General features: G+C 41.9%; 1 protein-coding gene across 1 annotated transcript; it reads right to left on the bottom strand.

Annotated features, from left to right (window-relative positions):
- Nucleotides 1-23,704: 23,704 nt before the first annotated feature.
- Nucleotides 23,705-128,117, bottom strand: CRISPLD1 (cysteine rich secretory protein LCCL domain containing 1). The gene is made up of 15 exons (XM_077492888.1): nt 127,977-128,117; nt 125,815-126,141; nt 71,956-72,074; nt 71,736-71,868; nt 70,695-70,810; nt 68,062-68,162; nt 61,496-61,675; nt 59,175-59,235; nt 54,639-54,705; nt 51,470-51,600; nt 51,293-51,336; nt 51,127-51,199; nt 38,977-39,052; nt 35,319-35,452; nt 23,705-27,413 (listed from the first exon to the last, which is right to left on the bottom strand). Exons 2-15 carry the CDS (start codon nt 126,070-126,072, stop codon nt 27,362-27,364), a joined length of 1,545 nt encoding a protein of 514 aa, XP_077349014.1. The 5' UTR covers nt 126,073-126,141; nt 127,977-128,117; the 3' UTR covers nt 23,705-27,361.
- Between the last annotated feature and the right edge of the window lie 16,062 nt (nt 128,118-144,179).

Below are 144,179 nucleotides of genomic sequence, written 5' to 3'. Positions count from 1 at the left end.
AGAGGCTGAAAATCTCGGCTTATACTCGAGTATATACGGTAAGTCTCTTAGAATTTGTATAATAAAGTCTGTAATATAATTATTGTAAGATTTATAAATAGCGATATGGATAATAGCCACTTCTGGACCCCAAGACACCCCTCACAGGGATCTATCTGTGTCTTGGAGTACCTAGGCCAACATCCTAAAGGAAATTCAAACACAGTAGTTATCTTTTATGAAGGAAAATAAAGATCTATTCTTACTCCGCAGCTCAATTCAGATAAACAAATATGTGATATATTTGTCACTTTGCTATGAAATTATTTTTAAAGCCATCCAAAAAAAAATATATTAAAACGCACAGGAGTTCTTTCTTCTATATGATTAAAGAATCAGCATTATCTAAATTGTGGAAGTATAATTTTTGTACCATGTACTCCAAGGTTCCCATAGTTGTTGTTCCTTAATATATAGGGATTTGTCATTAGGAAATAACAATTCATAGGAGTGGTGGAGTTGGGTTAATTCTATAACTTCTGTCATAGTAGGAAGAGATTCAGTTTTCCATTTTCTAGTTATGGATAGTCTCGCAGCTAAAAGTATATGTGTTACTACTTTACGATATTGTTTGGGAATCGTATGTAAATTCATATTCAGAATGGCTAGTTCTGGTGAAAGTTGAAGGACAATACCTGTTACGGAAATGAGTAAATGGGAGATTGCCTGCCAGTAGTTATGTAAGCTTGGGCAGTCCCACATAATATGAAATAGGGTCCCCAATTGGGTACAATTTCTCCAGCAATTAGGTGACGAGTTCCCTTAGAATTTTGCTAGGATATGTGGAGTCAGGTATTGTCTTTGAACAATTTTTTGTGCCAGTTCCCATAGTGTAACACATGCAGTGGCCCTATATATGCTTCGTAGGGAAGCCATCCATTGTTTAATTGAAAAGTCTTGCCCCAAATCTTGTTCCCATTTAAGGAAGGAAGGTAGTTTGCTGGGTATGTTTTTTTCCCCTAGAATTGGGTATATTGTAGCTACTCCTTTCTGTGATGTGGCATGGTTATTGAGGAAAGACCATATTTTATCCGGGATTGAAGCTCTGAGTTGTGGATTGTGTAGCAGACACTTTTCTATTTGAATATATGTAGATCGCTCAGAATTCGGAAGCTGTAATTCATTACTTAACTGAGAAAAAGACTTTAATGAGCCCTGTTGGAAGAAGGAACCAAGTTTGATATCCCCACCCAAATTCCAGTCGTGTATTTGTACGCCAGGAATTAATGTTGGTATAATTGTTAGAGGAGGGTTTAACACCGTGATTGGAGTTTTATCCCATTTGTATGTGATGATTCTCTGCCAAGAGTGTAGCGTCGCTTTCACCGTTGGTGGGTATTGAGCTGTAATTGTGGACTTAATTTTCCTACTAAGTAACCAGAATTGCATATTAGGCTGTCGTGTGATGTCTTTCTCAATTTGTCCCCATAAAGTTTTAGGAGTAGGCAAGAAACATTCTTGCATTTGGGTCAAAAGAGTTGCGTCATAATAATCCTGTAGCTCCGGTACGGTCGCACCACCTATATTTCTATGTTTAATTAGTATATGGTATGCGCAACGGGATTTTTTGCCATTCCATAGATATTTTCCCAAACTGCTTTGTAAGGATTTAAAGTAGTATTTAGGGATACATATGGGAAGGGACCTGAGTTGATATAATAATTTTGGTAAGGTCATCATTTTGAAAGCTGCCAGGCGACCAGCCCATGTAAATTCGAATTTACTAAGTGTTATCAGATCTGTTTCAAAATGTTTCTTAAATGGTAAAAAGTTTGTTTTAAATAACTGTTTTGTTTTGTTAGTGAGAGTGATTCCTAAGTAAGAAATCCCCTCGTCTTTCCAGTGGTAGGGGTATTTATTAGACAATAACTGCCTGGTTGTGTTATCTAATCCTAGGTCTAAAATATTGGACTTAGGCCGCGTACACACGGGCGGACTGTTCGCCCAACTTTGTCCGCTGAACAGTGTTTGGGCGGACAGTCCGCTCGTGTGTGGGCTTTCAGCGGACAGTTTCAGCGGACAGTTGGACGGACAAGGTTTTTCGGAAATTCCGAAAAACTGTCCGCTGAAACCTTGTTTGAGCGAACAGTCCGCCCGTGTGTAGGCTTGTTCGTCAAACAAAGTTGCGCGCATGCTCAGAAAGGATTTTCACGCCGAAAGCTATAATGCAGTGTATAGGACGTCGTATTTTTCGTCCCGTCGTACGTGCCGTTCACGTCATCGCGCACGGTTTCAGCAAACTGTTCGTCCGTCGTGTGTGGCCATGTCCGTCCATGCTAAGTTTGAGCGGACTGTTTGCCGAAACTGTTGGACGGACAAAGTTGGGCGAACAGTCCGCGCGTGTGTACGCGGCCTTAGTTTCATTGATTTTATAATATGATGCTGCTCCAAATGTCGTTAGTATATTTTGGAGATTCGGGAGAGATGAAATAGGATCAGACACTATAAGCACTATGTCATCTGCGAACAGACTTATTTTATTATCTATTTGCCCAATTTTTATACCAGATAGTTTTGTGTCAGATCGTATACGTTCTGCTAGAGGTTCGATGGCTAAATTAAATATTAAAGGAGATAAGGGGCAATCTTGTCGTGTTCCATTCGAGATGCCAAAGGGCCTAGACATCATATCATTTGTGTATACTCTCGCTGAGGGGCCCTTATACAGTGCAAAAATTGCCGATAAAATATTTCCATGAAAGCCGAATTTTAAAAGCACTGACTGTAAATAGCCCCAATGGACCCTATCAAACGCCTTCTCTGCATCCAAAGAAAGGAGCAGAGAAGGCGTTTGATGTCTCTCAGTGAAGTGTATAATATCAATCAGACGTCTTGTTGCATCTGAAGATTGTCGACCTTTAGTAAAGCCAGATTGATCTTTGTGAATGAGGTCTGGTATGTAGTTCATCAGTCGATTCGCTATTGCTTTGGCGTATATTTTGATGTCAATGTTCAATAATGAAATCGGTCTGAAATTTTGGGGAGCATTGGGATCTTTGCCTGGTTTCAGCAGTGTTATGATCAAGGCCTGAAGCATCTCAGCCGGAAATTCTGATTTGGATGCCGCTTCGTTAAAAAGTGAGCATAAGTGGGGAGCCAGTATATCTCGAAGTAATTTATAGTATTCTCCTATCATTCCATCTGGGCCCGGAGATTTATTGTTGGGCAGGGAGTCTATAGTTCTAGCAATTTCTTCCACTGAAAATGGGACGTTAAGATCAGAGATTTGATCAGGAGTTAATGATGGGAGACTAATAGTATCTAAGAAATCACTTATTATCTTTGGGGTAGGTGTGGGAGTTTGAGAATCATCTTTAAGATTGTAAAGGGAGCTATAATAACAGCTAAATGCATTCGCTATGTCTTGGGGGTCTTGCAATTTTTCTCTAGTAATAGGGTGGTATAGATATGGAATCTTTGATTCGGAATATCTGCCTTTGATCCGAAGTGCCATGTTTTTTCCTGCTTTGTTGCTAGTATGGTAATATTTAGCTTTAAGTTTTCTAGTATGTTTTTCAAATGTATCCAATAAAGTCGTTCTGAGTTCCTGTCGTAATATTTGTAGTTTAGTTTTCAGTTGTTGTGATGGGTGAGATTGGTTTTGGGAATCTAATGTTTTAATGTCAGCAGTAAGTTTCTCAATGAGTTTCGTTTTATTTTTCCTGAATTGAGCATTCAGTTGCATTAGGATTCCCCTACTAAATGCTTTATGAGCACCCCATAGGGTGGCGGAGTCTGACACCGATCCCACATTATATTTAAAGAATTCAGTTATCTGGTTTTGTATAGCTGTAGCATAGGTAGGCATTTTGATAAGATATGCATTTGTTCTCCATAGAAAATGGGTCGTTTGAGAGTGTTTAGGTAGAATAGTCATACTAATTGGGGCATGATCAGTCCAAGTGATGGGTGCAATGTCAGACTCCCTCACCCGCTGCAATAACCACTTATCCGTAAAAATATAATCGATACGAGTATAGGTATTATGTACCAGGGAATGATATGTGTATTCACGATCTCCAGGATGATGGCATCTCCATACATCATAGAGATCGCTTTTATTCAAAAAAAATGTAAGTGCACAGTTGGTTCTGGTTTTGGGATTAGAAGTGTCTAGTTCTTGTTCATGTATTGTGTTGAAGTCTCCACAAATTATTAAGGCACCTTTTCGGCATTTACCTATTTTTCTCATCAGGCAATTCAGAAAATGGGATTGCCTTTTATTAGGCGCATACACATTTACCAATGTAGTAAGTGTATTATCAATGGTACATATTAATATGAGGTATCGTCCATTGGTATCTACAATAGATTCATGCAATTGAAAATTAACTGAATGATGTATGGCAATAAGTACTCCTCTTTTTTTCTGTTGGCCTGATGCTGTAAATATGTGAGGAAAGTTCTTATGGGTGCAAGTGGGAGTAGTGCCTGTTTTGAAATGGGTTTCTTGTATACACAATATTTGACATCGCTGGGTGTTAGCCATTTGCCACATCGACGCTCTTTTTGCTGGATGGTTAAGACCATTAGTATTTAAAGATATTAACTTTATACTCATAAAAGGATATTAATAAGATGGAAAAAGTAAGTACATACTAGCCTGATAATAGCTTTAAATTCTACTTCCATGTGAACAATCTGTAGTCTGAAATGACTATGAATGTCCAAAAATTTAGTGACTGAAAAGTTTTGATTCAAATTTTGTAGGTTCACAACATACCTGTCCCTTTGAATGCTATGAGTTGTGTATAGGATACTGTGAAGAAAAAAATAAAAGTAAAAGCACAAACAAAAATATAACCAAACATTAAACTTAACTTGCAGTGGTAAACATTTCAATGTATACTGCAACATTAGAATGGGGAATTAGTTCAAAGGTCAGCTGTTCCAAAGATTTAGTATCGCACGGCACGGCGGGCAAGCTGATAGATCGGTTTCCTATAGATAGGATTGTATTTTGACCGGATCTAGTCAATGAAAGCTAATGCCATTGTGGCGTAAGTTTCTCCAGATTCTTCTTAGCTCCGATAGGTGGAGTTGGTTCGGGGATAATACCCCATGCGTGAAGTAACTTAATGCCTTGTTCCACAGAAGTGATTGTATGGTAGGTGTCGTTCTTCTGTATCAGTAGTTTAGATGGTTGTTTCCAACGGTATTCAATTTTATGATTACGCAGAGCTTTTGTAATCGTGGAAAGTTGTCTTCTCATATCTAGAGTATGTTTAGACAAGTCAGCATAAATCTGGATTGTATTATATGGTTGTGGAAGTTGTCCTAGATGTCGCACTTTATATAGGATTTGTTCTTTAACATGGTAGAAGTGTACTCTAAGTAGTACATCACGTGGTATCTGTGGAGGGAGAAATGACGGTTTCGGAATCCGATGGATACGATCAATTGTGAGCTCTAAGGCTGGTATAGCTGGCAGCAAGTTGGAGAATAAGTCAGTGGCATATTTTTTAAGATCAGACTGCTGTATATTTTCAGGGATACCCCTGATTTTGAGATTGTTCTTCCTTAAGCGGTCTTCTAAATCTGCGATTTTAAATTTAAGCCACTCTTTTTCAGCTTTATTTTCTTCATGAGCATCTATTAAATCATTAATAGTATTGGTCATGTCTCCCATAGAGTTCTCAATAGTGTGTACTCTTTCACCTAAGGAGTTCACTGCTTTGGAGAATTGATTTGTGAGTTGTAAAATATCCGTATGAAGCGAAGTATGTAAAGTTAATAGCATTTCTTTTAATTGGGTGTCCAGAATAGGCTGGTTATTAGTGGGGAATGCGGCTATAGGTGAAGCTATAGGAGTTATGACTGTGTTATCTTGACTAATATGAGGTATTTTATAGCTTACCTCCTGGCCTGTGAAATCCAGTTTGATATGAGTTTTAGCCGGGCTGCGACATGTAGGGCTGAGGTAATCTTCCTCATGAGGAGATTCCAGATGTGTTTTGTGAGGTAATTCTTCTAGAGCAGCATCAGGCCTGTCCGTGTATTGCGCTCTCCTTGAGGAGGCTGTTGCTGGTACAGCAGCTGTGAGAGGATCTGTGCCATCTTTTTTTCTCCCTCCCGCTGACTGAGAGGAGAATGTCGTTCGTTTTTTCATTTTCCGTTCGTCTTTCCGCTTTTTTGACATCACCTTCAGATTCAGGAACTCTTCCGTTGTCTGTTCGTATCTTTTTTACCGATATTCGCTGTGAATTGTCGCTAATATGCCCGTTCGTGTCACAGAGCTCTCTCACAGAGCTTCCATTCAGCTCATGCGCTGGCCACGCCCCCCATAATGGGATGTTTTGAAGTATGTTATTTTATTTATTCTTATTTGATAGACCATACATACAGTATGGTTAATTTACGTGTTAATAATGAAAAAGTAAAGCTACACATCCTCCCTGGCATCCCACTGTCACCTTGCTAACACTCTACCTGTCATCCTCATCACACCTGGCACCCCACTGACGCCTTGCTAACACCCTACCCTGTCATCCTCATCACACCTGGCAGCCCGCTGCCACCTTGTTAACACCCTACCCCCTATCATCCTCATCCTTATCTTCATCAGACCTGGCCCCCAACTGCCACCTTGCTAACACCCTACCTCCTGTCATCCTCAATACACCTGGCACCCCACCAACGCATTGCTAACACCCTAGCCCCTTTCATCCTCATCACACCTAGCACCCCCACTGCCACCTCCTGTCATCCTCAAGACACCTCACTGATGCCTTGTTAACATCCTACCCCCCCCGTTATCCTCATCACATCTGGCACCCCACTGCCACCTTGCTAACACTCTACCCTCTGTCATCCTCACCCCCTCCCCCATAAGCCACTACTGAGAGGACAAGGGTCTCTTCCCCACAAATGTGTTGTGGTGGGTAAAGTGGTCATACTGAAATATGAAACACTACGTTAACAATAAAGATGCCACCCCAAGTGAATGATTAAGTGTTACTAAACCCACAACAGTAAAATCACTCTGTATATGCAGTAAAGCACGCTTGTTATACCCCTTATTGTGAAACCTAAGGGGTTAATCCCATTTACTGTGCAAAAGGGCTGTTTGATGCTGTCTACTGTGATCATCTCTTTCTTCCACTGATAAGAAACATCCAGTGACCCACAAGTAATTTTGGACTTTATGGACTGCTGTCGGCTGTCCCTCCTCTCCTATCAAGCTGGTACCTGGTGCCCTGAGAATAGGTAAGTATCTTCCTCTACAGGGTACACTGGATGATTTTGAAACCAAAACTTATCTCTTGTGTCCTCTGCTTCTCTCAGTCATTGATCTTGTTAACAGTTCAGCTGGGGATTTCTTTACAACAGAACAGGTTTCAGAAGCTCAGGCTGTAGGGCTTTGATGAAGGAGCGAGGTCGCCTCTCCATCGGGACCTGTACGCTCAGGAAACACGTCGCTGATTAGTGATGTCATCTCCCCGCGTCATGCTCGCAGCAGCGCCTCAAGCTTCATTTTCGGATGACAACATTGCGTCCACCGTGGCAGGCAGCTTTACATTCAAACGGTGGATGCATATGGAAAGCGGCCAGGCAGACTAAATCGGGCGGAGGTTACGACTGATCTAAAGTGTTTGGATGGATCTTAATGCTCCTAATTTTCCTTGAAAATGTCAGCTTTTTACTTAAAAGTTTAAGAATAAAATAGTATTTAAAAAAAAATCTGCACTCAGAGGCGCCCCTCTCTTTGTGTTTGTGCCAAGATTGCGTGCCCGTGTGCTCTTGGTGAAGTTACCAGCAGCTAACTGAAAGCTCACAATCTCTACTTGCAATCGGGAGCTTTCTGATCATGTGACTGCTGTGACAGCCAGTCACAGCAATCAGATGATCAAAAGCCCCACCCCGCCTCCCAGCATCAGAACCCTCTTAATGGGCCGGGAGGTGGCGGCGTTAAGAGCTTAAAATAGAGGGGTGGGTAGCTAGATGGCAGATGAAATTGAATGATGAAAAAAGTAAAGTAATGCACTTGGGAGCTAAAATAATGAATTGAGGATGGAAAAGGATTTGGGGGGTCCTAGTAAATCACAGACTCAGCAACAGAATGCAATGAGAAACTACAGCAAGTAAGGCTAGCAGACTATTAGAATGCCTTAATAGGGTATTTGCTTAAGAGAGAGAACTTCTGAGCAAATACTTTACAAAACTCTGGTTCAGCCACATCTTGAGATTGCTGTCCAGTTTTGACCCCCAATTCTCAGAAAGGACGTGGTTGAACTGGAGAGGGTCCAAAGAAGAGAAACAAAGCTAGCATGGGGGCTGGAGGACCCCAGTTATGAGGAACATTCACTTGATCTGCCTGGTGAAGAGGGGGTATGATAGTGATATACACATCTTTAAAAGGAGACTCTGGCATTGGGGGGAAGCTATTCATTTAAAGTGATACTAATCCAATGAGCCTGCATTCACTATATCTGGTCTCCCACAGTATACCAAACATAGAAATGCAATTATTTTAGTCTTGTGAATTCTATTAGTGTCCGGCCGAGCAATGGTTAAAGCTTGTAGGAGCAGTTTTTTATTCAGCTCTGACTGTCTGTGCTCTCTGCATCTGGCACGAGAAGAGAGAAGATAGGGTGTAGCAGAAAGAGTGAGAGCCCAGAAGCAAGCAAGGAAGCGTGTTTGGCAGACGAACCCTGGTGGAGGACATTTGAATTGCGGTATATAAAAACGGGATTATTCCCTTAAAGGCGCTTATTATTCTTATATCTGGTGAGTTTAACCCCCTGAGGGGATACGAACTTCATGCGGTGAAATATTGGTGCAATCCTGGTGGATGGAGTAGTTACAGCACTTTTTGATGAACATTATTATCACCTCACAGCGTTTATTATACCATCATTGTCACCCTTTCTGCACAATCTCCTTTTGGATTTTTATGCTGTTATTTGGGACTTTAATTTGTTTATTGTTTAGCGCTGTGTTAGTACTGATATTTTCAGGACATGAACAGATTTTTATCCATGTACTATTTGCTTATATATATATATATATATATATATATATATATATATATATATATATATATATATATTACCATCTATATGGTTAGGGAGCAAAATCTCTAATGCACTCTGAGAATAACAGACAGAAGAGATATACTGTATATACTATTAGAGGGTGAATCTGGTAGCGATCATCAGACTCAGAGATCACATTTTTTATTTAAAGAAAAAAAAATTAAAGATTGCTTGGACAATTTTCAGAGAGAACTGTAATATACTGGCCCTATAAAAACAAAAAATATGTTCCTTAACCTCCCTGGCGGTACGATTATTTCGGATTTTAGGTGCTAAAAGCGGTACCATTATTTTGCATGAAAATTTGGCGTTTTATATTGTAGTCCTGCAATTCTTAGGAATAACTCTCTTAAATCTGTCCAAACCAGAGTCTAGCAGACATCCCGGGTATGATAAAGTTTGAAAAATTAAATCATAAATTATAATATAATAAATAATTATAAATAATTGTACCAAATAATAATATAACAATAATAAAAATTATTCAATAATGTAATCAAATCAAAAACACTGAAATTTGCTCAGTTGCAGAATTGTCACTGTCATTACTTTTCAGTATTTGATGACGGATCTCCCCACAAATCGCTATCGCTCAATTCTGCGAGTGATTCTAATTTATTATCGCTGTTTTCTAGCTGGTCTAAAATCATTTTTGATGTACAGTGACAGTTTTGGTTGCTATGGACAATCTCCAGTTTCCAGGCATAAAGAACAGTTTTTATTATATAAAACTGCATGCAGGACACTGGGCAGACCACTAGGGACAACGGGGATGTGAAATATTTACATACAGCAATGTAATCTGTAAGATTACATTATACTGTATGTTTACTGTTTGTTTCACTTTTTGAATTTGGCGCCGATCTCCGTGCCCGTGCGTCGCAACGCTCGCAGGGCACGGAGATCGGCGGTGTGATGCATCGAGCGAGACACGACTCGCTCGTACAGCGGGGAGACAACGCTGGATCCGAGGGAGAAGGTAAGTAAACCTCCTCCTGGATCCAGCGATGCTGTCCCGAGTCTGACTCGGGGATACCGCTCTTGGTATAAAAAATCCACCCCGAGTCAGACTCGGGAATACCGTCAGGGGGGTTAAAAAATAAAAAAAATGTAATTTTAATAACGTTCTTTCAATTTTCTAATTGTTAGTCGGGTCAAATCAACGCTCGTTATCGACCACAGTGAGTGGAAAATTCAGAATAGAAAACTTCTTGGTCAATGGAAATTTCAGACAGTGTATGCGTTTTTTTTCGTTCAGAAATTACATTCATTTTAAAACTGAATGTTAAAAGCAAGTGAAATTTTTAAACGACAGTCTTTCATTCAGGGAATGTACGAAGATTTTTATTTGTACATTATTCTCGTCCAAAAAATCGAATTCACACCTATGCAGTTTGCTTTTGATCAGCTTCTGCAGTGCTTTTTGCACACACAAGATTTTGCTGCGATTTGCGTTTTGCATTTATGCTTTTTTTTTGGTCAATTTGTTGTTGGGCAGATTAAAAAATGCAAATTGCTGCAAAAAAAATGTAAGCGTGTCCCATAGGAAACCGCGTTAAATGAACTGTAGTGTGTTTCTGTAAAAAGCACCAAAAAATGCAGTGTGAACCAGACCCAATATGTTTAGTAGCTGCAGCACGCTTTTATTTGCATCACCTGTCATTATGGGGTTAAAAAAAACTAAAATGAGCCCCTTTAAAGGACAAAAAGAGCAGATAATCGCTACTATAAGGGGTTCATTTATACTTTGAACAGTGAAAGTAATAATATATATTTGTTCTGTCTCTAGGGCATTTAGCTAAACCTTCTTGTCCCATAAACTTTAGATATCATATTTCTTTGATCTCAGTTTTATTAGAACAAGCCAGGTGACATTTTTAATTTCTATAAGGGATGATGGCGATAGATTGAGCAAGACATGCATTGCTTCCTACAGTGTCTTCTCAAAGCATGGTGGCTGCTTCACTTCCTGTGAAGATTCTACCCAGAATTCCCTGTGTACTAACAACTTCCTTAACTACACATACAGTGAGTCAAATAAACAGAACAACTGCAGCAATACCAAAAAGGAACGCTAGATTGAGCCTGTACACCACATATGATTGTCTTATGTAAATGACACATCTTACATGTACATTTAACAACACAGGTACAAATAATCAGCATAAACCTCTGGTGGACAGATCAATATTACTTGTATTCTATATATACAGTATCTCACAAAAGTGAGTACACCTCTCACATTTTTGTAAATATTTTATTCTATCTTTTCATGTGAAAACACTGAAGAAATTAAACGTTGTTACAATGTAAAGTAGTGAGTGTGCAGCTTGTATAACAGTGTAAATTTGCTGCTCCCTTAAAATAACTCAACACACAGCCATTTAATGTTTAAACTACTGGCAACAAAAGTGAGTACACCCCTAGGTGAAAATGTCAAAATTGGGCCAAATCAGACATTTTCCCTCCCCGGTGTCATGTTATTCGAAAGTGTTACAAGGTCTCAGGTGTGAAGTGGTAGCAGGTGTGTTAAATTTGGTGTTATCGCTTTCACTTTCATACTGGTCACTGGAAGTTCAACATGGCACCTCATAGCAAAGAACTCTCTGAGGAACTGAAAAAAAAAGAATTGTTGCTCTACATAAAGATGGCCTAGGCTATAAGAAGATTGCCCTGAAACTGAGCTGCAGCACGGTGGCCAAGACCATACAGTGGTTTAACAGGACAGGTTTCACTCAGGACAAGCCTCACCATGGTCGACCAAAGAAGTTGAGTGCATGTGCTCAGAGTCATATCCAGAGGTTATCTCTGGGAAATATATGTATGAGTGTTGCATTGCTACAGAGGTTGAAGGGGTGGGGGGTCAGCCTGTCACTGTGCAGACCATATGCCGCACACTGCATCAAATTGGTCTGCATGGCTGTCATCCCAGAATGAAGCCTCTTCTAAATATGATGCACAAGAAAGCCTGCAGTTTACTGAAGACAAGCAGATTATGGACATGGATTACTGTAACCATGTCCTGTCGTCTGATGTGACCAAGATAAACCTATTTGGTTCAGTTGGTGTCAAGCGTGTGTGGCGGCAACCAAGTGAGGAGTACAAAGACAAGTGTAGCTTGCCTACAGTCAAGCATGGTGGTGGGAGTGTCATGGTCTGGGGCTGCATGAGGGCTGCCAGGACTGGGGAGCTACAGTTCATTGAGGGAACCATGAATGCCAACATGTACTGTGACATACTGAAGCAGAAGATGATCCCCTCCCTTCAGGGACTGGGCTGCAGGGCAGTATTCCAATATAACAACCCCAAACACACCTCCAAGATGACCACTGCCTTGCTAAAGAAGATGATGGTAAAGGTGATGGACTGGCCAAGCATGTCTCCAGACCTAAACCCTATTCAGCATCTGTGGAGCATCCTTAAACAGAAGGTAGAGGAGCTCAAGGTCTCTTACATTCAGCAGCTCTGTGATGTCTTCATGGAGGAGTGGAAGAGGACTCCAGTGGCAACCTGTGAAGCTCTGGTGAACTCCATGCCCAAGAGGGTTAAGGCAGTGCTGGAAAATAATGGTGGGCACACAAAATACTGACCATTTGGGCCCAATTTGGACATTTTCACTTAGGGGTGTACTCATTTGTGTTGCCAGTGGTTTAGACATTAATGGCTGTGTGTTGAATTATTTTGAGGGGACAGCAAATTTACACTGTTATACAAGCTGTACACTCACTACTTTACATTGTAGAAAAGTGTCATTTCTTCAGTGTGTCACATGAAAAGATATAATAAAATATTTACAAAAATGTGAGGGGTGCATTTTGTGAGATACTGTATATATATATATATATATATATATATATATATATATATATATATATATATATATATATATATATATATATATATATATATATATATATATATGTATTGTGAGATACTATATATATATATATATATATATATATATATATATATATATATATATATATATATATATATATATATATATATATATATATATACCCAGAAGTAGGCTATATGGGCATTATAACTAGGAGCCAGACATGAAGATATATGAAGGGTGGGAAGGAGATATAAATCTTTTATATTAACCACTTAAGGACCGGGCCTATTTTTCAAACTTGTTTACAAGTTAAAATAATTGTTTTTTTTCAGACACCCTAGAGAATAAATTGTTAGTTGCAATACTTTGTGTCACATGGTATTTGCGTAGTGGTCTTACAAGTGCACAAGTTTAAAAATTTAAAAATAAGACACCAGTAAATTTAGCCCACTTTTTTTCTATATTGTGAAAGATTATGTAACGCCGAGTAAACTGATACCCAACACGCCATGCTTCAAAATTGCGCCCACTCGTGGAATGGCGACAAACCTTGGCACTTAGAAATCTTCATTGGCATGAGTCAGAGATGAGAAAAATCATGAGTTTGGTATCGTCACAGGATAGTAATATGATAGAAATTAGTTTTAAATGTTTAGCTGGGTGGTATATAACTCCAGATAATGCCCACAAGTTTTAAACTGAGACCTCACAGTGCTGTTGGAGGGGGTGCGGAGAACGGGTAACTAGGTCTCATATTTGTTGGACATGTCCTAAAATTAGACAATTTTGGAGAGAGATAATTCAGAAAATAAAAGAGAAAACAAAAGAGGAAGTCCAAGAAGATCCGTGTTTATTCCACTGGACAAAAACACCAGTTAACCAATATCTGAAAACCCTGGTCCCCTCACTCCTGAATGCAGCCAAAAGTTTAATTCCCATACATTGGCAAGATCCAGATAGCCCCACGCTGAGCAACTGGAGTAATCAGTAGATGATATCTATCATTTGGGGTACCTGAGATTTAGTGGAGAGGAGGGTTGGGTGGGATTTGAGAGAAAATAGAAGTACTGGCACTCATTTAAGCTTACTTTGAAGTTCGCAGAGATGGTAGGAGCCTGATTGGTTTAGCAGCTGGTGCCGAGATAGATGTAAGCGATATTAAATGTCGGCTCCAGAGCAGGAGAGGGGAAGGGTTTTAAAAATGTAGAGGTAATTTGTATATAGCTGTAGAGAAGAATGTTTTTGGGCGTTGAAATGTATGTTATTAAACTGTATTGGAACTTTTTTGTACTTAAATTTAATAATAATAAAAGATATTGAAAAAAAAGAAAATCTTCATTGGTGATGTTTAAAAATTTCTACAGGTTACCAGTTTTGAGTTACAGAGGAGGTCTTGTGCTAGAATTATTGTTCTCGCTCTAGCGATCGCAGCGACACCTCACATGTGTAGTTTGAACACCGTTTTCATATGCGGGCACGACTTATGTATGCGTTCACTTCTGCGCGCGAGCTCGGTGGGACGGGGTGCTTTACATTTTTTTTTCTTATTATTTATTTTACTTTTTATTGTTACACTGTCCTTTTGAAAAAAAATGTTGTGTGTAAACATCCCTCGTAATAGAAAAAAAGCATGGCAGGACCTCTTTAATGAGAGATCTGGGTTTAACCACTTCAGCCCCGGACCATTTTGCTGGTCAAAGACCAGACCACTTTTTGCAATTCGGGACACTGCGTCGCTTTAACTGACAATTGCACGGTCGTGCGACTTGGCTCTCAAACAAAATTGGCGTCCTTTTTTTCCCACAAATAGAGCTTTCTTTTGGTGGTATTTGATCACCCCTGCGGTTTTTATTTTTTGCGCTATAAACAAAAATAGAGCGACAATTTTGAAAAAACGCATTATTTTTTACTTTTTGTTATAATAAATATCTCCCAAAGATGGGGGCGTGTCCAAGATGGCGACCTGAGAGGTTGTGGAAGCCAGAGCTCTGCTGCCTTTTTATCCTGAACCTACGCTCCTGCTGTTCCTTTTCTGCACAAACTATCCACGGGTGCTCCGGATGTCCTGCAAAACTCGGCACAGGGGTAAGAAGCTTCGTTTCACGGACTCCCCCTCGGTACCGGCCCTGCAAGCGACAACTCCCCCTGTAAGGGCGCGCAATATGGCGTCGCAGACGGAGATGGAGGACCAGGAAGGGGCTGAGGAGATCGGGCTTAGGGACGTGATGGCGGCTATAGCCACGTGTCAAGCCACCCTGACTAACAAGATCGAAGCCGTGCAGCTGGATGTCGGCCTGGTCCGTCAGGATCTTGACAAGCTCCGGTCCAGAGTTACGGAGGCTGAACAGCGGGTCGGGCGGGTGGAAGACCTCGCAGCTGACCATGCGGAGTCCCTCCGCTCCCTGCACACTCGGGTTCGTGCCCTGGAATACAAGGCCGACGACGCGGAGAATAGGAACCGGAGGAATAACCTCCGCGTTGTCGGCCTCCCCGAGGGAGCGGAGGGGAGGAACCCTACAGTCTTTGTGGAGGAGCTGCTGCGGACTCTGCTGCCTGACGCGCAGTTTTCCCCATATTACTCCGTGGAACGGGCGCATCGCGTTCCTCCTACCCCGGGGCCTCCCGGAACGAGGCCGCGTACCCTGTTTTTCCGGCTCCTCCATTTTCGGGATAGAGATGAAGCCTTGCGAGCTGCCCGAAGGGTGGGAGAATTGCGTTTTTAGAATGCCACGGTGATGATGTTCCCGGACTATTCTATGGAAACACAGAAGCTCCGCAGATCCTTCAACCAGGTGAAGGTAGGCCTGAGGGCTCGGAACATCAAATATAGTGTCCTCTTCCCTGCAAAGCTGCGGGTACAGGATGGTGAGGCCACCAAGTTTTTTACTAACCCGCGGGAAGCTGCTGCCTGGCTGGAGTCACTGCCGTCTCGTCGCTAGAACTGTGGGGATGCCCTTGCCCTATAGCTGGCTGCTATGGATGCCTACTTCTGTGTCCTTCGGTACTGGATCATCTTTTCCCCCCCTGTTTTTCTCTACGCTGCTGTCTCCCTGGCTGTTGTGAGATGGTGGACCGTTTTTTGTATTTGACTTGTATATTCATACAGTCCGGCTAAGCTTACGCTTAGGTATGAAATTCATCTCAGTACGGACAAACTTTTGGTGCACTGCGGTCCAGGGGGCAGCGGTCTGGGGTACTTTTTTGACTTGGTCACGTTTCTTTGTGTTCTGCCATGGACCCCTTTCCGATATTCACTCTGGGGGGGGGGGGGTGGGGGGGTTGTTCTGTTACTTGGCTGTTTTCTAACTGGACCCTGGTTGGATGCTTGTTACCTGCACCCGTGTTTACTTTCTAACCGAAGCCCCTAGCAGGAGCTAGGAGACAAGATGTACAGTTTTTTCTTTTTCTCCAATTTTGTATGCCTTTATTTTTACTTTTTTTATCCTACTTTACATTGGATGTCAGCACCTCTATGGCTATCTAATGCCGTTAGGCACCACCTCTTGCTATGTTTACACGCTCTCTTTAAGAAATGCACTTTTTGATTATTTGGGAGATCTATGCACCCTCAGGTTTGGGGGGGGGGTGGTGTTATTTCCGCCGTTGCGGATGGGGAAACTGTTCTGTTCCTTGCTGTTTTTTTGTTTTCTTGTTTTTGAATGTTTACTGGAGTTGCTTGTTATTCACAGGGAGTACTGTCCACTACATATATGGTGTCATTCAGCTGACCTTTTACTACTACCGGGTCCGGGGTTTCTGTGCTGGGAGACGACGGCAGGGAGGGGCCTGTGGATTTGGTTAGGTCATGTGTGTGTAGGGCAGTATGGCTGATATATCTATCATCTCTTGGAACGTCCGGGGCCTTAATTCCGCTATCAAGAGATCCTTAGTGTTTAAATACCTGCAAAAGTATAACCCCCATATCTGTATATTACAGGAAACACACCTGACTGGCTCACAAATCCTGGGGGTTAGGAGGGCGTGGGTAGGCACTCATTATCATGCTACTTACTCTACATATGCTAGGGGAGTTAGTGTTTTGATCCACAGGTCCCTTCCGCTGCAGGTTCATGAAGTGCGCACAGACCCTGGGGCTAGATTTGTAATACTGCGTGTTACCTTATGTGACAGGGATATGGTACTGGTGGGGTTGTATCTTCCCCCGCCAGCTAATGGACAACTTTTGTACGATATTATGCACACTGTTCTTGGATTTCAGATACCAGAGGTTTTTGTTTTTGGGGATTTTAATTTAGTTCCTCAGCACGATGTGGATGGGCTCCGCCCCACATCCCATCCAAGAGGGGAGCTGCAGCTCTGGGCGGACACTTTTGCCCTGGTGGATGTGTGGCGCCACTATCACCCACAGGAGAGGGCATATACATGTCACTCCGCCTCCCACCGGGCACTGTCGCGCATTGACCTGGCGTTTGCCTCCCCTGGGGCTCTGGGGTGGTCAAGGACGGCGCGGCATTTGCCCCGCGGGATCTCGGACCATGCCCCACTTATGCTTACTATTTCGTTGGCGCCTGCTCCCGGGGTGCGGCTGTGGCGCCTATCCAGATACTGGGCTGTAGATGAAAGACTACAGGAGGGGACATCGGAGGCTATTTGCAATTTCTGGCACCTTAACGAAGGCTCGACTGAGGGTGGGGTGGTTTGGGACGCTTTTAAGGCTGCCATCAGGGGTCATTTTATATCTCACATCGCTTCCATACGTAAAGAGACATCTAGGTCCCTTGAAGCGTTGGAGGAGGAAAGCGGGAGAAAGGAGGCGGAGTATATTCAGACGGGGGATGGGGATGCGTACAGGAGGTGGCAGGAGGTCCCCCGGGAAGTGTCCCTACTTAATGTAACGCAGACGCAGCAATCTATGTTGTACTCTAAACAAAGACTGTTTGAACATGGGAACAAGAATGGTAGGTTGCTGGCGTGGCTGGCACGCACCCAGAGGCCCTCTACCCATATTGCTAGCATCCGGGATGTGCAGGGCCGGGAACTTACCTCTCCGGCGGATATCAACAGTAGATTCCATGATTTCTTCCAGGGTATATATACCTCTAGGTCCCACTACACGGCTACGGAACTGCAAGACTATCTGGGAGGAATCTCTTTCCCCCAACTTTCGGGGGATGACAGGGAACTAATGGACAGGGAATTATCGCTGGAGGAGGTCCAGCTGGCCATCGGTAGTCTTCAAGGTGGCAAGACTCCGGGGGCTGACGGATTACCCTCCGAGTTTTACTCGCAGCACGCTGATCTTTTGGCCCCTAGGTTCCGGGCTCTTCTTGTTGGGCTCGGGGAGGCAGATAGTCTTCCGGAGTCCATGGGAGAGGCGACCATTGTCCTGATTCCCAAACCGGGTAAGGACCCTAGGGAGTGTGGGTCTTACCGCCCTATCTCCCTACTGAACGTAGATGCCAAACTGTTGGCTAAGATTCTAGCCACTCGCTTGAACTCCGTGATATCCACCCTGGTGCATGCTGATCAAACGGGTTTCATGCCTGGGAAGGGCACGGACGTTAACATCAGACGCCTCTTCCTGAATCTCTCCTCTGACCATGATGAGGTGGGCAGCAGAGCGATTGCCTCCTTAGATGCTGAGAAGGCATTTGATTCGGTGGAGTGGGAGTTCCTTTGGGGGGTGCTCCGAAGTTTTGGGTTTGGCCCTAGATTCTTGAGGTGGGTGCGACTGCTCTATGCAGCTCCTAGGGCCAGGGTGCGCACCAATGGTTGGATGTCGGAACCCTTCTCTTTGCAACGGGGCACGCGACAGGGGTGTCCTCTGTCGCCTGGGTTGTTCGCCCTGGCCCTGGAGCCTCTTGCCATACTAATTAGAGCGTCGTCTATACGGGGACTGCGGAAGGGATGTACGGAGGAAAAGATCTCTCTGTACGCAGACGATGCCCTGTTGTATTTGAACGACACTGGTCCGTCCCTCTCGGAAGCACTTGAGATTTTTGACAAATTTGGGTCCTTTTCGGGCATACGCATTAACTGGTCCAAATCTCTCCTTTTTCCCTTAGATGCTGGTGTGCCTTCGTCTCCTGGTGGGTCGCTACTACAATGGTCCTCTGAACTTACCTATCTCGGGGTACGGGTGGTCAGGGATCCCAACAAGTATTACACGCTAAATGTACTCCCTCTTCTCCGACTACTGCGAGAGAGGTGCCGGTCCTGGTCTGGACTTCCGTTGAACTTGGTGGGACGTATAAATATTCTGAAGATGGTGCTTCTCCCCAAGTTCAATTACATATTTCGGAACTGTCCGGGATGGATTCCGGGCTCCTTTTTCCAGGAGGCGGACAAGTGTATTAGCTCCTTTTTGTGGAACGGCTCTGCCCCTAGGTTGGCTAAGTCTACGCTTCAGTCCCCGGTGAGGGTGGGAGGCCTAGCCCTTCCAAATTTGCGACTTTATTATTGGGCCGCTATGCTGGTTACTGTCTCATGGTGGTTTGCGGCGCGGGATTCTAATATGGCGGTGCGCTTGGAGGCAGCAATGGTGGGTTCTGTGCCTGACCTGCAGGGCCTGGTATACAGGGGGGCTGGGGCGTATGCGGCTCTTCCTGGGCCGACGAAGGCCTCTCTTCGGGCGTGGAAGATGGCGGGGCGCAGATTTATACAACCAGGTGGCTCGTCTCCGGCCCAGCCCCTTTGGAATAACCCTAACCTTCCCCATTTTAGGACGGTTCCAGACCCGCAGGTCTAGGTGCGATTCGGGATTAAAACACTGCGGGATGTTATGCCGGCAGGTACCCTGCTGACGTTTGGCCAGCTGACTCGCTCCTATGGCCTGCCTGGCTGGATGTTCTTTCGATATGCTCAGCTACGTCATGCGGCTAGGGCACAGTTCCCTGAATCCCCGACTCTGCGGACTACTCCGCTGGAGGAGTTGTTCGAGGGTGAAGGCCCCAAAAAACCCTTATCAGATGTGTACCGGATTATACTCCCGATAGACTTTCATAAGTTGGACTCTCTCTGGGACAAGTGGAAGGAGGATATCCCATCTCTAGAGCGGGAGGATTGGGAGGAATGTTTGGAAAAAGGTCCCCAATTGGTCATTTCCGCAGGTGATAAACTCATTCAAACAAAGTTTTTGCATAGGGTATATCACACACCTACGCGACTTGCGAGAATATATCCTAACAGAGATCCACATTGTCCTAGGTGTAGGGCGGAGCTTGGTACCTACCTCCATATGTTCTGGGACTGCCGCAGACTGCATAAGTATTGGTCTGAGGTGTTCGACCACCTCAACACCCGGTTGGGGCTGGAGGTCCCTAGGACTCCTGAGATGGCCCTACTGGGCATTCATGCAGATGAAAATAGACCCTACTACACTAAGTTGCTGATTTCCTATTTACTTTTTTATGCCAAGAAGGAAATCATCTGTAAGTGGTTCTCGTCCACTCCTCCTAGTGTGACTAAGTGGGAGAACAGTGTGAACAGTGTTTTGCCTCTGTATAAAATTACCTACCTTAATCGAGGTTGTCCGTGGAAATTCGATAAAATCTGGCTCCCGTGGACATCGGGATGCTGATGTGGTTGCTGGGTCTTTGAAGAGCCCCCCCTGTCCTTTGAGTTTGTATCCTTGCATTACTGAGTGACGTATGCTGATGTGTGTAGTGTGTTTTACACCCTAATGTGCTCCGGCTGCGCCGGTAGTTTGACCCATTGTACTCTTGGTCATTTTGTACTGTATATGTATATTTGACAATAAAGCACTCCTGTTGTTTAAAAAAAAAAAAAAAAAAAATATCTCCCAAAAATATATATAAAAACATTTTTTTCCCTCAGTTTAGGCCGATACGTATTCTTCTACATATTTTTGGTAAAAAAGATCGCAATAAGTGATTATTGATGATTTGTGCAAAAGTTATAGCGTATACAAAATAGGGGATAGTTTTATGGCATTTTTATTAATAATTTTTTTTTACTAGTAATGACGGCGATCAGCGATTTTTATTGTGACTGTGACATTATGGCAGACACATCGGACATTTTTGACACATTTTTGGGACCATTGTCATTTATACAGCAATCACTGCTCATATAAATGCAGTTATTCCTGTGTAAATGACACTGCCAGTGAAGAGGTTAACCAGTGGGTGGCAGTGTAGGGGTTAAGTGTTCCTAGGGGCGTGTTACTAACTGTGGGGGGCTGGGCTTTCATTTAGTGAACACTGATCTCTGCTCCAATCACATGGAGCAGAGATCAGCGTCACTAGTTACTAGGCAGAATGGGGAAATGCTGTTTACAACAGCATTTCTCCATTCAGCCGCCCCGTGAGACGATCACGGGTATGCCCGCGGCGATCGAGTCCGCGGGACCCGCGACCGGACTCATGGGGGTCCCGACCAGCACGAGAGCACGCCGCCGGCGGTGCGCTTGCGATGGCAGGGCGGCAATAAAGATTGGACGTACCTGTACGCCAATATGCCTGCCCGTGCCATTCTGCCGACGTACATCGGCGTGCGCCGGTCGGGAACCGGTTAAAAAGACCCCAGATCTCATCATTTACACTTAAATGCAATAAAAACAAACATATAAAGTCTTTTTTTTTGCCCCTTTAAGACCATTGGGCAGAGGTGAGGTTTGACATCGCTTCCCTCATCCAATGTTAGGAAGCCGAGTGGGGGCCATCTTTCCCTCACTCGGCTCCAGGTCTATGAGGGCATAGGATCGGATCGTCTCTGCCGCTAAGCTCCGGTAAGCAGGAGTGCTGCGGGAGGGGGGGACCTCTCCAGCTGCTGATAAAAGTGATCTCGCTGCGAATCTGCCGCAGAGACCACTTTTATCTGAAAGCAGACCGCCCGCCATTTAAGAAGATACCGGGGTTATGGCAGCTTTCTGCTGCCATAATAATGGTATTCCATGTCAAAGCATCAACATATAATAGTGGTTACAGTAGTACTAAATGCTGAGACTTTTTTTCATGGAAATGATAATTTCACACATAATGCATAATACTGGTAAAAGTTTACTTTAAATGTAATGCCTTATATTACCTCCAGTGTATCAGCCTCCACCTTCCACCTTCACCAGTTCAGATGCTGATCTTTCCAGCCACAGAGTCTTTAAAGTCATTTTTTTTTCAAACCAACATGTTATACTTACCTGCTCTGTGTAATGGTTTTGCACAGAGCAGCCCTAATTCTCCTCTTCTAGGGTCCCCCACCAACGCTTCTGGCTCTTCCTGCCTTCAGAGTGCCCCAATAGCAAGCTGCAAAGCATAATATAGAGTGCCTCCTATAGCAAGGTAAAAAAACGTTTGACTTTAGAACCACTTACTTCCTGCCCGGGCTACATGTTCCATGAAATATTGCTTCTCACACATTCACATGTTCTCAGGCACTTACTGACATATATGGATGGTGAACTGAGCTGTATGTGTGCTGCACTGTATTTCCTGATATGTAAACAAATAATGCATTCTGTATGCAGGCCAACTAATCAGCTGGCCAATTAATCGATTATGAAAATACGTGACAAATATTTTCATAATCGATTCATTGTCGATTAATCAATTACTTGTTTTGGCCCTAGCATTGTGCATCATAAACAATCATTATTTGTCAAAAGTCAGTGATGATGAACTCCTGCAGCCTCCTTGCAACCATTTCCTTGCTCCATGCTTGTATTCCAGCCATGACTGCATGGCATTTTTCAGGGCGGGTTTCCTGAAGATGGCAGCAACGAACCATGTCTGTATAATGTGCATTCAAAAATGGCCACCCCAAAGCTGGCATGAAAAGCTAATAATACAAAACACAACTGAGGGACAGGGGCAGATGTATTCCCACCCCATAACAGCAAGTGCCTGAACAAAAACCATCATGGCACAATTGCCAGTATAATATAATTGAAAGCTACAGATATAAAAATAATGATATAGACTTTTTAAATGACATTAAGATGTTAAAGCTTATATGAGATTTCAGTGACTGAGTTGTAGGATCAGAACAAAAAGGCACTGCCCCCGAAAATTCACTTATTTTTTTCAGTCACAAGCGCGCCAGGTGCCCACCTATAAAATAGGGAGCCTGTCTCTGCCCCATGCACCACCACTTTACCAAACAAAGGGCAACACAGTGAAGACACAGGCTCTTTGTGCAAAGCTTTATTAAGTAAAAGCAACCATGCTGGAAGTCCCTGTCTGAGAACCACTCCTCTCTAATGTGTTTCCTCCTTATGGGACACAATTAAACCCATGAGGGTGGAACGTGCCAGCCATGGTGGTTGTTGGTTGGGGACACCCAATGTGTTTGTTTTAGCTGAATGAAGAGTGGCATTATCAGTGACATTTTTATGAGGAGTGACATCATTAGGCCCCTTTCACACTGGGGCGGTTTTCAGGCACTACAGCGCTAAAAATAGCACCTGTGTAGCGCCAGAAAAAAACGGCCCCTTTCACTCCATTGTTTTCACACTGGAGCGGTGCGCTGGCAGGACGGTGAAAAAAGTCCTGCTAGCCGCATCTTTGGAGCGGTGAAGGAGCAATGTATTCACCGCTCCTAAACCGCTCCTACCCATTGAAATCAATGGGACAGCGCAGCTATACCGCTGACAAGCGCCGCTCCAGCGCCACTTTGCGGGCGGTTTTAACCCTTTTTCGGCCGCTAGTGGCGGTTAAAATCACCCCGCGCGCTTTACTGCCGATGCCTGCACCGCCCCAGTGAAAGGGGCCTTAGAGTGCAAACCTTTTTTTTTGGTACATACCTTCATACCTTAATGTTGATTGCCATTTTGAACAATGCCTAATTAAATAAATACTAAGAGAACATGATAGCAAGTCTTATAAAATATTTATTAGAATATCTCTAACAGAATATAAAACTCAAAAGCATGTATCATTATCCAAATGTGCCAAAAAAAAAAACATTTCAGAATAGTGCTGTTAATATGAGTTACAAGATATCAAGAGATTTACAAAAAACACACTCATCTGTAACATCTGCCTTCATCAAGCACAACTACTCCTCATACAAACACATTTCAAAATTAACATTTTTGTACCAACATGTGGTAAAACATTAAAAACGACCATTTTTCAATGAAAAACATTTAGACGGCATACCAAAACTGAATGCATATTAACTGCATCATAAACTACTTTGCTGTACACTTCCTGGCCTGCAGGAATATTCGCCAGGTTATTACAAAAAGTTGCAAATTTATATAGAGTAATTTATTCATCATAAAAAAAATAACAGACACAAACCTATTTGAATATATAAACAATATGTACATAATATAAATTCTAAAATTCCAAACAATACAATAACCTCCTTATATGAAATAGCAGCAATAAATGATCCACTGCGAGTAAAACATATACTTCACATTTCTGAGTTGCTATCTAATTTAGGGCAAAATTCAAAGCTCCTATATTATTTTAAGGTGAAGTGGTGGAAAAATAAAAAAGTGATCAGAGAGTTACATTTTTTTAGTTAACAATAACAATACTCAGATCAGGTCTACCACGTGTGTGTCAGTCACTTCAGAATGTTCCCGCTGTTTCTGCCTACCACTGTGTTGAAGTTGATGAAACAGGCAGATCACACAAGCACAGTGGTCTCCAAACTGTGGCCCAGGGGTCAGATGGGGCCCTTTGTTTGCTTTTATCCACTGGCACTAAATAAAGGGCACAGTTCCTCCCAATTGCACCAACGATAGGGCCAGATGAAACCAATGATGAGGCACAATTCTTCCCAATGACACCAACAATTGGGCACAAATCCTCCCAATGACATCCAACAATGGGGCCCAATGACACCAATGATGGGGCACAATTCCTCCCAAATGACACCAACAATGGGGCCCATTAACACTGATGATGGGGCACAATTCCTCCTATTGACACCAACGATGGGGGATTGTTTAATCCCACTGACTGACTGGACATTTTGTACTCCCAATAGCTCCATGAAGTCTGAAGGACAGTAAACCGGCCCTTTGTTTAGAAAGCTTGGAGACCCCTGCTCTAGCAGATAGAGGGCGAGGCATCATGTACAGTAAGGGGAGGATATTGGTGGGGGAACTTCATAGCAAGAGCACACATCCACAAAGGGGCTTCAGATGTACTGTAACTATAAAGTTACACACACTGATATCTAACCCTTTCTCTTTTAGCAAATTAAAGAAAACCTATGCTGAAAGAAAAAACATTCTATCATCGCCAAGCTCTCCCTTTAAATGTTTTGGTTGTCTGGCTGTTATCAGATTCAGTGGCTTCAATACATGGAATTACTGACCCAGAGCAAATGAGGATCTGGCGTTCTCACTTTACTGGCTTGATTTTAGTTCTAGGTCATTGATTCAGTAAATTACTGAAGCAGTTTTTATCTGTATGACAGCCAGGCAATTTTGCATTGTCAGAGGTAGGTGAGCAATGGCAGCCTATAGTTTTTTTTAGCTGACTAGAACTGAGGACAGATATTTCGAGTAAGTAAAACTTATCTGCTACCTTATTTTAAGGCCGACATATTGTGGGAGATTTCCTAAAACTGGCACACACAGAATCTGGAGCAGCTGTGCATGGTAACCAATCAGCTTCTAAATTCAACTTGCTCAATAAAGCTTTGACAATAGAACCTAGAAGCTCATAAATACAAAATTCTGTGTGTAGCAGTTTTATTAAATCTCCCCCTTTGTATTATTATAATTACCTTTATTTTCTCACTAAACCAACACTGAAAACCAATTAGGAATCTACAATATGGTCATGTCTTGTGTCCACAGTCATACCATTAATGAATAACTATACTTCTGTAATTTGTGGCTACATATGCCCACCACCTCCTCCTGCAGTAGGATATAATGGAAAGTCAATTTTCTTTTCTGGGCATCATGGAGTAGGACACCCTTAAAGTCTCTGGTTGTCAGCTAGACCTGCACATAAATCACCTTCCTCCCTAGTCTTATACCACGCTGTACAACACACAGTTCCTTCTTCAGAAGTCTCCCAGCCAGGTTCTTCTTCCATGCAGGAATCTCTATTCCTATAAATAGGCCTTCTACTGTTGGGACACATCTACATAGAAATGAATAGAGATTTCTCCATGTATATGTCAAAGAAAAAAAAGCTGGAGCAGGAAACGTCATCAGCGGTAACTATGTGGCTACTGGGGGGCTGAAAATCAAAGGTATTGGTGGAGCAGGCACAGGTATGCATAAAACTTGGGGATTGCCTCGGAAAAAGGAATCAACTGTATCTTTGTTCAAGCCTATCTCTTCAATTCTTATGACTTGTGATGAGCTTGAGATTGGATTTGGTCCTAATGTCATTGACCTAATATGGCCATGTGGACATATTTGGTCAATGATGTCACATGCATATTGCCCCTTTCTATAAGTGCAGGACAAACTTTTGCCTAAAGCTTATTGACCCAGCATTGACAGCTAACTTCTGGATTCAAACCAAATCCAAGCTCATCGTTATTGATTTAGTAAAAGCAGTAAGCATAGACACAAATCTTTTTCAGGGTATCAGTTAATAGACTAGATATTAGCTTTTTTCTATTGGATAAAAAAAAAAAAAAAAGGTAAAAGCGATGCCCTATTTTTCTGTTTCTTTGCATTCTTAACTTTAACAGTGAAACCATTTCATTTTTATGGACCCGGGCAATATATTTTAGAACAAAGAACAAAAGATAGTGTTCTCCTCTAACCATGGTTTAACAGAGCAGTAAGGTGAAATACAATACTTTAGCTTGTTTTTGAGAAAGAAAATAGCCAACTTCCTAAAGTAGCCACATTTGGCTGGGACAAGCACATTTTTTCAAATTATAACAAATTATTGTTATAATAAATATATTTAAACAATTTCTTAATAGCAGTTTGTTTTAGTATAGGTGACCAACCTAACATTTGCCTCAGTGGTAGGGGTAGTATCTGCCAAGCATTTCAAAATGAAGGGCAACATCAATGCCATTTTTAAATATATTCATGTTGTATAATACATTTTCAAATTACAGAAAAGCAGATGCAAAATTACCCCTATAATCACATGATGGTTGTCTTTAAAAGTTAAGGTAAAAAAAATAACTTTTTGAAACTGGATATTTTAGCCAAATGTGGCATGTCAGGGGATCATCTTCCCTTCTAGCAGAAGTTCAATTTTTGGGTGGAACTCCGCTTTAACATATAAAGTATTCCTCACCCAACTGTATGTTATGTAAAGATATAGTTTTTACAACACAAGTGGTACCATATAGCTTGAATGCTGACAAGGGACAAATTACAGCAGGAATTAATAAAATACATTAGTTTTCTTTTTTAAATTTTCTGTGTTTCATTCTGCCAAAATCTTCTATGATCCACATACATACCGTATTATATTAAAATGGGTCCTATATTCTGTACAAGAACAATACATCTTTATACAAACTTTGAAACAGTTACTTCTTGATTGCTGAGATTTCCAAATGCCTTTTCTCAACCGTTTCAGATGACTGCGAATATTCTGAAAGCCTTGCTGCCTAGTGGGTTATGTAAACTGCAGAAACAAAAAAAAACGTTTTCCCAATGTTGCAGATTTTGGAAAGAATAGGTGATTGTTAGGATGCACAGTATCTCACAAGAGAGAGTACACCCCTCACATTTTTGTAAATATTTTATTATATTTTTTCATGTGACAACACTGAAGAAATGACACTTTGCTACAATGTAAAGTAGTGAGCATACAGCTTGTATAACAGTGTAAGTTTGCTGTCCCCTCAAAATAACTCAACACACAGCCATTAATGTCTAAATCGCTGGCAACATTTTCAAATTGGACCCAAAGTGCCAATATTTTCTGTGGCCACCATTATTCTCCAGTGCTGCTTTAACCCTCTTGGAATGGAGATCACCAGAGCTTCACTGGTTGCCACCGGAGTCCTCTTTCACTCCTCCATGATGACATCATGGAGCTAGTGGATGTTAGAGACCTTGTGCTCCTCCACCTTCCATTTGAGGGTGCTCCACAGATGCTCAATAGGGTTTAGGTCTGGAGACATGCTTGGTCAGTCCATCATCTTTACCCTCGGCTTATTTTGCAAGGCAGTGGTCATCTTGGAGATGTGTTTGGGGTCGTTATGTCGGAATACTGCCCTGCGGCCAAGTCTCCGAAGGAAGGGATCATGCTCTGCTTTAGTATGTCACAGTACAAGTTTGGCATTCATGGCTCCCTCAATGAACTGTAGCTCCCCAGTGCTGGCAGCACTCATGCAGCCCCAGACTATAACACTCCCACCACCATGCTTGACTGTAGGCAAGACACACTTGTTCTTGTACTCCTGACCTGGTTGAAGTCACACATGCTTCACACCATCTGAACTAAATAAGTTTATCTTGGTTTCAGACCACAGGACATGGTTCCAGTAATCCATGTATTTAGTCTGCTTGTCTTCAGCAAACTGTTTGTGGGCTTTCTTGTGCATCATCTTTAGAAGAGGCTTCCTTCTGGAAAAACAGCCATGCAGACCATTTTGATGCAGTGTGTGGCGTATGGTCGGAGCACTGACAGGCTGACCCCCCCCCCCCCCCCCCCACCCATTTAACCTCTGCAGCAATGCTGATAGCACTCATACAACTATTTCCCAAAGACAACCTCTGGATAGGACGCTGAGCAGATGCACTCAACTTCTTTGGTCGACCATGGCGAGGCCTGTTCTGAGTGGAACCTGTCCTATTAAACCACTGTAGGGTCTTGGCCCCCATGCTGCAGCTTAGTTTCAGGGTCTTGGCAACCTTCTTATAGCCTAGGCCATCTTTATGTAAAGCAACAAGTCTTTTTTTTAGATCCTCAGAGAGTTCTTTGCCATTAGGTCCCATGTTGAACTTCCAGTCACCAGTATGAGAGAGCGATAACACCAAATGTATCACACCTGCTCCCCATTCACACCTGAGAACTTGTAACACTAACGAGCCACATGACATCGGGGAGGGAAAATTGCTAATTGGGCCCAATTTGGCCATTTTCACATAGGGGTGTACTCACTTTTGTTGCCAGCGGTTTAGACATTAATGGCTGCGTGTTTAGTTATTTTGAGGGGACAGCAAATTTACACTGTTATACAAGCACTACTTTACATTGTAACAAAGTGTAATTTCTTCAGTGTTGTCACTTGAAAAAATATAATAAATTATTTTTAAAAATGTGAGGAGTGTACTCACTTTTGTGAAATACTGTGTAAGGACACATTTAGACCCCGACATACACCTGCAATCAACACCCCTTATATAATACAATTACATTCTAGCAGGTCGAATCTTCCTATAAACTGTGTTGATTCTCCAAGAATTACAAGGATGTCTGCAGAGTGCATTAACATGGATGTGTATATAATTTAAACATAAGGGCATAAACACAAGCCCCTTTAGATTCAGGGCTGCATAAGAAAGCTGTTTATTGGGTTTTCATACTCCTATTTGAAGATTTTGCTAGTGGGACACATGCATCCCTATATCTTTGAAAAAGCAACAGGAAAGCCCTGTAGTCACTGTTAAGAGGCCAAAGATAGACAGGTGCAGAATACAAAACCGTCCATAAGACATTTTTTTCATCTGTTATTGGAAGAACAGTTACTGGGCTTTCAGCACGAGGTGCTTGGCAAAGCCCAGTAAGAAGTTTACAATTGAAGGACAGCTATCTGTGGGACATGCCTAGTAAAAGGGCAGCAAAAGAACAGCAAGGCATGGGTTGTAAGGGCAAATAGTCCATGAGTGAGCTGCACTACCTTTAGCTTCATCAAGATGGTGGATGCTCCAAATGATACAATGGAGTATGCCATTGAAGAGATTGCCACTAGTACTCTGAATATTTATTTTTTCCACCACAGTGTAAAATCATCATGTGACTGCTAAATTGTGTCATGAATATTGTGAGATGATGGGTTCACAGTAAAGCAGTGAACCATACTATTTAAAGTGCTGGTGACTTTGTCCACTTAGTTGTTGTAAGAGAATCACCACGGGGAGATGTGTGGGTAGGTGCATACTACTCCAGGCATAGTTAGTTGGACATCTTAGAAAACAAAAAGTTATATAACTACTTTTATATCTGCCGCTTCTACAAACATCATTTGCTACAAACCTACATCACTTTAAGAGTTTTCAGTTTCCTTACTTAGAAAAAGATCAAATGTTAAAGGAGGAGCCAAGCTGCTCTGTGCAAATCCACTTCAACAGAGCAGGTAAGTATAACAGGTTTGTTATTTTTATGGGAAAAAAAACATGAGACTTTACAATCACTTTAAGAAAAAAAGACAATTTTAAACTATGTATTATTTAAAAAAAAATCATTAGACGTATATTTTTTATGGTGAGAATGCATTTAACAATGTTAGGAGCTGCAACATTTTGGCTGAAGAAAAAATGTAAAATGATCAGTAAATGTATTTTTAAATATTTTTGCAAAAAAAAAATGAATTTTGTTTTTACATTTCTGTAGGAAATCAGATGAGTTTTACTGAGTGCCTATTGACAAGTTTAAATATGAAGTGATAACCTCATCAGCCTGGTAATGCTTGTTCACTGTCTAAATCAGTAGCCACTGAACAAGCTGCACTGGTCACCTCTACTGTAGAAAACAAAAATCTGTAAATCTTTTCACAAGTAAATCTTTCACAATGCAATGTAGCCATCTGCCTGGACTTCAGGTTTTGCCCATCAGGTTGCTCGCTGCACAGTTACCAAAACCAGATCCAATCTAATTTCTTTCCACATTTTTTCAGCATTAACGTAGCCGTTACTGCATCTAATAATGCGACTTTAGTACAGTTAAAGTAGAACTGAAAAGGTACTTTTTATTAAAAATGCAAACACTTGGCATTACTTTTTTCTTTCTTTTTTTAATGCAAATTGTAAGTTAAAATAGTGAATAAATGCATGCTTGCAAAACTGCAGCCTGTGGCCTTCTCAAAAGGTTTTCCAGCTGCTATGCACACATAATAATAAGTCCGCCACCCCTCTCTGCCAATCCCTCCACTTGCCTCCTATTGCCCAACAAATAAAATTAAAAACACTAACAATAACATAAAAAAGCCATTTACAACTCTGTCTCAAGCTACATCACTAATCCTTTTTCAAAATATCACCCAAACCATCCTCTCTGCTCCTCCCGCGACCTCCTGCTGACTAGCTCCCTTGTCTCTCACTCTCATGCTCATCTTCAGGACTTCTCCTGAGCCTCTCCCATTCTCTTGAACTCACTATCCCAATCTGTCCAGTTATCTCTAACGCTGTCCACTTTTAAGTGATCCCTGAAGACTCATCTCTTCAGGGAAGTCTATCCTGTCTTCTGCTTGCCACCGAATCCTCTATTTTTCCCATCAGTTCCTCCCTCACAATTATTACCTTTTGTTCCACCAGCCCCTCCCTATTAGATTGTAAGCTCACAGGAGAAGGGCCCTCCTAACTCCGCTTTTATTGAATTGTTTTGTCACTGTATTGTCTCCCTTTATATAGTAAAGTGCTGAACAAACTGTTGGCACTATATAGGTCCTAATAATAATAATAATAATAATAATCTCTGACATCTTGGCTTGGCCAGAGCTATCTGCACAGCTCAGAGGTCATAGGCTTTCTACACCTCCCTCTTTACATATAACTATGCTCATACATTTGCATAGGGTGCAGAGACCATCACCATACAGAAGAATCTGGCTTTTCCCTGCCCTGCCTTCTGTTAGTTGCATTTAAAAAAATGAACAAGCTTCTGACAAAACATGCAGAAGAGAGGAAGGATTAGGGTGGTGATTCTCCATCCCCTCTATTATATGCCTATGCTTGACAAGCAAAGACAACTTTCCTACAGAGAACACCCTGTAAGAAAATATTTACATCACTTCCCACAGAGGACAGCACTACCTTCATCACCTCCTGCTAAATGGTAAATGGAATAGACTTTACAAGACAGCATATTGATATCATAAAATAAAGGCTAATGCCCTGTACACATGGTTGGACTTTCCGACGGAAAATGTGCGATCGGATTGTGCTGTCGGAAAATCCAATCATGTTTGAGCTCCATCAGACTTTTTCCGTCCGAATTTCCGACACACAAAGTTTGAGAGTAGGATCTAAAATTTTCTGAAAACAAAATCCGATCATTTAAATTCCTATCATGTGTAGACAATTCTGACGGACAAAGTGCCACGCATGCTCAGAATAAATTATGAGACGAAAGCTATTGGCCCGTTTATAGTCCCGTCGTACATGTTCTACGTCGCCACGTTCAGATTTTTCGACAACTTTGTGTGACCGTGTGTATGCAAGACAAATCTGGGGAAAAAAAAGAGGTTTGAAAGTCCAACCGTGTGTACAGGGCATAACACAGATTTGAAAGTTTGAATGGATGCATCATTTTAACTTACGATTGCATTATAAAAAAAAAAAAGTTAGTTCTGCATTAAGCAAAGCAAGTGTATTATTAAATGTAATTTCTTAAAATAGAAACAAAATAATGAGTTCCTTGTAATAAAATGCTATATAAATCACGTATGCACTCTTATAGAATTTTGTATGTACCTGGTATTATGGCTTAACTGATCAGCTTAGAATACTTATAGGAAGCAAAGTCTAGATGGAGACTGTGAGCTTCAGTGAATGACTGGTTTTCTTCACTCATTGCATGCCTATGGCAAAATAGTCTTCAGATGCTTAGAGGAAAGTATCGTATCAAATATTACATTATACACAGAGGGAGAAGTGAACCGCAGAGCTGCTCTGACCTATAAGCAGCTTGCTAGGCTATGATTTATGGGATTACAGGAGACAAGCATTTATGGTACCACAGCTTCTCCTGAATTCACTTAATACAATCAGTTACACAATTTAAGAAGTAACAATGGTGAGTCTATTCAGCTCTTTGCACACAAACATGCATTTGTGTGAATTACCGTACTGCATTTTAATGGATATGCTTAGAAATAATTAAACTACATGTTACTTTTTCTCTATTAGAGTTATTAGAGCTATTGCCACTTGTAAAAGTCCTATTAATAAATGCTTTAAACAACTGGAACTACAGACATAGCTATTTTAAGGACATATGGTACACTACAAGTGTGATTTCCTGACCTATTTGTAACATGTTTTATAAGTGTTAATAAGTGTTATAATGCCGTGTACACACGGCCGAACTTTGACAGCAAAGGTCCGACGGAACTAATCCATCGGACAATTCGACCATCTGTGGGCTTCATCGGACCTTTGCTGTTGAAAAATCAGACGGACTTAGATTTAGAACATGTTTCAAATCTTTCCGACGGACTCGAGTCCGGCTAAAAAATCAGTTTGTGTATGCTAGTCTGACGGGCGAAAACTGATGCTAGGGCAGCTATTGGCTACTGGCTGAACTTCATTATTCTAGTCCGGTCGTACATCATCACGGTCAAATCCGTTGGACTTTGGTGTGATTGTGTGTAGACAAGTCCGTTTTGGCAGAACTCCGTCAAAAAGCATTAAGTGTTACTAAACCTACAACAGTAAATTCAGTCTGTATATGCAGTAAAGCATACTTGTTATACTCACTGTGGAACCTAAGGGGTTAATCCTGCATACTGTCTAAAAAAGCTGTTTGATCCTGTCTGCTCTGATTCTCACTTTCCTTTACTGTCCCCAACGCATCTCCTGATAGAACAGGGCCTTGGGGGCACTCTGCACATGCTCAGTTTGGTGTATAGTGCTAGAGAGATTTTTATTTCTTGGGATGATGCATGTGATCAGCACAGGTCAAATCAGCACTGTCCAGAAAGAGGATCAGGTGCCCTGAAGCCTCATAGGTCAGTCAGAGAATAAAATCTCCTTCTATAAGCTTTAACCAGACACTGAGAGAAATCTCAAGACTGCTATATACTGCTGATGAGAAAAGGTAATTAGCAGTTTATATTTTCTAAAAGTATTACATTTCCATGTACTGTGGGAGACCAGATATAGTGAATGTAGGATCCTGGGTTTAGCAACACTTTAAAGCCCAACAAAGGTACCACATATGTAAGGGGGCAATCTTATGCCTCCCACTGAACGAGGTAGTGTAATACTCCTTCAATCAGAAGAAGGGCGTTCGGCAGGGCCTGTTGAGAGAGTAAGACCGTTGAAATCTGCAACTAGGCCTGCCACGTCATTGACCTCCTGTGTTCCTCTCTATTGGGGGAACATATGACAGGGTCAGTGTTACCCAAGGATTTCTTTGATCTGAGAGTGAATGATGTTGTCATTGGTAAGCTTTCTTTCCAAAATGCAAGTCTCCTGGCTTTCATGCTGATTTTAGTACTTGTTTAAGTCACTTACATAGAGAAAATAGGCAGAAAGTTCTGACTTAACTATGACTTTCTTGAATTAAATGCTTTGCAGGTCAGTGACCCAGACAACCCTGAATCCAGAGATAGCCAAACAGCTACTGTTATCAGAATTGGCTCAGTAATGCACATTTCTCCCAGTACAAGTTTTCTTTGATTAAAACAAACCTATGCCACATAATATAAAATAAGTTGCATATTTAATCAAACAAACAAGGACGACCAGATGAGTTATGGTGAGATAGAACAAAAGAAACAAATATTCCTCCACCAAACCAGTGTGAAGCACAGTGGATCTTTCTTAAAACAGAATGTGGAAGATTTAATAAAATTGGAGCACTTAGAATCTGGTGCAGCTATGCAAAGTAACCAATTAGCTTCCTACTTCAGCTTGTTCAATTGGGCTTTGGCAATAAAACCTGGAAGCTGATAGGATTCTATGTACAGTTGCACCAGATTTTGCACCATGCAATTTTAGTAAATAACGCAGATGTATCTGCAGGTCTCACTTTGATCACAGTAAGTGGAGCCCTGTGACTCATTCCTTTATGCCCATAGCTTGACTGTGCATCCAGAACTTTCTTCATACTTCTTAGAAGCCATTGCTTCCATACAGTGCACTGATAGCCAAAAAGCAAAAAACAGCTATGTGTAGTTTGAAATAAATTGCTCTATAATATTATTCTGAATCTGTGCTGAAAATCAGTGTTTCTGTATGTACAGTTGACTCAGGGGCCTAAAGGAAAAATTTGCATGACTTCACCCACAATTTTGAAGGGATTAAGGGATTATTTTTGTCATTTAGATGAAGGCGCGACAAGAAGACACATTGGGGGTTATTTACGAAAGGTAAATCCATTTTGCACTGAAAGTGCAATTGGAAGTGCAGTCGTTCTAAATCTAAGGGGTGGATCTGAAATGAGTGGAAGCTCTGCTGATTTTATCATCCAATCATGTGCAAGCATAAATGCTGTTTTTTATTTTCCTTGGATATCCCCCTCGGATCTACAGTTACTTTACTTCCAAGTGCACTTTCAGTGCAAAGTGGATTTGCCTTTAGTAAATAATCCCCATTCTGTTTTAAGAAGCCTCTGCTTTATTTAATCATATAAATTTACCTCTCTGAAGTGATCCCATTCTGGGTTGATCCAAAGTAGTGTCTCTTCTTATCAATTGGCATAACGTCAACGTAGCCTCCTTGAAGATTGCGGACCACCCCAGCATGTAGAGCTGCTTTGCAAATACTAGATATCTATGGCAGAAAGAAGGTCTGGATTATTCACATACATGTTCTCTCCTTAGTTAATTGAAGACTACAAAGAAACAGGGACAGCTGGATTTTCCTCATTGCAGTAGTCTTCAAAGGGGAACCCAACTGACCAATACATCTTTCCATTTTCAGTATTGATCAGTTTTGCAGTCCCTATTGATGAAAGGAACCCCCAGAGCATGGTGGTGGCAACATGGAGATGGTGTTCTCAGGGTGATGGGAAATGTTGGGTTTGTGCTACTCATAGCATTTCCCCTGATGGCCAAAAAAGTTTAATTAAAGTCTTGATCAGAAAACCTTCCTTCAAGTGTTTGAGTCCGCCACATGTGGTTTGGCTTTTTTTTTTCCAGTGATGGCTTTGCAGTTTCTTCTTTGGTGTTTTTGCTGACCTCTCATTATTACTCTTTTTGCCCAGTTTGTACTTATGTGTGAGTAGCCTTCTCTTGTCAGATTTGTAGTGTTGCCATATTTTTCAATTTTACTATAACTGATTTAATGGTGCTCTGTGAGATGTTCAAAAGGTTGAGTATTTTCTTTTCTAATACAACCGTGATCTATACCTCAGTGCTCAGTGGTGTTGCAGTCTCAGGTGTCTTTAAGAATAGGAGTATTGTATTGATACTGAATTCATGTGACAAATATTGTGACATTTTGAATGCACATAGGTGTAACTTATATAATCATCTAAAACATGGAACCTCTTTTTAAGGGTGATAACAGCAGTGATTATAGCAGAGAGGGTGAATGCATATGTACACTCAAATTTGATGTTGTTTTTGTCTTGAATATTGATTTTGTCAAACTATTTTTGCACCTTTAAGGTCATTGACATTGTTGTGTACATCACATGGTACACAGCCTCCAAACACATTTTAATTCCAGGATGTAATGCAACTGGAGAAAACACCAAGGGGTGACTACTTTTGCAGGGCACTGTACACAGTCATTATAAACCAACTAAAAACCACTCACCATATTTAACCCCAAACTCCAGGAACAAATTTTAATCCTAAATTCTGAATGTTCTCTAAAGTTAAAGTGTATGTACACCCCAGAACTTCTCTTAGTTGTTCACCTTGGTCTGCTAAATGTGCCATTGAAAGTGTTTTGCTACATTTATATGTGCAAAAAATACCAGTTGATTTTTCCTGGAATTCTGTGAGCTGCCAACTTCCTGCCCTCTCTACCTGGCACACGGATGGGTTATGGAGATAAAGAGAGGGGAGCAGGAGAGGTCTGTGTTTTTTTGTAATCCTTAAAAAATTAAGTAGGCAAGGCTGACGTCATGTTTTGGAATTCAGAGCCAAAAACATACTGTTTTGTCTTGTCAAAGAGGAAGGTAGAAGTATATTATAAGGTCAGTTTACTGAAGGCAAATAGGCTGTTCACTTTACAAGGAAAGTTGCACTTTGCATGGGAATTTTCCCCAGAGAGTGAATGCCGTGAAATGCCGTGAAAATTCACTTTGCAAAGAAAATAAAAAATAAACAGTCTATTTGTCTTTAGTAAATCAACCCCTATATTTCTAGCAATCCAACAGGTTTGTTTGTATTTACAGCATGTTAATATGTATGGGGAAATGTGCAGATTTACAGATTTTTCTTTTTTTAATTTTGCCTTGACATACACTTTAATATCTGTATTTTAAAACTGATCTAGATATCGCTTGTAACAAACATTTTACAAGTCTACACTTATGTCCAAGATCACATGTCTGCTGAGGTCAGAGGTCTCCAACTCGGGTCAAGAAGGTCTAACTTTCTGCTGTCTTCTCATACACTTGCCTGGAGGGCTCTGGTCAACTACCAGTTTTAGTCTGTGGTTGGTATCATATAGCCTAAGTGAGCTCTTTTATTAGGACAGTTTGTTATTGCAACACAACAGGTGTCTTAGGCAGTAATCTCTTATAAAGCTGTCAAGGATATTCTAAGAACACTGCACTTAAATGTGAAATCGCCCACAGTACACATTATGCCATGAAGGTATTCAGTGACTAATTAATCCTGCAGTATAAAATTATCCTAAAGATGTGCACCTTAAATAGGTGACATTTAGCATGCTGAAATGCTGTGAATTTTTATGCGAAAGCTGCAAATTATAAAAAAAATCTATCACTTTTGAAATCACAATAAGATGTTAAAGTGTATGTAAGGGTTCGTTTTTTTTTTTTTTTTTAAATAACATACATATCATACTTACCTCCACTGTGCAGCTTCTTTTGCACAGATTCGCTATGAACCTGCTCTTCTTGGGTCCCCCAGCGGCTCTCTCAGTTCCTCCCTGTATCAGATAACCCCCTAGGAGAAGCGCATCATTGGATTTGATTGACAGCAGAGGGAGCCAATGGCTGTGCTGCTATCAATCTATCCAATCAAGAGTCAAGCACCCCGGGCAGAGAGACAACGCGTCCCCGTCAGGTCAAGTTCCAGGGCTCAGGTAAGTAAACGGGGCGGCTGGAGGGGGGGGGGGTTGTCACTGCCAGGTGTTTTTTTTTAAACCTTAAAGCGGGGTTCCACCCTAAAGTGGAACTTCCACTGATCGAAACCCTCCCCCCCTTCGGTGTCACAATTGGCACCTTTCAGGGGGGAGGGGGGTGCAGATACCTGTCAAAGACAGGTATTTACACCCTCTTCTGGGCATAGACTCCCACGGGAGTCTATGCCTCTTCCTGTCCCTGCGCGCTGTCTGCTGGGACGCACACGGCTCCCAGAGACAGCACGGACAATTCCTATTGCGCTGCGCGACTCGCGCATGCGCAGTAGGGAACCGGGAAGTAAAGCCGCAACGCTTCACTTCCTGATTCCCTCACCTAGAATGGTGGCAGCAGCAGCCGAGAACCGAGCGATCGATCGGCCTCAGCTGCCGACATCGCTGGATCCTAGGACAGGTGAGTGTCCATTTATTAAAAGTCAGCAGCTGCAGTTTTTGTAGCTGCTGGCTTTTAATATTTTTTTTCACCGTGAAATCCCTTTTTAATGCATAGGCTGCATTAAGATGAAAAAACACAAAGGTTTACAACACTTTTAAAGCTTATATGAGATTTTAGTGGGAGAGTTTACATATACAGGCATTCCCCTAGTTACAAACGGTTCCTACTTACAAACCAAGGGAGACAACAGGAAGTGAGGGGAAATCTACCCCTAGGAAGGGAAATTCTCTCCTGTAAGAGTAATATGGGAAAAAGGAGTCTCCACTGATGCTTTATCACTTAGGCTTGTTTTCACAATAACCCAAAAATTTTCAAAATCCAATTGTCATTGGGACAGAAAGTAAGGTGTAATATTCTGAACAGGGGCACAGACAGGGGCACAGACAGGAAAACAAATACAGGGGTGTTAACCCTTAACTTTGCTATCCAAAAAGCTTAAAAATTGTTTTACAAACAGATTCAACTTAAGAACAAACCTACAGACCCCATCGTGTTTGTAACCCGGGGGCCGACTGTACTTTAAAACTTCTATTATAAACACAGGTCTACACAGAATACTCTAAATGAAAGTACTTACATCAGAATAAATCCTGGTTCCAAAGACTCGAGCATAATGTGGACTTGCTTGAGCACAATTACGTGGACAGTATACTCTAGGAAAAAAACAAGTTGAAGAATGTTATTCATTAACTACAGTACATTGATGTATCTAGTTTTGTGTTATTCAGCCAGTGTTGAAATCCCATATCAGTGACCAAGCTCTATGAAATTAGGCATATTTATAAATTAGCCACTTTTTTAGGTCCACCTGTTCAATTGCTTGGTAACACAAATTGCTAATCAGCCAATCACATGACTGCATTTAGACATCTAGACATGGTACAGACGAATTGTTGAAGTTAAAACCAAGCATCAGAATGGGGAAGAAAGGGGATTTAAGTGACTTTGAATGTGGCATGGTTATTGGTGACAGATGGGCTGGTAGTATTTCAAAAACTGCTGATCTACTAGGATTTTCACGCACAACCATCTCTAGGGTTTACAGAGAATGGTCCAAAAAAGAAAAAAATATCCAGTGAGCAGCAGTTGTATGGATGAAAATGCCTTGTTGATGTCAGAGGAGAATGGGTAAGCTGATAGAAAGGCAACAGTAACTTAAATAACTCGTTACCACCAAGGTATGCAGAATACCATCTCTGAATGCACAACACACCAAACCCTGAAGCAGATGAGCTACATCAGCAGAACACACAGGGTGACACTCCTGTCAGCTAAAACAGGAAACTGAGGCTACAACACACACAGGCTCATTAAAAATTGGAACAGATTGGAAAACGTTGCCTGGTCTGATGAGTTTCACATTCAACTGCGACCTTCAGATGGTAGGGTCAGAATCTGGTGTAAACATGAAAGCATGGATCCATCCTGCCTTGTATCAACAGTTCAGGCTGGTAGTGGTGGTGTAATGGTGTGAGGGATATTTCCTTGGCACACTTTGGGCCCCTTAGTACCAATTGAGTATTGTTTAACTGCCCTGGCCAACACGAGCATTGTTGCTGACCATGTCCATCCCTTTATGACTACAGTGTACCCATCTTCTGATGGCTACTTCCAGCAGGACAATGCAATCATCTCACCACAGGTTTCTTGAGTTCCCTGTACTCCAATGGCCTCCACAGTCACCAGATCTCAATCCAATAGAGCACCTTTGGGATGTGGTGGAAGGGGAGATTCGCATCATGGATGTGCAGCCAGCAAATCTGCAACAACTGCATGATGCTATCATGTCAATATGGACCGAAATCTCTGAGGAATGTTTCAAACACCTTGTTGAATCTATGCTACAAAGAATTTACGCAGTTCTGAAGGCAAAAGGGGGTCCAACCTGGCACTAGCAAGGTGTACCTAATAAAATGGCCGGTGAGTGTATATTTGTGCAGTGTAGCTGCACTTTTCCCTCGCCACTGTTAAAAGTACCATATACAAAATAGGAACAGCTAACATTTGAGACTACACTTGCCAGTCAGTGACATGGACATGTCTGTGTAACTATTTACGTTAGTCAATAACCTTTCAAGGGTCTTATAATTACTGATGGAATGTTCATCATATTGAATTACCTACTGCATTGCAAAACACAAGAAAGGACAGAAAAAGCTTTGCTGGCTGATGAGCCAAATAGCAATGTAATCCGAAACATTCAGCTATGTATGCATGCAACCAACCCCAGATCCAACTTTTTGGTTAAGGCCCAGTTCACACTGTGACATGCGCTCCGACCTTGAACAAAAACAATGATTTCCTATGAGAGCAGTCTTAATTGGTCCAACTTTGGAAAAGGTTCCTGCAATACTTTGGTCCAACTTGGGTGCGATTTCAACCCATAGAATGGAATAGAAGTCATATTCAAGTCGGCATGTGGCATAAGAGAAGTGATCCAAGGTCAAGTGAGTGCAATGTTAGCAATGTAAAATTGCTAAAAAATAAAAAAAGGCACGCCCCCCCCCCCAAATCCTACCAGACCCTTATCCAAGCATGCAGCCCGGCAACATGCACATAGCAGACAACATGTGGGGGGGTGCTTTGGCCCCCCACACCAAAGCACCTTGTCCTAATATTTATAGGGACAAGGGCCTCCTTGCCAATAACCTTTGCTGGTGGTTGTGGGGGTCTGTGGGCAGGGGGCTTATAGGAATCTGGAAGCCACCTTTAAGAAAGGGAGCCCCCTGTATCCAGCCCCCCCTCCCTATGTGAATGAGTATGGGGTAAAAGATGATAAAAATGTGATGGTTTTTGACAAGTCCTTTATTAAAAATGAATAATGTCCCCTGTGGTAGTTCCAACGTCAATCACAATGTCTGCCACCCTGATGAAAAAGAAAAAAAAATGCTCCTCCACCAACGCTTGCTCCTGCTGTTCTGTCAGAGCTGGTGTCTGACAGTTCTTATATAACTAAAGGGCGTGGTCATCAGGTGATGTCACTCAGAGGCCATGCCCACTTGTGTACTCATGGACTGGGGCAGAAGCCCTTGTCCCCATCAAGGCCACATGGCCTTTTTGAGGGCATGTGGCCGGGTATGGTTCAGGAGGAGGGGGGCCACCCCCTTTCCAGGTCTGCCAGGCTGCATGCTTGGATAAGTGTCTAGTATGGATTGGAGAAGCCACGTCTTTTTTTTTTCATTTTGGCATGGGGTTTTCCCTCAAAATCCTCGGTGTGGTATGGATTTGGGGGCAGGGCCACACACCTCTTTTTTTTTCTTCTGAAAGTCGGATCATATTCAGATCAAGTTAAATAAAATTGCATGGAAATCGTATCGATGTCGGACTGAGCCGAATCGACAGTCGCACGACTTTCACGCCACGCCAGTGTGAACCAGGCCTTATGCAACACCATAGAAAACCAGCTATGCGAAACCCTGGGGATACTCCCTATGGATTATTTTAAGAGACAGCACAGGAGAACAGCTTGCTTTGCATTTAAGTCTATCTGATAAAAACCTTTAACTCAGATGCCACAGCTCTGACAATTCATTCCAGTTGAGTAAACTTTTTTAGCACAGCTGAAAAATAATCATGCTAATAATGTAAAATAAATTCGAGCTCAACCGTCTGGCTGAAAATAAGACAATTTGTTCTATATGCACGCTTTACTTGTGATCTTTTTTGTTTTAGTCCTAAACCACAAAATTCAAAAAGTAAACATATGTTCAAAACCAATATACATTCCATTTAAGAAAAGTGGTAAAATTAGGAACAGTTGGATCAAGGCTAGGTCACCAAAATGACCTAGAACAGGATATATTTTTATCTGAACTAAGTGAAATAAAAAAAAAAAAAATACAGAAAATTTCTAGTGTGTATTTAAGTCGTTTTAACTGTGCACAGCGACATGTCCGTTTTCTTGTGAAAAGTTCAGGACAAGAGCCACAGACGTAACACGTATTCTTCTACAGTAAATCAGCAGTGCCAGCACAAGGCCTGCACTGCATATCACATTACTTAATTTAAAACTTCATTCACTGCTGAACTGGAAGGCAGCATACATGAAATAGCCACAAGCATAATAACCTGCGCGTAGGAGGGGATTTCTGTGGACCTATAATCATAACAAATAACACAGTTTCAAATTGCAGCCATAAGAGATTTTGGAGCAAGTCCACGCTGCCACAAAGACATTCCATGAATTATTTACACGTTTTCTGTTAGGAAGATAAACTTAGAACCTCATTCTGACACACATATGAAACATTTAATACAATGAGAAGGTTCAAATATTAATATTTTGCATACAGAGTCTCAAAAAGGGGGATTTAAATTATTTTCACACATTAATTGACATCCTGCACAGATGTATCAATCTACACTCACCAGCCACTTTATTAGGTACATAGGTTCAATTGCTTGGTAAGAAATTGCTAATCAGCTAATCACATGACAGCAACTCAATGGACTTAGGCATGGTGAAGACAGCTTGTTGAAGGTTAAACCGAGCATCAGAATGGGGAAGAGAAGAGGATTTAAGTGACTTTGAACGTGACAGGGTCGTTTGTGGCAGATGGCTGGTCTGAGTATTTCAGAAGCTGCTGATCTTCTAATGCCGCGTACACACGATCAAATTGTCCGGCGGAATTGGTCCAGCAAACAATCCGCCGGACTTTATAACGAACGAACTTGGCCACACACGGACACTCTGAAAGTCCGGCGATTGCTAACGCGATGATGTACAGCATGTACGACGGGACTAGAAAGGGGAAGTTCAATAGCCAGTAGCCAATAGCTTCCTTCTTGTACTTGCTTCAGAGCATGCGTCATTCTTAGTCTGCCAGACTAGCACACTGACGAACGGATTGTCCACTGAAAGCCAAGTCTGGCGGACATATTTTGAGTCAAAACTACTTTCTAAGTCTGCCGGACTTTTACGATGAAAAAGTCCGCTGGCGGCCACACACGATCGAATTGTCCGGCGTACTGTGGTCCGGCGGACTAAGTCCAACTGACAATTCGATTGTGTGTACGCGGCATAAGATTTACATGCACATCCTTCTCTAGGGTTTACAGAGAATGGTCCAAAAAAAAGAGAAAATATCCAGTGAGCAGCATTTGTGTGGACGAAAATGCCTTTTTGATGTCAGAGGTCAGAGGAGAATGAGCTGACTGGTTTGAGATGATAAAAAGGTAACAGTAACTCAAATAACTACTCGTTACAGGTGATCCCCTACTTACAAACATCTGACTTACAAACGACTCCTACTTACAAACGGAGGGAGACAACAGGAAGTGAGAGGAAAACTACCTCCAGGAAGAAAAATTCTCTCCTGTAAGAATTAATATGGGAAAAAGGTGTCGCCACTGATGCTTTATCACCAATCCTTGTTTTCCTAACAACCAAAAATGTTCAAAATCTAATTGTTATTAGGACAGAAAGTGAGGTGAAATCTTCTGAACAGGGGCAAAGAGAGCAAAACAAATGTTACAGGGGTGATAGCATAATCCTTCCTTATGCTATCCAAAAAACTAAAAAAATGGGATTTTTGTACTCGCCGTAAAATCCTTTTCTCTGAAGTTCATTGACAGACACAGCTCCTTTAATTCTTGACCTTAGGGTTATCATGCCACTTCAGGAGAGGACCTAGTTCTCTCCTAAAGGTGGCATGATAACCCTAAGGTCAAGAATTACAGGAGCTGTGTCCGTCAAAGAACGAAAGAGAAATAGACTTTTTGGTTGGAGCTACATTTAAAAAATTACCTGTTCTAACTTATACCTACAGACCCTGTCTTGTTTGTAACCCAAGGACTACCTGTACAACCAAGGTATGTAGAATACCATCTCTATATGCACAACACATGGAACCTTAAAGCAAATGGGCTACAGCAACCGAAGACCACACCGAGTGCCACTCCTATCAGCAAAGAACTGGAAACTGAGGCTACAATTCACACAGGCTCACCAAAATTGGACAGTAGAAGATTGGAAAAATGTTTCCTGGTCAGATGAGTCTCAATTTCAGCTGCAACATTTCGATGGTAGTGTCAGAATTTGGCGGAAAACATCATGAATCTATTCTGGATCTATTCTGCCTTGTATTAGGCTGGGCTCACATTATTGCATAGCAGGGGATTGTGACCGGCTCTCTATGAAGCCGATTCCCTCATCTCCGCAGCGGCTCTGGTGCGAATTGCACAGGAGCTGTGTTCATCTTTTGGTCTGTTTCAGGTCCCAATTCAGCCCAAAATTTAGGCTGATATCGGACCTGAAACACTGAATGGAGACGCATCAGACTCCTGCTGTGAGTAGCTGCGTGCTCAAATGCAAACCCAGCCTCAGCGGTTCAGGCCTCATGGTGGTGGTATAATGGTTTGGGGAATATTTTCCTGGCACACTTTGGGCCCCTTAGTACCATTTGAGCATCGTTTAAACGCCACGGCCTACCTGAGTATTGTTGCTGACCATGTCCATCCCTTTATGACTACAGTGTACCTATCTTCTGATGGCTTCTTCCAGCAGGATAATGCACTGTGCCACAAAGCTCAAATCATCTCACCACTGGTTTCTTGAATATGACAATGAGTTCACTGTCCTTCAATGCCCCCCAAAGGCAGTGTGGATTCCCAGACAAGCTACAATTTTACACCATGCCTACTCCCCCCATAATTCTTGCATTGAAACAGTTTATGACACTACAGCACATACTGTCAAATGTGTTTAGCTAGTGATCTATTAAAGGACAAGGAGGGCACCAAGAGAAGGAGCAGGTGGGTATGCCTTCAGAAGAAAAGCTGTATGGTGCCAGAGATTGAGATTATGATTAAACGATTTGGTTCATGAAACATGTTAACCTTGCTGCTACAGTCCTGTTGTATCGTGGCCTAGTGATATTATGTGTGGATTTTTATGAATAAAGCATTTTTACTTCTGAAGATTGGAGTGCAGTCACCCCTTTTGCAAATACTTTGACAGTCTTTCAGTTCACGGACTGGACCAGCAACAGATCTTCAGTACAGCTATTGTTTTACCTGGAGCGGTGTTGCAGCCTCTCTTTGTCTTAATGGCACCAGAGATTGCTGGAACAGGTAGGAGGGTAGCTATTATACACTGCAGGCTGCACTCAGGGTTTGTTTGTCCATAGCTCCTTCTGTGGTTGCCACTGCAAAATACTCAATGCTTCCCACAATAGATTGGCTGGGCCTAGTGGCCAACCATTTGCCCTGAAAACTGTCACTTGACAGAGGGATAACATCTGTACTCCAATTGATACCCAATATTGGTTCAGACTCAAGCCTACACTGGGTATTTAGGTGTGGTGCCGGGAACAGCAGCAGGAGAGCACAGAACAGATGGGTATATAGTGGTTTGTGGGTGGGCTTTGCCCAATGTTACTTTGCCCTGAATGTCTCATTAAAAAAACATTTCATTAAATATTAGATACTTGGCCATTTTTTTTGTTTACTGCGATTAAAAGCAAACTACAGGCTATTTTCTTTCCTCTAGTTAAAACATACCTTTTCCACCATAATGGCTCAAAAAGATTTATATATGCTGGGATAATTACCTCTTTATTAAATGTTTCTCTATCGATTTTTACCATACCCATATAGAATATGTGCACCTCAAATGCATACTTTACCCTGCTAAAGTCTTTTAAACATGTACATACATAAGAACTGTGTATACAAGCAAGCTTTTTGCAAAACTTCCAGTAAGTTTAGGCCTGACTGTCACATTAAACAAGCTGTTAGAAGACTTCCAGAAAGCTTTCTGCATTACTTAAAACTTGTTGAAAGTCTGCTGAATTCTCCTAACAGATTGTTAAAAGTGATAGTCACCAATCCACATGTGTGATTAACATCACCAAGCTAAAAGTAAATGCTTTGTAAAAGCTTGCTGTACACAGTGGTCTTATACAGGCTGAGGCCACACATAATTAAGATATGAATTTGAGGCCCTCAAGATATAACTGGTTGTACATCTCTGCTCATCAGTCCAGGAATCAATCAAGCAAGTGATGAGAAGTCCAACACCAGGAAATGCTGATAATAAAATGAATAGTGATGGTGACATTGGCCCATCACTGTCTGGAACAAAATATAGGCACATAGAGGTGACAGAAGCCGTCTATTACAGTAACGGGGCAAAAGACGTACAGGAGACACAACATTACAAGAACCCCAAATTTGCATATGAGAATTTAAATCCCTATATCTGCTTCAATTTGTCCAAGTATGTCCTAGTATTTAATAGTTTTTAGGTAGTGACAGGTCTACCTTTAGAATAAATTATGTTTTTCAACCTTCGTAATCTAAAATGTTCACAGCTGAAGTAAAGTAATTTTTAGGTAACATTCCGGATGTCATAGAAAAACATGTCATATTATGGAAGAATCTGTTCATCAACAGCTGCAGTTAAGTGTTGTAAGGTCTATGTCCCATCCTTCCTTCAATCAGCACTGATCATTTTCCTTTTGGAATGACTAATGACGTCATTCAGTAATTATATTTCAAAATTAGCACTAACATCCTTCCCATAAGTCTTGCTTGAATTTACTGGAATTGACAGGAAGACATCGTTTTCTCCTCTGCAAGCTAAACCTAAAGGGTAAAATTAGGGTAATGCTAACTGTCTATTCTAGGAATTTGAAGAGCAAGAATCCACCAGATCATCATCATAAGAAAAATGGCAGCTAATGAATGATGTCAAACATTTGGAAATAAATCATCAAATATTGCTTTGCTTTCAGGATGGAAGGGGGTGGTGGTGGTGAATCAAAGACTATAAAGTACATGCAACATTTAGAAGCGCAATAAATTTACACATACTCAAGTGCCTTTGATTGTGTTAGAATGGTTCGGTATAGGCCATGAAACATGGAGAGCCATATGAATGGAAGCTGGATAAGAGTAATTTAAATTACCTGGAAACTGAGTTTGGCTAAAATACATTTTTCAACCACAAACTTGTGACAGTGCTTACGCCCTTACTCAGCATCAGCAACGACACACACTCTTGGGCTCTCCATGGCACAGTCCTGTACTTCAATAACAATATATGCAGCTGCTACTTAATATCATATGTCCATGTCACTCATGGAGCCAGCAAAATGGTGCAACCAGCAAGAGCTGATAGAATTTGGTATGCCAGTGTTGCATGGTACAGAAAAATGGTAGCTGTCCTCAGAATTGAGAATAAAGGATATATATTTCTGAAATCTGGTAGGACTAAAATAACTGAACTGTCTAGTTACAACACTAAAATGTGGGAACCCCACTTCACTCAGGTCACCCAAGAACTTGTCACTTGGCTGAAAAAAATCCAACCAATCTGATTGCAGGTTCCTCTCAGAGCTACCTACTCCTGCAGAACAAAAATAAGAGCATCTGTGGACTGGTCCATGAACCTCATGGCAATCTCAGACCACAATAAATATCCTTAGACAGAAGGATGCTGTGGGAAAATTCCACCACTGTGGAGGGACTTTCCAGTAGACCAATATTTATTGTGAAAGCAGCGTTAGGAATGTTTTCCATGCATGCCAATGAACCCACTTGTAAAATTCAAGCAAGTATATATACATGCATCTTAAGTCAATTGGATATTAGTAAATTTGTAACTTGTATGGGCTGCTGAAAAGAGAATTATGGGGTTTCCACAAAAAACATTTATACTCACCTTGGTGGATGCAGCATCAGTCTAATGCCGCATATGGCCCCTGCTGGCTCTGCACTGAGAAGTGAGAGATCAAACACCACTAATCATTTAGTTCTACACTCGGCTCTAAGCAGAGATTGGTGACTATCAGTTGCCAGCTCTCTACTCTGCCCCTCCAGCGCTCACTGGAGCGTTGGGCTGTTTAAGGGGGGGCGGCTGGCTCAGTTTCCCAGAAGCTCACAGAAAGGGTGAGACAGCTGCCAGTCTGGGCAGATGTTCACTGTAAAGTTGGGATCAATCCAGCATCTGGACCAGCTGAGTGACATCACTGGACAGTGGTCTTTTATAATAGCCAATTTTCTCTCTCCCTTTCTTTCATTTCCTCTGAGCTTGTTGTAGGCGGAGGAGTAGGGTGGGAGAAGCCGGCTTTTGCATTTTTTTTTATGATTCATCTGCAGTAGCTGGATATAGCCTGGAGAACCATAGGAATTGTTGTACTCATAGAGTGAAGCACACGACCAGGAATAACGGGTACAGCTTGTGCTACACTAGAACCAGTGAGGTGCAATAGCGGAGAATCAGGAGCATGCACAGGTCACAAATGAAGCGTGAAAACAGTGGGAGACGTTTAGAAGACAAACAAACAGAGCCACGGTATAATTCTCGTTTTAGAAGAACTGTTGTTACAAAAAATATTTATTAGAATCAAGTCGACCTTGTTGATTAGAGAGCTTTAGCTTTGACTTAGCAGGAGGCACGGCGGACCACTTCAGACAGACCACTGCTCTCACACAGAGTAGCAGTCTATTTCTGCAGTATGGTGAGGGTCAGACTGATTTACTATAGCTGTGGCGGCTTTAAAACAAAACCAACAAGATTGTGTTCGTTTTCCCCTTCATTTCACCTGGAATGCATCAAGAACATTAAGGGTCCATGCACATTGGCTTAAAAAATCGCTGCTTCTACTGGAGTTTTGTGTTTTGCCTGTAGAAGCAGCAATCAATCAATGTTATCCTATGTGTCCATACACATTAGGACAATTACAGGCATGTTTTGAGCTCAACATTTAAGCCGCGTACACACGGGCGGACTGTCTGGCCAACTTAGTCCGTCGAAACACATTTCAGCGGACAGTCCGCTCGTGTGTGGGCTTCAGCTGACTTTTTCAGCGTGCAGTCTGGTGGACTAAGTATTTCGGAATTTCCGTAATATTGTCCATCGTACTATGGTTTCAGCGGACAATCCGCTCGTGAGTAGGCTAGTTCGACGGACTAAGTATGGCGCATGCTCAGAAAGGATTTACACGGCGAAAGGTTGCATTGCTGTGTATTGGACTTCCTATTTCTAGTCCCGCTCGTGTGTGGGCTTCAGCGGACTTTTTCAGCGTGCAGTCTGGTGGACTAAGTATTTCGGAATTTCCGTAATATTGTCCATCGTACTATGGTTTCAGCGGACAATCCGCTCGTGAGTAGGCTAGTTCGACGGACTAAGTATGGCGCATGCTCAGAAAGGATTTACACGGCGAAAGGTTGCATTGCTGTGTATTGGACTTCCTATTTCTAGTCCCGTTGTACGTGCTGTACACGTCATCGCGCAAGCTTTCGACGGACTGTTTGTGCATCCGTGTGTGGTCAAGTCCGTTCATTCGAAAGTAGGACGGACTGTCCGTCGGATTGTCTGACGGACTAAGTTGGCCATACAGTCCGCCCGTGTGTACGCGGCTTTAGAGGCAGGAAAAAAAACCTTCTGGTTTGAGTTTCTAATTGGAGCTTTCTGGCAGAAAAAACACAAAACTCTTCTAAACTGTGTACAAAAAAACATTAATTATGAGTTTTTTTTTCTGCCAAAGGAACAGTATTTTTTAAGCCCTGTGTGCATGGAGCCTTGGGGATCATTTACACTGGCAGCAGCCCTTGCCAACCCTCTGAAAACCAATCCATGGTTTAATGGTTTTCATAGGGTGGTTGACAGGCAGCTGGAGGTCATTATGATGCCTCCTCATTACCAGTTTTAACCCTGAAAAGCCTACACCATCTCACAGCACCAGTGTGTAAGGTTGAAGGGCAGTCATGATGTGACCCTGTTCACTTAAATAGGTCACATTTAGCAGCGGGGGTAGGTTTTTTGAGAACTGTCTGGCTTCTGTATTAGGTTAGGTGGCCAGTCAGGGGATGGTAAAAGCATAGCTCAACCACCTATTTTACAGCCCCTTGGGCACATGTCTTAGTGAGCCCTAAAAATAAGAACTCAGTTTGGGTTGAAAGTCGTTCTAAAGCCATAAGGTTTTTTTTTTTTACCTTGATGCAGTCTATGCATTAAGGTAAAAAAACAAAAACTTCTGCATATGCCCCCCCCAGCCCCTGCTTATACTTACTTGAGCCTGAGCTCAACCCAGCAGCGCTGTGCATGAGAGCAGCATCTCTTCCGGCTCTGTCCCTCCTCACTGGACAGATTGATAATCAATCAAACTCTGTGATGATAGAGCAGGGGGCGAGGCCAAGCACACCCTGTCAGTGTCAATGACTGGCGGGGAACCTCATAAGAGGAGGATTGGGGCTGTTTTGTGCAAAATCATTGCACAGAGCAGGCAAGTATGCCATGTCTGTTATTTTAAAGGGAAAAAAAATAGTTACGCTCCCCCCAAATACTGTAGCTGCTGACTTCTAATAGAACATTTACCTGTCCTGGTAAATGTTGGCGATGTAGGCAACCCAGCCGATATTTCCATCGGCTCTCGGGTGCTGCTGCCACTCTTCGCAGTAAGGGAACCCGCCAGCGAAGCCTTGCGGCTTCACAGCCGGTTCCCTACTGTGCATGCGTGAAGCACATTGCTCTTTCTGAATGGCACGACGGGAAGGAGGAGGGGGCCGAACGTCTGAGTGATCACGCAGTGATCTCCCGGATGTGGGGACAGGCACCCACTCCTCCCCCCGAAAGGAGCCAAAAAATAGCACCGGTAAGGGGGAGAAGTCAGATAAGTGGGGCTTCCACTTTTGGGTGGAACTCCGCTTTAATGTTTCTATGAAAAGAGTACAAGGCAGAGTTTTATATTAGTGTATTAATGTAATAATGAATTAAACTCACCTGGGACAATGTGACGCTGGAGCCTGAAAAGGGCACATTTGTTCTACGGTTGTTTCACACGTCACAGCCTGAACTAGAAAACACATGATTATATGGAACTATTTAGCTTATACATATTACGCAGTAAACAGAACAGAACAATGTTTAAACAAGATAAAATACTCACAGGATACTTTGGAAATTGTGAATGTGTTTGCAGACTGATATTTGCTGTTGGATAAAAAGAAAAAAAAAAAGTTAATGGTTTATATGATTAAATTGTAACATATGTGGTCACGTGGACCGTTGTAATCTATCCTATTATGTGCTTTGTTGAATTAGAGGAGTGTCTGACATGGCTCACCCAATTGACTGAATTCCATTCCTATAGGATTTGATAAAATAATTTCTTCTTCCTTGTCTTGTGACATCCACCCATCCTCCATCATTGTCTATTATTCCAGCATGTATGGCTGCTCTGCAAATACTTGATTGCTGCAATAGAAAAAAGTCTCACTAAATGTATCAATGCTACAATCTATAAAATTTACAGAGATCACTATTATTAAATTGGCCCCTTAAGTCGGCATTAATACATTCCTGGCATGTCATGATATACAGCAACTGTAACATTCTTTTAGAAAGGCTCCATTTTGTATCATTAAAGATTAGTCATTGAGCTCTAGCGATAGGCTGAGCTGGTATGCTGCAGGAGGGAGGAAGCAAATCCTCAGTCTCCTCTCCCCATTGATCAGACTGCAACATTGTAACTTTGGAGTGACTTTGAAGTCACAGGCTGCAGCATGGGGGTGATCTTTGTCAGACATACTGTATGTCAGCTGCATAGGCACCAGGATTTATATAGTTATATCACAGTGATGGCAAACCCTGGCACCCCAGATGTTTTGGAACTACATTTCCCATGATGTTCATGCTCTCTGCAGTGTAGTTGAGCATCATGGGGAATGTAGTTCCAAATCATCTGGGGTGCCATGGTATGCCATCATTGTTATATCATCTCTGAGCCAGGATGTGAGGCCAATATCTGAATAATGATGGCCTGGTCCTTCTGGAGAGAAAAGCAGAGGGCATTGTCAGATGAAGTATTGTGCCCTCTTGGAGAGGTAATACATACCTGTAAGGCCCGTTTCACACCAGCAGGCTGATCAGGTCCGCCTGTCCGTTTTTCAGGGGGACCTGATCGGACCACCCATTTTTCTTTATAGGGCAGCGGATGTCAGCAGACAGTGCTGTCCCCCCGCCGGCAACCGACCTGGTCCACCAAAAACAGACAGAAGGGCATATGTTTGCCATCTGTTTTGCAGATCAGACATGCACTCCTTTTCCATCTGACCGCCTCATAGAGAGAACTGGGCTGTGTCCACTCTGCATAGAGGAGCAGACACAGACCGGTCATCTATCTGCTCAGCAGCGATCAGCGGAGAGATCCCCTGCTGAACAGGTGAACCCGGAATTTAGCCCCATGTGAAAGGGGCCTAAGTATTAAGCCAGCATACCAATTGATTTCTACAACTACGCTGTCAGATGTTCCCTACTCAATCAGTGCTGCTGGATATAGCCTGCAGTTAGGACAGGGTATTGTGTCAGGGAAGTCTCCTTGCTGTCAGACTACAATAGCTTAGTGGGAAGGAATATCTAGTTTCCCCCATCCACCTTGAATATGTGGATGGGAGAATCTAGTCATTCCTCCATGCTGGTTGAACAAAAATAAATAAAAAAGGCTCGTCTATGGCCAGCCTTATACTTGCACAGCTACTCCAGATTCTGTCTACTCCAGTTTTAATAAATTCCCTCTATGTGCATGACAACCAATAAGTTTCTATCCTTCATTTTCAAAGCTTAACTAAAGATGATGAATAAACTGATCTGTTGCCATTCAAAGCTTCTCTAAATTCTGTCTGCTTCAGTTTTTATAATTTTCCTCCATAATGTATCAATATATCTGATGGTAGGCTATGCAGTTAAAAGCAACTCTTAAGGCCCCTTTAACGCGGAGCAGACCCCACCAGCGGATCTGCCTGCTCAGCGGTGGGGATCTCTCCACTGATCCCTGCTGAGCAAGCAATTGACAGGTCCGTGTCTGGCCAGCTAATGTAGAGCAGACATAGACACAGCCCCGCTGTTCTCTATGGGGCGGTCAGATGGAAACAGAGCACCTGTTTGCTTCCATCTGACTGTCAATCGATCCGCCAGATGGATGGGGAATGGATCGCCATTGTCTGTTCTTAGCGCACAGGATCGGATCAGATGTTGGCGGCTGTCAGCAGACGCATGTCCACCGACATCTGGTACTCCATAGAGAGCAATGGAGGCTCTGATCAGTCCCATTGGAACGTTCGTATGAAAGGCTGGCTGATGATAGTGATGGCTTTACATGTATAGAAAAGCATAGCTGTACAGATCACTTATAACATGTATTGTCAGTTTTACAAATGATTTAAATCAGTTAAAGTAATTATTGATAGGTATTACAAGGGCTAATACCTGCCTGTTAACAGGAACAGGAGGTGGAAGGAAATCTTCCCAAAGGAACATCTGTTTAAAAGACAACTAAGCCCTTGTACACACGGTCGGACATTCCGATGGAAAATGTCCGATCGGACCATGTTGTCGCATAATCCGACCATGTGTGGGCTTCATCTGACTTTTTCTGTCGGAATGTCCAACCAACAAAGTTTGAGAGCTGGATATAAAAATTTTCCGACAACATGATTCGATCGGACTTTGTCCGATCGTTTGTAGAGAATTCCGATCGGACAATGTGCCACGCATGCTCAGATCAAATTCCTAGACCAAAGCTATTGGCTACTAGCTTGAACGTAGTCGTGTTGTAACTAAATTACGTCATCACGTTACGAATGATCGGATTTTCCGACAACTTTGTCCGACCGTGTGTATGCAACACCAGTTTCGGACAAAATCCGTCGGACAAAATCCAACGTATTTTGTTGTCGGAATGTCTGAACCATGATTTTATCGCCCCTGGTCGCTCACCTAAATGTATCGTTACAGACTGACAGGGTTGTACCCATGCCACAGCGACGATGCTTTGCTTTGTAACTGCTGCATTTCTTTTACTTGGGTTGCAGAGTTCGACAGGCGGCACCACCTTTCAAACTTGCCCATTGGGGTGCTCGGATCATGGCTGCAGTGTGATTTTTTGCTACTAAATCTCCCTTGGTAATAAAAAAGAAAAAAAAAAGGATCAGATGTTGCTATACTGCCCTCTGAAAGTAATCCACTTTTCGGGGAGAGTTAAGCATTTGTACCTGCCTGCAAGAAGCCCCTCTTTTGTGGTTTCAGGAGAGGAAGTGAATAGAAGGTCCCCCAAACAGGACAGGCAAAAAAACTAAAATCTGACAGCGGTTTTAAATGTTCCCTATTCTATCCAAAAAAATTTGACTATAGATACACTTTTATACAAGAGTCAAAGTAAACTGTACTGTTTAATTCTATATTGTTCATTCAGAGAGAAGCATGATTTCTGTGTTGTAGTACGAAGACCTACTTACCATCTCATAATGTACACTTCCTATTACTTTCGCTGTGTTCTCCAAACAGCCAGCTGAACATTCATATCTGTGAATTTAAACAATAAAAATGAACCTTATCACTTCGACAGTATAAGATCACACTGACCAGCAGTTTATTTGCACAGTATACAGTGCTGGCATTTTGAATTTTTATTCATATTAAGTATTAAGCTGCTTGGACCATATAGGTGATTATCATTTTTGCATTTTGCTGACACTTTAGCCAATGGACTGTTATCCCCAGTGAAAAAGAGATACAAACATGAGAGCTCCTCACTATATTGATTTTAGTTTATAAGGCCTTCAACATCAATGGAAGGAATCAAGAGGGGGTTGGCCAACCCAAATGAGATCTTCACAAAACACAAGATCTTCTATTTCTGAGAGGAGGTAAAGAATTGAAGGGTCTACAGTTTGCCAACTCTCCATAGTCAAAAGAAATTCAAATGAAAAAAACCCTGCTGGTATTAAAAGGTATTTAAAACAGAAGTATGGGCTTTTCAAAAAAAAAAAAAAAAAAAAAAAAACAAACACCTTTTGCTCACCTAGGTGGATGCAGCATCGATCCAATGCTGCAATTGTCCCCCGCTGGCTCTGCAGTGAGAACTGAGTGATCAAACATTGCTGATCGCTCATATACCCCCTCCGTTCTGAGCAGCGAGTCAGGACTGTTGGTCGCCAGCTCTTTGCTCTGCCCCTCCAGCGTTGTGGAGAGAAAGAGCAGCTGGCTCAGGCTCTTGCCGGATCAATGAGACACTGAGCCAGGTGCCAGTCGGGATCTTTTCAGAGTCTGGACCAGCTTTGTGATGTCAGCCGACAGCAGGACTTAACCCGCTGTTGGCTGAAAACGGGTCACAGGAATGCAGAATGAACTGCACTCCTGTTTGGCTGTACTTTGCCTTTAAAAAACCTTCCAAAAGAGTTTCCCCATTCAGAGTTGCCTCTCCTTTCCCTTAAAGAAGCCCACTTAGGGTTAAAGTAGAACTAAATACAAAACTTGTTCTTCATTTTGGATAGAGGCTTACAACCCATGGCAGTTTTTTTTTTTTTTTTGCCATCTGTGTCCCATTGGCTAGATTACATGTCCTGTCCCATAGCTAAACAGCAAGTCAGAGGAACATTTCCTCTCTATACTTGTTCTGGGGACATCCCAAATTGTGGGATTTTCTTTTCATTTTACTTTCGATGATAATGGTAAACATGACAAATAGAGAGGGTGAATCTCTCTAAGGCTGCATTCACATCTATGCAGTTTTAGTGCTTTTTGCATTTTGCAGATTTGCACTACAGTCCATTTAACATGGTTTCCTATGGAACATGTTCTGTAGTGCAATTCTGTAAAATGCAAAAGCACTAAAAATGCATAGTTGTGAATCCAGCCTAATGGGAGCACAGACAGCAATAGAAGCATGACAGGTGTTCTAATCCCTCCTCACACTATTCAAAACAAAAAAATAAAAAAATAAATTGCCTTTAGTTATACTTAAAGAGGAAGTAAACCCTGATGAGTTTACTTCCTCTTTCATTCCCTGCAAAGGCAAAGCATAATGGACTACTATGCATCGCATAGTAGCCCATTATGTGTCACTTACCTGACACAAGAGCCAGCGAAGTCACTGCTGTCCCCTGTAGTCCGGCGGATCCATCTTCTCGGTGGGTCTCGCAGCTCCGCCGCTGTCATTCGGCGAAGCCGCGATGACGTCACTCCCGCGCATTCACACGGCAGCCGAGACGCGCGGCATCTTTGTTATCGAGAATGCCACGCTCAGTGCGCCTGCGCACCGCTGTCTACGGCGCATGCGCCGTAGACAGCGGTGCCCGTCTTCGGGCAAATATCTCCTAAACCATATAGGTTTGGGAGATATTTCTTGGACCTACAGGTAAGCCTTAATCTAGGCTTACCTGTAGGTCAAAGTGGTTTGTAAGGGTTTACAACCACTTTAAAGTGGTTGCAAAGCCACTATAGTATATTCATGCCATCCCCACGATATGTGCCCCGGTGTCTGAGCTATATAAAAAAAATTCAGATTTCTACATTATATCAGAGCGTCTCCCAGCACTCACATGACTCCTCGCCTCTCTCTTCTCCCGAGCTGACAGTTACAGTGGGAGGGGCCAAGAACCCTCGCTGATGTCAGCTGAGAGAAGGGGAGGAGAGAGAGCCGAGTGGTCACATGAGTGCCGGGAAACTCTCTGATATAAGGTAGAAATCATCATATTTTGAACAGACACTGGGACATATATAGTATTGTTATTTAACAGAGGGGATGGCATGAATATAGTATAGTTATTATTGCAGCAGGAGGGGAGCGATTGGCACTGTCAGGAGCTGAGAGGCAGGGAGGGGGGGGGGACAGAGGAGAGCTGTGGATGATGGAGGCACGTAAACTGACCACAATGTCAGGGCTCAGCAGCCAAACCATGGTCAGTTTACAGAGGGGAGGGCAGAACCAGGCAGGATCAGCCAGGTATTTCAGGTGATAGAGAGGGCCAAATTACACAGCACCTTGCTATATAAAATGCTTTAACCCCCCTAGCGGTAACCCCGAGCCAGACTCGGGATCACATCGCTGGATGCAGGGGAGGACACAGGGAGAGTTACTTACCTTGTCCCCTGGATCCAGCGATGTCCACCGCGCTGTGTGATCGAGTTGTCCTCCCCTCGATTCCCAGTGCCGAATGCCGCCGAGCTCCGTTCCCTGCGGCGTTACGGAGCACGGGAGCGGAGTACGGCGGCAAATTCAAAAAAGTAAAAACACACAAAACACGCACAGTACTGTAATCTTACAGATTACAGTACTGTATTAAAAAATACACACCCCCTTTGTCCCTAGTGGTCTGTGCAGTGCCCTGCATGCACTTTTATAAATATTGTTTTTTCTGCCTGAAATTTGGAGATTGTCCATAGCAACCAAAAAGTGTCCCTTTTTCAGTGTTTTAGGATTTGATTACATTATTGAATAATTTTTATTATGCTTTATTATATTATAAACTTTATCATACCCGGGATGTCTGCTAGACTCTGGTTTGAACAGATTTAGGAGAGTTATTCCTAAGAATTACAGGACTAAAATATAAAACGCCAAATTTCCATGCAAAATAATTGTACCACTTTCAGCACCTAAAACCAGAATGAATCATACCGCCAGGGAGGTTAAGGGAACATGATCCTTTTTTTTTTTTTTTTTTAGGGTAACAAACACTTTAAGTTGGTTGGAGCAAAGCTCTCGCACATTTCAGTCTCTGCAGAAACCTGCTAAATAAAAGAATCCCATGGGAATTCTTTTTTGTAACTAGAACTTGGGCTTCCTTGAGATTTCCAAGATCTGATTGGCACCAATTGTAAACATGGTAACAGGCTTTGTTACAGTGTTTCCTATTTTTAAATTTATTTGATGATTTAGACTATCAAAAGAAAAGTGTGGAAAAACCTAGACAGGCCTTGTTATGAAGAGGAAACGCTATACATGGCAGGAAGGAACGTACACGCATTGCATGTTGCACATCATGGTCTTTTAATGTAATGTACTGCTCATAGTATCCTGGTGTGGTAAGCATTTCTACACTTCAATACACTAAGCTCCAATATATTCAGTCACAGGATGGAATCCTATGACTGTGGGGGTCATGCCCTAAGAAATTCAATAAGATATGGCAATCATGATTGGATGGCTCAGAGTCGGTTTGGGGCGAGGTCTTGTAACTTTGCCTGGGTTCATTATATCAGTCCTCTATTGTGGTATATTTGGCACTTATAACATTTGGCAAAAGAATGTTGACACCGCCCCCCACCCCCCGTAATGCACTTGAATTGGGTCTAGGGATGTGTGAACACTCAGGTTTAACCTCAGTGCTGTACATAGACTCATTCTATGTACAAAAACTATATATATTTTAGTTTAGTGCCTCTGTTCAATGATTATTGGTCTACGTTTATACACAGTTTAAATAAACACTTATTAAACAAAAACACAATGGGGGTTGAATAATACATGTAGTTTAAAGGAGGCTTCACCTCCCTCTTATTCTAAAACACAGCTTGGAGGGGCGTGGCTGGCAAAAATCTACCCGCACCATGATATTGTCAAAAAAAAAAAAAGATTTGATTTTAAATATATATTTGCATGACAAATTAAAACAGTTTGATACTATTTATTTTTTTACTCTATATTCTGTTTTTTTGAACCAGCAACAGAGGACTAGAAGCTCCTCCTGCTCATGTTTCCCTGCAGACAGGCTGGGAAAGGTCTGGGTCATGTGACAGCTGAATATCGATTAGGAAGAAAGTACTTAGATGTTTTGTTTTATTAAAATATTTACAGTGCCATCATCCACATACAGAAATAGAAGGGAGAATGTAACTTAAACAGTATATGTTTAGTATCACTTTAAGTTTAATGCTATTTTGTAAATGGCCATATGAAAACCTCATCAACATTAATAGTTGGGCGTGAGAATATACTTGCAAGGATAGATATTTTATGATAAACAGATTGCTAGTAGCCGATTGATTACCTGTTGCACGTTGTCCCTTTACACTGGTCCCTCAGTCGTACTTCACAAGACACAATTTGAGCTGTAAAATTCCAAGCAAAACATTATTCACATGTACCCAAAATGCATCAAAATAATGGGCGCCTAAAGTGGAACTCCAGCCTGTTTATAAAACTATCAATGTAAACATTTTACAGCAGAGTTGCAAATATCCTGGTTCATTTAAAGCCTGACTCTTTACCGTGTTTCCCTGAAAATAAGACCTACCCTGAAAATAAGACTTAACATTATTTTTCAGGAGAGTTGCAATATAAGCCCTTCCCCCGAAAATAAGCCTTAGTTTAAAATGCTTGTAAAATCCTATAATCCACTCTATTACAGTAGTATAAAATGTACAATGTGTGTTTTTCTATATATAAATGCAGGGTAGAGAGCTCCGGCGGGTCACAGTAGCGCAGAGCGGTGATATAACAAAGGTATTTTGCACAATTATATTACAGAAACACATACATTGTACATTATATACTACTTTAATAGAGTGCATTATAGGATTTTACAAGCATTTTAACTCAGTTCACACTGAGGATTGCTGTCAGGCAGGGAGAGAGAGGGGGAGAGAAGACAGCACAGATGGTAAGACCTACCCCGAAAATAAGCCCTACTGTATCTTTTGTTGCCAAAATTAATATAAGACCCAGGCTTATTTTCAGGGAAACACGGTAGGTAAAAAATAAATAAAAATAAATTGCACTTCTCTCAGGACTGTCCCCTAAAAACTCACCAATTTGAGGTCCAGCGCTGGCCAGGATTAATGTCCAGTGTCAGTGGATGTTCTGCGAGCCCTGGCCATCATGAACAGCTGATTGGTGACCAAGCTTACCGAAGAATACTAAAAGCCCAACTTCAGGCAGAAGAAAAATGATTATTATTAATAATAATAATAATAATAATAATAATAATTATTATTATTATTATTATTATTATGTTAAATGCTCTCCATGCATTTTTGATGCAGAATCAATATGCACTGGACTGCATCTGGGTGTGAACCAGCCCTGAGTATCTGATTTAATTACTGCCTAATGAATTTACTGTAGCTGCACACTTTTGGACTTTTGATAGTCCATACAGAGCTGTATTATTAGATTAGAAACAGGGGAAAAGTGCATCCCTCCATCTAACTAATTTATCTTTGTACACCTGAATAGACCTGAGCAGCAGGTAATCAAACTACACTCTTTACAGCAAAGAAATAAAGAACTGCAAAAACAAAATAAAAAATAAGCTGGCCTATTTGAAAGCTTTCGTTTTAAGAACATTCGTTTGATTTTCTAATCTTTTGTAGGACCAGTTGAGATTTGTGTTGGTGGGAAAATTCGAAGGAACGGGTTGAAATTTTTTTCTCAAATGAACAAATTTCTGACAGCGCATGTGGTTTTTGTTTGGTTTGTTCCAACATCGAATGTTAAAAGCAAAGTTTTGAAGTACTTTTGAACTACATTCTTGAAGTCATTGAATGTACTTACAATTTTGTTTGTTCAAAAATCTGCTAGTGTATGCCTGGCTTGTTGTAAGCAATGACAACTATTCATATCTACTTGGCAAATAATATATACAAATATTTATTCTCCAAAGACATGCTGGTAGGTTAACTGGCTTCTGTCTAAATTGGCCCTAGTGTATGAATGTGAGTTGGGGACCTTGGATTGTAAGCTCCTTGATGGTTGGGACCGATGTGAATGTACAATGTATATGTAAAGCGCTGTGTAAATTGACGGCGCTATATAAGCAACTTAAATAATAATAATAATTTAATTTAAGCGGTTATAAACCTCAGAAATTTAGAAAGAAAGAATATCCTTCTATAGTGTGTACTTGCCTCTATCTAAAGCACTGAGTATGATTCCTGTCCTGTCTCTCATTCCTTTGCTATCTGCACTTCTGACAGTCTATACTGACACCAGACAAACCTGGAAGACAACGCCTCCCCCCCCCCTCCCCAGGAGCACACAGCAGGTTGTTGACAGCCTTAGCTGTGCATGTTTCCCTAGGAGACTGTCCATTTCCTCCACTTAGGTCTCAGACTACACTGAGCTCTGTGTTGTGCAGTTTGTGATATCAGATCCCCCTCCCCCAGCAGCTAGGAAATGCTGTGTAAATTCTGGACTTTAAATGACTGTAGAGGAGGGAGTGCTACAGAAAAAAAGGTATAACTTATGTAGAAGGATTTGCTTCACCTGAGGCTAGTCGCTTCAATGAGTATATGCAAAGGTTTACAACCACTTTAAAATATGAAACACTGTACATTTCCTTTAGAAATACACAAAACATTGTTTCCTTACACATTTGCTCTGTGCTGACCACTTCATTGCTATCATAAGCATCAGGCCTGGTTGAAGAGGTTGGGGAATGAGTTCTTGCTCTGCTCTGTGAGGTTGTATCAATAGCTTTGGATCGCTGCCTCTCAATTTCATTTGTCTCTTCCTCCGGTTCAGGTATAGGATAGTGAAATTCTGAACCTTCTGTTAAAAAAAAAATAAAGTAAAATAAAAATCCGACATTATCAAAAATAAAAAAGGCATTCCTTTAAATGAAATTTCTGAATTAGCCCTAGATGCTCCTTGTCCGCTGTACTTGTAGGATGGTTACGGACCCAGAAGTACATTCTATATGAAGTGACCTTGTTTGATCTCCAGGAACAAGCCTTCCTGAGACCAGTAATAAGCATCTTCCCTGCACGCCTGCCAACTGTGTAAATCTCAACCTAATTACTAGTTGTGGTTTAAAAAAGAAGACTCTGCTTCACTGGAGACCACCAAACTATTTCTCCAGGGGACATCAAGATGGCCATTAATCCTTGTGTTAGGAGGCATGACTCCAGTGCAGAAATGTTTTACAAATATGGATTATTCCCTATGAATGCACAGATATATCAAATACATAGCCCTTTCACAGCGATAGGTAAATATTATTATCCACAGCGGAGTGCCAGGCTATTTAGAAAAACAATACCCTACAGGTTATTTTTATAGTCTGGCTATTGGATAAAATTATCCTAACAGTGTGCGTATTCATTTTCAATATGAATGGTGACCCTGCTCAAATTTGGCCAATATGGGCCAATGTTTTCATGAGTACACAGAAATCTCAAATTAACTCCTTTCTCAAGAAGCCTTTTTTTTGCCAAGTTATAATTTTGTATATAGCTATAAATGTTAGATGAATAACCTGGATGTATTTAAAGCGGTAGTAAACCGGATTTTTTTTTTTTGTGGAACCCTGGAAGAAAATTGCATACTAGCACATTATGAAATACTTACCTTAGAACAAAGCCTTCCAGCGGTGCGCTGTCATCACTGAAGGCACTTCCACCTTCACCTGGACTTTCTTTTGGGTTCACGTCCTCCGGCTGTCTGATTGGCCATGCCGCAATGACGTCACACCTGTGCGCATGCAGCACCAAGCTCTGAAAGGATGGCACAGGTATGCTCTCCCTTTAGAGCGCATGTGCCAGTGACATCACCGGCTGTATGCAGCGTGAATATCCCCTAAACTGCGCAGGTTTAGGGGATATTCACTGTATCTACAGGTAAGCTTGATTATAGGTCTACTAGTACAAGTCAAAAAAATACTTTACTTCCACACCACAGTACGTCATATGATGTCCTGGGCTTTCAGTGGGGATATCTGAATGATGCCTGCAGCTACAGGGACGTCCACCCCCTCCCCCCCCCCCCGCCCCACTCCGGTGCTTCTACCGGTTTGTCCGTGCGATCAGTGGAGGTTTACCCTAGAGGACCAGATGGGTCATCTCTATAACTCTGAGGCCGGATGCGACATTATAGTCCCGGCAGTTGCAAGCACTACCATGTATTCGGCTGGAAAGCCTAAGATAGTTTCTTTTGTTTTTGTTTTTGATCTCATGCTTTCCAGCCTAGAGGAGCGATGTGGGAACTTATAAACCCCACATATCTCCATAAAGAGGACCTGTCATGCACTATTCCTATTACAAGGGATGTTTACAGGAATAAAAGTGATAGAAAAAATGTAAAATGTAAAAAGGAAAGTGTAAAAAAATAAATAAAAAAATAAAACAAACAATTAAAAAAATAAATATATGCACTCCCTTCCCTCGCACACAGAAGCAAAAGCATATGTAGGTCGCGTCCGCATATGTAAACGACGTTCAGACCACACATGTGAGGTATCGCCACAAATGATAGAGCGAGAGCAATAATTCTAGCACAAGACCTCCTGTGTAACTCTAAACTGGTTACCTGTAAAAAAAAAATAATCATAACCTATGGAGTGTGCACAATTTTAAAGTTTGATATGTTAGGTATCTATTTCCTCGGTGTAACATGATTTTTCGCAGTATACAAAAAAATTGGGCTAACTTTATGGGGGTTTTTTTTTTTTAATTCATGAAATAATTTTTTCCCCAAAAAATCCCATTTGAAAAATTGCTGCGCCAATATCTTGTGACAGAAAAAAATTGCCATTTTATTCCCTAGGGTCTCTGCTAAGAAAATCTAAATAACGTTTGGGGGTTCTAAGTAATTTTCTAGCAAAAAAATATATGATTCACACATGTAGGAGGAGAGGAATGCTGGAATTTGGCAGTATGGAAGTGGTTAAAGACCTCCAGATTTAAAAACAAAAAAAAAAACAGACCCAGTTTATGCAGATTTTAAGCTGGAGACGTTTACAAATCTTCCATATATAATAAATTGTTTAATCTGTGATCACATGTAGACTTGGAGTGCTGCTCAAAGCTGGAAGGTAGCAAGTGTCCCTGCCGGTATTCAAAAAGTGAGAGCAGGCGTCAGGCACAAATTCAGAAGCGTGGGCATATGTGGAGCAAGATGCCGCTCAAAACGGACCCAGTGCTTCAGATGTTTATAGACTCAGCTATGCACCCTGACATGTTTCGCCCCCACCTAAGGGGGCTTGGTCACACTATGTGACCAAGCCCTGGCAAGCGGGACGAAACATGCCAGGGAGCGTGGAAGGAGCAGCGCTGGCTGAGGCTATACACATCCATATTTACATCTGAAGTACTGGGTCGGCGTCTTATCCCACATATATCCATTTTTTGAGCTCTTAAAGTGCATATTAAGCTATGGATTTTTTCTTTTTTTTAGATAGTGCTAGAAGTATTAGCCCTTGTACACACGGTCGGAGATTCCGACAACCAAATCCGTCGGAGTAATTCCGACGGATTAATTCCGGAAGAGGTCCGGAAGTGATGTTGCATACACACGGTCGGACAAAGTTGTCGGAAAATCCAATTGTACATAATGTGATGACGTTATTTCGTTACGACGGGACTACATTCAGGCTAGTAGCCAATAGCTTTGGTCTAGGAATTTGATCTGAGCATGCGTGGCACTTTGTCCGTCGGAGTAGGCTACACATGATCGGAGTAAGTCTGATCGGAGCATTTTGTCGGAAAATTTTACCGGCAAGTTGGAAAAGTTGGTCCGTCGGATATTCCGACAGAAACAGTCCGATGGAGACCACACACAGTCGGAATATCCGACAAAACGGTCCGATAGGACACATTCCGTCAGAATCTCCGACCGTGTGTACAAGGGCTTAGAATCCTTGTACAGTTATTATTACTGCCTTTATCCTCGCTGGGTAGATTCACCCTCTCTATTTGCCTGCTGATCATTGTTACTGGGACAAACAGTGATGGGAAAATCCCAGTATTTGATTGTTTCCCAGAACAGGAATAAACAAATATGTTTTCATTGGGGCACCTGTTCTGGTGACAACTGTCTTAGAGGAAGACCCCTTCACATTGAAGAAATATCCTGCCATTTGCCATTGGGTCTACAGGACAAGTAGTGAAATCTCCACAGTGGGACACCTATGGCCATATAAAGTCTGACAGGGTTGAGACCAATTTTTACTGAAGTCCTAAAACTAAAAAGGAAGTTGGCGTTAGAAGTAGGTTAAATTACACAAAAAGGCTCAATGCACACTGGCTTAAAAAATGCTGCTTCTACAGGAGTTTTTCATTTTGCCAGTAACAGCGATGTTATCCTATTTGTACATGCACATTTGGATGTTTAGAGGCATATTTTAAAGTGTTACTAAACCCAGGAGCCTATTTTGGGGTTTTCATTTTCTTTGGGGGTATAGTGTTTTTTTTAGGTTATGTTATTAGAGCCTTTTTATGTTTAAAGTGTTCAAAGTGCAGCTGGCTATCTATACTTAGAGCTCCCATTTGTTCATAGCATTCTACTGCATCGATTGAAAGGAAAAAAGTACAAGAACGGTATTTACCGATCCCCATTGTAAAAAAAAAAGAAAGAAAAGAAAAAAAAAAGTTAAGCATATAACAGTTAACCCCTTCCCGCCGACAGGCCCTTTAAGGGTTCTAAAAGCCGGGAGGCAGCATTCGGGTCATGTGACGACCACTGTAATTGGCTGTCACAGCAGTTACATGATTGGAAAGCTCCCAATCGCTAGTATGCATTGGGAGCTTTCCGGTACACACCAACTACCATGCTGGGAGTGTACTCTTAGCACAGTAAGTAGTGTTAACAGAGCTACATACTATATATGCAACCGCTCGGTGTTAAGGCCCACCCACTGAGCTAACGCATATATTTGTGTGTGGTCAGCGTCTAGAGGTTAAGCCTATTCCTTATGATAAAAACGGCTACTGGCCAATTTTACCCTGCTTTATTATCTGTGGTCTCATAATTCTTAAGTGAAAACACCTGCCTGTGTCCTATGTCTCTAGCACATTTTGGCCTAGTCTTGTTCATCAAAACTGTCCTGCTCCTGGCCAGTTTTACACTGCCTCATCTGCAGTCTCCTAATTCTTGAAAGAAAAAAAAAAAAAGCTTGTTCTTCATGTCTCTTCTTATACATTACAACCTAGTCTTGCACATTTAAATCTGCCAATGTTTACACTTTACTTTACAAAGTAGTCAGTGGCAGTACAGTTTTGCATCAGCAAAAACAGGGATGACCTCATTGAACCACTGGCCAACTTCTATCTGGCAGTCAAAGCTGGCCTATTACCACCCTATGAAACAAGCATGAAAAAGCAGCCTGGATTGAAATTAAAGGGGTTGTAAAGTCTCAAGGTTTTTCACCTTAATGCATAGAAAAACCTTCTGTGCTGCAGCTGCACCCCAGAGCCCACCTTTTTCTTACCTGAACCCGATCGTTCCAGCGTGAAGCACAAGCCCAGCAGCTCCAGCCACTATCTCTGACCTCACTGGATAGATTGACAACAGTGGGAGCCATTGGCTCCCGCTGCTGTCAATCAAATCCAATCACACAGGAGCTGGGGGGAGGGCGTGGGGCCAAGTCCTGCTGTCTGTGTCAATAGACGCAGCAGTGAGACTCATGAGAATGCACGAGGGCCCCCAGGGAATGCAGGTCTCCGTGGGGGCACCTGATAAGGAGAAGGAGCCAGGGTATCCCCGAAGAGGATGATCAGGGCCGATTTGCGCAAAACCCTTGCACAGAGCAGTAAGTATACAATTTTTGTTATTTAAATTTTTTTTAGAAACACTTTAATTAGATTGGGGTTCTCCTGCTCTATGTATTTCAAGATAACTTTAAAGTAAAACCGTTTCCACAGCAAAATTTGCACTGCCATTAAGGCGGTCTGTGAAAATCATACTGTTCTGTAACACCCACATACAATTTTAAGGCACTGGTACATATACCCTTTGCAAATGCCCAGCTTCTCATGTGCTTTTTTGGCAATGACTCGCCTACCAGTATAAAAAATTACCAGAATTTACTAACAGTCCCCTCTTCCTCCATAGACTTCAATTAGATTTACCGCTCTGGTTTACATTCACTACATTTCAAACAGGAATCACCAAACCCTCAATAAACTGAACACAGGTGGATTCATTCATTCTTAAAGCAAAAGGGTAGGCATTATAACAATTATGTCCAATTTTTTGTTTTAATCTTTCATAAGCATAAGTAAAACTGTGATTGAGACCCTATTAGCTGTTTACTTTTTCAAATAGTGTTGTCGACATTACATGGAGGATATGTTATGTGGACAGTTAAGATGCAATCAATGCTTTGCACAGTTCTTTAATAAAGATGTTAGTTCAGGACATTAAAGGGTTAGCTTGCCCAAAATGGCAATTTCAGATATGGGTAGGGGTTTATAGACTGAATTGGCTTCTGGAACTTGAGTGGAGCTGCATGCCTGAGTTCCTGGCTCTGACCTTGCTGCTATGCAGCTTTGTTCCCATTGCTGTATAATCTAAAATGCAAAACACATGGGAAATCTAGTGGAATGCAAGACCACCATAAAAGCCACAGCAGGTGGGCAGAGTATTAAGCTCCATCTCACCATACGTATCTTTGAAAGATTCAAGAAACTGGTTTGTGATTACACCTGGTGGCATCTATATGAATCAGAAATGTGTCTGAACTGACCCTATGTATAACAGATCATAATTGTATCATAATTTTCATGATGTAGGCAGAAAAGTATTGTATGTAAAATGACTGTATATTTCTAAAGATTAAACAAAGCTGATATTGAAGCAAACTGCTATATACACATATGAAATACATATTGTATATGATAGCTTGCCAAAGGATTTGCATTCTTTTGTCCATCCAGTCCCGTCTGGCAGTGCAGTAGACAGGATTATTCTCTTCCACAGTTATGTTACACTTACAAGTTTTGTCTTTCTCCCCAGCATGTGGCTAGAAAAGTTGAAGGAGAAGCAGCAGAGTCAGGAGCTAATATCTCTGCTACTTTGCTGTCTCCTCCTTTCAGCATGCTGCTTTTTCGCACATGGGCATTCATTGCAGTACACCTGGCTGGTTGCTTCTCCCTCTGCTGTACAGGAACTGCAAATCAAACTTGGGTACATAATTCAGCTTTAAATATCACATAACTTACCTCTGTAACAAAGATTGTCTCTGCATCCTCCTCCATAGCTGGGTGGGCAAGCAGAACAAGAACGGCCTTGTTTATATGGTGCATGTCCCCACCAGTTTCCTCTTTAGAAACAAAAATATATAATGTAAACCAATATTTACTTTTACTACTAATTCTTTATTCTTGGCATTGGCAAACAAATAAAATGAATGAGAAACTAAAGATTAGTATCACCCTACAGTTGTACAAGAAATAAGAATGAGAAAAAGGCAAAAAGTACAAATGTACAAAAGGCAGTAACTAAAAGCAATATCATCTTTCTCTAGTTTGACTACAGTAAAGTGAAATTTGCACAGTCAGAAGTGGTTTCTTAATACTATCCACATTCCTTGCAGAATTCAGCAACCTTTGCCCAGCTGCCAGGGAGAAAAATTTAAATGGATTCTGCAAGCCTAAAAAGTATTTGGCCAAAAAATACCAGTCTAAGGTTCATGCACATGGGCACATTTATAGGTGTTTAACCCCGGTGCAAGAGATTCCAAGAGCTGCCCAGCACTGCTCCTATGTACTTTCTTTTCACATCTAAAATCATATTGACACTCATTGCAATATTCTCCCTTGAGGGTTTGCTGGAAGTTGTGCCTCACAGATTTTGTGGAGAACACCGCAAATCCTGCTCACTTTTAGTAGCCACAGGACTCATCTTGCCCCTCAGTGAGCCAAGGTCTGCTGCAGGAGAAATCATAATGAAGAATGGGAGGAGATATCTGAACTGCAGTTCACCAATCTCCTTTAGGCTGAATGAACCCAGAAATGTTCAGCTGTGAGCATTTCTGTGTTCAGAGCTCTCAAATCCCAGCTGCAGTACAGGTTATGAAGCAGATCAAATACTCGGTCTGACATATGTACTTAACCACCAATTGTGTGACACTTTTCTCTTTATGCATGCCAGAGGTAGAAGGATCATTTTTGGGCCAACACTTATTTTCAAAGTAGAATTATGGTCTTCCATTAAAAGCTGCAGAACATACGGTAAGTGCAACCGCACTTCCAGTTATCTTTTAGTTCCCTTGTGAAGTCCCACAAATACCTGTTAAGCCTGCCAGTAATTCCCATAATGTTTCCTATGATGGTATGGCACTGCTCCTGAATTCAGATCAGAGTGGCCACTCTTACATAGGCTGTGCTTGCACTACAGTGGGATAAAAAAAATTAAATAGCAGGTGTGGCCATTAGCATTATCACTGCCTATTCATAAGCCTGTAAACTTATAAATAAGTACCTGGCCACACCTAGCCCTGACCACAGCTTTCTGGATTCCCATTCCCAGTGAGCTGCAGTGTCTGGGAGGGGGGAGACGGTGAGCCTTTATGAGGCTTATGTATCCATAGTAACTTGATTTGGCTTCGTTAGACAAGTGTTTCCCAACCTTTTTATAGTCAAGACACCCTTTAAAATGATGCACAAAAAATTATACACAATCTGGAGGCACCCCATTCAAAAATGTAAAGAACTAAACTAAATGGTTTTCCATAACATAGCAACATCCACACCTGTAGGACACCCAACACTAGAGGGAATTACTTTTAAAAAGCAATATACCTTTGCACACTGGTACAGACTAGTATTCTAGGGTTTCTTGTAAACAAGGATTCACACAGGCAGCTGGCCTAGCTGGTACCAAAGGTTGTAATGCTGCACAAATTTTGAGCAATTTTTTAGGTATTTTGCCAAGGCACCCCTAAAGATTTCAAAAGCCATCCCCATGGTACCCTGGTTGTCGGAGGTTGGTAAAGACCAAGGTCTCCAAACTTTCTGAGCAAAGGGCCAGTTTCCTGTCCTTCACACTTTGAAAGGGCAGGATTGTGGCCAGCAAGAGTAGAAAATGCCCTGGCGTCAATGTGGGTAAAGAATGCCCTATCTTTGATACTAGTGGGAGGAAATTTGCCCCATTGTTGGTATTAGGGGAAGAAATAGGCCCCCATCATTGGCGTCATTGGGAGGAATAGGGCCCCTCATTAGTGTGAATGAGAGGAATAGTGCCCTGTTGTTGGTATCAGGACAAGGATTTGTACCTCATCATTGGTGTGAATGGGAAGAATAGGGCCCTACAGTTGGTGTCAGTGGGATGAATTTTTGGTGTAGAAAAAATAGTGCCCAATTGTTGGTGTAGAAGGAATAGTACCTTGTATCAGTGGGGCTATTAGTGTCTCAAGGGCCTGATAAAGGCAAGCAAAAGGGCTACATCCCGCCCCCGGGCTGCAATTTGTAGACCCCTGGATAACAGTATAGACTGTCATAGACTCACCTAGATGTCTTTAGTTGTACTGTAGCTTCAAAGTGATGTGCTGTTTTCATATACAGTATGTTTGAGGTGAAAATATAGATTTTATAAAGATTTCTGCAAGGTTTGCACTGCTTGGTGAATTTTACACTACTTTTTTTTTTTTTTTTAAAGTGATCACCTAGGGAGAACATTGCATTTTCAGAAATTCTCATGTAAAAACTCTGCATTCAATTTGATATAATCTAACATTTTTCAAAATCCACTTGTGAGATTTATGATATTAAATGCAACCAACAACCCAACACAATATATTTGTACTTTAAATTATGTGATTTTGGAATAGAAATTCAAATTAAATCTTACTTACTTTGGAGAATAATTGCACACTAAATATATTGCCTTCGGCCAGATTTGCCCCCAAACGTTCATGTTATGACACAGGTTTATGGCACAACCAATTCTGCTACTCGTTGCCCAAACCACCTAAATGGGAAAATACAAACACAATAAATGACTAAGTAGATTATGTTTAGTTTCAAAATCACAATCATTTGTACAGTGTATATTTTGAATGTACAAAAAAATTAATAACACAACCCATATAGTTACATAGTTTGTGAGGTTGAACTAGTCCATCTAGTTCAACAAACAAGAAAAAGATATTGAAAATCCCCATTTACACAATCCTATACTCATAGCTGATCCAAAGGAAGGCAAAAGAAACCCCAAGTGGGGGGGGGGGGGGGGCCTTTCTGATCTCTGGGAGGAAATCGACTATTCCTTGGATCAACCATCCCTGGTGTGTTATTACCTCAAAATATTAATATCCAGTTAGATTATGTGTATCTAGGAAAGATTCCAGGCCTTTTTTTTAAACAATCTACGGAGCTGACCAGAACCAGCTCTTGAGGGAGACTATTCCACAATTTTGACAGCTCTTACCGTGAAGCCTTTCCGTATCTGAAGGTTAAATCTTTTTCTCCAAGGGTAAAGTGTACCCCTTGTCCTCTGCAATGGCCTGAAAGTGAATACAGTAACTCTACAGCAAGTTCACTATATGGACCACTTATATATTTATACATTTTAATTATATGTCCCCTTAATCTCCTCTTCTCAAGTCAAGAGGGAATAAATTCAGTTCAGCTAATCTTTCCTCATAGTTGAGCTCCTCCATGCCTCATCAGTTGAATTGCTCTTCTCTGCACTTTCTATGTGTGAAATGGTTTCCTCTGTTCAGTACACATAAGCAGTGGACTTTAATGGAGATGTTCTAAAAGAGTGGACAGGTGAACTAATGAGGGGAGGGCGAGATATTTGCCAATCACACTCCCATAGAAAGGCTTCGCTGAAATTGTTCCAAGGATGGAAATATCCTTTAAAAAATAGAATGAAATAAGCATGACCCTACCTGTGTATAGTGAGTGCAAACAGGTCCTGAACACCTAAATGGACAGTAGGGGTTACATTCTTGTGGATATGGAAATGTGTAATCTCTCACTTCATCATACCAAGCCTGGACATGGTAGGTTGGAGGCCTGTATCTATACAGGAAAAAAACATAATAATGTTATAGATTATCATCTCATACTGTATCATCATTTGGTATTGCTAAGAATTAAATCAACTACCTCCCCCAGTGAGCCCCGAGGTTCTGTCCAATGGATGGAAGCAAATTTGCTGGACCATGTTCCCATAAACAAGTAGATGCCCATTCTTCAGCAGATCGTTCAAGCTCCACGTCCCATACCTGCAAAACAGAAAATAATGACAAATCTCAGACTGGAGACAAGAAAGTGATGAGGTCACATTTATATCATTCTACATTTAAGTACCTTAAATTAAAGTTGATATTAAAGGTAACTCTACCCTTCAGTATGTTTTCAGTGATAAATCAAACCTTCGTACACCAATACATGTAATAATATCATGCATAAAATGTCATGATTAAATCTTTTTTTTACATTTTTGTACTTCTGTCTATCGCTGACATTTTTTCCCATTTGTCTGTGTCCCTTTGCATAGAAAAAAAAAAAATCAAAATTCTGTGAAAAATACATTACGAAAGGGATCGTAAACCCATTTTTCTTTTAAAAATAACATGTCATACTTACCTGCTCTGGCAATGGTTTTGGACAGAGCAGTCCTGCTCCTCAGGTCCCCCAACGGTGCTCCTGACTCCCCCCTCCTTCTGAGAGCCTCCCATAGCAAGCCATAAGACAAAGGATAGAACCTGTGCCATGGTTTTATTACTTTGTGTCTTACTGTCCCAGTGACAACAGCACCTCTAATTTTATTGCCTACAGTCTCAGGGACAGGAAGTGAGGTAGCAATCTTCCCAACAAGGTCACACTCAGAAATGACAACTTGAGAAGTATTTACCTGTCCTAAGGCCGACCATACACAGTTTGAACTTCAGCTAGGTCAGTAGGAACCAGCCGAGATTTGAACTGTGTATGGGTAAGTTGAATGTACCAAGCTGAAGAAGAGGAGTCCTTGAAATGCGTCCTGCGTTCCTACTTTTACAGGAGACCACTGTCCCCTGAGAGCTGTCCATGGGATTGAGCTAGCCAAGCAGGATCAACTTCTGGCATCCAGCCCAGCTCTTCACCTGTCAGCTGGCCACACAGTTATCCAGCCACTGTGGCTGCTCATCCATCCTTTGCTTGTGACTGTGTTGTGTGTGCTCTCTCTGTATCGTGGACTATAAGCATTCTTTGTGAGTACATAAGATTTTGTTTTTAATAAAGCTATTGGTTTCCTTTACTACACCATAGGTCTGCGCTGTTTTCTCCCTTCCCTTGCATGTACTAAGCTGATCGATCGAGCAACTTGGGTACAACCAGAATACTGGGTTTTAGCTGCTACAGCCGCTAGCAATAATCAGTGTCTTCTTCCGGAGGGGGCAGCTTCCCCTGCCCCCCCCCCCCCCCGCTCAGAGAAGACAATGGCCCGTCAACACTGTCTGTTGATGGGGAAATAAGCAAATTTCCTTCCTGCAGCCAAAAAAATGTGCTCCGTATATGACCAGCCTTAGTCCATTCTACATGAAGATAAAAAGCTGTCAAAGATAGTTCTCGATCCCCGCTAACAATCCGTAGCTGCCAGAACTGTAGCAGTCAAGCCCAGTGGTCATATGATTGTCAATCGTTCTTGCCCCCTGGGCATTTAAAACCTTTTAAAGGGATTCTGAGGTGTGCATATAGTGAAATGTATGTATGTATATATAGTGAAATAATTGACACAAACAATAAAACACACTGGTGGTAAGTTTTAGGACAAGAGGACAAGTGATAGCTTGATAAGCTTTTACATAGTGGTACAACACTGACCAAGGTTTGATTTAAAAAATAAATAAAGAATAGAGGGGTTAATTTATTAAAGGGAAATAGGCTGTTCATTTTGCAAGGGAAATTTCACTTTGCATGGGAATTTGGCCCAGAGTTTAGGGAATCAGGTAAAGCTCCACTGACTTCCACCATCCTATGATGTGCAAGCAAAAAAAGCATTTTTTTTTAAATTTTCTTGCAGATGATTGGATATTCTTTACAAAGCAAAACTTTTCCACATACACCAAGCTCTGAAGCAAAATAAACAGCCTATTTGCCTTTAGTAAATCAACCCCACTGTAGCAAATGAACGTCAGCACAGAGAAGGAACCTGCTATCCTAACAAAACACCTGCCTTGTATAATGACCTCTGTAATAAGCACAGGCAAGGTGTTAAATGGAAATCACAAGCGGTTTTCTCTTAATCACAATGTATTTACTGTTGCCCCAATTCAGTTTACGGCAGCATCCTACAAAACTATTTTCTCTTGTTCTTTCACAAATATTTTTATTAATGCAATTTCCCGCTCGCTGATTTTTTTCCCCTGAACATCCAAAAAGAGGTTTTATATTCTGCTTTATACTTATTTTGGCCCTTGCTCGACACACCAGAGCTGCCATGTTGGCCTCCGAGAGGCTTTTCTCACCTCTTCAGCAGTTTCTTTAACTTGAAAAAGTATCTGTCCTCCGTTAATATGAGTTTAAATTATAGGTGTAAAACAAGGACACGTTTTGGTAACATGGCAACTGTCTGACTTTCCCCAAGTCATTTTTATCATAGGTTTTTCAACTATACGTAGTTATACATTAAGCAAGGCCACAGCTGTGCAGTCATAGTCATTTTCTATTTTAAGGGTGTAGTATCATTTTAGGTCATTCAAATATGTACATATGGACACTTGACTACACATTTGGAAAAAGGTCCAAAGTGCAAATAAGGGCAGGATTTTACGTTTATTTTACCAAAGTGAAAGCTGCTTTTTGCTCTTGCCCACTTTCCAACAACTTCTGATTAATTATATGTTTTATTGTGGTTTCTGATCCTACAAGGCTGCCTATACTTGCTGTGCTAAGGAATAACCTTTTATATTTGCTCAGATAAAAGTATAGTTGAAGTAAACTGACAATTATGCTATAAAAAACAGATTGTATTAATAATGGATATATTATGCCATCATATTTGATACAAGTTTTAACTTTTTCTAAATCACCTGTTTTTAGAGATAAATGTATCTATAGAAACAGTTGAATTAGGATATTATTATTATATTATTGGGATTTTATGTGATAGACCAACACAAAGTGGCACGTAATTGTGAAGTGGAAAGAAAATGATAAATGGTTTTCAACATTTTTTACAAATAAATATCTAAAAAGTGTGACACGCGTTTGTATTCAGCACCCCCGTGTCAATACTTTGTAGAACCACCTTTCACTGCAATTACAGCTGCAAGTCTTTTTGGGAATGTGTCTACCAGCTTTGCACATCTAGAGAGTGAAATTTTTGTCCATTTTTTTTTGCAAAATAGATCAAGCTCTGTCACATTGGCTGAAGAGTGTCTGTGAACAGCAATTTTCAAGTCTTGCCACAAATTCTCAACTGGATTTAGGTATGCACTTTTACTGGGCCATTTTAACTCATGAATATACTTTGATCTAAAGCTTTCAATTGTAGATCTGGCTGTATGTGTAGAGTTTTTCTACAATAAAATATTTTTATATAGTAATAATAAAGTGGTGTGCTACTTAACTGACCTTCTTGGTAGGCTTTCGTTCTTTTGGTTTATGTATGTTTAGGGTCGTTGTCCTGTTGGAAGGTGAACCTCCAGCCCAGGCTCAAGTCTTTTGCAGACTCTAATGCCACGTACACAAGATCGGACTATCCGGCGGACTTAGTCCGGTGGACAGCCCGCCGGACTTTGCAGCGGAGGTTCGCTGGACTTTCCGAACAAGCGGACCTGCCCACACACGACCAGACTAGGTTTGGTGGACAATCCGCCGGGCTATGGCATCATAAGGGGTGAGGTCACCATGTGACATCACCCGGTGACCCCGCCCATTGTCCCTATATAAGTCACTGCACAACGCGTCCCTGCCATTGCGGCCATAGAGTGTTGTGTCAACATCGGAAGAAGAAGAAGCAGAAGGCGGCAGAGACGGTGAAAGCGACAGAAGACCAGGCTAACGCTAGTTAAAGAGCTGGAAGAAGAAAGCGGAGGCTCGGCAAGAAGAACTGAAGAGTGGGACAAGACCCTCGAAGAGCGGGACAAGACCCCGAAGTTGGAAGAAGACCCCTGGACGGCGGCAGCAACTAAGGAGATAGCCGGGCTCCTCCGCTAGCAAAAGAGCTAGCAAAAGAGCAGAAGATAGCAGAGGAGTCCGGCGAGAAGACCCCTAAGAAGGAAAAAGGGAAGACCCCCAGAGCTGTCTAATAAAGTATTTTAAAAACCTGTGTAAAGGGGGCTCCCGGATTCTGATAAGCCCCCTGCCCATAGACTCCGACAACCAACGGGGTTGTGGGGAAGAGGCCCTTGTCCTCATCAACATGGGGACAAGGTGCTTTGGGGTGGGGGGCCCCCTATGTTGAGGGCACACGGCCTGGTACGGGGGCGCTTGCTCGTCCCCACCCCCTTTCCTGACTGGCCGGGCTGTGTGCTTGAATAAGGGTCTGGTATGGACCTTGGGGGGACCCCCATGCCGTTTTTTCGGCATAGGGCTTCCTCTTTAGGGGAATAGGGCTTCCCCAATCTCGCCGATGGAGGTGGCGACATTCACTTCCTTCGTTAGTTCCGTCTACCTGGAGCCGCGTTCAAAAATTAACGGACTTTACTCCGTGTGTGGGCAAGTCTGTTAATTTCATAAGTCTGGCAGACTAGTACACAGATGGGCGGATTGTCCGCCGGACTGCCGAGTCCGGCGGACAATTTTGAGTCAAAACTTCTTTCTAAGTCCGCCAGACTTTTGGGAAGAAATAGTCCGCCGGAGCCCACACATAGACCAAGTCCACCGGATAATCCGATCGTGTGTACGCGGCATAACAGGTTTTCTTCTAAGATTGCCCTGTATTTGGCTCCATCCATTTTCCCATCAACTCTGACTAGCTTCCCTGTCCCTGCTGAAGAATAGCATCCCCACAACTTGATGCTGTCACCACCATGTTTCACTGTGGGGATGGTGTGTTCACACATAGAGTTTTGTTTTTAGGCCAAAAAGTTCAATTTTGGTCTCATCTGACCAGAACAGCTTCTTCCACATGTTTACTGTGTCCCCCACATGGCTTCTCTCTAACTGCAAACTGCACTTATGGCTTTCTTTCAACAATGGCTTTCTTCTTGCCACTCTTCCATAAAGACCAGATTTTTGGAGCGCACTATTAGTTGTCCTGTGGACAGATTCTTTCACCTGAGCTGTGGATCTCTGCAGCTCCACAAGAGTTACCATAGGCTTCTTGACTGCTTCTCTGATTATTGCTCTCCTTTCCTGGCCTGTCAGTTTAGGTGGGCGGCCATGTCTTGGTAGGTTTGCAGTTGTGCCATACCCTTTCCATTTTTGGATGATTGATTGAACAGTGCTTTGTGATATGTTCAAAGCTTGGGACTTTTTTTCCAAGCTAACCCTGCTTTAAACTTCTCCACAACATCTGGTGGGTTCCTTGGCCTTCACGGTGCTGTTTGTTCACCAAGGTCCTCTAACAAACCTCTGAGGGCTTCACAAAACAGTTGTATTTATATTGAGATTCAATTACACACAGGTGGACACTATTTACTAATTAGGGGACTTCTGAAGGCAGTTGGTTCCACTAGATTTTAATTAGGGGTATCAGAGTAAAGGGGGCTGAATACAAATGCACGCCACATTTTTCACATATTTGTAAAAAAAAAAAAAAAAAAGAAAAAACATATATAATTTTCCTTCTATTTCACAATTATATGCTACTTTGTGTCTATCACATAAAATTCCAATACATTTACATTTTTGATTGCAACAAGACAAAATGTGGAAAGTTTCAAGAGATATGAATACGTTTTCAAGGCACTGTAAGTCTTCCCTTTACCATTTGCAAAGCCACCTCCTGTACATCTAATATTATTTATTATTAATGTTATACAGGATTTATATAACGCCAACAGGTTACGCAGTGCTTTACGATATAAAAAGGGAGACAGTACAGTTACAATACAATACAAGAGGGTTAAGAGCTTACAATCTAATAGGGTGGGGAAAGTGGTACAAAAGGTTTTAACTGTGAGGGATGAGCTGATGAAAGTGATAAACGATTAGTTGGAGGCATTGTAGGCTTTCCTGAAGAGATGAATTTTTAGGGATTGCTTAGGCTGCTTTCACACTGGGGCGGTATTCAGGCGTTACAGCGCTAAAAATAGCTCCTGTGTAGCGCCTGAAAAAAAACGGCCCCTTTCACTCCAGTGTGAAAGCCGGAGGGCTTTCACACTGGAGCGGTGCGCTGGCAGGACAGTGAAAAAAGTCCTGCTAGCCGCATCTTTGGAGCGGTGAAGGAGCGGTGTATTCACCGCTCCTACCCATTGAAATCAATGGGACAGCGCGGCAATACCGCCAGCAAAGCGCCGCTGCAACGGCGCTTTGCGGGCAGTTTTAACCCTTTTTCGTCCGCTAGCGGGGGTTAAAACCACCCCGCTACCGCCCGCAGACTGCCGCTAAAACGACGGTAAAGCGCCGCTAAAAATAGCGGCGCTTTACCACCGACGCCCGCACTGCCCCAGTGTGAAAGGGGCCTTAAAAGGTGGGAGATAGTGGGATGGCTTGAGGCAGAGAGTTCCAGAAGATGGCAGAGGCACTGTAGAAGTCCTAGAGACAAGCAAGGGAGGAGGAGACAAGAGAGCTTGAGAGCAGGGGGTCTTTAAAGTAGCGTTTGGGCAAAATTTGGAGACAGGATTGGTGATGTAGCTCAGGGCAGAGTTGTGAATGTCTTTCTATGCTAGTATTTTGAATTTAATTTGCTGGGCTATATGAAGCTAGAGTAGGAATTAGCAGAGAGGGGTGGCAGACACTGAGTGGTTGGTAAGGTAGAGGAGTCTGGCAGCTGCATTCATGATAGACAGAAGAGGGGGTAGCCTATGGAAAGGTAGGCCTATGAGAAGGGAGTTGCAATAGGCAAGGGGAGAGAAAACAACGGAGTGAACGAGTAGCTTGGTGATTAAAGGGGGCGAAATTTAGAGATGTTACAGAGGTGATGTCTACAAGCTTTTGACAACAATTGGATTTGGGGCAGAAAGGACAGTTCAGGAGTTTAGGATTACATCTAGTGAGAGGAGGGATTGATAGTTGCATTATTGACCTTGATGGACAAGTAATGGAGGAGGGGGGCACGGGTGGGGGGATATTATCAGCTCAGTTTAAGAGAGATTTAGTTTAAGGAAGTGGTGCGACATCCGTGCTATGTCAGTTATAGTAAGTTAGTAATGCAAGAGGAGACTTAAGGAGTGAGTTGAGGAGTAGATAGGTAGATTTGGGTGTCATCAGCATAGAGATGGTATTGGAAGCCGTGGGAAGCTGACATCAATTAAGATGGCTATACATGGTTAGATTTCCATTAAAATGTTTATATGGAAATCCTGAACAATCCTTTGTTAGACCATTCTTTCTTGATATTACGCAGTCAGTTATTTTGTATAAAAGTCCTTAAAAGTTCATCCAGACCTGCTATTTGAATGGAATCCCAGACATATTAAACAGGTTTCATTACAATATATACAATTCCAACCTGTTCTTTCAAATTTTCTTGTCACTACATCCAAAAACGAACATCTATTTGACCCCATTAACCATTAGAAAATCAAATGTTTAAAAACAAACATTTTTGAACAAAATTCTACTGGTGTAAGGCCATCTTTAAAGTAAAGTAAAACTAAATAGCACAAACTTTTCTTCTCCCCCCATTTGGATAGGATAAAGAGAAGAAGGAACTGTACTGTCAAAAACAGTGCTTTAGCATTCTCTTACACATCTTCAGCCCTGCTGGTTCATGGTTACGTTTTCTGTGATCTTACAAGGATCCTGCTTCAGATTGTGGGGGCTGATTTACTAAAACTGTTAGAGAAAAGGCAAAACCTAGATTCACTTCTAATTTCAGCTGGTTTTAATTTGACAAACAAAACTGTAAACCGATTGTTTGCAGAGCTGCACCAGATTTTGCACTCTCTAGTTATAGTAAAATCAGCCCATATGGCCTTTCAGAATATAGATTTGGTGCCTTTTGCAATTGGTAGTGTTCAACACTCAGACAGATGTAAAGGCAGAAGCAATTGATCGCCGACAGGGTGCACTTGCAAGTGTGAATGCACCCTAAGACTGGGATCACACATATGTGGCCCTGGATTTGTACCTTGGGTCCCGTGCGTCCCTGTTCATCAGTTCAGGTGCGAATCTGGTCCAAACTTACACCTGAATATGAGCCAAAGACACACAGGACCCTTTTTGAATCCTGTGTGAACCGGCTCTATCGAGAACCATCTCATCCAATTTGCATACTCGTGAACCCAGCCTTAAAGTTATTCTTTACATGAGAAACTAAAAATATCTAACTGATAATGTTTGATCCTTGTAGTGAACCTTTATTAGGGCTTGTGTTGATGAACTTTGTTTATGTCATAGCTGCTTCTCTCCACATAAAAGTAAATTGGAATACAGAAGCAGCAGGCACATGGATGTTTGCAGGCACAAGGGAGCTTTAGTGTAAAACTTTTGGTGACTTCCCATATCCGGGGAGCCACAAGTGGCGTGTACAACTGTCCATAGAAGTGTGGAAGATGCTTCCTTGCTTGGGGAATAGGTCATAAATGAGTAAACATTTATGCAAATGAGCAAGTAGAGCCATGCATTTGACTGGAGGTATGCACCACTTATTGCTCCCTGGGCACAGGTAAATACTGAAATGGTATGCATGCACATTAAAATAGTCATATGCAGCTTAGAAGGAAGTCAAAAACGTAAATCAGAAGGAGGTCAAATGTACCTGTCAATGAACTGGGAATGATCTCAGAAGCATCAACACTAGTTCCTACAAGTTTGTCTGTTCAGTTTCAGTATGAATACTCCATTTCAAATTTAGTCCCAGGACAATACATTGGTGAGTGTCTCCACAAAAAAACAAAAAACAAGAAACAAAAACACATCTCTACCAAAGAAAGAAAGAACGAACATGTGGAACCAGACACCAAGTTTTGGCTACCAAATCATATATTTATTGAATATCAAGTATCAAATATTTAAAAACAGCTGAACATGCATGACACCCTGTATAAAACCCACCCTTTCCTTCCCAGCCTTCCCTCTATAAGTCCCCTCCAACCTAGTATATATTCCCCATGCCCCATCACCCCCCTAAAGAAGATATTTATGTACAAATTGGTCCTATTTCAAAGTGGTTGTATACCCTTTTTTTTACATTTTTACCTACAGGTAAATCTATAATAAGGCTTACCTGTAGGTAAAATGAATATCTTCTAAAGCCTGTGAAGGTCTGACAGAAGCTGCCGGGCCTTGTTGTAAAGAAGACTCCCAAGCGCAAGCGTGGGAGTGACGTCATCACGGCTCAGGCCACTCACAGCGCTAGAGCCGCAAACCCACAAGACACACTGAGGGTAACATGTCAGCTCCCTCGGCGGTGCCTGGGATCAGATGCCAACGCCTCTTTCTAAAGTAAATATTTCATAATGAGCTAATATGCAGTGCATACTAGCTCATTATGCCTTTGCTTTACAGGTTTTTTGAGCGGATATAAAACCACTTTAAATGAATGTGTGTCCTGGACCACTAATATGGTGCTAAAGGAAAAAGAAACAATAGTAAACGCAGAGTGTATATAAACATTGAGTCAGGAGCCGTATACATAATGTGTGCAATACACAGATGATAAATGGTAAATATGAAAGGCTGATTGAAATATGCTGGAACGTGTTAGCAACCTAGATGCGAATCAATTTAAATAATAAAGTATTCTACTGTTTAGATAGAAATGGGACTGATTTCAACAAATCAAAATATCCTTCAGAGCCCAAAACTGTAATCATATGTGTTTCCCAAGGCTGGATTTTAAAAGGACACATAAAGTCAAAGCTCTTTTGGCCCTGCTTCTCATGTAGGTCACAGAAATGCACTTCATTCTGCAATGTTGTGACCCACATTCAGCCTACAGTGGGCTAAAGCTGTCATCACTCCAGTCCAGACTCCGGAGGGATCCTGATCTCAATGTCTAGATCCACATGGATGCCTAACTAGCAGGTGGCTCAACCACTAAGCTCGCTGCTGAGAGCCTAAGCCAGCCGTTCCTACCCCCTCCAAAGTCTGGCACTCCAGTGAGTGGTGTGGTGTGGTGGTGTGGTGGGGGGGGGGGGCTCTCTGTGCTCAAATTGGACCTGAGAACTGAGCGATCTGTGATCTTTGGTCGCTCAGTTCTGTCTTAGAGGCAATGCTGCATCCACCTAGGTGAATGTGTATGCTTTTTTTTTTTGAAAACCCACTTTTTTTTTCATTTGCAAAAACAGTAATACGTTGCTTTCCACGGTGTGGAATCTATGCCACTGGTAGTAAAACCTTGCTAGATTTGGAACATGGCAGCACAGTGGCTTAGCAGCTAGCACTCCTGCCCTGCAGCACCGGGGGTCTCTGCTTGAATCCCAACCAGGACACTATCAGCATGGAGTCTGCATGTTCTCCCTGTGCTTGTACTCCCCCACCCCAAACACATGCTGATAGGTAAATTGGTCTACACTGGACCTAGTATGTGTGTTAGCACATGAGATTAGGATATTAAGCCTAGTACAGCGGGCTAAACTAAACAAAACCTGACAGCTCAGATCCAAGCTGTTGTACTAACAAATCCCATGTTCATACAGCAATAGCTAAGCCCCCCGCCAGAGCACACCAGTTAGCGCTCTCAGCCATTGGCTCAAGAGTGCTGATGGGGAGCTGGTCGGCAGACCTTTTGTGGTCATGAGCCTCTGACAGAAGCCAGCCGAAGGCCCAGCTTCTAACAGACCGTCTGCCATACACACAAACTGAATGTCTACCAGTTTCTATTGAACTGGCCGATATTCGGCCCATGTGTATTAGGCTTAAGGTTGTAAGCTTAAGTGCATAGACTGATTTGAATGTACAATATATGTAGAGCACTGCGTAACTAAATAAATTGCAATATAGTTATTATTATTTAATTTCATGGTTTTAATGGTCATGTTGTGAGAGAAGATGAAAGTACACTGGTAGTAAAGCAAATTTTATGGAGAGCTGCTGTTTAGCACTGTGGTATACTGTAGCACTGTATATGGATGGTACACAAGAAGCATTTCATTGTATAGCTGATGGGACTTGGACTTGGCAATGGTTGTGATGGATATACAGACTTCGCAAATCTAAGTCAAGCAGTTAGGTTACCACTAAAATCACTAAGGCCGCGTACACACGGGCGGATTGTCTGCCCAACTAAGTTCGTCAGACAATCCGACAGACAGTCCGTCCAACTTTTAAATGAACGGACTTGACCACACACGATGAACAGACAGTCCGCTGAAAGCTTGCGCGATGACGTGTACAGCACGTACGACGGGACTAGAAATACGACGTCCAATACACTGCAATGCAACCTTCGGCGTGTAAATCCTTTCTGAGCATGCACCATACTTAGTCCGTCCAACTTGCCTACACACGAGCGGACTGTCCGCTGAAACCAAGTTTGGACGGACAAAATTACGGAAATTCCGAAAGACTTAGTCCATCAGACTGTCCGCTGAAAAAGTCCGCTGAAGCCCACACACGAGCGGATTGTCCGCTGAAACACGTTTCAGCGGACTAAGTTGGGCAGACAATCCGCCCGTGTGTACGCGGCCTTACATAGACAAAATATCCCTACCACCCCTGCCAATGTCTGGATTAATACTGATAGGTCAAATAACTGAAGGTTCTCTAAAAAAGGGAGAACCTTGATGCTAGAGAAATTTTAAGTTAGCAGGAAAAAATTAGATCCAGACTTAAAATTCACCTGCTGAATCTTCATACACGCACTGATGTGTGGAGCTGGCCAGCATCTAAACACGGTTACTCATTAGCATATTAGCACTGCCTACGAATCATTTGTGTCAATATGAAAAACTCACTTCCTGTGTACTGAAGTAATGTTTTAACAAATTATGGAGAGGAATAAATAACTAAAATTATTTTACTTAATTGTTTCTTTTAAAAGAAATTTTTTGAACTTGGTAATGCAAAGAGAAGAAAATAATGAACAAAAGCTGAATAATTAATCAAGCCAAAATTTTTCAAAGAGAGGTCTGTGTCCTTTCCAAACATGTACCGTAGAGAGCTCTGCTGTGCAAGTCATACTGGAAGCAAAGTCAGTTTCTTTAACTTGTATTTCAGCTCCCACGCCACAAAAATATAAAATCTGCAGAGCGGATGATGAACAACAATGAGGGGGTATGTTTCCTTTTATGAATGGAAGCCTTTCTAAAGACATCTGTCCAACTAACCAAGAGGAAGGAAATATTCTTTTAGGATTCTGACAAACATAAAATTTGCATTTTGTTCACTGTAGAGGTCTTCAAAGGGGTAGGAAAGGCAAAACCAGAATGTAAAATTGTGTTGTTACACAAAATGGTTCTCCCGATTTCTTCATTTCATTTTATTTTCCTGAGATCCAGAGCTGTGATCTCAGATTCTGTCACCCAGTGCCACCTACAGATAAAAGCTCATATCTCACCTTAAATTTTCTGCCATTACAATTCGTTTAATCACCACTGCCTCCAGATGGGATTTTAGTTTATGCCAAACACTTTAGAACAATAATAAATTTGTAGTCAGCTTCAAAAAATTTTGCAGATGCTTACTTTTTGAGGGGAGTTTCAGCATGTTTGCATATTAAATCATTCAAAGGCTTGTTGTGCCCTCAAAATCAAGTTCTATAGCAGGGGAGTCCAACCTGTGGCCAACGGGCCGCATACAGCCCAACATTTAAACTTAAAATCTTAGCCCTTGTACACACGGTAGGAAATTCCAACGGAAAATGTCCGATCTGACCGTGTTGTCGGATAATCCGACCGTGTGTGGGCTCCATCAGACTTTTTCCATCGTAATGGCCGACCAACAAAGTTTGAGAGCTGGATATAAAATTTTCCGACAACATGGTCCGATCGGACGAGAATTCCGATCAAAGTGCCACACATGCTCAGATCAAATTACGAGACCAAAGCTATTGGCTACTAGCCGCAACGTAGTCCTGACGCAATGAACAAACATCATCACGTTCTGAATGATCGGATTTTCTGACAACTTTGTCCTACCATGTGTAGGCAACACCAGTTTTGGACAAAATCCGTAGTTGTTCCTTTCTTTAATTTGATTTTTCAGTGTCTCTTTACTGGACCTTAAGTTTTATCTTCCCAAAGAAAAATATCCCACTCTTCACAATAATGCCTTATTCATGTCATCAGTACCTACTGTAAATTTGTGAGCTACCAAAGTATATTCAAGATTGAAGCACACAAAGGGCAAAATTATAATCGATATATCTGAGGAACATCTTGAAAATTCATGACTGCTGAAAAGCATAGGCTCATTTATGACCAACTAATAAACCAAAAGTTTGCACACCCCTGTTCTATAGTAAGCACATTGACCAAAGAGCAATATGTCTAAAAATACACTATAACGTAATACTGTAAAAAAAAAAGGAACTAGAATTTAGCACTGCCACTTTTTCCTATTTAGTGTTTTTAGAACCTTATATAATATATTTAAACTCAAAAGGCACAATAACCACAATACAGAGTATAAACCATTGAGTTTTAGTAGAAATGGAAAGCCTTTCATGATATTGAGATATGCATTGATTACTTCCGTTCTTCTATGATAGCAGAGTTCACGCACCAGGAAAATCCATACACTGTAACACTGTATATACTGTACCTCCCAAGAGCAGCATTATAAGTTTGAACAGTGCTTTACAAAATGGAGAGGCACATTACAGTTACAATACAAGTCAGTTCAAGAGGGATCAAAAGGTTTTGATTATTACTTCACAAGTCACCTAACATAATTAAAAATATTGGACAAGAACACAATAGGACAGAGAAGGTGAGCTACAGAAGAGGTGGTCAGTAGAACAAGGGAGCCTGTAAATATCAGCTCAGAAAATCTACCAAGGGAGGGAGACTGTTGTTGGGAAGGGACAGCAGAGAGCCGGGGATTGACAAACATGGCTTTCCGCTCAGGCTGGAGGGGAGAACTGAGCGATTAGCGATGTTTGATCGCTCAGTTGTCACTGCAGAGCCAACGGGGGACATCGATCTGCTTCTGCATCCACCTAAGTAGGTGTAAATGTTTATTTTATTTTTTAATTCTAAATTTCTCTTTTAAACCCACTGAACACTTTTGGCATAAATTGAAATGTAGATTCTGAGCCAGGCTCATCCGACATTAGTACCCGTTCTCAAAAATTACATTTTGGCTAAATGAATAAAAATTCCCACAACCAGTTCAAAGTCTTGTGAAAAGCCTCCCTAAAAGAGTGGAGGTGCCATAACCAAAAATGATAATAAGGGAAATCCTGCATTAATGGCATTGGTCTTGGAATGGGACATTCATTAATGTAGGTGTGATAGCCAATCCAGTTTTTCCTTCACTTACTGACCTCATGAACCCACACAAGAAATGTTTGGTGTAGTTGGCACACCAAATTTACATACTAATTATGGTATGTTGTGTATGTTTTTGTTGTGTTTCGTCATGAAGCGTTTTGATGGGAATGAGTGATGTCATCACTGTCAAACCGGCTAGGTTTCTGGTCCTTGCATCAAATCCACTCTAATGTTTTAAAAGTCTATTTGGTTTTCAATCATATTATTGGTATCCAGTTATTACTTTTGTATGCTAAGCATCCTGTTTAGGTCCAATGTTTTCTCCTACCATTACAAAAACCTATAGATATTCAACGGAAAGAAGCTTAAAGTGATTGTAAAGTCTTTTTTTTTTTTTTTTATTAAAAATAATAAACATGTTATACTTACCAGCTCTGTGCAATGGATTTGCACAGAGCAGTCCAGATTCTCCTCTTCTCAGGTCCCTCTTCGGTTCTCCTGGGCCCCTCCCTCCTGTTGGGTGCCCCCCCCAGCAAGCAGCTTGCTATGGGGACACCCAAGCCGAGTCACAGCTCCCTGTGTCCATTCAGACATGGAGCTGCAGCCAGACTCACTTTCTATTATCATTGGCTGGCTGACTTTGACAGCAGTGGGAGCCAATAGCACCTGTGCTGCTGTCTCAGCCAATTAGGAGGGGAGTCCCGGACGGCTGAGGCATTCCTACAACATCGCTGGAGTTAGAGTATAAGTGTTAGGGGGCTGCTGTACACAAAAGGCTTTTTATCTTAATGTATAGAATGCATTAAGATAAAAAAAAAAACTTCTGTCTTTACAACCCCTTTAATCTCTGGGAAACACCATTTGCAGATCAGTTCACACAGTATGGAACTGTATTACCGCTGTTAGTTTCAGCAAAGATGTATATCTGGATATCCAAACAAAAGGGTTGGGGGTCAGGTGCTCGATTTGGTTCCACCTACTTTGATTTTAGCCTGGAACTCCACTTTAATTTGTGTTGCTTTAAGAAAGTCCATTTAAATGAGTGAGCTGGCAACTCTCCTAAACGCCCCCAAAAATTGACATTTTTGCCAAAGCAATGTACTGTAATGTTGTAACACATGCATTGGAGCTGCATTGCCTTAGTACATTGGGGTGCTAACACACTTAACGTGTGTTATGTGTTGCAGTAACATGCATGTTACTGCAATGAAGAGTGGGAACCCAGCCTGAATGAGATTGCAGAAAGAGAAATTAAGTTACACAGGCTCAGGTTGCACACTCCTACTGCACTTCTACTGATCCCGAGAGGTGGTCTGTATGTTGTGGCATTAAAGTTCATCTAATGCCGTGTACACATGACCGGACTTTGACAGACTAGGTCCGACGGAACGAATCCGCCGGACAATTCAACCGTGTGTGGGCTTCATCGGACCTTTGCTGTTTAAAAATCAGACGGACTTTAGATTTAAAACATGTTTCAAATCTTTCCGACGGACTTGAGTCCGGTTGAAAAATCAGTTTGTCTGTATGCTAGTCCGGATGGACCAAAACCGATGCTAGGGCAGCTATTGGCTACTGGCTATGAACTTCCTTATTCTAGTCCGGTCGTATGTCATCATGTTCGAATCCGTCGGACTTTGGTGTGCTTGTGTGTGGCAAAGTCCGTCAGAACTCCGCCGAAAGTCAGTTGGGAAAACCATCGGACCTAGTCTGTCGAAAAGTCAGGTCATGTGTACACGGCATAAAGCATTTTTAAACCGTTTTGGATAGAGCAGGGCATGTTTTGCTACCTGTGTCTGTTTGGGAATATATTCCTTCAATTTCTGTCCTGTAAACACCACAGGAAGAAAGAGAATGCTCCAAAATGCATATTCATCATAGGAACACATGTTCCCAATGGAAGTTTTCCTCTCTATTCCTATCCTATCCCAAAATTTGAATCCCCCATCAATTTCGGTAGTAGTGACAATAGACAACAGAGAAAATAGAGAGGGTGAATATCCCACATTTAGGACACAGACAGAAAATACAAATCTGAAAGAAGTTCTAACCTCTCCCTACTCTATCCAAAACTGAAAAAAAAAAGGTTTTGATTTAGATACACTTTAAAAACTCACGATTGCCCAATATTGTTCTTTAGGTTATTAATTTATAGCTGAATGGTAAAATAATGAAAAATAATATTTAAATCAAAGTAAGAGTTTACCTCTTACACTTTGAGAGTTTAACGTGGCTGTAACCCCCTCCCCCCAAGAAAAAAAAAAGATCCTGTTCCTTTAAAGCATAATCAACAGCATAGTGCTTGTGCAGTGTTATTTGCTCCATTATATACTGTAAAATACCTGGTTGGTCCTGCCTGTTCCTGTACCCCCTTTATGTCCTGATCATAGTAATCATGGTTGCTGATCCACAATACCGTGGTCCGTTTACATGCCTCCCTCATCCCGCTGTGTGGTCAGTTTCTCCCTCTCTTTCCCTTCCTACCTGTCAGTAGTCTGTAGAGAGCCAATCTCCTCCCTGCCTGCCACTCCCACCGCTATTCCACTGTAATATCTAAGCATAATGACTTGTATCCCCTCTGATTATAAGGACAAACTACAGTGTGTGTTTGATTGAAAATGATAATGCCTTCTCTCACACCACCGCTGTGCAGTCACATTATCTCCCTCTGCTGGCTGGCATATGTCAGAAGGGAATAGTGGCCCCTCCCACTGCTCTCCTTAGATCGGGGAAGGAGAGCGGAGGACAATCACATGACTGCACAGCAGTGATGCGAGAAAAAGGGTATTTATCATTATCATTTTCAAAAATCACACACACACACTGCAGTTTATTGTCTTTGAAAGCCAGAGGAGATACTAGTAAGTTATTAATGTGACATTACAACCATTTTAATCTCTCTAAAGTGAAGAAAATCCCAGGCTTACCAGAACTAGAGTCCCCATTGAAAAATTTACCTTGTATTCCTCTTCACCTTAATTTTTTCGGTGATAGTGGTACATAGGACAAATTGGAGGGTGTGAATTTCCCTAACCGAGAAACAGACACCAATAAAAACCTGACAGGTGTTCTAATCCCTCTCCACCCCAAGTAAATCTTAAAGGTTTAGCCTTCCATTCTACATTAATAAAAATAGTATTACACTACAATATCCTTCCCTAGCAATTCCAAAAAATAAAGCCTGGTTTCATATAACAATGGCCCACTGTCCACTTTGCTCACTGGTGTTTTAGTGACAGAGCTGTGCTTTATACATCTGAAAACCCATTAAAGACAGGAAGAACTGGATCTGGTTTCACTTCAAGGACACATGATCAGCTTTGGTTACTGAAAGTAGGACTGTTATCTGACAAACCAAGCAAAAACTCTAAAATAAGTATTCTATTCTTGGCTTTCTACATGTTTTTGTGTGCTGTATCAGTGATACACATCAAATAAATCAAAGAAAGAAAAAGAACACAATGACATGTATGCATAGTATCCTCCTCCTGTGGAGGGGCAGCCGGCCAGCTCTTGATATCTTCATGGCAACCCTTAATTCCAACGACCGTGGTATCCAGTTAACCTTCGAGGCCAGTACAACCAACATCCATTTCCTTGACTTAGAAGTCACGGTAGTGCAGAAACGCCTGGTCCTGAGAACCTTTTTTAAACCAACGGATCGGAATGGTTACATTCCTGTTGACAGCTGTCACCATCGCCAATGGCTTAGTTCCATCCCACGCAGTCAATTTCTCAGGCTCAGGCGCAACTGCACGAATCTTACTGATTTTATTTCCCAATCTTACACCATTCGTAAGAGGTTCCTGGATAAGGGCTATGATCCACACACCCTTGACACCGAGATTCAAGCAGCTCTACACATTGATAGGACTTCTCTCACACAAAAGAAAGTCAAAACACGAACTAGTGACAAATTCAAATGGTCCTTTTTTACAACCTTTTCCACACAACATAATGATATAAAAAGAATCATTAATAGACATTGGAAGGTACTACAAAGTGACAAAGTTTTGGGTGGGATCATCCCAGAGAAAGCTGGAACTATCTACAGGGGAGCTCGATCAATACAAAATGATATCGCTCCCAATGTAATTGATATCCCTAAACCGATACAATTTTTCCCACATAGTAAGGGATATTTTCCCTGTAGAAAATGTAACGTATGCCTACATAATATGTTGGGCAAGGGGAAAAGTGATTCTTTTACATCTTCAACCACTTCACGCAGGTATCTTATGAAACACTTCACTACTTGCGTTACCAGGTATATTGTTTATCTGATCACCTGCCCTTGCAACCAACAATATGTTGGTCGCACTATTCGCAACTTCTCTATTAGGGTCAACGAACATCTTAGTAAAATCAAAAAAGGGTGTGACAAACACCCGGTTCCGAGACATTACCTCGAAAAGCATAATAGAGATCCCACAGGTACCCGCTTCCAAGTCATTGACAAATTTGTCCCAAACTGGAGAGGGGATTCATGCCTGAGGGGGGTGTCGCGCCTTGAGACATTTTGGATTTATGAATTAAGGTGCTATTCCCCCTTCGGCATGAACACAGACTGGGACATCAACAGTTTTATTAATCAGGCTTAATTTATCTTGTCACGGATTATTATCACTATATATTACTTTTGTCCTTTATTTTGACCCGTATGCTTACTTTTGACATTCACTTTCGATTCACATGTCCAATTTTTCCATTATTTCTTGGGTTTCCTTACATCAATTCACATAATATTTATTTTTTAGGGTATTTTATTTATATCCATTTTTTTGATCTTTAGCTTGTGTCTTTTATGGCACAATGCTCACTTTACTCCATATACTTATGCACTTCAATTACTTTTTCCTTTCACATATCCTCGGCCCCGCGTCCAAATCTAGATCTATGGGATTATCGTGCATTTTCTCTGGACCACGTACGATTGGGGACCGATATTTCTTGATTAACTTAGACTTATATCTATGTTCGGCACTATTAGAAAATACACTATATGTACTAAACTCCAAACTCACCCCTGTGTTACCGGCACCTCATGATTTTTTCCGGTTATTATGTGCGTAATTCACATTATTTGGCTTATGTCACCATTTACTATATATTTTTTCCTTAGACACCTCCCTATTGTTACCAGTTGTCTATTCTGGTTATGGTGTGCTGTCTGCTCGTTTTTGTTTTATTGTTCTTTTATCATTGACATCCTTTGAATTACAACTATTGTGATGCCTTAGTTGTTATGGTTACATCGGACGTTCTTATTGGGCGTGACGTTGTGTCGCCACGCCTCCTGTATCCCCTTCGTTGCCCTGTTTTCTTAGTGTCCCTGGATTCAATAATGCGCGTGACGTGACGTGACGGCGTCACTGGTCACGGCGCATGTGTAGAGCGGGCAAACTTTTTGATTGGCTGCCCTGGTCATTGCCACGCCTTGCGGCGTGTGACGCTTACCACGAGGCAAACGGCGCCTAGTTACAGAGCCCCTCCTCTTCCTATTCCCTGTAAAGCTATTTGGTGCGTGACGTCCACACGCATACGCCCCCTATGTTTTGACAGAGTGACGTAGCGTGTGACGCCCGCACATGCACGTCTTTGCCCCGATGTGATAGGTCCTGACGTGGCTCTCTGCGATTGGCAGTGCTGAGCACGTACAGGGGAGGGATGGCGCCATGGCGGGTTGTCTCCCTCCCTCCCTCACATTGCTGTATAATGACGTGCATATACACACGCCCTTGCTATTGGATAAGTGTGTCCTTTATCACTCCCACATCTAGCCATGTGACGCACGCACGGATGGATTGGCTGTGCCTTCTCTCTTTTCATTGCACGTCTTCTGACCATGTGACCGGAACTTTAAACAATAGATCAGCACGTTAGGACTGTCACCATGGTTACGGATACACACTTTCTTGGCCATCTACGGTTAGTAAAACAAGCATGAGACATCCAAACTGCACAACGAGGAACATTACTATACAGACCCCCACAGTTCCATCTATCACACCACACAAACGCAAACAGGTCACTTTAGGTGATGTTGTAGTGTAGTCTATGTGGAATAGGTGGCGCATGTCAAAATTTTTTTTTGCATTGATACTTGATGCGATTTCTGTGTATGCCTTTTACGTGCATTGGATTTTCTTGCACTTTTATGTTAGATGAGGCCACGAATAATATGATTAATCTAGTGATATTTATTTGCGAACAAGGTGGCTTATTTTTATATTTTTGTTACTAAATCAATTTAATAGCTTGTAGAAGTGATATTTTTATATTCTATTTATATTGATTTATTTCGTTTGAACATGTTTTTTCTGATTTGATTAAATGTTCATTGTATCTTTAAGAGGTTTTCTGAGATAGGATTCCCCGCCCTTTGGTAGGCGGAACCCCTCTCTGACTCCTTATATATTTGTTAGCAATGTGGTGGGCCCCAACATGCCCCTGTAGAAGACACATATGTCGAAACGCGTTGGGCGAGCTGTTGGCACCCTACATTGCTTTTACTTTCTATTTTAGACTTTTCATGTGATCACTAAGTCATTAATTATTTTTTGACTTCAATAAACCAACACTTTTTATACCGTCTGACCTACACCATGTGGAGCCTTTTTTCTTTTTTCCTTTTTCCCGTTTCTCCGGCTTAAACCTCTACAACATCTCCCTCCCCATTCCGGTGAGATTGGAGCATCAGTACAACGGACCACGTCTGAGCTTGACTACCAACAACTTTGAAGTTCCATTTGAAAGGATCCATCATAGGGCCTACAATCGTTTGGAGCTCATCCATCAGCTCAACAGACTTCCCTCTTTGTACTCCTTGGTCCCAGACTGTGACCTAAAGCCTTCTAGACTCAACTGTCATACGACTGTATGAGTCCAACTGAGTCGGTAAGAAGTATTTTATCCACTTTTTCCTGATGTTTACAGTCAAGCAGATTTATATGAACACACTCGCCTAGCCCAACTTCCCTCCTCTGTGACGGTTCGGTTACCCTCATGCCTGCTACATAGTGGAATGTGCGGCCAATGTTGGACTTTCCTTTAGGCATTCATATTTATATGATCTTTGTCTTGATTTTTATAATTTATGCTGACCACATTTATCATTGAAGCGCTACACTGTTTTTACCATTTTGCATAGTATTAGCATCACAATACTAATTGAATCTGAAAGTTTCATCCAGTTAAAATATTGCTTTCCTTGCTACAAATACGTTTTTCTTCTCTATGATTACAAGAGAGACATTGCTGTGGAGAATATATTCTTTTTCTCAAATATATTAAAGCGATATTAAAACCTTGTATATTTACATTTGTGTAATGGTTTTGCACAGAGCAGCCCCAACCTTTGGGTCCCACACCAGGGCTCCTGGCTCCTGCCAGGTGCCCCCACAGCAAGCAGCTTGCTGTGGGGGCACTCAAGCAGGCATGCTCCAGAACCGCGGCCTTTGTCTCCTGATTGGCTCACTGGCTATGACTGACAACCAATGGCTCGCACTGCTGCCAAAAAATAATCAGGAGTGTGAGTCCCTGGGGGCTGAGGTAAGTATTGAGGGGGGGGGGGGGGGGGACTGCGGCACACAGGTTTTTTAAAAAAAACTTGTGTCTTTACAACCACTTTAACTAGTTGCTGACCACTGGCGGCCAGGCGGCGCACCTATTGTGGCGGGAGGGCATCATATGACGTCCATCCGAGTACCTGTCGCAGTCCATCTGAGTACCGGAGGACCTGTCAAAGCCCATCAGAGTACCCGAGTACCTGTCAATTCCATCCGAGTACCCGAGTACCTGTCACAGTTCATCTGAGTACCCGAGTACCTGTCACAGTCCATATGAGTACCTGAGTACCTATCACCGCCCTTCAGAGTACCCAAATACCAGTCACCAGGCCATCAGAGTACCTGAGTACCTGTCACCAAGCCATCAGAGTACCCCAGTACCTGTCACCAGGCCATCAAAGTACCCGAGTACCTGTCACCAGGCCATCAGAGTACTCAAGTACTTGTCACCAGGCCATCAGAGTACTCAAGTACCTGTTACCAGCCCATCAGAGAACCTGTCACCAGGCCATCAGAGTACCCGAGTACCTGTCACCAGGCCATCAGAGTACCCGAGTACCTGTCCCCAGGCCATCAGAGTAATCAAGTACCTGTCACCAGGCCATCAGAGTACTCAAATACCTGTCACCAGCCCATCAGAGTACCAGAGTACCTATCTGCCGCCCATCAGAGTACCCGAGTACCTATTTGCAGCCCATGCCTCATAGAATATACGTTGGGGTGTTTGCTTTCCACAATGGGGTCATTTTGTGGGTAATTTCACTGTCCTGGTGCTCCAGGACCTTCAAAAGTGTGATAGGTAGGAATGAAATGAGATGTGTCATTTATGCTCTTAGAACGCCTGAAGGTACTACTTCAATGTTTGGCCTCTGTGTGTGTAAAAGTCCTACACATGTGGTATCGTCATACTCGGGAGGAGTAGCAGAATATGTTTTGGAGTGTAATTTTTGTTATATGCATGCTATGTGTTAGAAATATCTTATAAATTGACAACTTTGTGTAAAAGAAAATGCGTTTTCATTTTTTTCCACATTTTCCAAAAACTTCTGGAAAAAAATGAACTGTTCAAAAGACTCATTATGCCTCACAGATTATACGTTGGGGTGTTTGCTTTCCAAAATGGGGTCATTATGGGCAATACCATTGTCCTGGTACTCCAGGGCCTTCAAAAGTGTAATAGGTGGCTGTGAAATGAGATGTGTCATTTTTGCCCGTAGAACATCTGAAAGTGCCACTTCAATGTTGGTGCTCTGTATGTGGCCAGGCTGTGTAAAAGTCTCACACATGTGGTATCGCCATACTTGAGAAGAGTAGCAGAATGTATTTTGGGGTGTAATTTGTTGTATGCATATGCTGTGTGTGTGAGAAATAACCTGATAATATGACAATTTTGTAAAAAAAAATAATAAAAAAAAATCTTAATTTTGCAAAGAATTGTGGGAAAAATTACAACTTAAAAAAACTCACCATGCTACTTACTTAATACCTTGGAATGTCTACTTTCTCAAAAGGGGTAATTTGAGGGGTATTTGTACATTCCTGACTTGTTAGTGTCTCAAGAAATTAGATACACCTGATGTACTGGTACTGAAGGCCTGATCAGATGTGATCAATTTTCAGTGATTGGCACCATAGTTTGTAGACTCTATAACTTTCACAAAGACCAAATAATATACACTAATGTGGGTTATTTTTACCAAAGATATGTAGCAGTATAAATTTTGTCCAAAATTTATGAAGAAAAATTATTAATTAGCAAAATTTTATGACAGAAACAAAGAAAATGGCATTTTTTTAACAAAATGTATGTTTTTTTTATTTATAGCACCAAAAATTAAAAACCCACTAGTGATTAAATACCACTAAAAGAAAGCTCTATTTGTGTGGAAAAAAAGGACGCAAGTTTCATATGGGCACCGTGTTGCATGACTGAGTAATTGTCATTCAAACTGTGAGAGTACTGAAAGCTGAAAATTGGTCTGGTCAGGAAAGGGGTGTAAGTGTACTGTATTGGGGTGGTTAATAGTAAAAAGCTGAGGTCAGAACATATTGGCCCCAGAAGAGATGATCAGGGAAAGTTGGTCTCAACCGACAAAGTGGGGCCACTGTATTAAGTACGTTCTTCTCAGTTTATACAAATGTAAAAGGAGGTTATTGTATAATGAACAAGATAGTAATGTTAACATTGTATTGAATGCACCATTCTGGCTGACTGAAAGTGGTGTTTAAGCTAGATTAGGAAAACATAATGTGAATATATCACCAGGACCAGATGGCTTACACCCAAGAGTTCTCACAGAACTTAGCCATGCTATAGTCAGACCATTATTTCAAATTTCGTAAGGATGGTTTACTATTTGGAATTTTACCAGCAGATTGGTGAAAAGCAAAGATGGTGCAAAAAAGAGCCAAGATGTAGATACACACACACACACACACACACACACACACACACACACACACACTACCTGTAAACTACAGGCCAGTCAGCCTAACATCAATAGTATGTAAACTATTGGAAGGAATGAGAAGGGATCATATCCAAGAATTTGCTGATAAGAATATTATCTTTAGTAGTAACCAACATGGATTTATGAAAGATGGTTCTTGCCAAAGTTACAGTTTGTTGTGGTTTCAGTTATTTTTGTGTTGCTGACAAAGAACAAGTTTGAGCTCTTACTTTACATGCTCAATGTCACCTACAGGTATGACTTATTATTAGCTTACCTGTAGGTACAAGAAAAATGTCTGAATTTTTTACTGCTTTATTAACAGGCACACAGAACTGTGCATAGATGTCACAATGTGAATACTAATAAATGGCCACTGACAATGCTGGGAAAGATACTGAGGCAGAGCTTGTAAAGGAGCTGAAAAATACTTGGAATTAAGATGTGTATGATGCATAGATAAAAAAAATATTATATATATATATATATATATATATATATATATATAGTAGAGGGAGGAGTCCAAACATAAACACCTTTAAAATGGTTAATTCACCTTCTCAGAAAAAATTAGTTAACTCCACTGACTCCCACTCCTATAATGCCAGTTCAAGCCCTCACAACAGCCTAGCTCAGACAGGAACAAAATGCCAGGTTACAACGTGGCTGCATTTATCACTAAATCCTACAGAGAATCCAGAACAGCGTATGTTGTGCGGCAGTTGGTACCCGACCAGGGTAATAATGCAGGATTCTCAAACAAAGCCCTTAAAAAGAAAATAAACAGCGAGTGGCGATGTCCTTAAAGTTTTACACTTGGAGTGAACCTCTTACAGTTGGTATACTGCTTGGTAAGTACTTCAAGCAGGGTACCTGCCTGAAAATGTGCCTGGGGAATAAGGAACTGTCAATCAGCTTCCTGGACCGCCCAAATAGGTATTTATTTACATGCCAAACCATAGAATACTATTCTACTAAATAGCATAAAAATAGCAAAACTATTTTGTGGATTTCTCTACATGTCACTGGGCTTTCAGTTAAATTGCACTTAAAATCACCTAAAAGTTTGTCACTCTTCCAGTTTTTTTACTTTGTTCTCAAACAAGCACCGTCTGCCTACTGCTAATGAACCAGGACATGTCTGTGACGTTAATTTGCCTTCTACGTATCCCTCACCTTGGCTTGCCACTTCTGACGTGTTTGCCGCCTGCCTTTGTTCTTAGACTGCCTTTCCTCCTCTGATCCACTTGTGCCTCCAGATGTGCTCTGTGACCATTTACAGTTCAATAATCACTGCCCAAAAGAATTAAACCCAACACTACGCTGCCTTAGAACACAACTGCCACTTTGCACGCTGTGCTCTGATCTCCGGCTGAGGAGGAAACCAGAATATTGGCACTCATCCTGTTTGTGCGACACAGTAAGGGAATTATAGTAAACTATAATCCTGAAATATATGTACATTCACAGCCCCACAGGAAATAGGATCTAAAATAGATATATGCATCATATAATTTACCAGGAAATTTGGAAGATGCCTGGCATATCAATCTTGGAGCCTGTCTACTAAATCTTCTTTTGCTTCATGGATGAATCCAACGTTAAAAACAGGAGCTTTCACATTTTCTTCGACATAAAGTGGATGTCAAAACTAACTCACATAGTATGCTCTATACCTGACCCGCACTGTGCAAAAGCATTGCCAAACAATTAAAAATTGTACATAAAGTACCATTTCGTGTGTTTTTTGGGGGTAATCATATAAAAAAAAAACTCTCTTCCCCAGGAACTTGACATGGGGCTTATCAGCACCATAATTCAATACCTGGAAGGGAGGCTGTACTCAATGCTTGATGTACTAAACAAATTCAATTTGAGAGAATGATTATTACCCCAATAGGGACTTTAAAGGCAGAATAAGGGAGTAATTAGGAGGTATAACAAGAGATAACACAAGAGATAAGAGAATTTTTTTTTATTGGTTTACAAATCTAAAAAACATAGCCCAAAGGGAGCAAATACACATCACATGATAAAAACATATAGCATGATGAAACATATGAGCAAAAACCTTGTAGCAACCCTGTAGCTCCAACATAACCGATGACGTGGGTGCTTTTCGTTCATATATGTGTCACCTTGCTATATGTTTTTATCATGTGATGTGTGATATTTTCCCCCTTTGGGCTGTTTTTTAGATCTGTAAACCAATAACATTTTGTTACATTTTTTTTCCTTATATCTCTTGTTATACCTCCTAATTACTCCTAGTCTGCCTTTAAAGTCCCAACTATGGTAATCATTCTCTCAATTAAAATCTTTTTTGGGATGTTGGAAGCATTTTTGGTCATTTATGCTGCGTACACACGATAAAACTAGTCCGGCGGACTTAGAAAGTAGTTTTGACTCAAAAACTGTCCGTCGGACTCGCATTCCGGCGGACAACACGTCCGTGTGTGTGCTAGTCCACGGCACGGAGAAAAGTCCATTCATTTTGAGTGCAGCTTCAGGTAGCTGGGATTAGCGAAGTCAATGTCGCCGCCTTCGGAGGCGACATTGACGTGTCACTGGCCCCGTCACCTGGTATGGATTAAAGGGGAAGCCCTACACGGAAAAACGGCGTGCCCCCCCCCCCCCCCCCCGGTCCAGGATAGGTAGACCTGTTGAGGAGACCCACCTTGAATAATTTAATATTACATATATAGTCATTGGATGGACGTTAATGCATTGGTTTATGTATAAGACTGTGACAAGTTCTTATGAAACTCCTTCTCCTTTGCATTGTTGTGCACAATTTTATATAATCACAATATAAATATTTTGTTTTCACATACACTATTAGTGAATACTCTCCCCTAAGAAGTGTTCTTCTGGGGTAGATTTGTTCAGTTTAGTGCTGCACTTTTTCTTTCTTTATCTAACCTTGCCCTGGTGGATCTCCAGGTGTGTGGGGCAATCAAGCAATTAGGTGGGCTGGTAGTCTTCTGCAGTGGTAGAACTGGGCTCAGTGTCTACAGGGAGGCAGAAGGAGATGATGTTGACTCCACAATGTACCAACATATCCTAAAAGGGAAGGGATGTTCCTAGGCTGTAATTGGCTGCTGCTAATTCCTACCGGAGTGATCAGCAGGTGCTGTACATACTAAACCAAGTTTGTGCAGGAGGAAGGAATAATAAGAGGATTCCTTTGTAAATAATCCTCTAATAAAACAAAAAGAAGCAAAAAGGATGGTTTACTGCATTTGAGTGAATAAAGGAAATGCTGTGTGACTGGCTGTGCAGCACTGGGGACCCATACAACAGCGACCCCCACGGGGGGCAGTGCAACATGTATCTAAATCTACTAGTATATATGATGCTGTGTACACACGATCAGACTTTTTGACGGACTAGGTCCGACGGTCTTCCCCATGGACTTTTGGCAGAGTTCCGACTGACTTTCTGAATGAGCGGACTTGGCCACACACAATCACACCAAAGTCCGATGGATTTGAACGTGATGACGTACGACCGGACTAGAATAAGGAAGTTCATAGCCAGTAGCCAGTAGCTGCTCTAGTGTCGGTTTTTTTTTTTTTTTCTATTTCAATAATTTTTATTGAAGATTTTCATCAGAACAATATAGATGAACATTCCTTATAACAAGCAAGTAAAATCCACCTTTGCATATACAAAGCCATTCTAGACTGACAAAGATCTAGACAATAACCTAACAAAACAGACCTGTAAAACGATCAGGCATGGTGTTGCTATATCAACTGTAATATCATGGACCCATATCATCTAGTCAATTCCCATCATTGGAGTATGTCCAGTCAAGGCGTACGAGCCCGAAGCCCCCTGACGCCCCAAACGGGATCAAGCTGCAGACCAGGAGTCAGGCCCGCCCACCAAAACCAGGGTACTCCCAACCCATCCCACCAGAGTTCCAATACCTAGGATGCCGATATAAATTTGTGCGACTAATTAGCCCATATCATAGCTACTGTCTGTCTTAGGACCCCATTCGGGGCACAACATGGTACACCAAGAGAGGTGACGAAGGAGGAAAAAGAGAAAACGTCTAAGATAGGAGAAGAAAGAATGTAAAATGCTATTCAAGTGCTACCTTCCCCAGAGGCCAGGGTTCCAGGCTGCACCCCTGGAATAAGAGAAATATTACACTTTGTTGCCCAAGGTTCCCAGATCAACCGGAACAACCGGAATCTCTCTGTTTTACTAGTGTCGGTTTTTGTCCGTCAGACTAGCATACAGGCGAACGGATTTCTCAATAGGAACTTGGTCCGGTGGAGTTTCTGATGAAAAATTTGAAACCTGCTCTATTTCTAAAGTCTGTCAGATTTTTGGACAGCAAAGGTCCGATAGAGCCCACACACGATCGAATTGTCTGACAGATTCGTTCCATCAGACCTTTGCTGTCAAAAAATCTGGTCGTGTATACGCGGCATAACACTCCTTTCCACCCAGACAATGCTGCTGTCCAAATGTGCCCCTGTGCTCCTGCATCCAGAGTGGGATTACTCTAATGAAGGTGTGTTACTGGCCAGATCACCAGGGGAAAACAGAGGAAAAAGCCTAAAAAATTATATTATTGCAGCCTCCTAATTTAAGGATTGGTTAGCTGCAATATGTTACATCTATGTATTTGGATTTAGTAATACTTTAAGCCTACAGGATGTGTGGAATAGGAAAGAAAATCACTGAAGAATCACTAAAATGAGCAATTGCTGAATAGTAAATATCCTGTTTAATTAAAATTTACGGAGGGTATTAAATAGCAATGGTTTTAGCTATGCCATTTCACTGCAGCATTATGCAATTGTGGGAGATCGATCGCTCAAATACGTTACTGTACTCTTTTGTGAAGTAAGTCATATTAAAGGTAACAGAATGCAAACAAAGAAAGTAACTTGAGATTTTTGTACCGTGATGGAGTTACTAAAAAATCACCCATGTAGTCCTTTGCCTGGATTTATATACAGCGGGTAAAATAAGTATTGAACACGTCCCTATTTTTCTAGGTAAATGTATTTCTAAAAAGGTGCCATTGACATTAAACGTTCACCACATGTTGGCAACAAAAAAAAACACACAAAGAAAGGGAGCTGCAAAAAGGCATGAAAAGCCAAAACACTAGCTGAAGTCTATCAGTAATTAGAAAGCAATCCTGCCCCTTGTCAGTGCAAATTAATATTGTCTGGTTCAGGCTCAACTGATTGTCTATAAAAAGGTATCTCATTACCAAGGTGCTACACAAAATCTCATGATCGGTAAAAGCAAAGAGCTCTCTCAAGTCCTATGCAACCTTATTGTTGCAAAAACATACTGAAGGCATTGGTTACAGAAGGACTTCTAAACTTCTGAATGTTCCAGTGAGCACTGTTGGGGCCATAATCCGAAAGCTAAAAGAACATCATTTCACAATAGACTGGCTACGACCAGGTGCTCCTCGCAAAATTTGACAGAGGAGCGAAAATAATTATCAGTAGAGTTGTCCAAGAGCCAATGACCACTTGTAGAGTGCGTCAGAAAGACCTGGAATTAGCAGGTGCAATTGTTTCAAAGAAAACAATAAGTAATGCACTCAACAGCCATGGCCTGTATGCACACTCAAATAAGAGAAAAAAATGACTGCACTCCTAATCTAAAAGATTAAAAAACAAAAACCCAGTTACAGCTGCAGCTACCGGGATGTGATACACATCCAAAATACAATGCATATAGAGACCAAAATTAGCGGCGCTACCTACCCCCACTGAGGCTATTACTGTTTGTGCAAGGAAATTGACTGTAAGTAAACTAATCTAAATTAATCATAATCAATAAATAATTATAAATAAATACAGTGATTATTAATTATAATTAAATAAGATAAAAAAACAGTGACAAATTAATAAAAAAAATATCCATAAAGAAGGTGAGCCAGTGAACCACAACCAATGAGAAAAAGTCCAAACAAAAAGTCTTTATAATGGAAGAGATATCTCTTTAAGAGGGTGCCAGTCAGCCGTGCAATCCACCTTCACCAAGCCAGAAACCCGTGAGTCAACAGTGGGAATGCACGCTTACCAGAAAGCGGTATGTAAACACTCATTGAATTTATCACCCGAACTGCACCAATCCTGACTCCTATTGCGAAAACACTTTCGAATGGACCATGGAGATTTCCACATAAGCAGGCAATGGTTTAGATGGTAACTCGGAAAACACAAAGAAAGCCTCCCATAGCGTAAACCAGACAGGATATTTTTATTTAAATAAACAAAATATACTCACAAACATAGCAGTAATGTACACTCACCATGCAAGACACCATTACTGAAGAAAAAGCACATTGAAACTCGTTTAAAGTTTGCTGCACAACATTTAGATAAGCCTGTGAAATACTGGGAGAATATAGTCTGGTCAGATGAGACCAAAATTGAACTCAAAAAGTATTATGGCATCCAAAATAATCTTTGGTGTGCCATTTGACCTTCAAACACACCATGTTTGAAGGCCAAATTGCACTGCACATCACACCAATACTAACAGTGAAGTTTAGAGGTGGGATCATAGTGTGGGGCTGTTTTTTAGCATATAGCAAACTTCATATCATTGAAGGAAGGATTGAAGGAAGGACTGGAAAAATGTACCAAGACATTCTTGATAAAAATCTGATGCCATCTACCAGGAAGATGAAACAAGGGTGGACATTTCAGCAAGACAATGATCCCAAACCAAGAAAATTCTCAATTGGTTTCAAAGAAAGAAAACAAAGCTGCTAGAATGGCCCAGCCAATCAACTAACTTTAAATCCAATAGAAAATCTATGGAAAGAACAGAGTTCATAGAAGAGGCCTACGGAACCTTCAAGCTTTGAAGACACTGGAAGAATGGGCAAAATCACACCTGAGTAATGCATGCAACAATGTAGTTTCTCGATACAGGAGGTGTCTTGAAGCTGTAACTACCAACAAAGGATTTTGTACCAAGTATTAAATAAAATATCAGTTAGCGTGTTCAATACTTTTTCCCTGTGTCATTCCATTTTATTACATATACAGTGCCTTGCGAAAATATTCGGCCCCCTTGAACTTTTCAACCTTTTGCCACATTTCAGGCTTCAAACATAAAGATATAAAATTTTCATTTTTTGTGAAGAATCACCAACAAGTGGGACACAATTGTGAAGTGGAACGGAATCTATTGGATAATTTAAACTTTTTTAGCAAATAAAAAACTGAAAAGTGGTGCGTGCAAAATTATTTGGCCCCTTTACTTTCAGTGCAGCAAACTCACTCCAGAAGTTCAGCGAGGATCTCTGAATGATCCAATGTTGTCCTAAATGACTGATGGTGATAAATAGAATCCACCTGTGTGTAATCAAGTCTCTGTATAAATGCACCTGCTCTGTGATAGTCTCAGGGTTCTGTTGAAAGCGCAGAGAGCTTGTTGTGGAGAAGTTTAAGATCGGATTTGGATACAAAAAGATTTCCCAAGCTTTAAACATCCCAAGGAGCACTGTGCAAGCGATCATTTTGAAATGGAAGGAGTATCAGACCACTGCAAATCTACCAAGACCTGGCCGTCCCTCTAAACTTTCAGCTCAGACAAGGAGAAGACTAATCAGAGATGCAGCCAAGAGGCCCATGATCACTCTGGATGAACTGCAGAGAACTACAGCTGAGGTGGGAGAGTCTGTCCATAGGACAACAATCAGTCGTACACTGCACAAATCTGGCCTTTATGGAAGAGTGGCAAGAAGAAAGCCATTTCTCAAAGATATCCATAAAAAGTCTCGTCTAATGTTTGCCACAAGCCACCTGGGAGACACACCAAACATGTGGAAGAAGGTGCTCTGGTCAGATGAAACCAAAATCGAACTTTTTGCCCACAATGCAAAACGATATGTTTGGCGTAAAAGCAACACAGCTCATCACCCTCAACACACCATCCCCACTGTCAAACATGGTGGTGGCAGCATCATGGTTTGGGCCTGCTTTTCTTCAGCAGAGACAGGCAAGATGGTTAAAATTGAGGGGAAGATGGATGCAGCCAAATACAGGACCATTCTGGATGAAAACCTGTTGGAGTCTGCAAAAGACCTAAAGCTGGGACGGAGATTTATCTTCCAACAAGACACTGATCCCAAACATACAGCAAAATCTACAAAGGAATTGTTTTTACAAATAAACGTATCCAGTTGTTAGAATGGCCAAGTCAAAGTCCAGACCTGAATCCAATCGAGAATCTGTGGAATGAGCTGAAAACTGCTGTTCACAAACGCTCTCCATCCAACCTCACTGAGCTCAAGCTGTTTTACAAGGAAGAATGGGCAAGAATTTCAGTCTCTCGATGTGCAAAACTGATAGAGACATACCCCAAGCGACTTGCAGCTGTAATCGCAGCAAAAGGCGGCTCTACAAAGTATTAACACAAGGGGGCCGAATAATTTTGCACGCCCCACTTTTCATTTTTTTATTAGTTAAAAAAGTTTCAAAAATCCAATAGATTTCGTTCCACTTCACAATTGTGTCTCACTTGTTGGTGATTCTTCACAAAAAATACAAATTTTATATCTTTATGTTTGAGGCCTGAAATGTGGCAAAAGGTTGAAAAGTTCAAGAGGGCCGAATACTTTCGTAAGGCACTGTAACTTTATTTCTGAACATATTTGTTTTGATTCCTTTGTATGGATTGCATGGGTCGTTATACATCATGAAAATGTCATGTCAATACCAGCTTCAGAAATATATTTACCTAGAAAAATGGTGATGTGTTCCATATTCATTTTACCCATTATATACCTAAACACAAACGTGCCTTGTGAGAGGGTAGAATAGACTAATTTACCTGCAGGCCTCCCTTCAGACAGGGTTATCTTTGGCTATAAGTTAGCGCACATGCATGTAACTCTCCACCTCCCAGGAGAATAACACGCCACAATGGATGATCATCTGATCTAAGCTTTTTTGTTTTCTGAACAGGTGGGGAGGGTGTTGATTTTATCCCTTTATAGTAAATGGACATCATTTGAAAGCCATAATATAGCTGACTATATGCATTGTGGATATTGGAGAGCCATATAACCGAGGCAACATTATATTCTTGACTCAGTTCATAGAAACATAACATACTCGCAGCATTTTGTTCTGTTCTCAGCTTAGTTCATGGAAATACCACCACAATATTTTTACTTCAATTTATTACAAAGTCAAGACCAGTAAGAAAAAAAAAATGAAGATAGAATTACATGACTCCAAGGCTGAAAGTTCTTCAAACCATTTTTTTTTATTTTTTTTAAGGGAAACCGAATTCTATCCTCCCTGTGCATAATATTTGTGCTATTTTAGCCAACTTTAAACAAGTTAGTAGCAGTGGGATTTTTTTTTTCCAGTATCGCTATAAACAACATTTAAAATGCTAAACATATGTCCCACACATGCAATTATTGGAAAGTTTTGCTTTTAAGAAATAAGACTGAAATGGATTTTAGCTGGTAAACGTGACAAGGCCAATTAGTCTTTTTTCCCCTCTCATTCTCACTTTCAGCAGGTTGAAGAAAGAACTGCAATGCTGCAAATGTTAGAACTTAGGAGTTTCTAGTCACGAACATGTCGATTGGACAAAATCCAAAAGTAATCAGCAGGATTTCCTTATATAGTACAAGTGGAAAGGAAGAGAGTATTATTTCCTCTCTGCCCAGCTTTTCTTGAAAATTGAATGCACATGGATACAGTGAAGTAGATGGATATAAGAAGCTACCTCTTTACATTATATGCATCATCATTAACGCTATAAAAGGTTCACAACTCAGATTTCTAGACCAAGAGGACAAACTATATACCATATTCACATTAAAGAATATGTGAACCCTTGCCTTGTTAACCACACTACACATTATATATATATATATATATATATATATATATATATATATATATATATATATATATATATAAAACATTTTATTACACATACATACAGTATAATATATACACACACACACACACACATATATACAAAAGGGATAAGCTTGGTGGTCGACTCGAACATCGGCCGTTCGTTTGTTCGGCGAATTCAGAACTTTGTGGACCGTTCGCACCAAATTCGTGTGGCACGAATGGCCCACAATGCACTACGCCATCGCAGTGCATTGCTGGCTCATGATTGGCCAAGCATGCACTGTGACCCCGCATACTTGGCCAATCACAGCGCCGGCAGAGAGGAGAGCCATAATTGGCCACATTTATCTTTAGTCACTGGATCGCTTTTTTAAGCCGTGGGAGGGCCCCCCCTCTTCATTCTCATTCCGTCGCTCGCCGGTGTTTCTCGGGCTTTCCAGTTTCAGTGACACACCCAAGAAATGATCCAGCGTTGCGGCCGGCTGGTAATATAGGCACTGAGAGACTAGTTAGTCTCCGATAGCCTCAATGGGCTTGGAGGTACGGAGTGACATCATTTATGGTCCAGGGCAGAAGTAAAACATTTGTTTTTTTAAAGCAAACGATCAAAAAAAGTTCATAAAGACATGGATGAGCAAGTTTGGGGTGGATAAACTTAACTGGCCTGCTCTCAACCTGATAGAACACCTTTGGGATTAACTAGAGCAGAGACTGCGAGTCAGGCGTTGTTGTCCAACATCACTGCCTGACCTCACAAATACATTTATAGAAGAATGGTCAAACATTCCCATAGACACTCCTAAACCTTGTAGACAGCCATCCCAGAAGAGTTGAAGCTGTTATAACTGCAAAGGGTGGGCCATCTCAATATTGAACCCTATGGACTAAGACTTGGATGCCATTAAAGTTCACGTAAAGTGTGTGCGTGCAAAGGCAGGCATCACAATATTTTTCACAATATAGTGTATTCACACACACACACACACATCTTCCAAATGAATCCCACTGCTGTCAATCACAGCCAATGAGGAGGCAGTGGGGACAGGGTAGGGCAGTGCCGAACAGCACTCTGTATGCAGCTTGCTATAGTGAGCACTTAGCAGGAGGTGGGGCCAGGAGTGTCAGCAGGGGAGCCGAGGAGTATAGGGGCTGCTCTGTGCAAAACCATTGCACAGAGCTGGTAACTATGTTAGTTATTAAAGTATAAATAAAGGCAAAAAATTTTTTAGTTTTGGATAGAGTGGAGATGGAGAAGACATGTCCATTTTTATTGCTGTCCATGTCCCCATTAGGGAGATTCGTTCTCTGTTTGTATTGTTTACCATTATCACTGAAACTGAAAGTAAACGAAAACACCCAAATTTTGGGTTGTCCCCAGAAAAGTAAAAAAGGGGAAATCTTTCAATGGGGACACTAGTTCTGGTGACCTGGGGGGCCGCAAGGAATTGCCTTCATTTTCAGGGATTTTCACTCACTTCCTGTTTGTCTATGGGACAAGAAGTTAAGGGAAATCTCTGCAATGGGACACAGATGTTGAAAAAAAAAATCTGACAGGGGTTATAGCCCACCTTTACTCTATCCAAAATGAGAAAAACAAATATCCTATAGCTCTACTTTAGGGGGAATATAATTATGTCACCTCTTATGCCCACAGCCTGTGATTGCACAATAAAAGCATAGCAGCACTATGGACTCTTCCCTCCTGTAAGCATCTTCAGTGTTAGACTGACAACACTGTGTAAAACAATATAGCTTTCATTGGTGACACTGCTGGTTCCCCCACTCCTAGTAAATTCTACTTTGCATATGGCTAAACTAGTTTAATTTAACCCCTTGGTTCTATGCAAATATGTGGCCTCTCAGCACCTGATCCTTACTGCTGAGGGGCCGCATATTTGCACAAGTTGCTGCCTGGCACAGTTACCGTCCTAACCGAAAGCTCACGCTAGCTCCATGTGATCAGGAGTTTTTTGGATAACGTAAGCCCCGCCTCCCAGCGTCATAAGCCCCTTAAACAGCCAGGAGGCATCGGCGCTAAGAGGTTAAAGAAAAATGCCAGTCAAAACATTTGTCAGTATTGGGTGTAAACTGATAGATTAAAAATCGGTCAGGTTTTCAGTGCTTTTTGTGCACCTTTTTCATTTACATTTGCCTTAATTTCAGATGGATCCTATAAAAATTGTATTTAAACTGACAAACAAAATGTAAGTCAATCTAACTGGTAAATATTTCATATGTCCAATTTTGGCTTCATAATAAATCAGATTCCCACCACGGTCAATGTGTAAAAAGTAAACATACTCAAGTTGGAAAGTATCAGCTGCTTAAATGCAAAAAATGTGAGAAGAGGGAGATCACCTTACCAGAGAGTCATCCAAATTCCCTGTAATTCAAGCACTGTCAGAGTCTGTTTAAATCAGTTCCCAACCTCATTACTGTCAAAAACGTCAAATACTACATTGATAGGTTTTGCCTAATTATTTGTCATCCAGATTGATGAGATGAAAATGTATTTAAAGTACACCTGTCACAAATCTAACAATGCAAACTAAGAATACAATGAAATAAAAAAATAAAAAACACACACATGGATGTTAATTGAAAACTGCTTGCTAAAACGAACGGTAGGTCCAGAGATACGGGCAGCTGAGATCAGATGAAAATTTTGACTTTTTCTGTATATGTCAATCTTAGCTCTGGCCTTTAAAGAAGGATTCGAGGTAAGGTACTTTTTACATAGTTACAGTGCCTTGAAAAAGTATTCATCCCCCTTGAAATTTTCCACATATTGTCATGCTACAACCAGAAACGTACCGTATATACTCGAGTATAAGCCGAGATTTTCAGCCTCTTTTTTGAGGCTGAAAGTGCCCCCCTCGGCTTATACTCGAGTCATCGCTGTCTGCCCGCTCGATCAGCGTATCGAGCAGACAGACAGCGGCCATTCTAGAATTCAAAAGCCGCGCCTCCGGCTCCGCCTTCGCCTGTGATAGGCGGAACACTGAATTTCCCAGCAGCCTGTGTTCCGCCTATCACGGGCATCGTCTCATCCTCGTACTACGGACGAGGATGAGACGATGCCCGTGATAGGCGGAACACAGGCTGCTGGGAAATTGAGTGTTCCGCCTATCACGGACATCCGATAGGCGGAACAGCAGTCAGTGGGAAATTGAGTGTTCCGCCTATCACCGACGGAGGCGCGGCTTTTGAATCCTAGAATGGCCGCCGACGAAGAGCTGAAGGACGGAGGCTCGGCTCGGGACGGGACGGGCCGGGCCGGGACGGGCCGGGACGGGCCGGGACGGGCCGGGCCGGGCCGGGACGGGACGCAGGCTGGACGGGACGCAGGCTGGACGGGACGCAGGCTGGACGGACACAGGCAGGCTGGACACAGGTAGGCTGCATGGACACACACACACACACACACACACACACACACACACACACACACACACACACACAGATGCATGGACACACACACAGGGATGGATGGATGGACACACACACAGGGATGGACGGACACACACACAGGGATGGATGGACCCACAGGGATGGACGGACACACAGGGATGGACAGGCATGTCTCACCCTCGGCTTATACACGAGTCAATAATTTTTTCCAGTTTTTTGGGGGTAAATTGGGGGCCTCGGCTTATATTCGGGTCGGCCTATACTCGAGTATATACGGTAAATGTATTTTATTGGGATTTTATATGATGGACCAACACAAAGTGGCACATAAGTATGAAGTGGAAGAAAAATAATAAATGGTTTTCCAAAAATTTTTGGAGACCCCAACTAGTGAGGAATGGATGGAGGACCATGGAAAAACAGTTGCCTGTGGAGTCCCAGTAGTCATCCAACTTTTCAAATTATTGGAAATGTAGGGGGTGAATTTGTTACAGAGAAAACAGGCTCAATTCACACAGCTAACACACCAGGAAAAATTATTATTTTAAAAGAAGGGGAGTTATTTTTAGTTATAAGTCCAATAGGATTTGAAAATGATAGTCACATAAAATAAAGCTCCTTATCCTTCCATAAGCCCTTATACACACGGTCGGAGATTCCGACGGAATGTTTCCTATCAGACCGTCTTGTCGGGTTTTCCGACTGTGTGTGGTCTGCATCGGACTGAATATCCGACGGACCAACTTTTCCAACTTAAAATTTTCTGACGAAATGCTCCGATCGGACATACTCCGATCATGTGTAGCCTACTCCGACGGACAAAGTGCCACGCATGCTCAGATCAAATTCCTAGACCAAAGCTATTGGCTACTAGCCTGAACGTAGTCCCGTCCTAACAAAATAACGTCATCACGTTATGTACAATCGGATTTTCCGACAACTGAGTCCGACCGCGTGTATGCAACATCACTTCCGGACCTCTTCCGGAATTAATCCGTCTGAATAACTCCGATGGATTTGGTTATCGGAATCTCCGACCGTGTGTACGGGGGCTTAAGGTTAGTTTACATGGTGGGGAAAAACAAGGGGTTGAGCTACAATTTTACTGTCCCCAGACTGCTCTCCCTTAAGCTCTAAAAACAGCTGAATGAGGTTGTACAAATGTTGTGATGATTTGCGGCAGAAATCTCATCCACTGTCGCTTCAAGTGAATAGGGTTCTGGTCTCGACTTTCCTGCAGCCGTGTACAATCCACATGGATGTGGTGCATGGGTTGCAGGGTTCAAACAGGTGGCAAGGAGCCTACATATCAACTCCTCACCATCTGTCAAATGCCGCTGAAAAGCAATTCACCGCCGATCACTTTTCAGATAGGCAGCAAGGTGTGGCACATGTGTAAACTTAGCTTTAAATCTTTGTGAATTGAACCTTAAATACTTTTTCTGCACATACTATATTTATTGTCATGTAAAAAAAAGTTAATAAAATCATATATAGAGTAAATATGAATATCTTCATATGGCCTCCATAGGCTGCTTAGTGTTATTACAAGAATTAGTAGTTCAATGTGCAATTTACAACAGAATGTAAGACAAGCTGCTATTGTGTTGCTCAATTAATCTCTATTTTATGCATTTCATGTTTATCACACAAGCATATTATACAAAATAAAATTGTAAACCTATGGTAAAATTGTATCAAGTACTTACCATAAATTTTACTTTCCAGGCACCAACCCATGGTAGCAGCCCCACCTACATTTTGCAGTGCAAAACTATAAAAAGATGCCCACATAACAGCTCATTCTCTGTAAAGAGCTAGGAACTGGGAGGGTTCAGTTTGTCCAATTAGGGCAAAGAAAGGAAAAGAATGGTAAGTATTTGACAACATTTTCCATTTTCCTGGTGCCAACATGGCAGTATACAATGTACATGTGGTAGACCAATAACTTTCCACCAGGGTGGGAAGCTTAAAAAAATCAAATTTTATAAGGAAATGAGGGAGGTTCCTGACAATATCATCTGCAGTGTGGACTGCTGAGCCCATTAGTAGCTTTGAAGGAGCATGCAATAAGGGGACCAGTTGGCTGTCCTTCTTATCCATCGGCACCCTGCGCAAGGTACCGATGATGTACAGATACTTCTTAGTCGAATGTGCAGCAATTATTCGTGATGGCTCTAACATGACCATATAGCAGGCTGTTTGAACTAATTGTAAGATCCATAAAGTGATTTGTGCACTGATGCCTTCTATCCTGGGCTCATAAAGAAATTGGGATAGCCGTTCTGACTACCTAAATGACTCATTTGCAAATGTGCTCTCCTTGTTTTAGACACACAGAGAGAATTTAACCTAAGAATGTTCAAGAGTAATCCAACTGTGTTTTAGGCAAACAGCAATCAAATGTGCACAGGCCTAGGACAAAACAGCAAATCTGTGTACTGGCTGCTGTTCAGAGCCTGCTTGAAAGGTTTTATATCCAAAGCTGGCTTCAGATTAGAGCTGCACGATTCTGGCTAAAATGAGAATGACTTTTTTTTGCTTAAAAGATAGATCACGATTCTTGTGGCAAAACATCATCTTTCACATTAAACAAAAAAATTGGGCTAACTTTACTGTTTCATTTTTTTTTTTTTTTATAAATTGAAATGTATTTTTCCCCAAAAAATTGAGTTTGAAAGACCACTGTGCAAATACAGTGTGACATAAAATATTGCAATCACCATTTTATTCCCTAGGGTCTCTGCTAAAAAATATATATATATAATGTTTGGGGGTGTTCCAAGTCATTTTCTAGCAAAAAATACAGATTTTATCTTTGTAAGAAACAAGTGGCAGAAAAAGGTTTAGCATTTAAGTGGTTAAACTTTCTGCATTTACACACATATGTTTATACCTTTGATCTAAGAGGAAGAGTTACAATGTTTCTAGTTATCTACTAGCATGGACAATGTTGTTAAAAACGTGTCAGACTTCCCAGTTTTTTTTCTTTTGACAGCTGAGTGAGCAGAGAACTCTCTACACTTGTTACATGAAGGAATCGGGAAACTCTGCAATAGAGATCGTGAGGGGGTTGAATCGAGATCGCAATTTTTAAAAATTAATTGTGCAGCTCTACTTCACAAAACATTAATTTTGAGCCAAAAAGCTCAGGAAGCACTCACAGATTTAGTAGTGTGTCTTGTCAGGAGAGGATAAAACCTGAACCCTAGAGTAGACCATGAGGTTGGATGATGGTCTGTTTGAGTCACCTAAAGATGGTGGAACTAGAACATCAGTGCAGGGTCCATCTTGAGAAAAAAAAGGAGGTAATACTCAGTCTGAAATAAGCAGAGGCTGAGAGATAGATTTTCCAGCCCAAACCACATCCAGACAACAGAAGGAAATTTCCTTTGGGCGAAACTACCCTAGACAAAAGAAAAAACATGGCCTCAGTACCACCCTATGCTATGCAAAATCATGAAGAGATCCTTGCTGGATAAAGCCATTAGTTCAGAAAGCCAACCCCACCAAAGTGAAGGCTACAAGAGTCACCTCCATGGATCAACTCACTTCTTAGAAAGGTGGCTGGGAAAAATGCAGACAAAGCACTTCTGGGGAAAATCACCCTAGCTACACTGCTGTATGTGGGACTTCTTCACACTCCAATTTTCACTCAAAAAGATCCATACCAGGGATTCCCCGCCTTCCTGGAGAAGAGACCTCTAGGGTCTCTGCTGTTATATAAACCCTGCCTGTCAGCAGATTTAAACATTTTGAGTTCACTACCACTTTAAAGCTAAACTTCAAGTGGTCATAAAGGCACAAAGTATTTTTACCTTCTCGCATTCTAGGCAGGAAGGTAAAAAAAACTTCTGTGTGCAGCGCCCCCCCCCCCCCCAATACTTACCTGAGCCCCCTCTCAATCCAGTGATGTCCACGGGAGCCTTGGCTCCCGGTGTTGTCAATCACAGCTAGTGAGCCAATCAGGAGAGAGAGGGGGGGGGGCTAAGCCACAGCTCTATCTATGTGAAAGGACTGCGTGCCTGCTTGGGCACCCGGCAGGAGGGAGGGGCCAGCTGCACCGGTGTGGGACCCAAGAAGAGGAGTATACAGGCTGCTCTGTACAAAACTTCTTTCATTTATTGTATTTAGCTCTTTTAATCATGGAGGCTCAGCATGAAATGTGGGCATTACCACAGCTTCATGTTTTCAGGAAGCTCTGTACAGCACCCTACTGGGTCTTCCTACCAGCCATGATCTGCCTCCATTGTATAAAGAAGCACATGCCTGGATCTAAAATGAGGAATAAAGACAGAAGAGTTTTATTTAATAGTTTAATTGGAATGTTGATGAGGGGCGAAAGAAAGAACCAGGCAAGGCAAAGCATAAGCTGATTAAACTTCAATTTTAAAGGTTTCTAATGCTAACTTCAGTATTCATTAATGACAGCACAATGGTTCATCTGCAGCACTGCTACCTTGTGGAGTTAAGCCTTGAGTTGTATTACCAGTGCTTCATAACCTAGAACAAGGGTGGTTGGCCCGTGGGCCATATATGACCCATGGAGCCGTCTGATGTGGCCTGCCACCTCAAACCCAATATGATAATTAACCCTTTGGCCCAAGCGCCTCCTGGCTCTTTGAGGGTTTTCAGATGCCAGGAGGTGGGGTGGGGTCTATGATCATGTGACCAATGTGATTTACGGTCACAGGGGTCACATGATTAGAAATTTCTCGATCACAAGAAGTGATTGGAAGCTGTTAGCCGCTGGTAACTGTGCTGGAAGTGGACAGATACTCTTGGCACAGCTGGTTTTGCAATGTTGCACGCAAATATCCAGCTGCTCTGTGCCAAGGCCCATCCGCCGAAAAGCCGCATATCTGTATGCCATCAGTACTAACAGGTTAATCAATAGAAAATGTAAAAAAACACACCAGGGAAGCACGTGGCCGTCGGTCACGAGCATCAGCACCCCTACTGTGCAGCTGGGGCACGTGCTCACCTACTATCCCGCTATCCCGCTAATGATGGCGGCTGGTTGGCAAGTGGTTAATAATTTGTTTTCTATAGAAAACAGCCACATCCCGAGTAGAAAAGCCAGTCCCCTGCCAGCATGCTGAAAGAAAGGACCCTTGCTCTCTGTGTGGAAGTAATGGCCTCTCTGCAGAGGTTCAACGTGGCCCCTAATGAATGAAAGCCAGAGCTTTTCAATCAGCAGGAAGTGTGAGCTTTATTGCTTGCAGTATAGGGTGACTCAACTGGGCGCATGTTAGACCTCTACAGAGCGCCTACTGCTTACACACAGAAAGTAAGTGTCCTTCTCTGGTGGATTGAAGCTGCACGCTGTCAGCTGGTGAATTGGCTGTCAGATTTCCCCCACTGCTATACTGGACAGCTTTACAGACTGTCTCTTCCACGGTTACATTAGGTTCACACTGTGTGCACTGTGGTTTGGCCGCAGCCTGATTGTATGTGCGTTTTACCAACGATTTAAGGTGTACTGCCATTGAATTCTATTAGACAGTGCATTTTCTGAAAGCAGACTTTGCAGGTGCTTTCATGACCGCCGGCCACGAGCAATCGAGAGCATGAGAGACAGAACAGGGACGAGTGTTCCTGCGAACATCTCATGAAAAATATAAAAATGTGGTTTGGGTACATTGTTGCATGACCACGCAATTGTCATTCAAAGTACGACAGTGCTGAAAATTGAAAATTGGCCTGGGCAGGAAGTGGATAAAAGTGCCCAGTAAGTGATTAAACAAAATGCTAGCAGGCTTCAGCACTTCTTGAAAGCTTGCTGTAACCTGCTAGCAGCTTGCTAAAAGTGGCAATCAGCCCTCCCATTAGGATCTGTGTTCAGCATTTTCAAACTGGAGCTGAATGGTACTTTAAAAGACTCAACAAAAAGCTTGCTGAAAGCTCTGCAAATGCTTTATCAAAGCTTCCTGTTCACACTGCTCATATACAAGCTGAAGCCCATGTGAATCAGGCCTTAACTGCTTCCCACCGAGCCTATAGTACATTATAGCATGTCCTTCCAGGACCAAGCCATGCTGTGGCACGATCTGTCACCCACTCTGGCCACCAGACACAATGGATGACAAATCAGTGTACCGTGTTGCTGTCAGTACCATGTGATCCCTTTGTCCAATCACAGATTACATGGCAGTTGTACACAATAAATGGCTTTCATTCATAGCCATTAATTGTGTACTTTTGTGTTGATCTCTGTGGTTGATCAGTGATCACATGGTACAGACAGGGCCAATCACATTACATCTGTATCATATAATAGTTGTCGACAATCACAGTTTCATAATAGTATACACTGGATGAATGGATGCCATTCAAAAAATGTATTGCTCATAACAGTTATTACCACTGCAATATTTTCTCGTGGCTCAGCTTTGCCTACTAGAGGGCTTCAGTGAGCTTACACTCATATTTTCATTACTTGTGCCATAAAGAGGGTTTAAGAGTTGGGAATTCATTTTTGGTTCTCTTTAAAGGGTGTACCATATGGTAGTGAGATTTCATTGAAATCTTTGATGTTGGTTTATTCAAAGACATGTTGGGTTTGGTAGGTTTTAGTGCCTTTTTAGCATGACATCAATGTGCTTCCCAATGGCATCTCTAGAAATCTCAGTTCTAGATATTTTGTGCATTTTTGGTTTATCTAGAGAGATGTTTCCCGTCATTGTTGATGGGTGTTTGGCATTCTGACAAAGGTGTGGTTTTCACCATTATTATTCAATTGTCCAGATCAGAATTAGTGGTTAGGCTACATACATTTTTGGTTCTCTGTTGCACGAAATGTAAATATTTTGCTGAAGGCTAAGCATGTACCCAGTGTTACCAATGAAAATGCAGATTCCTTATCTCATTTGCAGTTGCAAAGGTTCTGGTGGGCAAATCCAGATGGCTTACTTCTCCTGGGCTTAGTTGCCATTAACCTGCTGAACTCAAAAGACTTGGGAATACCTTGGTCAAAATGGTGTTCAAATTGTTTGAGATAATATGGAATTTATTCATCTTAATTTTTAGATGCACCTGTCATTTGTACCCTTTTTACTAAAGCCAAACTTAAATCAAATGATCAAATCCATAAACTGTTAGCAGATTTCTCCTTTTTCTGAAAGTTTCTGGTTTCCCAGTATTATCATCTGTTGTTCTAAGTCTTAAATAGTCTAACCCAGTTGCTAATATTAGACACCACATTTCAGCAGATCTGGGCACTGAAGAGGCTACATTTTTGGGTACTGGAGAGGCTGGCTACATTGCTGGGCACTGAGAGGCTGCATTGCTGGGCATCGGGTGAGGCTGCATTGCTAGGCGCCGGGTGAGGCTGCACTGATCGGGCTTCATTGATGGGCACTGGTCAGGCTGCGTTGATTGGCACTGGTTAGCCCCTCCCCCTACAGTCTGAGGGACAGTGAACTGACCCCCGGTTTAAAAAGTTTGAGGACCCCAATTTACCTCCTTATGTTTATAAGCTTATTTTGGTCTGTTTTAGTTCTTTGACTTTTTAAGTGCATTCAGGATTGGGAAGTTTACAGCTGGCTGCATTGCTGGACACTGGAGAGGCTGCATTGCTGGGCACTGGAGAGGCTGGCTCCATTGCTGGACACTGGAGAGGCTGCATTGCTGGACACTGGAGAGGCTGCATTGCTGGACACTGGAGAGGCTGGCTGCATTGCTGGACACTGGAGAGGCTGGCTGCATTTCTGGACACTGGAGTGGAGATCGCTGGACAGAGATGGGGCTCCGTTATGTATTAGGGGGGCTGTTGCACACAGAAGGCTTTTTATCTTAAATGCATAGCATGCATTAGGATAAAAAACCTTCTAACTTTGCAATCAGTTTAAAAAAAAACTGAGTCATGTATTGCCAGTTTAAGGCAGGAAGAAAGGTCAGTGGGAAATTGAGACCTTGTTGGTGGGGAAATATCAGCACAGTGACCTACATTTTTTGTTCTAGTTACATAAATGACACATATCATTAACTGACAACCTATCACACTTTTGAAGGCCCTGGAGCACCAGGACAATGGAAACGCCCACAAAATGACCCCATTTTGGAAAGAAAACACCCCAACATATATTCTATGATGTGTATTGATGGGGCACTGTAGAGAGCTGATGGGCGCTGATGGGGCGCAGATGTGCACTGCTGTGGCACAGTTGGGGCACAGATGTGCACTGCTGGGGCACAGATGTGCACTGCTGTGGCACAGATGTGGCACTTGGAATGTATAAAAAAGAAAAACTCAACCAGGTAAGCACAGACACTCCTGCGCGATTCTGAAAGGATGGAATTGTACGCCCTCCCAGAATTATCCAACTGCGATGTAGCTGTCATTCGGCTATGGCCGGTAAGTGGTTAGGCAGGGAGCTACCCAACTATACTCATACCAGTATTACAACTAGCGCCAGAGTCTTGAGGGGGGGCTCATACTTAATACACAGGAAGAACACCTAACATTTGCATTCAGATGGGAGGACAGGTTTGATGCATATGCAAGAATGTACTGTATGATTGTCCTTTTACATATTGCTCATATGCGTAGTAACTGATTGGTGGTCTAGCAATTTCTTTGTATTTCTTTCTTTTGTGATCAGAGTGCTTGCATTGTCACCCCTTTCTACACTGATGGTCAATGGCATTGTTTGTTATTCTATGCTTTAAGTAGCTATTTGGACACATCAGGAGCTGCAGTGGAAATTATAGTCTAGGTATCATGGAATTCTACTACACTGTTTTTTATTTTCAAAGTATTTTATTTTCAAAAAGCAGAATACAGAGAAACCGAAACAACATGCTTGACAAGTGAAACTTGAGGAATAATAATGTGATGGTAAAAGTCATGTCGACCTCCTTGTCAGCTGGAGTGTGAAGGGTACTTGTAGATAAACTCGTGAAATAAAACAGCTCTAAAGGAAATGAGCTAGCATCCCTTCATCATATGGATGGGGGTGTGACCAGAAAAAAACGCCAGAAACAAGGCGTTAGTGCACTTTGTCATAGCTGGAGAGTCACCAATTCCTAGGTTGAGCCCAACCCAGGCCGACCAAAGAAGGAGCCCTTATCCCTGCGCCCCTCTAGGGATTCTACTACACTGTTTTATCCTCCAGTCTATAGTCATTGCAGTAGTTCACTCCCACTAAGGTATGGGCGATCTCTTTTTTTCAGACCTAACCAGGGATAGAAAGCTGCGTCTCCATGCTTACAGTGCCTGATTGGCTGCTCACTGCATGGTGCCTGGGTGCATCCGGGGCCAATGACACTTAGCAAGTCAACTAACATTGCAGCAATGTTTTTTTTTTTGGCCACTTTTAAGGGTGGCATTCTGATCACCGCTATAGGGGTTTGTGGTTACTTACTACGGTCTTTCAGCACATGCAGCATTATTCCCATGACCCATAGATGAATTGATTTCAGTACGATTCCTAAAACTGATTTAATTTAGGGGTTCCCTGCTGCTCTTTATAGTTATATGTAGAACCTCTCAGTGGAGTCAGAGGTCACTTCACAAATCTTTGACATCAGTATGGACAGAGGAAGGGGTTTGCCTCAATAGCTCCACAGAGATAGCAGTTAGATCAGACTAGCATCTCTTAAATCTACCAATCTCAACCACCCAAGGGAATCACAGCCCATTCTACTAGGGCCTGGCCATCTTTATATGTGGAGAACGCAGGAGCTACGCCAGACCAGATCTGCCAGGTGGTAACCTGGTCGAGCTTCAGGACCCTTACAAAATATTACATAATAGATTTCCTGTCCAGCCAGGACCAATCTTTCGGTGGAATGGTGCTGCAGTCTGTAGACCCCCCAAGTAGTATTTCTTGCTATATTCTCTCAGATGCTGCCCTGGAAGACGACTTGGGAAAACAGAGTTAGGTACCTGGGTAACTCCTTTTCTAGGAAGTCTTCCAGGGTAGCACCCATACCCGTCCCTATTTTTTATTTTATAGGCGGAAGTTTTTTGAAGGATAGTGTGTGTATATATATATATATATATATATATATATATATATATATATATATATATCCCTTAAAGTAGCATTAATTTCTGTATTTTTTTTTTATTAATCCACTCTGTTAAAAGGAAGGAAACATTCTGCAATATACAATTTAATTATTTATTTTGCCCAACACTTTTAAACTTGTTATTATCACCTGCTCAAGAGCCCTCTGCGCTGCTTACCCAAACTTTGTGGTAGGAATATGAATGCAGGAACTGGCGAGGAGTCCTTTCTTTAAAAACGAAGTAGAGAGCAACTACAAGCTTTAAGGGCTGATTCACATCGGAACGTGGTGCATGAAAGATGCATTCCGTGTGCGTTTTTTCACACTGCATATTACCTGGTTAAACGTGCAAGGGTACAAATTAATTGTTAATGACATCCCAAAATGCAGTACAATGCGGCTTGGTGTGGTGCCATCTGAAAAAGTAGTACCTGCACTACTTTTTCCATGCTTCAGTACTTTTAGCCGCCCATTGAAATGAATGAGCTGTCAAAACCAGAACGCATTGGGAAGGCACGTGTTCCAGTGTGAAGCAGCTCTAACAGAAAAACACACAGCAAACCGGGTAAGTGCTGAGGTCAGCAGCACTAGACACTTTTTATATTTCAGTGTTTAATAATACTTTAAAGTAAACTCCATGGCCATTTTAGTCCATTGAAACTACTACTATCCCATGAATGGTACCATAAAACACATGCTTCCACATTTTATGGTACAACCAAAAATGTAAATGTATTTTATTGGGATTATATGAAATAGACCAACACAAAGTTGCACATAATTGTGAAGTGGAAGGAAAATGATAATGGGTTGAGTGACAAGAAGAAAGCCATTGTTTAAAGAAAGCCATAAGAAGTCCAGCTTGCAGTTTACGAGAAGTCATGTGGGGGTCACAGCAAACATGTGGAAGAATGTGCTCTGGTCAGATGAAACCAAAATGTAACTTTTTGGCCCAAAAGCAAAATGCTGTGTGTGACGGAAAACTAACACTGCACATCACCCTGAACACACCATCCCCACTGTGAAACATGGTGGTGGCAGCATCGTGTTGTAGGGATGCTTTCCTTCAGCAGGACAGGGAAGCTGGTCAGAGTTGATGGGTAGATGGATACATCAAATACAGGGCAATCATAGAAGAAAACCTGTTAGAGTCTGCAAAAGACCTGAGACTGGGGCGGAGGTTCACCTTCCAGCAGGACAATGACTCTAAACATACATACAGAGTTACAATGGAATGGTTTAGATCAAAGCATATTCATGTGTTAGAATGGCCCAATCAAAGTCCAGACCTAAATCCAATTGAGAATCTGTGGCAATAATTGAAAATTGTTGTTCACATATGCTCTCCATCCAATCTGACAGAGCTTGAGCTATTTTGCAAAGAAGAATCAGCAAAAATGTTACCCTCTAGATGTACAATGCTGGTAGAGACATCCCCAAAAAGACTTGCAGCTGTAATTGCAGTGAAATGTGATTCTACAAAGTATTGACTCAGGGGGGCTGAATACAAATACACCACAAAATTTTTTACATATGTATTTGTAAAAGATTTTGAAAACCATTTATACTTTTCCTTCCACTTCACAATTTTGTGCCACTGTGTTGATCTACCACACAAAATCCCAATGATATATTTATGGTTTTTGTTGTAACATGGAAAATGTGGACATCTTCAAGGGGTATGAATACTTTTTCAAGGCACTGTATTTGTGTCTGTACAAAAAAAAAAACAATGAAAGAGCTAAATCAGATTTGTTTTAAAAGGACAGTTCAAACAGTGCACAAGAGCAATCATATACCTCTCAGCTATTACAGCAACCTGGGATGGTCTCACAGCAAGGCTCCTATCAGCCCACATAAGTCAGCATGAGTCACTCCTGTCAAGGTTTCCTGACATCAAAATGAAACAGGTGACAGGGGAGGGTGCTAAAGCACATAGTCTGATTGACAGCCTCAGCTCTGTTCCTGTGTGCTGTGTGAAGGGAGGTCTGTGTATTCCCTCCACTCAGCTATCAGAGCTCTCCTCACTGAGCTCTACAGAGTGTCATTTGAGCTTTCTGTCCCTTTTTTCTGACAGCTCAGACCAGGGGCGGACTGACCATTCGGGCACTCAGGCACTGCCCAAGAGCCCCATGCCACTAGGGGGCCCCATCAGGGTTGCCAGCCTCAATAAAACCAGGGACAGTATGTAAAAATCTGTATTTTTTTTTAAAATCCCAAGATTATAGCTGCCCCGCCTCTCCAGTACCTTTCCAATGTATGTATGTGTATTCTGTGTGTGTATATTGTGTGTCTGCGTGGCCCCATAATCCCATAATCTATTGCCTGGGGGCCCCATAATCTCCTATTGCCCGGGGGCCCCATAATCTTCCCTATTGCCTGGGGGCCCCATGAGTTGTCAGTCTGACCCTGGCTCAGACAAGCTTTGAACTGCACAGATGTAGAGAAGAGAATACTGTAGATAAACAGGTACAACTTATGTAGGAGGATTTGTTTAATTCTGTGGATCACCTGAGGGCAATCCCTTCACTGGGTATATGTAAGGTTTACAACCACTTTGCCTTTGTAAAGCTGAAATGGGTGGATTTGATTTAACCGGTTCCCGACCGCTGCGCGCCGATGTACATCGGTAGAATGGCACGGCTGGGCAAATGGGCGTACCTGTACGTCTCTTTGAATTTGCCATCGTGCCATCGCGTGCACCGGCTGGAAGCTCTGTGAGTAGGATCGCGGGTCCGTGGACTCGATGTTTACTGGGATACCTGCAATCATCTCACAGAGAGGAAGAATGGGGAGATGCTAATGTAAACAAGACTCTCCCCGTTCTGTCTAGTGAGAGTGTCACTGATCATAGCTTCCTGTGATCGGGAGCTATGATCGGTGATGTGTCAAAGCTAGCCCATCCCCCCTACAGTTAGAACACATCCCTAGGTCACACTTAACCCCTACAGCGCCACCTAGTGTTAACCCCTTCACTGCCAGTCACATTTACACAGTAATCAATGCATTTTAAAATTTTAATCACAATGATCGCTGTATAAATGTGAATGGTCCCTAATCGCACCAAAATTGTTCGATGTGTCTACCATAATGTCGCAGTCACTAAAAAAAAAATGAATAAAAATGCCATAAAACACTATACCCTATTTTGTAGATGCTATAACTTTTGCGCAAACCAATCAATAAACGCGTATTGCGATTTTTTTTACCAAAAATATGTAGAAGAATACGTATCGGCCTAAACTGAGGGGAAAAAAAGTGTGTTTTTTTATATATTTTTGGGGGATATTTATTATAGCAAAAAGTAAAAAATAATGCTTTTTTTCAGAATTTCGCTCTTTTTTTGTTTATAGCGCAAAAAATAAAAACCGCAGAGGTGATCAAATACCACCAAAAGAAAGCTCTATTTGTGGGGGAAAAAAAACGTAAATTTTTTTTTGTGAGCCACGTCACACAACCGCGCAATTGTCAGTTAAAGCGACGCAGTGCCGAATCGCAAAAAGTGCTCTGGTCTTTGGCCAGCAAAATGGGCTTAAGTGATTAAATCAAGTCAATTCAAATCATGATTTAAATCACTAGTAAAAAGGCTTGATTTAAAACATAATTTTTCAAAAGCAACTGTCCCGCTGTTGACTCACTGACAGTCCCATTCACTTTAATAATACGGCCGGCGATGTGGCAGTGACACAACAAGGTGAGGGATATAGCGGCAGCAGGTGAGGTGGATGCCCGCTAACAGGCACTGCCATGATGGATCTGAAATGACAGGTGCTCTTTAAATGTAAGGACTTATTCTTGCTGGTAGTTGGAATCTTTATTATTTACAAACAAAATGAAGGTTTTCTATTTAGAATAATAAACTGTCAGGTTAGTAAATACTCCCAAATTGGGTCTCTTTTACAGCCTGCTGCCATTTTACTCCTCAAGGAAGGAATAAAGCACTTCAAGCTATGTGCAGAAAGATCACAAGGTTTATAAGCTGCTTAGATTTCACTTTCATTTTTACTGCTTGCCCTTCCTCCTCACACTTCACAGATGCATTTCTCTTCAAACAATCATACAGTTTGTAGTGTACATGGATTTGCAAAACAATGGGATAAAAGAACATTTCTGAACTTTGCTTTATCTCATGGTTACTGTGAAATTGTGTGAATGTATCAATGTAGTGCATGTTATCTCAGCTTGCATTTATTGAATTAGTTTACTAAAAATATAAGTATTGTAGAATATACAGCCTCATGCTACATAACTAAGCTCCATTTCATGCTGAATAAACTAAATTATTATTTCATCTTAAATAGAAAACTATCTATAGATAGATGTTTACTCCAAAAGCATATTATTAAAATAAATTTAATAAAAATAAAAAGTAAATTCGATTTAAATCCAAAGAATCCAATTTAAATCCAAAAATAAATAAAAATCTGATTTTGTTTCGATTTAAAAAAAAAAACATAGATTTTTATCCACCCTGTTAACAGATCATATCTGGTACTTAGCCTTTGACATTTTTGGACAGTTCAAACAGCAATGATTTGCAACCTGTCCAACTATTCTTATTATTATAAGTTTATGCAAATTTAGACCAACGGATCAAGAAATCTGGTTTTATGGATTTACAATACCTTTCAAGTTGATATCCACATATTAACAGATCCAGAGCAAATCTTGAGACAAGGCCTATGCTGAAACGTCTCTCCTACACAGTAGTACCCCCCAATAGTTATATACAGGGCTCGACAAATCCCAGGCGCCAGGTCGCCGTTGCGAATAGAAGTTGTGCCCTGGCGCCTGGGTTTTTGTCACTGACAGGTGCCTCTGTTGCTCTGTGTCTGGTGCCTCCAGACACAAAGCACTGTCTGGTAGTCGGGATGGAGCAGGAAGAGAGCAGCTCAGCAGCCTCTGACATCCTCCTCCCTTCTCCACACACTGTTGGCAGAGCAGCGCCGCAGTGTGTGAAAATGTGTTTAGAGAGGAGCTGTCAAAATTGAGGCTGAATGTCGTGGGCGGGACACAGCTTTCCAACACCAGCCAATGGGATGGGATCTGGGCGGGCAAATACGTGTATGTGGCCCCTCCCCTTTCTTAAGCAGCCCAATCATTGGCTGGATAGCTGCTGGGTCCCGCCCACCCCCGAGTCCGGTCCACTACTGACATCACGCTGAATGTGTCAGCTCCTCTCTTTCCATACAGTTTCACACAGTGCAGCACTGCAGGGAGCATTCAGTTTCACACCCTGTACTGTGCCCTCCTAACAAGAAATATAAACCTCCCATGTGATAATGCAATGGCAATAAAGCAATAAAGCATGACAGGTCCTCTTCATGGAGACATCTGGGTTCTATAAGACCTCAGATCTTGCCTATACCCTTAAAAGCATGGGATTTAAGAAAAACAAAAGAAACACACACACACACTGATCTCATACATTCCATAAAAAAAATACTTTCCCTAAAAGGAAGTGAAGAAATGAATGCTCATCGCTTCCAGCCTCCAAGACCATAGAGATGATCAGGGATGTTCTGATCCCCGAACATCTCTATTGTCAATAGCCGCAACCACTGGATCGGATCCCAGGCTCTCTAGTGGGATGAAAAAGCCCGGAAAAGCGGAGATGGGCAGGAGCTGGGGGGAGGCGACCTCTCCTACCACTTTTAAAAGGGATTCTGTGGCTAATTAGCAGCTGGATTTGGCCTGAACAGCGGCTGCATCAAATCATATGGGTGCTGTGACAGCTGATGGGGCAGGCTGTCAGAATACAATAGCCGCAGCAGGAGATTCATTCATCTGTGCTGTGCAGCTGTAGGCTGAATGAAAAAGCTAAAGAGCTGAAGTGTGTAGTCAGCTTTAGGCTCAGTTTACACTACTGCGTCTTACAGAGCGACCTTGTCGGGCGACTTATGGGAATCCTGGGTAATCTTCCTGTAATGTCGGATCCAAATCACATCAATATAGGTAAGGGTCTGATTTGGAGGCGACTTTCATTAAAGTCTGTGAGCACAAGTGGGATAGAAGTTGCTTTGAAGGAGTACAGGAACCTTTTCTAAAGTCAGACTGAATCAGTAGCTCTAATAAAGACAGCTCTCATTGACTGACATGGAATTTCATATGTCATGTGACTTGGGGTCTCACAAGTTGGAACCCAAGTCATGGCAGTGTGAGCCCAGCCTCACAGTATATGAATGGGGACACTTCTCTAAGAAAAGAAAGAAGCGGCTCTTACCATATACTCCATATTCGAAGCCGGTGGATACACTTCTCCTCTTAATTTATTATGCAGATCCAGAATGAGCTTCATGTCACTCTCAGTGATGGCTCTTTTTCCTCTCTGCTTGGCGACCCACCACTCTCCATCCTCGTCCATGTACTTTTCCAGGAGGCCTTCTAATTGTGTGCCATTAGGAATGAGCATTGCAGCAACTGTTGGAGCTATGAATAGCAAGACAGTTACTCTGAGCCATGCTTGTCTTCTATCATTCATGATCGGAGGTCTGGGGGGCTGCTGGCTTCAACTCCAGGACAGAGCTGGCTCCTGATTGCTGGGTTCACCCTGTGTGAAAGAGGAGACAGTCAGCTTATATAATATATATATTATATGGTATACAGAAGTCTGATCTCTGTGTATGCAGCCACTAGAGTGCATTGTTCTGCTAATCCCTTCCATAAAACACTCGCTGCTGCAGACTGGGGATCCAGCAGAATCCGTTTATGCAGAATACAGAGAGAATGTTTAACAAGTCTGCAACATTGCACCCCCAGCACTGTACTGTCTATGGAATGCATATATTGCACCCCCAGCACTGTACTGTCTATGGAATGCATATATTGCACCCCCAGCACTTTACTGTCTATGGAATGCATATATTGCACCCCCAGCACTGTACTGTCTATGGAATGCATATATTGCACCCCCGGCACTATTCTGTCTATGGAATATATACATTGCACCCCAGCACTGTACTGTCTATGGGTTGCATACATTGCACCCCCATCACTATACTTACTATGTAATGCATACATTGCACCCCCAGCACTGTACTATTTATGGATTGCATACATTGTACCCCCAGCACTGTACTGTCTATGGAATGCATACATTGCACTCCCAGCATTATTCTGTCTATGGAATTGATACATTGCACCTCCTGCACTGTACTGTCAATGGAATGCATACATTACACCCCCAGCACTGTACTGTCTATGGAATGGATACATTGCACCCTCAGCACTGTACTGTCTATGGAATGCATATATTGCACCCTAGCACTATTCTGTCTATGGAATGAATACATTACACCCCCAGCACTGTACTGTCTATGGAATGGATACATTGCACCTCAGCACTATACTGTCTATGGAATGGATATGTTACACCCCCAGCACTGTACTGTTTATGGAATGTATACATTGCACCCCAGCACTATACTGTCTATGGAATGCATACATTGCACCCCAGCACTATACTGTCTATGGAATGCATACATTGCACCCCCAGCACTGTACTGTCTATGGAATGCATATATTGCAACCCCAGCACTAAACTGTCTATGGAATGCATATATTGCACTTCCAGCACTGTACTATCTATGGAATGCATACATTGCACCCCCAGCACTATACTGTCTATGGAATGCATATATTGCACTTCCAGCACTGTACTATCTATGGAATGCATGCATTGCACCCCCAGCACTATACTGTCTATGGAATGCATACATTGCACCCCCAGCACTATACTGTCTATGGAATGTATGCATTGCACCCCAGCACTGTACTGTCTATGGAATGTATACATTGCACACCCAGCACTGTACTGTCTATGGGATGCATACATTGCACCCCAGCACTGTACTGTCTATGGGATGCATACATTGCACCCCAGCACTGTACTGTCTATGGAATGCATACATTGCACCCCAGCACTGTACTGTCTATGGGATGCATACATTGCACCCCAGCACTGTACTGTCTATGGAATGTATACATTGCACACCCAGCACTGTACTGTCTATGGGATGCATACATTGCACCCCAGCACTGTACTGTCTATGGAATGCATATATTGCACTTCCAGCACTGTACTATCTATGGAATGCATACATTACACCCCCAGCAATACACTGTGTATGGAATGCATATATTGACACCCCCCCCCCCCCAGCACTGTACTGTCTATGGGATGTATACATTGCACCCCCAGTACTATTCAATATATGGAATGCATACATTACACCCCCAGCACTGTACTGTCTATGGAATGCATACATTACACCCCCAGCACTGTACTGTGTATGGGTTGGCAGAGCAGTGATCCCTCACTGGTTACATTGTAATCTATGACTTGTATAGGGGGGTGTACACTGGATCTCTCCCCCCAGTACTCACTGTTGGCGGATCGGTGGACGGTGGAGCCGGTGTGCGGGGTCCGGGGCTCTCCGGGATCAGAGCGGAGTACAGGCAGCCTGTCACTCAGTGGTCGCACCGGCTCACACAGCGCAGCTTTCAATGCCCATCTCCGGCTGGCTGTGGGCGGGGCCGGCCGCCGCTGGGATTGTACTGAGAGTAAAGTACAGAGCCTGCGGGTGGGCGGGGTCTTCTCCGCTCCATTCACATCAATGGGACAGACTTCTCAGGTGGGTGGCCGGGGCTGTGTACAGAGAGGAGCCCTTTGTATGAAGAAGTGGAAAATCTTCTGTACTCTACTCCAGACAATTACTAGATCTACCCCGATCGTGTGCCATTTTACTGAAAAAATACATCGAATTAAAAAGTCTCTATAATTTTATTTATTCCAATGTATAAAAAAGTTTCCATTTAAAATTTTTTATTTTTTGCACGTAAAGTCCCACACAACTGGGGTAGTTTGTTTAATTGTCTATAAAATATCAGAATAAAACCTTTATGATCTGTCTGTACAGTACTTCGGTGAGCCGAGGACGTGCACCTAGAATAGATCTTTTAAAGATTTAGTGGCGGACCGTAATGAAGGGAGCCGGACGCATGGAATCCAATGGGTTTTCTTTTATTGTAAGCATGTGATTAGAGCCAGAGGCTCTAATTGACTTAAAAAAAAGGGTGGGCTCAGGGTGCTGGGCACTGCGCCCGTGCCCACCCACTTGTGTTACAATAGCGAATTAATATTCACTGTTGTCTTCCCGACTCTTCTTCCAGCCAATCAGAAAGTGGGTCACCCATCACCTGATGGGCCAATAGAAGAAGTGAACCTATTGGCCCGCCTAGAAGGAGGAGGGAGGAGACGTACGGCAGAGGCCATCATGATGCTGAGGAGGAGACGCAGGGGAAGCCACTGCCCATTGCCCAGAGGAAGCGCTGCCCATGACCTAGATGGTCAGAGTACCTGTGTACCTGTTACAGTCCATCAGAGTACCCGAGTGCATGTCATAGTCCATCTGAGTATCAGAGTACCTGTCACAGTCCATTTGAGTACCTGAGTACCTGTCACAGTCCATCTGAGTACCCGAGTACCTGAGTACCTGTCACAGCCCATATGAGTACCTGAGTACCTGTCACAGTCCACCTGAGTACCTGTCACAGTCCATTTGAGTACCCGAGTACCTGAGTACCTGTCACAGTCCATATGAGTACCTGACTACCTGTCACAGTCCATCTGAGTACCCGAGTACCTGTCACAGTCCATCTGAGTACCCTAGTACCTGTCACAGTCCATATGAGTACCCGAGTACCTGTCACAGTCCATATGAGTACCCGAGTACCTGTCACAGTCCATATGAGTACCTGAGTACCTGTCACAGTCCATCTGAGTACCCGAGTACCTGTCACAGTCCATCTGAGTACCCGAGTACCTGTCACAGTCCATTTGAGTACCTGTCACAGTCCATATGAGTACCTGAGTACCTGTCACAGTCCATTTGAGTACCCGAGTACCTGAGTACCTGTCACAGTCCATATGAAAACCTGAGTACCTGTCACAGTCCATATGAGTACCTGAGTAGCTGTCACAGTCCATCTGAGTACCCGAGTACCTGTCACAGTCCATCTGAGTACCCGAGTACCTGTCACAGTCAATTTGAGTACCCGAGTACCTGTCACAGTCCATATGAGTACCCGAGTACCTGTCACAGTCCATATGAGTACCTGTCACAGTCCATATGAGTACCTGAGTACCTGTCACAGTCCCTCTGAGTACCCGAGTACCTGTCACAGTCCATCTGAGTACCCGAGTACCTGTCACAGTCCATTTGAGTACCTGAGTACCTGTCACAGTCCATATGAGTACCTGAGTACCTGTCACAGTCCATCTGAGTACCCGAGTACCTGAGCAACTGTCACAGTCCATATGAGTACACAGTTCATCTGAGTACCTGTCACACTCCATATGAGTCCCTCAGTACCTGTCACAGTTCATCTGAGTACCCGAGTACCTGAGTGCCTGTCACAGTCCATCTGAATACCCGAGTACCTGTCACAGTCCGTATAAGTACCTGAGTACCTGTCACAGTTCATCTGAGTACCCCAGTACCTGTCACAGTCAATATGAGTACCTGAGTACCTGTCACGGTCCATTTATGTACCTGTCCCTGCCCTTCAGAGTACCCGAATACCAGTCACCAGGCCATCGGAGTACCCGTGTACCTGTCACCAGGCCATCAGAATACCCAAGTACCTGTCACCAGGCCATCAGAGTAGCTGAGTACCTGTCACCAGCCCATCAGAGTACCCGAGTACCTATCTGCATCCCATCAGAGTACCTGAGTACCTATCTTCAGCCCAGCAGAGTACCCAAGTACCTATTTGGAGCTCATGCCTCATCAAATATATGTTGGGGTGTTTTCCTTCCAAAATGGGGTTATTTTGTATGTAATTCCACTGTCCTGGTGCTCCAAGACCTTCAAAAGTGTGATAGGTAGGAATGAAATGAGATGTGTAATTTATGCTCCTAGAACGCCTGAAGGTCCTCTGTATGTGGCCAGGCTGTGTAAAAGTCTCACATATGTGGTATCACCATACTTGGGAAGAGTAGCAGAATGTATTTTGGCGTGTAATTTTTTCTATGTGTTAGAAATATCTTATAAATGAACAACTTTGTGTAAAAAAAGTGTTTTAATTTTTTTTTCCACATTTTCTAAAAACGACTGGAAAAAAATGAAGCGTTCAAAAGACTCATTATGCCTCATAGATTATACGTTGGGGTGTTTGCTTTCCAAAATGGGGTAAATTTGTCTGTGATTCCATTGTTCTGGTGCTCCAGGACCTTCAAAAATGTAATAGGTGGTTGAGAAATGAGATATGTAATTTATGCTCGTAGAACGCCTGAAGGTGCTACTTCAATTTTGGTCCTCTGTATGTGGCCAGACTGTGTAAAAGTCTCACACATGTCATATCGCCATATTCGGGAAGAGTATCAGAATGTATTTTGGGATGTAATTTGTTGTATGCATATGCTATGTGTGAGAAATAACCTGATAATATGACAGTTTTGTTAATAAAAAAAATCTTAATTTTGCAAAGAATTGTGGGAAGAAATGACAACTTAAGAAAAGTAACCATGCAACTTAATACCTTGGAATGTCTGCTTTATAAAAAGGGGTCATTTGGGGGGTATTTGTACTTTCCTGACTTGTTAGTGTCTCAAGAAGTGAGATACACCTGATGTACTGAAGGCCTGATCAGATGTGATCAATTTTCAGTAATTGGAACCATTGTTTGTAGACTCTATAACTTTCACAAAGACAAAATAATATACACTAATTTGGGTTATGTTTACCAAAGATATGTAGCAGTATACATCTTGGCCAAAATTTATGAAGAAAAATTACTAATTAGCAAAATTGTATGACAGAAACAAAGAAAAAGGTATTTTTTCACAAAATTTTAATTTTTTATTATTTATAGCACAAAAAAAAAAAAACACTAGTGATTAAATACCACCAAAAGAAAGCTCTATTGGTGTGAAAAAAGAGACCCAAGTTTCATATGGGTACAGTGTTGCATGACTGAGTAATTGTCATTCAAACTGTGAGAGCGCTGAAAGCTGAAAATTGGTCTGGGCAGGAAGGGGGTGTAAATACACTGTAATGAGGTGGTTAATCACCTCTGAGTTTTATGTTTTTTTTGCGCTATAAAAGAAAAAAGACCCCAAATTCTGTAAAAAAAAATGCATTTTCTTTGTTTCTGTTATAACATTTTGCAGATTATTAATTTTCCTTCATAAATGTTGGCCAAAATGTATACTGCTACATATCTTTGGTAAAAATAACCCAAATTGGTGTAAATTATTTGGTTTGTGAAAGTTAGAGACTCCACAAGCTATGGTGCGAATCTTTGAAAATTGATCACACCTGATGTACTGATGGCCTATCTCATTTCTTAACAAGCCAGGGAAGTACAAATAACCTCCAAATGACCCCTTTTTTGGAAAGTGCACATTCCAAGGTATTTAGTATGAGGCATGGTGAGTTTTTTGAAGTTGTCATTTTTACCCACAATGCTTTGCAAAATCAAGATTTTTTTTTTCACAGAATTGTTATATTAGCAGTTTATTTCTCACACACAGCATATGCATAACACAAATTACACCCCAAACCACATTCTACTACTCCTGAGTATAGAGTTACCACATCTGTGAGATGTACACAGTGTGGCCACAGACAGAGGCCCAATATGCAGGGAGCACCATAAGGCGTTCTTGGAGTATAAACTACACATATCATTTCTTGACTACCTCTTACACTCTTGAAGGCCCTGGAGCACCAGGACAATGGAAACGCCCCAAAAATGACCCAATTTTGGAAAGAAAACAACCCAACGTACAATCTATGAAGCATAATGAGACTGTTGAACATGTAATTTTTTTCTACAAGTTTTTAGAAAATGTGTAAAGAAAATGAAAACGTTTTTTTTTTTTACACAAAGTTGTCCATTTATACAATATTTCTACAACATAGCATGTACATACCAAAAATGACACCCCAAAATAAATTCTCCTACTCCTCCTGAGTACAGAAATACCACATGTGGGAGACTTTTACACAGCCTGGCCACATAGAGAGGCCCAACATGCAGGGAGCACCATCAGGTGTTCTAGAGGCATAATGGATGGGATGGCTGAGCATGGATGGATGGATGAGTATTGCTGAGTATGGATGGATGGATGAGCATGGATGAGTATTGCTAATTAGGGATGGCTGGCTGAGTATGGATGGCTGGGTAAGGATGGCCGAGTATGGATGGCTGAGTGCAGGAATGGGTACAGAGCAGTGCTGTGGGCACTACACATCCAGTCCACAGCACTGCAGCACTCCATCTCTCCCCTCTCCGCTTGCACAGTACTGATTGGTACAGAGAGGGGAGAGAAGAACCGGACATGACGCCAGTTTGTTTACAAGTGATCGCTCCATCATTTGATCGGATCAATCACGTGTTAAACGGCCGCTGTCAGCACCCGGGTCCAGTCACAGATATTCCCAAGTCCACACGGGAGCAAGGCGTGGTCATTAAGCAGTTAAAGAGAAGGTTCAGTCTGGGCAAAAAAAATAGAAATAAAAATCACAGGCTACAGATACTGTAGCTGTTGACTTTTAATATTAGGGCACTTATCTGTCCAGAGATCCAGCGGCGTCCTCACCCGGGCTAGTTCTTCACTAGCCTTTGGGTTCCCGGCATTGGCATCTTAACTGGGGGCAGCTGGCTGTGCAGCATTTGACTTCAGAGCCAGCTATCCACTGGCCATGCACGAGCCTCATTGCGTGTTGTGAATGGTCCCTCAGTCTTCTGGGACCTGTGACTTGTCCCAGAAGACTGTTAGGAAGGAGAATTTATGCTTGGATCACCTTGGCAATCCGAGCAAAGTGGGGACAGGTACCTGTCAAAACTAGGCACCCGCCCCTGAAAAAAAATGACATGCCAAATATGGGAGGGGGGAGGAGGTCTTAAATTCGAACTTCCCCTTTTGGGTGGAGCTCCACTTTAACTGAACGAGCTGAAGTTAGAAGCTTATACCATGCTCAGCTGAACAAGATTTTGCACTCTCTAGTTTTAGTAAATCAACCTCAATGCATTTAAACTGCTAACACACAAACTATTCTAATTTCTCCTGTGTTTATTGAACACACCCATTAAACAGTCACAGTGCAAGAGGGAAAAGTAGGCAACCCCATTGACAAATTCTTTGACAAAAGCTAATTGGAGTCAGTAGTTCAATTAATGCAATTAGTTTGGAGGTGTGGTTTAGAGCTACTTTGATAAAAGACACTCAAAGATTTTAGGCCCCTTTCACACTGGGCAGTTTTCAGGCGCTACAGCGCTAAAAATAGCGCCTGTGTTGCGCCTGAAAAAAACGGCCCCTTTCACTCCAGTGTGAAAGCCGGAGTGCTTTCACACTGGAGCGGTGCGCTGGCAGGACCGTGAAAAAAGTCCTGCTAGCCGCATCTTTGGAGCGGTGAAGGAGCGGTGTATTTACCGCTCCTAAACCGCTCCTACCCATTGAAATCAATGGGGCAGCATGGCTATGCCGCCGGCAAGGCGCTGGCAAGGCGCCGCTGCAGCAGCACTTTTAACCCCTTTTCGGCCACTAACAGGGGTTAAAATTGTCCCGCTAGCGGCTGCATACCGCCGCTAAAACGCTTTACCGCTGACGCCCACACCGCCCCCATGTGAAAGGGGCCTTAAGATTGCTGTTCAGAAGACGCATCAGCTGATGTGAACCATGCCTGGTAAAAATTAGCTCTCTGAAGACAAAAAGGGGTTGATTTACTAAAACTGGAGAATGCAAAATCTGGTGCAGCTCTGCATAGAAACCATGAATAGAAACCAATCAGCTTCCAGGTTTTTTGACAAAGCTTAATTGAACAAGCTGACGTTAGAAGTTGATTGGCTACCATGCAAAGCTGCACCATATTTTGCACTCCAGTTTTAGTAAATCAACCTCACAATCAAGAGTAGTTGATCTGTATAAGGCTGGAAAGGGATACAAAGCAATCTGAACGTGTTTAGGCACCCATCAGTTGACAGTTAGTCCCCTTTAATTTAGGTGGTTTGGAGGGCAGTCAGATGTAAACAGACAGCCCATAAAGCAAAATGTGCTCTGTCCATGTCTGCTCTGAATAAACTGAAAGAACACGGACCTTAGGTTCACCCACTCTACACTGATCAGCAGGGGAGCAGTGGACAGATCCCCTGCTGATCTAATTAAAGCCTGGCCTGTGTGAAAGGGCCTTAGACAAATTGTCTATAACTGGAGACAGTTTAGTACTGTGGCTACTTTTCCGAGAAGTGGCGCCCAACCAAGATGACTCCTGAGGCACAATGCAAAATACTCAATGAGGTAAAGAAGAACCCACGAGTAACAGCTAAAGGCTTGAAGACATCACTGGAACTGGCAAACATGCTTCTTCATGAGTTTTAGCATATGTAAGGCCGCATACACACGGGCGGATTGTCTGCCCAACTAAGTTCGTCAGACAATCCAACAGACAGTCCGTCCAACTTTTAAATGAACGGACTTGACCACACACGACGAACAGACAGTCCGCTGAAAGCTTGCGTGATGACGTGTACAGCACGTACGACGGGACTAGAAATACGACGTCCAATACACTGCAATGCAACCTTTCGCCGTGTAAATCCTTTCTGAGCATGCGCCATACTTAGTCCATCCAACTTGCCTACTCACGAGCGGACTGTCCGCTGAAACCAAGTTTGGACGGACAAAATTACGGAAATTCCGAAAGACTTAGTCCGCCAGACTGTCCGCTGAAAAAGTCAGCTGAAGCCCACACACGAGCGGATTGTCCGCTGAAACACGTTTCAGCGGACTAAGTTGGACGGACAATCCTCTCGTGTGTACGCGGCCTTAGTCTTTAACAATTGATCACTTTGTAACTGAACCTTAAACACACTGTAAATGCCATAGGCACACTTACAACACATTTGTGGAGAAGTTTAATAGATGTGAATAAAAGTGGTTGTGAGTCAGGATGAGTAGCTCTTGCGCAAGAGTGACATCATTAAAAGGCAACCAATGAAGATGGCAGAAACCCGACACACCAGAGTATCCTCACCTTAGTTCCACTTTGATAACTAACTTTTCATTTTGTTTTAGATAGAGCATGAGAGGATTGGAGTCACTGTCAAGTTTTTATTGCTGCCTGCATCTTTGCAATAAAGAGGATAGAGACAGCAATATAGATCTAATGATATTTTTAAAAACACATTTTTAATAGAGAAGGGAAAGGGTTGGTTGTTTTTAGTGCTGTTTGCGCCTTATCTTAGTGATTTCATCTATGGAAGTAAGGAGGACTTTCCTATGAGAGATACAATTTAAAAAAAAAAAAAAATACCTTTCCTGATACTAAAGATACCTGATCAAAATGTGTTTGTTGTTAGTTTTAAATGTCCATTCAAAACTGATAATTAGACCTTAAAGAGGAGTTCCCCTAAAAAAATAAAATACAATTTAAAGTCAGCAGCTACAAATACTGCAGCTGCTGACTTTTAATAATCGGACATGTCCCAGGGTCCAGCGATGCAGGGGAACGAAGCCCTGCTCGTTCCCCCCTCCGCTCAGCGGCGCCGGCAATCTAACTGTGGGCACCCAGCTGTGGCTTCACAGCCGGGCACCCACTGCGCGTGCGCGAGCAGCACCGCGTGCCCGGATTGGCCATGCAGTCATATGGGACCTGTCACGTGTCCCAGATGACTGATAGGAGGGAGAGGGCAGAGCTGAGCCCTTCCTGTGCCGAGGGGAAGTGGCGTCAAAAGGCCCAGGCACTGAAGTGATCTGGCCCCAGCTGATTCTGAGCCAGCTGTATGTATTTGTTCTTATTTAAACTGTGAGTCTGCGGTACTTGGCCATTTGGATGTGCCAGGTTGCTGCAGAGTCATCTATCTCATTTTCATACCTCAGGTATTACCCTTCTGACCATGCTTTTTACTTTTTACTATTGTTATTTGGCTAGGTCAGTTCCATGTCTGGATACCGACTACCTTATATATTCAATATAATCTCGTGCTATATATTGCACTTATACTTCATTTGGTATTTCTTGTGCTCTCGTTCACAGACGCACACTAATACCATTGCATGACATCTCTATGTTGCTGTCAGCAGGGCTTTATTTATTCCATCATTCTTAGGTATGATATTTACAAACATATTACTTTATATTACTGTTCAGGATAGGTCGATCCTAAGATGGCATATCGAATGATCTGACCTATTTTTTTTTGTATGTTTGTTTTGTATTCTTAAAACCATATGTTATATTCCTTAGAATTAGTTACTGTTTTATGTTTATATCCACAGACTTACATCAAGTACAACTATGTGCTATAACTTTGTATTGGCCGACCAGACAGTGTTGATTATCTTTCAGCACTGACTGGGTGCTCCTGCAGCAAACATATCATCTCCCCATTGGTGCCATTACATGGGTTTGAGTGGCCACAATTCTGTCTTCCTCTGGGCCCTCCTTGTAGACTGACCCATTGGGCGCACACATGCCCTCCAACCTCTAGTGTGTGTTTACTGTTGACCAATCCACCTTTGTAAGTACATCTGGTACATTGTTCTGTTTCTACAAATGCAGGTTCAGTTTGACAATTTAGGGTCTTGTATGCAATTCTATTGAGCAAGTTATCATTTTTTGTATTATACTATTTTTGTACTAATGCTTGACTTATCTACATTATAGAAAGACTGTATATTCATTTATGTGACAATAAGCCTCTGAAGAAGGACATTCCTGTCCGAAAGATGTCAGACGTCATTTATGGCATTTATCTATGCTAGCCCATTATGCATGTCCAGGGCAGCTAAGTTTCATGTCTATTACATTTTAAATTCTCTTTGATCACTGTTTGATACTTGTATGTTATTGTATTAACTATTACATTGTGTATAATAAATATTTACATTTCTACTCCACATTTGGTCTTTCATTCAAAATCCTGAGGGGTATACCATGCCTTGTGCACTATGTCTTTTTCTGTTTCCTTAATGGAACGGACTGGCCAAATGCTATTGCACTGATTGCCAATTCTTTTTATATTTAATTACCCCATAGTGGTGTGAAACATGTCAGCTTTTCATTGATCCTGTGCCTCTGATGTCTTTGTACCAGAAGAATTTTTAAACCGTCTTCAAGAAAGGTGTCAACAGGGTGCGGCTGTCCAGTCTTTTCTTTTGATTCATTCCTAAATCTGGAACAAGTTTGCATTTTCTCAGTAGAGCAAGACATTAATTCTACTGCCCCTACGGGGACAGCTGTTCTATACTTCCTCTAGGCAAGGGATATGCAATTAGCAGACCTCCAGCTGTTGCAGAACTACAACTCCCATGAGGCATAGCAAGACTGACAGCCACAAGCATGACACCCAGAGGCAGAGGCATGATGGGACTTGTAGTTTTGCAACAGCTGGAGGTCCGCTAATTGCAGATCCCTGCTCTAGGCCATATTGGACATGAGCCTTAGCCTATCCTCATTGAGCTTGCAAGGGTTGGCTTTATCGGCAATAACAAATTTAAATGGGGCAAGAATCCTTCAGTTTGCACCAACTTTTGAAGGCAGTCACGAGGATTCGGTCACCGGGGAAAAGAGATCTATTGATGCTGCTGGATCTCATGTCAGTTCAACCATTTGTTCCAGCAGAGCAGTATTCAGTTCAGGCCATTACCTACAAGACATCTATTGCAAGAACTTTAAGCAGAAGGTTGTCTGAGATTGAAACTCTTGGAGCTTCAAAGAAAATAAATAAATGTATATATATATATATATATATATATATATATATATATATATATATATATATATATATATATATATATATATATATATATATATATATATATATATAATATTTTTACCATAATTTTCCTTTCCTGATGCCTGTAGCTTGTTACAAAGCATGGGGGGATGGTTAACTAGTCTTTTTTTTATGCTATTCACTGGTCCTGAGGAAGTGGTCAAGAGGCAGAGCTCTAGCACTATTAAGCTGCCATGGTTTGGCGTCAGGAAAGGAAAATTACGGTAAGTATTTGATACAATTTTTAGTTTTCCTGTTAATAACCTTTGTATGTATGTAGTAAATTGTATGCATTAAATTGTATACATTTTGTCTTGCTGACTATTTTAATTATTTTCCCCATACACCACTGTGGCCCTAGTGCTGTCCTCAATTCGTTTTTGTCACAGTTTACCAAAATTTTCAGTGACCATACCTTTTCAAAATGAAAGGTGATATACAGTAAACTATTTTGGCAGTGGTATGAACATAGACTAGTTCTCATTATATTTCTTTAACGTATAAATAAAGACAAAACCTTTTTTTTTTTTCGTTTTGGATAGAGTGGAAAGAGATTAGAACACCTGTCAGTTTTTATTGCTGTCTGTGCTCCCATTAGGGAGATTCACCCTCTCAATTTATCCTTCTTACTGATATTATTGAAAGCGAAAGTTAAAGAAAATCCCAAATTTTAGGTTGTCCCCAGAAAAGTAATAGAAGGGAAATCTTCCAATTCCAATGAGGACACCTGGGGGTCCCCAAGGAATTCCCTTAATTTGCAGGTATTCCCTCTAAATTCCTGCTATGGTTATGGGGCAGGAAGTGAAGGGAAATCTCCCCAATGGGACACAGATAACAAAAAAAAAAAAAAAGAGAAAAAAATATATATTTTATACTATATCGCTGTTGTTTATCATTGCCATGACCTTTGCAGTTTCTTAATTATCATACAAAAAAAGCACACATCAACAATAACTGCTATTAAAATAACACAGTAGTGCAGATAACTATATTGACTTTATGACTGTATTATTTATGCTTATTACAACTTCTAAAATTTCTAGGAATGAATTTCAGGTTTGCCGCTACAGTGGGTTAGAGGAGAATCCTGTAGAGATTTGCACTCTTGACACATTTATGTGCAGAATTCTCCACGAGAACAATGTTTTAATCCCAATGCACTGCATGGCATTTTAACTATTGAGAGCATGCTCAAAGAGGCCAATAAAGGGGCCTAGATCCACACCTTTGTGATTCATGCAGATAGAGTTTGTGCAGTCACAGCACCCTATTCATTTAAATGGGCTGCTGTACCTGCAGAAGCACAGGGAAACGGTCCCTGCACTTTTTAAAAGTCACAGTAGCATGGCAATCACATGGTGCTTTTGCTCTATGCGATTTCCCGCACTCACGCCGTGGGTACCTGTGGGTGCAGGAAAATGTGAGATTTATGCACATTACTACACCTATATACTGTAAATATGTGTGAACCTAGCCTAAGCCAGCACTCTCAATATAAAAAGGGGGAGCACTGAGCAGCCATAGTGACAGCTTATTAAAAGCTACTGTAGGGAAAGCATGGGGAAACCTAAACCTGAAAAACTGCCAAGGAAGAGATTAAAGTGTTACTAAACCCAAAACTCTGCAATCATTATATCTAGTCTCCCACAGTACACAGAACACAGAACACGGAAACGCAATTATTTTAGTAAATATAAACTGCTAAATACCTTTTCTCATCAGCAGTATATAGCAGTCTTGTGGCTTCTATCAGTGTCTGGTTTAAGCTTGTAGGAGAAGTTTTCATTCTCCTCTGACTGTCTTGAGGCTGCAGGACCCCTGACCTTCTGTCTGGACAGTGGCCCTATTCTGATCACATGCACCCTCCCCCCCAAAAAAAAAAACTCTCTAGCTATACACACCAAACTGAGCATGTGCAGAGTGACTCCAATGCTCTGTTCTATCAGGAGATGGATTGGGTACAGTGGAAGAAGTGGAGAATCAGAGAAGACAGGATAAAACAGCCTTTTTACACAATGTAGAGAATTAACCCCTTAGGTTCCAAATTGAGTATAACAAGCATGCTTTACTACATATACAGACTGATTTTACTGTTGTGGGTTTAGTAACACTTTAAAGTCAGTTAGGATAGTGTATTTTAATTATGACTATTAGTTATTTGGACAATTAACCCTTAGCTGTTTTTTTCTTCTTTTTTTGTTCTTATTATCAGGAGCATTTGTGTCTTTCATTTTATTTTGTGGTTGGTTTTAAGGTCATCAGTCACTTATACTGTAGCTGCTGTTCTGTCTATAGCAAATGTAAATTTTTGCTACAAAAGCTTCCTTTAAAACTTTCTTTGTTTCGATGGGTGGTATTTTGGGGGCTTTCTTTATGTTGGGGGTATATTTGTTAATATTTTATATTTGTAGGGTCTTAAATTTTTCTGTATTTTATGTTGATAGTGGGGCTTTCAAATGTTACTGACCATTCTGTTATTGGACCTGCCTTTGTTTGTATCTTTGTTTGAAAGGAAAAAAAATAAGTGTAAGCACAGTGTGCAACTAAACCTCTTACATTTTATCAATCATATTCACCACACCCCCCTATATACACGTAGCACCCCCTAGCTAGTGTGCTATTGTACACAGTTTAGCTGTTAGTGTATGTAAATTGGCTTGGCTGAGAGCCAGACCTGGGTCAGGGTTGATTGACTCGGGGAGACGGGATGACTCATCTGACAGCTCTTCTAGTGCCTCCCTCTTAATTCTGGAACCTTGAAGAAGGCTCTAGATGTAGTGGGTGGGGGTTAGGAGGGGCTGTCATGCATATTTATGAGGTCCTCGACTAATCCCCAGAAAAAAGGGTCTGGAAGGGGCAGGCCACCTCATAAATAGACGTGGGCCATTGCAGCAGGGGCAGTGGAAGATGGAGATGGAGTGCTGAAGAGGTCATTAGTGGTCCTTTGAGGGTGCCCCCTAGTCTGGGGGTGTGACCTCAGGCCTAGGGCTCAGGTTCTGGAAGATTCCCCCTATTAATACACAGAGGAAACCGTTCCTGGGGGCACAGGAGCAAGGAAAGAAGACAGTGGGAGCACGTCAGCACTACTGAGAGGTCTCCTGGCTGTCAGTGGAAGATTAGCCTCGAGGGCTAGTGAGAGGGGCAGCTGCAAGCAGGTGGGCTGGCAGGGCCTGAAGAGGCTGTGCTGGGATCAGTGACCACAGAGAGTGCTGGGAAAGTGTGAGCTGTGTTACCCGCTCTGATCTTCAGGTATAGGGGCTGCAAGTCTCCCCCTGTAATGGGCCTTTGCTACCAGATTACAACAGAGTGACATAGCTGGGTTCTGCAAGTGTGTGCTGGAGGAAGAAGAGGAGCTGTATATAGGACTGTATATAGGATAAGTTGTCCCTGAGGTTGTCCCTGAAGTCAAATGGGCATCCCATAACCTTGTATCCCTATCCAAGTTATATCCCTCAATAAAACAAAAAACAAAACAAAAAACAAAACAAAGTCACGGACTGTTCTCTGACTCTGGAGTGACTGTGAAAATTGGCTGTGCCTGGCTGTGCAGGGTGGGGGATCCCAGTTACTTGTGGCTCCTTAGGGAATGCGCTACTCTTACATTATATCAGTCATATTCACCGCACCCCCTATTGATAAAAAATGTCTGATTACAAGTGTCTTCCGGCAGGTCAATTTTGCAGTGCTGTTTATGCTGCAGTATCTTAGTTCTTGTAGTAAAATTCCAGACCATGCTTTTTTTATATAATTGGTGGCTGTGAGGAACTTTTTAGTTCTGGCATATTTTTGCAAGAGATATGTAAGAGGCAGCAAATTGTGTTACAATATCATCAAAATACAGAAAAAACTGAGTAGGGTAGGTAGATGGCAGATACATTAATAAGAGATTGAAGTACTTAGTAAAAAAAATATTCTCCCTGCAGTGTTAATTTCATCAAATAAATATTTCTCAATGAAATTAACACTATTTTAGTAGAATAAAATACAATTAAAACAATTCAGATTACTAAAATACAACTAAACCTAAATTGGAATTTTAGTCATAAGGCTAAAACTAAATTGAAAATTTACATCAAAAATGACATTACTAAATCGGCAAAATAATTCCATCCACAGCCTATAATAATAGCACATTAAAATGTAAACATGTATTTCACTATTCTACTACTACATAAGGATAAGTAGGGGGCATCTACTAAGCTGCTGAAAGAGAAAAAAAAGTAGGAAAAAGGCTTTAAAAGGCTTTACTTATATTTTTTCTTAATATTTAATGTTGGTTATATATTCAGGTAATATGTACAATGGCATTACAGCCAATAGAGTTCACAGTTTTTTGTTTTTTTTTATATTTTAAAGTTGCACTTTTGTTTGTCAAAAAGCAATATTTTTGTTTGTTTATGAAACTTGGTTTTATTTATAAAGACGTTATATATCACAATGGCTAAATCTGTGTCTGTAGTGCATGTTCAAACCTTAAAGTGGAAGTAAACCCACTTTTTTAACTTTTACCTACAGGAAAGCCTATAATAAGGCTTACCTGTAGGTAAAAAAAATATCTCCTAAACCTGTACGGTTTAGGAGATATTCCCCTCGGTATGCGCCGCTGACTGCAGCGGCGCATGCGCACAAGGGGGTTCTCTCCGCGAAAATCCGGCAGCGCTCGTCCGGCCGGATTTAAATCTCCCGCGCGCATGCGCGGGAGTGACGATATCGCGGCTCCGGCCACTCACAGCGCCGGAGCCGCGATACCCGGAAGAGACGCCGAGGGAGCATGTCGGCTTCCTCGGCGTGGATCGGGCGAGATGTCGGGGCCTCGTTCTAAGGTAAGTATTTCATAATGAGCTAGTATGCGGTGCATACTAGCTCATTATGCCTTTTGCTTTGCAGGTTTTAAAAAAATTAAAAAAAAATGCGGGTTTACTACCGCTTTAATACCATAAATAATAACATAGTATTAGAGTTTTACTCCAGGAATATATAATGAGTTTGGAAATTCTAGAGAAATGTTGAAATAATGCATTATAATTTAACTAAGCCCAGTAGATTTTAGTTGACTAAAATATATGAGATTTTAGTTGACTAAAATATGACTAAAACAGTTCAGATGACTAAAATATGACTTAAACTAAAATGGCATTTCAGTCAGAAGACTAAAGCTAAAATGGCATTTTAGTTAAAAGACTATAACTTGGAGAACGGGGCCGACTTCCTGGAGAACTGGGTGGACATCTCAGTCGGTCACCAGTTCTATAGAAGGGACGGACTGCACCTAAATGGGGAGGGTGCAGATCTGCTGGGGGTGAAGATGGGCAAAAAGTTAGAGGGGCTTTTAAACTAGGCCATGGGGAGTGAAGATGGGCAAAAAGTTAGAGGGGCTTTTAAACTAGGTCACCAGTTCTATAGAAGGGACGGACTGCACCTAAATGGGGAGGGTGCAGATCTGCTGGGAGTGAAGATGGCCAAAAAGTTAGAGGGGCTTTTAAACTAGGCCCTGTAGGGGGGGGGGGGGTCCAGTCGTAGCGATAGAACATATTACAGAGGGTAGTATTGGGGGCATTAGTGGCAGGTTGACTAAAGCACCTAAACCTGAGGTAAGTATAGTAACAAGTCCTATTTGCAACCTCAGAACACCCAATAGGAAGACAGTATTTAACTGGTCCAAACTATGTAGCATGTTCACCAATGCCAGGAGTCTGGTGGACAGGATGGGGGAATTAGAGCTGCTGTTGTATGAGGAGGATTTAGATGTTCCTTAAGCCCAGTCTATATCTGGATAATTAGAATCTCCCATTATGATGAATATGT

The sequence above is a fragment of the Lithobates pipiens genome, unplaced genomic scaffold (genome assembly GCF_037356315.1).
Source record: "Lithobates pipiens isolate NorthernLeopardFrog02 unplaced genomic scaffold, aLitPip1_a1.2 Scaffold_19, whole genome shotgun sequence".
Taxonomy (NCBI): domain Eukaryota; kingdom Metazoa; phylum Chordata; class Amphibia; order Anura; family Ranidae; genus Lithobates; species Lithobates pipiens.
The sequence above is the reverse complement of the archived record's forward strand: the minus strand, read 5'-3'. Positions and strand labels throughout refer to the sequence as shown.

What these genes read in the sequence shown, in the direction of transcription:
- CRISPLD1 (XM_077492888.1), bottom strand. Translation starts at nt 126,072, where the DNA reads ATGAATGATAGAAGACAAGCATGGCTCAGAGTAACTGTCTTGCTATTC. An exon ending in GGTCAGCACAGAGCAAATGT is followed by an intron (nt 59,236 to 61,495) that starts GTAAGGAAACAA and finishes GGAATTTTACAG; the next exon opens with CTCAAATTGTGTCTTGTGAA. An exon ending in CACAATTTCCAAAGTATCCT is followed by an intron (nt 51,200 to 51,292) that starts GTGAGTATTTTA and finishes TGTGTTTTCTAG; the next exon opens with TTCAGGCTGTGACGTGTGAA.